Source organism: Enhydra lutris, unplaced genomic scaffold (assembly GCF_002288905.1).
Source record: "Enhydra lutris kenyoni isolate GAN:26980312 unplaced genomic scaffold, ASM228890v2 scaffoldscaffold50, whole genome shotgun sequence".
NCBI lineage: Eukaryota > Metazoa > Chordata > Mammalia > Carnivora > Mustelidae > Enhydra > Enhydra lutris.
Window position 1 is genome coordinate 8,926,244 of NW_019154134.1, and position 144,179 is coordinate 9,070,422.

Consider the following 144,179-nt stretch of genomic DNA (forward strand, 5'->3'; position numbering starts at 1 on the left):
TTTTTATCCTCCATTAGAAAGAAAGTTAGAGCTGGGAAATTAATCCTTGTCCTTACAGAATTCCTGGTGCAAGGTAATTGCTCACTCAATTTTGGTTAAATAAATTTGGTCTTTAACCAGTCATGAAGTTTAACAAGAAAAAGAAAAGACCTTAGGATACATTATTTGGGAAACCATGGAATTACTATTCATCACGAAACCAGGTGAAAATAGTTTCCAAATTTCAGAGCTGCTATGAAGATTAAATAAAGTAGAAGATGAAGTGTAACTTTTGTTTTCGAGATTTATCCCTTCTGCAGTGCCTTTCATCTCAGTAAATGAGCCCTCCATCCATCCTTCTACTAAAATTTTGATATCATCATTTATATCTTCCTCTTGCTCACTCCCATGCACTGAAATTCATGGTGATTCTATCTCAGAAATGTATCTGGAATCTTTCCATTTCTTTATGTTACTACCACCACCATGCTTGTCCTAGACTTCATCTTTCTTTGGACAACTTGGTAGCATCCTAACTTGCTACTCCTGCTTCTCGTCCCTTTTCAAACTTTTCTTACTTTAACATTCAGAACATCTCTTATAAATAAATAAATAAATAAATAAATATATATCTTACCCAAATTTCTCATTGGTTTAAAACTTATAAAGATTTTTCATTTCCTGGAATGACACCCTTTACCTGGCTGACTCCTAGTGAACTTTTTCAAGTTCATTGTCACAACCTCAAAGACATTACACATGACCCATAAGTCTAATTATGTTCCTGTTATATTGTATCATAGCACACTAAATATTTTTTCTTATTATTTATCACAATTGAGATGATATATTTATTTTTGTATCTGCATATTCATGGTTTGATTCCTTCGTTAGACCATGTTTCATGAAAACACATAGTATCTGTCCTATTTCTGGCTCTATCCCCAGTGCCTAGAATATATATACACACACACACACACACACACACACACACACACACACACATACATACCTGGGAGGTACTGGCCACTCAGTCTATATCTGTAAAAACAAACAAAAAAATGCTATAGGTAAACAGCATTTTCAATTTATGGATTTGAGTGAATTGGTGTATACATGTGGGATAAAAGAGAAATTCTTCCCATGTCTTTTCTGTTTCTAGGATCCCATGATTTATCAAAAGTTTACTAATGTTATAAGACAAAAAATTCTTTCACTAAATGGGATATAGCAAAAAACATAATTATTATTCACTAACCATCCAATTAAGACGTTTCAAGTCCATGTGTATTAGCTTGCTAAGGATGCCATTACAAAGTACGACAAACCAGGTGCCTTAACCAAAAGAAAAGAACTGCCTCAGCGGTTGAGGCTCTATCTCAGGACCCATGAGATCATGACCTGAGCAGAAACCAAGAGTCAGGCACGCAACCAATTGAGCTATGCAGGCACCCCAAAGACCAATTTTCTTGTATTACTTCTGGATTAGTTCTCTTCATAACAATAATAATATATTATGTTACTGAATATAGGTATAACTGTAAGTTTTAACCTAAAGGATTTCTTTTTAGTAATAATTTTTAAAAGTAAAGTGTTATCTTTAAGAAATGATTAAATAGTTCTAGGATCCAATGATGAGAGGAAACCCTTACCTGGGAAAGGAAGTTAAAAACAAAACAAAACAAACAAAAAAAAAACTTTGTTCAGTAGACCAGGAGTCTGTTACTCAAATATAGGCAATATAGGCAAGGTTTGTATGGACTATTGTTTCAGGAGTTTAAGAGAAATAGAGTTTAAGTATAATTTAGCTATAGGAGCTTCTGAAGAGAGTATAAACAAAAAGATGAGAGAACACAGCTAAGGAACCAAGAGGCCAAGACACATGGAATAGGAAAAAGCTGACTTAGAGTAGCTGAATGAAAGTATCTAGAATTTCTAGAACTCAGTAATGTTGGATTTTGGCATGAGGGTGGATGTATCTTCATCTGTCTCTCCCAAATTCTGAATCATAGTAAGAGAGAAGGTCAGATAGATTTTTTTTTTTAAATCACTTCTACTATTAATACTATTTATTGCTGAATAAGAACAAGGTATGAGATCATTGGTCAAACAGGCTTGCTAATTCTTTTCCCCAAACATTAAAAGCTGCCCACTGTGTGTACAGGAGGCAATTAAGAGCATTGTGGGGAAAAGCCACTTTTTTTTTTTTTCCAAAGATTTTATCCATTCATTTGACAGACAGAGATCACAAGTAGGCAGAGAGGCAGGCAGAGAGAGGCGGGGAGGCAGGCTCCCTGCCAAGCAGAGAGCCCGACTTGGGTCTCAATCCCAGGACCCTGAGATCATGAGGGAAAGGTCGCTTTTAAAAAGACTCCAGAAGGGGCTTAGCCACATATACTAAGTTCCTTCTCTTCACGTCACCAATCACATAGACCATTTCTCCCATAGGAGAAGTATGGAGAGAAAGGCTAATGCTCTCATTATTTCTCCAAGGGAGAAAGCCCCCTTTTTTCTGGGCTCAAGTAGGAAAACTGAAAGGAGGGGAGAATTCTTGTAGGACATATAGCTTATTTTTAACTCCTTTATAATCCAAGTTCCTGTTATTTCCCTGACAGTATTCATTCTGCCCCCATAGGTCATTACCTACAGTGGAGTGGCCATTATTTCACTAAGGAAGGAAACTTCCTCACCTAGTGGTCATCAGAACCATCATAATTTTAATAAATTGTTTTAAGATGTACATTAAATTGATGCAGGAATTTTTTTCACTCAAAGCCATAATCTCAGAGTTGTCTTGTTCCAGGTATCAAATTTGGGTAATTCTATTAATGTCTTATGAAGAAGTTCTTCTACACTGTATCAATGTCAATTTGTACTGATATAACTATAGTTTATGTGTATTTAACAAGGGAATTTTTCTTACTTTAGGTATGTATACCTAAGGTGTATATTCATTATAATATGTAATGCCCTTACATATGGTGTAATTTATCATCAAACGGGATAGTTTTTCAATGTATGTGTTATATTAACTTTAAGAAAAAAGAGTGACCTCTCCTGATACCTTCTGCTTCTTCCTAAAATTTGACTGGTACTGTTGCAGTGTTTTGTACTTCAACTGTATGTGATGCCAACTGAAGAAGTCAGCAAAAACTAAGCAGTCCCATTGTTAGTATCTTGTAGAACAAGTAGAAGGTTGCTGGAGACTATAGTTCTTCTTGTCAGCTGGTTCTGATCATGTCATATGGTTTTATCACATTGTCTTCTTTCGTTTATAATGTTTACCTATCAAAAAACCTCTTGTTCTTTTTGTGGAACAAGAAGTTGATTTTTAAAGAATATTAAGCAAAGGAATTAAGCGGTCTGCCTTGTCCCAGAATGTGCCTTGCTGTTACACAAAGTTTAGTGATGATATTAGCCAATATAACTTTTGTAGATTTGTGTCCCCCCAAATGAACTGATTTTCTTGATTTGTAAAAGGTTAAATTAGTAGTTCTTAAGCCATATGTGACCTTTTGGATAAAAATTTACAAGTTGGCCTGAATTAGGAACAAGATATTTAATTTCCAATATTCATTAGAAGTTGTCTGCTTGCCCACCATTCTTAAGATCCAGGAAAAAAAAAAAGTGTGAAACATAAATGCAAATATCAAAGAAAGAGCTCATATTTAAATGAAATGCTGATCCATCATTTTCTATAGTAGATGTCTGTATAATCAGTTAGTCCAAAAGCTCTTATTCAAGTCCTATTGAGTCAAGGCAGTCGAGTAGCCAATGATCAGCTTCATTCATAGAGACCATCCTGAAGATTCATTTGGTAGCTGATGACCAAGCCTAGTAAATTTGATATTTAAATTTTCTGAGTTGGTTAGCTCTAGGTCAATTCAGTGCTGTCAGGTTCTCCCTAAACAAATGAATGAACTTAGAATCTATCAAAAATTTAAAAAAAAAAAGTTTCAACACAAAACTGCCCACATGCCTCAAAGACTGCAAACTGATATTTTGAGAATTAGGTAAATGTGCTCTCGTTGTTTCACACCCACATCCTAAAAAAATATTTCCCTCAGAAAGAAATTATAGCAACTTAATTTACAAAACTAAAAATGTAATGGTATTGGTGTATAAGTAGGGGTTTTGGAACGTGCATGTTCCTAAGACTCTCTTGAGTGGTCATAAAAGATGCAGATCCCTGGCCTCACCCCAGAAACTCTGATTCAGGAAGAGGTATTTTTAAAACCTTTCTCAAGTGGTTCTGATGCAGGTGGTCCAGAAACACTTCTTCAACAACACGGTTATAGACAATTAATAAAAAGATTGCAGCTCTTCCTATGTCCGTGCCTAGTAATGATCCTAGGTGTGCTTTGGCCTCTCAGCATGGAATTCCTATGTGTCATGTCCTGATGGGTGGCTGTGTGGCCCTCTTCCTCTACTTTGCTGGGTCTAAAGAAAGAAAAGTGGCCTATGGAGCTAGTATCACAGTTTTGTTTTGTTTTATACTTGACAACCTAGAGAGCCATGCCCTATTCTTTTGTAACTTGAGAAAAGGGGTCATTTTCTCCCTGATTTACCTCAGGAAGCCAAAGTCTGGTGTAAAGGCACCTGGCCAGCCATCACCATTCTCTCCCCTTTGAGGATGGGCTGATGGGGGCTGCGGTGGGAGACAGGGCTCTTCCAGAACTTGACCAGAAAAGTCCTTAACACTTAAACTTGCTAAAGGACAGATACCTTCTGACTCCCAGAAATACCCATCATCTAAAAAGACCTAACTTTTCAGTAAACATGAGGCAGAAATAGGAAAATTTAAAAAGCAGCCAAAGAGATTTCCTCCTGGCTCTACCATGACAGCTGTTGTTTTCCACTAAATGATAATGAGCAATCAGCAAGTAGCTCACCTACCAAATGCTGAAACCATTTTCCAGGGAAGCCTAAGTTTCCGTTTTAGGGAAATATAACTGTTTGCATTTCTTTATCTGTAATCTCTTACCAAACTTCCTAGGGAGCCATATCTCTTATTTATACCAAGGAGAGAAGTTTTCCTTGTAGCTACAGGGATGAGGAGGGGAGGTGAAGACAAACAAGTAAACCAGAAACAGCACTTGCCTCAGGAGGAGAAGCCATTTATTTTGAGAAGTAAAGACTCGCAGAATATTCTCAGATATCAAATCGAGAACTTTGCTTGTTTTTTCCTCATGTTGTCTAGAAAATAATTAGCTTAATCTTTGATGCATGCTCCGCACTCTTAATCCTTGGAGACACAAGAGTAGAAATGTAAAATTAGCCTTGCCTTGCTCAAGTTGGGAAGGAAATGTGAGTCCTCTATAATTTGAAAAGTTAAGAGGGAATAAATCACACCATTTGCTTCATTCTTCATCTGGAAAATGTTCACAAGTCCCCAGATCGTCTGCATTCCAAATATCTGATCATGAAGGCCACAGATTCTTAGATGAGAATACAGATCCAGCATCTCAGGGACACATTCAAATACCACATAATGACTCACAGTTGATCAAGCATTTGTGTGTATTCAACCGCTGACTTCCGCCGACACGTAACCCGGTGCTGCTCAGGAGTTCCAGCACGTGACTGCCCTTAGCACAAAGGACTGGCCCCTCCCCTCTTCCCCTTTGGTGTCCAGACTCCAGCTAAGTTGTACTTTCTGTATATTTGTTTTGGATCTGCCTAGATCTGTGTGTGGCTGTGAAGATTTGTCAGAGGCAGCTTGGATAAGTGCTCTCCGTGTGACCGTGGTTATGCCTTCGGTGGGGACAGCAAACTGCACTCTTCAATTAACTACATAGGCCAGGTATTATCCTCCAGGTGGAGCTGAGACCACTGAAACACTGACACTATTAAACCAACAGTTTAAATTACATGTCCCTATCTAAGTCATTCAAAAAAAACCTAACGTTACTAAATGGATACCTTTAAGTGCATGAAAACTAGAACATAATTTCTATTATTATGACCTTTGAAAAAGAATGCAATCTTTTCTTGAATGTAAAAAGCTATATGGTAGCGTGGACCATGTATGTGTTGTGCCCACACTTGATGTGTGTCTACTTCCTTGTGTAAAACAATACAGCCAGGAAACCAAGTTGATCTGAAGACAATTTAAGCTACAGGGTAAGAACCTAGCAGAGAAGCTGCCCAGAACTGATGCTGAGTCTGTGTCTGTTCACCCTGCCCCCTCACCACGAATGCTACTTGGAACTGAAGATGAATAAATATTGGCTATTTTAGGCTTTGGTTGTGAGGAATTCCAGAGAGAATATTTTATAGTTTGCTTGGATACTTTTCAGATATGCTGTTGGGCAACTTCAGCTCTGTACTTTGAGTATTTGTTAATTCATAATCGATTAAAAGCCTGCTATGTGCCAAGTCTGTAATAGACAGTGAAAATAGAGAGTCACAGAGAAAGACCCTCCCTGTCTCTGAGGATCTTATAGTTCAATGGGAGGTTCAGAAATGAACACTGATCATTTCGTTACTGGATTTGCAAGTTAACCGAGAGGTAAGAGCTGGGACTGCTCAAACCCTTGGAAAGTTTGAGGAGGCCACCAGGGAAGCCCTCTGCTATGTGGTAACTGTGAAGTAAGAATTTGTCTGATAATAATGTGGAGAAAGGGGAGGATAATTTTGGCTGACGAGGAACATGGCTGAGGCACTGAGGAGAGTTTGGAACAGGGAAGGAGTTGCAAATACTGTCGTTAGACTAAGTGAGGGAGTAAGTAATATGAGCTGAGGCTGGGGGAAATCAGCAGGGACCTGATAAGGCTAGGGAGTTTGGATTTTATCCTGAGGGTAATGGGCAGCCATCGAAAGATTCTAATGGGAAATGACATGATCAGATTGGCAGTTTGGAAAATTAATTCCCACAGCCTTAGGGAAGATAAATTGAGGAGAGATTATCTTGGAGGCAGGATGAAGTAGTTAGGAGGTAATTACGGTAGAGAAAAAAACATGAGAAGGAACTGAATAAGTTTGGGTTAGCTGAGCACCATCAGCACGGACATGACACGGCCTCAGGGCGTGAACAATGTATGTGCATACTGGGCAGCCAGAGTTTGCACAGATGATCTTACTATACACTCTTTGAGGAGATGTGTCTACACTAATAGACATGATTGATTCATTTCCATGTGTTTTTTCCCATGCATACTCCTCGGCACAGGTGTTAGTGAGCAGAGCTTGATAATTAATTGCTGTTTCATAGTTTTCCATAAAACTGGGCTTGGGGAATAGAGATTAATGAGGGTCTTCCTCCCCCTTCTTGTCTACTCAGCTCCTCATTTATGAGCTTGGTAGATAGATAAACAGAGATGAGGAAACTCCAAGTTAATGCTAACTCTCCTATTCAGATTTTATTTTTACCATCTTTGCTTGAAATCATGCCAACCAAGTAATTAAATGCTATCAAAATGGTGATGTCATGATTTGGTATTAATTGGACTTGTCAATGACTTACAGAATCTTGATGTGACTGTAAGAGTATTTTAGATATGGCAGGACTTGGGGAGGATTTCCTTTTTCGTTAATGACTTGGTAAGCCTAGTAAGTCAGTGGTGGAGAACAAGAAGATAAATGCAAATATTGACTAAAATATTTGAATCACCAGATTCCAGAATAAGAAATGTATTTCTGCACAAAACCAAGTCAACTATATTGCACACTTAGTAATGGCTAACTAGACAAAATAACTTGAGCACTTTCTCTGCACCAAGAACTATGCAGTGTCTATCTGTATGCGTATAAATGTCTTATTTTCTCATTTAAGAACTTGTTTGCCTCAAGTTAAAGCAAGCTCTAAAAGTTAGGGTTTATCCCCAGATGTTCTGACATCAAATGTTAAGCCCTTTCCTCTATCCTGTTTATTTCCCATGCCTGCTTTCTCTGAAATAGGTATGCATTTCCTTTTTTGGGGAGCAGGGAGTATTTCCATGCCACGTGAGCCTTTCAGGCACTCAACCACTCTTGTGTTTCACTGTTGAAGGAAGTTTTTATCCTAACTGGTCTGAATATTTCAGGTGGTTTTGGTTGTCAGTCACAGTCATATGGAGGACAGCAAAGTTTTCATTTCCTCAGTTACGTGGAAGTAATACCTCTAAGCGTATTTTAAGCTGATCTCTTCATATAGGCAGATTTTGTGCTAAGCACATTTGATTAGTTCGTCTAAGCTTCACCCTAATGTGTATGAGACACATCTCTCCCAGTTTCACAGGTACAGAAATTGGATTGCAAACCTTGAGCAGTTCACGCAGGGTCCTTGGATACTGAGTTGCGAGGCCAGGATTCAAATTCCGGTTTGCCTGCCTCCAGAACCCAAGAGTTCAAGCTTCACACTAGAGTGTCTTGTACTTAAAAATCGACTGCTAGAGCACTGCCACTCAAAGTAGCCAGTCCATAAACAGTCACTGGTCCCTAAGGGCACAAAAGAACTTGCCCCACAATGTAAACTGACATACCTCTTCCTTTATGGGGGAAGCTACACCATTTTAAGAAAAAGTGCCAGCTTCCTGGTCCAGTTGGCTTATATCCTAGCCAAGCTTCTGCTTATCTTGTTGCAGCCCAGTAACAAAGAATCCCAAACAGACTGGTTCAGAGACCACATTTGAAACTTGCAATAAACCGGGTAGCTGTGGGCCTGCCCAATTCATCTGATGATAAAGACCTACCGAAGCTGTAACAACACATTTCTTGTGCCCATAAGTACCTCATGGTTAGCAGGAAAAAAGAAGCTTTCATAGACATATCTGGAAATTTCTAATGAGATGCATAAATCTTCTTTTTTAAAAATGGTCCATCAGAGGTTGTATTCCAAAATGAAGCTAACTTTCTGTTTCGAGATCTGAAGTACATATAGTTCTGTCACTATTCTGATTTTAAATACTATGCTTGTAGGAGTAACAGTAACTACATTGTTCAGTGATTTGGCCGCAGGGTATGTTTAGTTCATGTTTACATTTTTCTTTCATACAATCCTTAAAATTATGAGTAAAGTGCTTCCTGGAAATTCTATATAAATAGACACGAATCAAATGAAAATAATAGGAAGGAGATAGAGAATCGAATGAACAATTACCTAATTTTTTCAAGACCAACATCTTTAATATGGTTTCCATGGGATGTTAGACAGGTTTTGAGAAGCATGAATCCCAAGTGTCATATGGTTCTGAGGTTAGCAGGGATTTTGTCAGACTCTTTCCTTCATACAAGGCCATTTGCCACTTATGCCTGGGGCATAAAAATTTCTTTATGACATCCCTAGATGATTGCTTTCTCTTTGTTTCTTCCTCCCTTTTTTCTTCCAGTCTCTCTCTCTCATTTTCTCTCTCCCTCTCTTATTAAGAAAACTTGTCTGTTCAAAATAAAGTTCAGTGCCTCTGTAAATTCCAAGAAGGCAAGGAAACCATGACTTTAGTTAATCTTCATTGTTGAGATAGGAGCAATTTCAAACTCAGTAGGGTTCTGTGTATTCACTTCAGTATATTTAGTATATATACTATATATATATATTATATATATAGTATATATATATATATTCAGTATATTGAGATTTCTTATATAATTTTAGAAACTGTGGTATGCTGATGCCCATTAGTCTTAGAACACAAACTTTTGCAATTTTGAATGATGCAAAGATTTACCGTTGTTGTTTTTTTGCCTGTCCTCTATCAGGTGCTTGATCAGGAATGCAACATGAATTTGTCTAACAAAGCAGGAATTATTTATACAAGGTAAAGCCTTTAAAACAAGAAATGTTTACTGAGCATCAATTTTGCACAAGTAATTAGGAAAAGGCTTGGCCCTTGCTCTCAGAGGTGCTGTTGAACAATGTCATTTCTCCATCTAAGCTGTAATTCTGTTTAGGAATTAAAGAGCAAAGGTTCTGAATGGCACTTTTTTTTTCCTCCCTTCCTAAGAATCAATAGGCAATTACACTGACCTGGAAAGCAAAATAAACTCACCCCAATATATCAGTTTACCATTTAGAGGACAGCACACACTTTTTTTTTTTTTAATTTATTTATTTGACAGAGAGAGAGAGGGAGAGAGATCACAAGTAGGCAGAGAGGCAGGGGGAAGCAGGCTCTCTGCTGAACAGAGCGCGTGATGCAGGCCTCCATCCAAAGACCCTGAGATCATGACCTGAGCTGAAGGCAGAGGCTTAACCCACTGAGCCACCCAGGCATCCCAACAGCACACACTTTTACATGCTGACTGAAACATGTGCTTCTATAGTCATTTTTTAACTCATGTGAGAAGAACTTCTTTATACACCATGAAAGGTATTATCCTTAACTTACAAAGTAAAAGATTTTAAATAATCAAATAATTCTTTCAAAATATGATAACTTGTCCCCCCACCTTTTTTTTTAACAGCAAACATATTGAGGTTTGCTAAAATTTGTTGTCCTTGGCCTCTGGACCTAGAATAATCTTCTATCACATCTTTGATGATGTAACTTTGGCCATCCTCTTTCACTCAACAGAGTAAATCTTTGGTCAAGCAGCTTAATGACAACCATACTTGACTTTGCTATAGCCTCTGCCAGTTCCAGCGTAGGGCTATTATTCTCATTTTACCTTTGAGAAAACTGAAGCTAAGAGGGCTGAGAGTCTGTGAAGCCCAGACTTATAGTTGTCTCTCTGTGTTCAGATCCGTGGCTTGTCCAATATGTGATTTGGGGCAAGTTACTTAATTTTTTTTTTTCAGTTTCTCCATGAGTAAGGTGGGGTAATGACAGGACCTGCCTTCCTGGTTGTTGTGACAACTCGAGCTAATTAGTGTATGCTAGATACTTAGACCAGTGCCTGGCATATAGTAAAACTACACCTAGGTCAGCATTTGGACCCAGATTTCTGACTGCATCTAGTGTTCCTTTCATTACACTAGTGTTTCAGTTATGGCTTATCTCACCACTTCCTGTGGTGGTTGATGGAGTACTGGACCACAGGGAATAGCAGCGCCTTCTTCTGCTGTAATTTCTATAGCTTCTTGAATTCAACATAATCTAGGCAATAACACTGTCAATGAAAACAATTCATTTAGAAAGGCGTCCAGTGGGCCAGGATCAGTATCCAATGCTTTACGTGTGTTTCTCTACTGAATTTTCATAGCAGATATACTTATTCTCATTTTACAAATGGAGAAATGGAAGCACCAAGAGATTTGTACATCTAATCAGAGGACAGTAGTATGTATCAGAAGGGAGTTTCACATATGACTTAATAATAGCATCCTTGGAGTAAAACAGGAATGGGCTTAACCATATTAAGCAATCTGATCGTCAGAGCTCATCTTCATCTATTACCCCCTTTTTGTGCTCTGAAGCTCATGGACTTTTTCAAGAAGTAGTGGCGGGTAGCATGGGGGGAATGGATGGATCAGGTGTAGGTCATGACAGTAATAAGCTGACTGTGTACAGCATGATGACAGAGGAGGAAGCAGGAGAAATTTAAGAAGTTCACCTAATAACTTAAAAACACTCCATTCTGGGATATTTCAGAAAAGGGGAGGTGGCCTACACACCTCAGTAACCCCTCAAACATTGGTGTCTACCAGTGCTGGAGTCATGAGCATTCGTAACAGTGGCAGAACTTCCTCCAGAAAATGTAAGATTCTGCTTTGTGTCCTCTTTCTAGTGCACATTTTGGAGAATTTTTACTCTCAAATAGTAAATAACCATTTGGGTTTTAGAGGGGTAAGCTCCAATTATTTGGACTGTTTCCATACTTTTAACCACACTCTTTAAATCTAACCTTTGGAGCAATAGGGATGCCTGAATTCAGAACTTGGGGGAACCTGAGAGTTTCCTGTGACTAATGATTTGGATCAAATAATAGCATTCTATAAATATTTTGAGTATTTTTTTTTTTTTGTCTCCATGACATCACTATATTGATCAGCTCCTGTTCAGTGTCCTTCTTTGAAAACCATCGATCACTTCTCAGGTCATCATCATTAATTACATTTGCAATTTGTTTGTGAAATGTTACAGGCTTTTCCCTTCTTTGCCCAATTGAGTTATTTCAATGTGATTACATCCACTGATCCTTTCCAGCCTGGCATAATCAGGTTCTTTGCCACCAGGGTCAAGTTGGGTTTTGTTATGTTAGTAAGTGACTGAAGGTTGTTCATAGAGCAGGGTAGAAGCAGAATTACCTCAGTTTTCCTCCTGCTTAAATATTAGTGCTTGCTGTCTTCATTGAGTCATCAGATGGCACTTTAATACACACCAACAATAAGCAGAACCTGTGGATTCTATTCCTAAAGTTAGTAGAGTTTGAAGAAGTCACAGTCTTTGCATTGTGACTGCATCCCAAGGGGAACCTTCTTGCATTGTTGGTGGGAATGCAAGCTGGTGCAGCCACTGTGGAAAACAGTATGGAGGTTCATGAGAAAGTTGAAATTAGAACTTCCCTGTGATCCAGCATTGAACTACTAAGTATTTACCCAAAGGATTAAAAAAAATTTTGAAGGGCTACATGCACCCCAATATTTATAGTAGCATTATCAGCAATAGCCAAACTATGAAAAGAGTCCAAATGTCTATTGACTGATGAATGGATAAAGAAGAGGTGGGATATATCTATATCTGTATCTATCTATCTATGTGTCTATATACTGGAATATTATCTGACCATTGAAAAGAATGAAATCTTGACATTTGCAACGACATAGATGGAACTAGAGGATATTATGCTAAGTGAAATAAGTCAGTCAAAGAAAGGCAAACACATGATTTCGCTCAGAAAACAGATGAACATATGGGAAGGGGGGAAAAAGAGAGAAGAAAACAAACTATAAGAGACTCTCAAGGATAGAGAACAAACTGAGGGTTGATGAAGGGAGTTGGGTGGGGAATGTGCTAGATGGGTGATGGGGATTAAGGAGGGCACTTGTGAAGAGCACTTGTTGTGATGGGTGATGTAAGTGATGAACCACTGAATTCTACTCCTGAAACTAGTATTGCATCATATGTTAAATACCTGGAGTTTAAATAAAAATTTGAAAAGAAAAAATATTTTAATTGAAAAAAAAAAAAAGTAGAACTGTATTATTGCAGTTCCCTTCCAGTCACTAGGGATGCAGGAAAGATAAATGAGGTGATCTGTGCAGAATGTGTGGAAGCCCTCAAAACATGTATCAGCTGGTGGTGATTCTTTTCTTGTTGGGATTGTTGTCTCCCAAGCCCTTCTCCACTAGCAGTCATTACTGTGCTCCAATGGACTGGTGCAGCAGTGAAGCTGAAGTCAGTGGGGTTTACACAGAAAGTCAAAAAATAGCAGGATTAGATTTACCAATTCAGCATTTAGAAATCAGATATGGAGGGATTTCTTTCTGAGGTAGGACATCAACCAATTATGAGCAAACATTACAGTGCAATATTAAAGCCATATTTAACATTGTTTTCCTCTTATCTGCCTCCACCAGGCAACTTCCCTTCCTTTCCACCTTTAATGTCAGGGGACAGCCATGATGAGCTATGGATAAATTCAGTGGTGGGGAGGTTTAAAGATTTTGAGGTTCTGGGGCACCTGGGTGGCTCAGTGGGTTAAGCCTCTGCTTTCGGCTCAGGTCATGATCTCAGGGTCCTGGGATTGAGCCCCACATTGGGCTCCTTGCTCAGCGGGGAGTCCACTTCTCCTTCTCCCCCTGCTCATGCTCTCTCTCTCTCTCTCTCTCTCACTTGCTTACTCTCTCTCTCTAAAATAAAATCTTAAAACAAAACAAAAAAGACTTTGAGATGCCACCCACATTTTGAGGGCACACTATTTTAGTCAGCACTAACCCACCTCTGGGTGGAGTCAGCATCTTCCCAAGCTAGGATGAGATGTGAAGAGGCATACAGGTTCCCTCCACCACAATCAACCCCATTAATACAGAAGTATATTTTACAGTCAGTCTTAGACATAAAGCCATATTTCTAGAAAGTCTAAGAATATCTAAACTCATCAAATTAAAGGACATAAGTGGATACCTGATGTGCTTCCTAGCACATGGCTGATGAACATGAACCCTTCCCTGTCCTCCTTCATTAGCAATAATTACTGTGCCTGATAGACTGACGTTTATTAGCACCTGGTGACAAGAACACAGAGTGGATGGGGTTAGAAAGTGGGGAGAGTCAGGCAGTGCAGAAAGTCATGAACAAGACCCCCCAGAGGAAGTGGGAAACCCTAGGGTTTCAGGGGATTTTCATGAGAACTTCAGGGAAAACAGAGCTTAGAGCCCTGAGAACTCTAACGTGGGCAGTCCTCAGATGTTGTGATCATGTTGTACTTCTAGAGAAGGATCAGTACATTCCAGTGATCTAGTCCCCCTTTGAGGTCAGGGGAAAATAAAAAGAGAATTGATGAGTTCAAATGCCAATGTTTTGATACATTGAATCAGTTAGGGTACAGTTGCCTGTAGGGGGCCCAGAGAACAACACTGTCTCAGATTTCTGTGTCTAGGGAGAGCAGAGTGGGAGACTTCATGGTAAAATCATACACACAAACTCTTATTCCACAAAAGAATTTGCAAATAACTTCTCATAATCTCTGCCAAAGGTAGCTCTTAGCATTTCTATTTAGACAATGGAAATATACCAGTGACTTGGCACTGCTTGCTCTGAAATTCATATTAGCTTCTGCTGCATTTGTTTCTAGCAGAATATGCATGCACATGCGTGTGACCTCTAGGACAGAGATCCAGTCATCACAGAGAAAGCATCTACTTTGAGTTTAACACGTTTCTTGTGTTATCTATGGTATCTTGTTAACTCCCATAACTACCCTGTGGAGTATCATCCATTCACTGATGAGGAAACTGAAGGTCAAAGAATTTCAATGACGTATTTAACATCCTACAGGTAATCATGGCCAAGACCATCTCTAGGAACCCAGGTCGTTCATCACAAGTTCATTTTCTGCATAGGAGCTATTTCCATCGAATGTTCTGTGAGGGAGGTCATTGGGATTAAGAGTAAAGGAAGGCAGCCAAAGCTAGAATGACAATCTTCTACGACCCTCTATTTTATAGTCTTTTTTTTTAAATAGAGTTGGAAGGAAAAGTAAACCTTCTCTCTTTTTTAGGTAAAAATGATCAGAACTATACAAGGAAAGAAATGATGGGCAGGGTGATTACAGGTTAGCTAAGGTGACACAGTAAAATGGTTATAATACTTTTAAAATACAATATTTAGGGACACCTGTGTGTCTCAGTTGGTTAAGTGTTTGCCTTCGGCTTGGGTCATGAAACCATGGTCCTGGGATCCAGCCCCACGTGGGGCTCCCTGCTCCCATGTGGGGAGCCTGCTTCTCCCTCTGCCGGCTGTTCCCCGGTTTGTGCTCTCTCTCTGACAAATAAATAAATAAAATCTTATACAATATTTATACGCCACCAATAAAAATGTATATCCTTCCCTCTACCTTTAAGAGTTTAGAATCCGGGGCACGTGGGTGGCTCAGTGTGTTAAGCCTCTGCCTTTGGCTCGGGTCATGATCTCAGGGTCCTGGGATCGAGCCCCACATCGGGCTCTCTGCTCAGCGGGGAGTCTGCTTCCCCCTCTCTCTCTGCTTGCTGCTCTACCTATTTGTGATCTCTATCTGTCAAATAAATAAATAAAATCTTGAAAAAAAAAGAGTTTAGAATCCATGGTAATTTCAACTCCAGCTAAATCAGTTTTTGCTACTTTTGTTTTTTTTATCCATCTCCATAGAATATTAGCAATTTTAAATTATAGAAGTCATAAACTCCAGGATATCTATTTTTTTCAGCAAGGAAGCTGGGTGCAGATATGTTATGATTGACCGAGAAGCAGAGTTATGAATGTCTTAGAGTTAAGCTGAAAATCCTAGTCAGTTCTTTCCTAGACTTCTCATCTCTTCCCTGCCAATCTACTTTATTACTTCCTTCAAATTTGGATTCAGTCTGTTTAAGGAAGTCTTTCCTAGTTAATTCTTATCCTTGACCACTGTCTTACTCAACATTGCTTTGAACATTTAGGTATTATGGTTATATTATAAATTCTAAAAACAGATCTCAAATCTATTTCATTCGGTAGCTCTGCTTTTTAGAGGCATTTTAGTGTTGTTCCCCCAACTAAACACCAAGTCTCTTTTATTACAAATACTTTGTAATAATAGTTCCGTTTAACTTGGCAAAAGGGCATGCTAACAGAGTTGTATACAGTAAATGGGAAAATGGAAATTTGCCATTGGAAAATTTTTTCCAGATTTAGGATGTGAATACCAAGGTATTTTCCCCTATGATTTAGTGTGACTGATAACGCTGTTGAGAGTAGGATTTTTGTTATGTTTCACTCCGCAATCAGTCAATCACACGGTAAGCTTGTTTCTGCAGGTATTTCTGTTGGAGTAAATAAGAGTTTGCCTCTTAACTGGAAAAATATTTCATAGTAAAATAAGAGAATTCAAAGCATTAACCCAATGGCAAAATTAGGCAGAAATAGCCTCCATTTAGTAAAAAGGTCAGTCAAAATACCTGACAATTTGATGAGAATGGTTATTCTATTTCTTTTACGGTGGAGAATGGCAAGATGGGTTAACTAAAGCCAGATTGTCTTTTGCTTTAAGTGTAGTAGGTGCAAGCTGAGCTGAGGATGATAAAAGATGTTTAATGGGGTTGGACGGGAAATATCCTCATGCTACCTAGTACATTCTGTGTGCCAGGGAGCAGACTCTAAGTGCAACTAGTGGGTAAGAGCACAGCAGGCCAAGAAAACATCATACTTATGCTACTGTGACATTCAAGGAAGGATAAAAATGTCATTCTCGAGCAAGTACGGAAGGATGCAATATTTTGCAGAATATGTTGAAGACAAGCACTGGCTCCATAAAGACTACAAAAAGTACTTTGGGTGTGTGCTGAACTAAAAAGTAAAAGCTATCTGCAAATCCTGAGGGGGACTTAAAATGAGCCAGATACATTCCATCATAGAACCACATCAGCCAAGGAACTTCCCATGGCTCACCCAAAAGAAGGTTAACAGAATTGGATAAGACACCAGATTCAATTAGGGAAAATTACCGGATCCTTACTGAAAGTTTATCTTGTTATCTCCAATATTTAAAAATATAAATGTAGAAGTTAATGCACTGAAAATGATTCCTGCCAGAAATCCACAGTTTAGCACCGACAAGATAGAGATTTAAATATATGATAGTGCCTCTCTCCTACCTCCTCTGTGCAGAGGCTTTTAGAATAATGATGTACATGCTGTCTATAAGAGAGAGAAATCTTGATCTTTTTTTTAAGCCAATAACCAGTCTCTACAATCATGAATCCTATAGTTTTACCCTAAAGGAAGAGGGCGTATGTTATATATTGAATGTTTTTGTCCCTTCAGAAATCATATGTTAAATCCTAAATCCCAGTGTGATGATGTTGGGAGGTAGGATCTTTGGGAGGAGATTAGGTGATGAGGATGGAGCCCTCATAAATGGGAGTCATGCTCTTTAAAAAGAAATCCCAGGGAACTTCCTTTCCTTTTCTTTCTTGTGAAGACACTGCCAGAGACAGCTCTCTGTGAACCCAGAAGTGAGGTCTCACCAGACATTGACTATACTAGCACTTTGATCTTGGACTTCCCAGCTTTCAAAATTATAAGAAATAAATTTGTTATTTATAAACCAACCATACTATAGTGTTCTATTATAATCATGTAATGCCCAAATGGACTAAGACCTTATATGTAGGATTTGGGGATCCCTGGATTTCCTAGCAAAATCTCCTAGTTTCCTAGGGCTTCCTTAACAAAGTACCAAAAACAGGGTGACTTAGAACAACAGAAATGTATTCATTCACATTCTGGAGGCAAAGTGTCCAAAATCAAGAGTTGGCAAGGGCCAGGTTCTCTCCAAAGGCCTTCCTTGTCTCTTCTAGCTTCCTGTGGTTGTAGGCAATCCTTGTCATGTTACCTTCTCCTAATCTTAACTTGAACTGGCTAACTATACTAGATTGCTTCCTCCCACTTCTGTGGTAAGGCCACCATGCATTTTCTTCTCTAAAACTTTGGTTTTGCATTGCCCTGGGTTTTATCTTGAGGCTGATAAATTTTGAGACTAAATCTGTAAGACACAAAGGCAGAACATACGAGGGTGTGAACATATTCCTTCCAGCAATAATTTACCCAGCAGCTGGTTAGCAGGGAAATTTGCCCAACTAAACAATTTCTGTTGTCTGACACAAAGAATTTCTACCCCTTCCCCGTCTCTCTCTTCTCTGCTTTCTGATACATATTTTGACCCTGGGAGTAGCATTGGTCCTGTTCTTATTGTTTTCCAGTAGTGCCTTGTGCTTTACAGAGAGAGGTAAGTATTATCTCCATTTTATATGAAGAAACACATCATCAGAACAGTTAGTGGTGTGTCTCACGTTACATAGGAAAATTCAGTATGGCTGATTCCCAAATCCCTCTCATTCTATTTCACCATTCTGTGTCATGTCTTCCTTAAAAAAAAAATTGGGGGGGGGTGTATTTATTTCAAACTTCATGCTGAAGCAAAGAAGCTGAACAAACTAAAATCCCCAGTCTCCCTGGCACCTTCTTTCCACTCCTCCTGTCCTTAGTTACCAACACAGGGATACATAGAGCTTTTCACTATGAACAATTTAGGGTTTATCCTGCTGTATCTTTCTCTATGCTTTTAAATATATAGACAAATATATTTTTTCCTCACATCTGAGTATTGCTTTTTCCTACCTAAAAAATTTATCATGTTATGTATTTTACCACCCATTTGATCTTTTCATTTAGTTTATATAATCATCTTTCCAGGTAATGCTTGCAAAAGTAATTTGTTTTTTTAATGTTTACCTGATTTTCCACAGAAAGAATGAATTAGAAAATTTTCAGTCATTCATTCATTGATGAGAAACTGCTTTTTCATATGCTTTTCTTGGTTCATTTGCTTGATTTGGGCCATTATAAAACATGCTAAAATAAATGTATTTTGTATGGAATCCTAGGATTTTAATTTCTGTAAGTAGTTTTCCCAAAGAAAATTATACTAATTTATTTACTTAATAGAAACTTCCAGCTAACCTTCCAGACGTTTTGTAGCACTTCATTTCAGCATCAGCAATGCCTCAGAGGACCCATTTCCCTATACCATTCTCAATACTGGATATTATCAATTTTTTTTTTTTTTTTTTTTTTTTTTTTTGCAAAGCTAAGGGTGAAAATGGTCTCCATTCATTTTTATAAGACTGTTTTAGGTTTCGGCACAAGAGTGACGTCCACAGCAAATCTTTGTTTTGCAGTCGGGGGAAAAAATGTACATGTCTGTGTGTGTATAAAGGCAAAATAAATTACATTGCTGGAAGGTGAAGGAGACAAATGGCTACTTAAACCAAGGAAAGCAACATATGTGATGGTTGAGGTGGAGGTTGACACGGGGTCCTTTTCTCTGAAATCAGGAAAATAACACCTGATTCTTAGCTACTAAAAGAACAGTAGGAAAATCAGTGAATTCATTATCTTCAGCACATTTGGACATCCTTGGGAAAAATGCACCAGAAATGCAAGATGTTTTAATTTTGTTCCACAAATTACATAATGCAATTTCAAAGTATGCACTACCTATCTTTTAAGGAATGCCAAACAAAAATTTCATGTTGCACATAAGAATCTCATTAAAAAATCCATTGTCCTTATTATATAAGTTACATATCATTATTGGATGCTTGTCAGCTTTATTCTCATTGCAAGGGGCTACCGACACCTTCAATCTGATTGTCATGGTCTAATTTCTAATTCTAATGTCCTTTAGGAGATACTGCATTCTAGTCATGGGCAGGGGGGAGATAGTTAAAAGGCCAAAGATATTCAGAAAGTGGGCTTTCTATGGGGAGGTGCTAGCAGGGTATTTCCAATTGTCCTGAATAGTGTGTATCTTTTGAGCAATTTTTAGCAAGCAAGGTGAAATGTTGCTGGTTTCAGGTAAAAGTCACCAGAATTGGTTTCTACATAAAAAATAAAGATTGATTCACTGTGAGCAATTATGAAATATGTCACTTCAAATGTTCAGCCTGGACTGGGATGCTCACAAGAGGACTGGCCTGAGAGCAAATTAGTTGAACTTGTCTCTGCTTTGTCTTCCAACTGGTGAAGAGAAAATGACTCTCATTTAAGTTGTTTGGATTTTAGAGACTTTGTAAGTCCTACTTACCACTTAACATTTAATGAGTGTTCTAGGAATAAACACCCAACAAGTCATACCACAAATGCAGTATGAGTGTGGGTGGTACCCCTCAGGCTCTGTTTTCCAATATGTCACCTTGTCTTTATAAATGTTCAGATAGAGCAAAGAAAATGTAAATATGAGTATAGTTTGCAGCCAGACAATTATCTCATCAAATTGCATCTGGTTGATGGTTATAAGAGAAAGGAATAGTCTCTAGAAGATTGAAAGTGGCATCATTTTTAGAATATTATAGCCAGAACCAATGAGAAGAGGATGAGTTTTAAAGGTAGAAAAATTTGAATTAGAACCTGAGGTCACTGCCTATTCCCTGGGCCTGGAATTCTCTGTCTCCCAACTATTCATATAGCTGATTGCCTCACTTCAATCTAGAGTTTGAACAAATGTCACCTCAATAAAACCTACCCCATCTACCTAATTTTAACTGGAACCTATATCCTACCTGGAAGTCTGGATTTCCCTGTTCTTTTTATTTTTACGTATTATGTAGCACCTTTTAAGAGACTTATTTTACTATACAGATATTTATTTTACTATAATATTTATCATCTTTTTTTCTCTCCAGTATATCATGTCCACAATGGCAGGATATTAGGATGTGTTTCATTCACTGATATATCTTAATACCTAGAACTGTTCCTGTGAAATAGGTAGGTTCAAACATATATTTGGTGAATGAATAAATAGCTAAATCTAAATAACAGATTCTTGTTCAAGCCTTTCTCACTATTATGATGATTTCATGTGTATCAAGTTATTGGATTTGTTTCCACTGAGTCTTGAATGCTTCTGCTATTTTTAAAAGCTACAGTCATGTTGGCTAACTGAATTTAAATTAAAAAGAAAGATATACAGTCATATATAAAACTTTTAAAGAAAATAAAAATAATATCTGTGGTAAGGATTTTGAAAATGACATGAGCTTCAGTGGAATAGATAATCTGTCCTTTTAAAAACTTGCCTCGAGAAGGAATTTCCATGATCCCCCTCAAGGATTTCTTCAGTGTCTAACCAATCCTTCATTTCTTTCAGGCATCCAAGTTTTTTTCTTATCTCATTTCCATTGACTGTATTTTTGTCTGGTTGATTCCTGATGACGTGCTTGGGGGAGTGGTTTCTCTTGTCTAGCCCCACTAGGGAAAGGATCTTTTCAGTCCAGCTTTCCTGTTGACTTATGTATGGTAGATTTTTCTTTGGTTTCAGTCCAGAGGTTAATACTTTCCAAACCTCTCTTTAGAATTAGGGATGAAGTTAAGAAAGCAAAAGGTCTACTGGGGAGTAACATCTGAGAAAGGAAAGGGTTGGAAGGAGCTGTCAGTCTAGAATGAACCTAAGAAAGCCTCTACCATGAGAGCTTGTGGAGCAGAGATTACTCACTAGCTAAGTCCTTTTTGGGCATAATGGACAGGCCCTTGAACCACCACCTCGATCAATCATGAGGTGGAGTTGCCACAAAAAGAGTGCTCCCTCACTTCGAAACTTGAAGGGGGTCCAGAAGCCACTAAGCACAGGAGTCCTTCAGCTCACCATTCCTGAAGGAAGCAGCTATCCTATTCTGAAGGAGAATTGAACAGCTCATCTCCCTTTGCTGTCATAGCCCTATCCATGTCTCCTTAGCACTCACCCTTCTCATGCATGTTGATGATAACTTTGTGCAGACACTCGTGACCGGTCACTGCCAGATTTCTCTGATGTGCTTGGCTGGTATGCACAGCAAGTCACAGATGCTGGGGAGTTGCTGTCTCAAGAACACTGCTCAGCCAGTGAAGGAAGGGAATAGAAGGAAAAAATGACCCACTTTCCTCTCTACTTAGATGGGACAACTCTGACATAAATCCTGTACAGTCGTCCAGAGATTCCCTCAAGGGCTTGAACTGAGCTGTCTGCAGTGTTAACCTGCTAGATAATGCACCCTATATTGACTTCTTGCCCTTCCCTCATTTCTCATTGCTCTATCCCCCTATCTGTGCATTTTGGAATCACCTCCTAAATAAACTACTTAGACTCAGGTCCTGCTGTAGCATCTCCTTTCTCAGGGAACCTAGCCTGAGATGGGTACCTAGCTCTGTACGGTTGATAGCATCCTACCCACTGACTATGGGTGAGGCTGGGAGTTAGGAAACCTCGAGGCTATAGAATAATCAGTTCTTATAATCCCAGGAATGTCAAATAACTTGGAAAAACTTATACAGTGTATTAATGGGAAGGTTAGAAGCAGAACCAGTGGTCTAGCAGCTGATTTGGGTGTAGTTGAATTCTGATCTTATAATATGGGGCTGATGAGCATTTAAAAATAGGCAAGGTACATGCACTCCAGTGTTTATACCACAGCCATATTATGGAAACAACTCAAATGTCCATTCACTGTTGAATGGATAAAGAAGATGTGGTATATACATACAGTGGAATATTACTCAGCCATCAGAAAGAATGAAATCTCACCACTTGCAACAATGTGGATGGAGTATTATGCTAAGCAAAATAAGTCAGAGAAAGACAAATACCATATAATTTCACTCATGTGGAATTCAAGAAAGAAATGAGCAAAGGGGAAAAAAAGAGAGAAAAACCAAGAAACTGACTCTTAGCTATAGAGAACACACTGATGGTTACCAGAGGGGAGGTGGGTGGGAAGATAGAGTTAGGGTGATGGGGATTAGGGAGTTCACTGTGATGAGCACTGGGTGTTGCATGTAAGTGTTCAATCACTCAGTACATTGTACACCTGCAACTAATATTACGTATGTTAACTAACTGGAATTTTTTAAAAAACTTCAAAAAATCAAATAAATAAAAAGAAACGAGGGATGTTGATTCTTCACCTCTCTGTCTTTCCTGTTTCTTCTGAATACAATACATCACTTTCTGCTGTGGTACTACAGTTATGCTGCTTAACTTTCTTATGCCTTTGAGTTTTAATAATGCATTCTTTTATTTTATCCCATCTTTTTATCCCCCACAATAATCTGGTCACATGGCTAGAGTTGAGGCTCCATTTTACTATGAGCAAAATTCTGTTTAGAGAATTTAAATGTCTTCTTTTGCCCATGATTAAATTGTTAGTAATTGGAAGAGGTGAGACTCAGGCCCAGATTTTCTTGCTCTAAATATAGTCACCTTGTCACGTATCTTGCTGGTTTATCTCTGATCCACATGCAGGCACAAGTCATCATCTTCCCTTCTTTCCCCTTTCTTCCAATTAAGCATCATCAAAATTTTTTTCTGTGTATGTACATTTTTATACTGCCATATTGGCAATTCCACTGATCTCTAGGTGGAACTAATACATGGATAAATAGAAAGAAGAAATCTCCCAAGTAATACAAAATCTGAATTTTGTTATTAGCTTTGCTGTTACCTATGAAAACTTTATGCAGTGCTGCTGGCAGAAAAATGAATGAATCCTCTGCTACTTGATTACTTTCACCTTATTAAAAAAAAAAATCCAATAGGAAGAGTATAGAAAAGCCACTTGAATAATCTATACACTGGAAAAGAAATTCTTGAAAAATCTTTCTACTTCAGATCTATATAGAGAAAAGCTATAATTATTCACTGTGTACAGTCAACCCTAATAGGAATTTTGAAGAGTTTTCTCAACTGGCAATCTTTTCACCTCATATCCAACTCCAATTATTTAGTCATATAGAATTTACTGTCTGCAGTGTATGCAGGCAGTGTGGAAAAGTGGCAGAAACAAAGAACATTAAATTATATTTTTTGATGGGGAAAATACTTAATTTCTAGTTTTTGTGGTGGAAATTAATGAGAATTTTCTTCAGCTCAAACTGAAATATGAGCAGCAGTGAGTGGGGCAGATATGAATAGAAAGTGAGGGATACTGATGCAGTCACTTGCATCTTTATTAATAAGTGGGACAATTACACCTGGCTGTGGAAGTGTTTGTTTAGGATCCTTATGCTCTGGACTTGAGCCAGAACTGTGTAGTTGGGAACCTGGGATTGGAGATTGAGACCACGGCTGAGGGGAAGTCTCCTTTGACCTCCCATACTTCTTACCCTGGGAGTTAGCAACCCTAAAATCCAAGGCTAAAGTCCTTCCAGAGAATATAATCTTCCTCTTAGAGACCAAGGAAACCTGTGGGAATGGGACTACTCCATTCCTCTTAGAAAACTCAGATCTGCATTAACTGCTCTCCATCTTTTAAGACCAGCAGCAGAGGAAGTCAGAGAAATAACTAAGAGAACACATCTAAGTGGATCAAGATAAAAAGGACCAGGGCTTCCTTAGAGCATTTCTTAAGTCCTGGCTGGCCCTGATGAAAACCCTCCTGAGGTCCTGCTTGAATTCAAAATTGCTGATTTTCAATCCCTGACCTATAGCCATGTCTCTGTCTGTAATAAATCCCAAGTAGAGCAGGTCATATCAAACCCCTCCCATATAGTATCTGCTTACCATCACCTTGTTACCTAATGACCTTGGCAGTCTTTCTATACTCATTTGGGAATTTCAGGACCTTACGCAAAAAGGTATCATGCTCAAAATCCCAAACAGAGGATCACTCACCTTACTAGAATAGAGAAGTTTCCTACGTCTCCTCATCTTGAGCACATCATAAAGTGTTACAGGCCATAGATACTTTCCCTTGAGTGGGTCTGGCCAGAGAAGATGTAAAGATTTTTTGGTGTAAGAAATATTAGGCCAACACATGCTTCTCCTTGGTAAGTGATACTTCATGGAACATAGACTTTTTTATGAAAAAGTGAGTGTATCTGCCAAAGGTTGAGTTTATGTCCAGAGCTGTCTCTAATCCAAGTGTGGCAGTCCAAAAAAGAGAAAGAGAAATTCTAAAACTTGACCATAGTCTTCAGCAAAAGCTGGACTTATCTGCGTGAGTAGCCAGAAAACAATAATCTGGAATCTGGCCTTTTCGAGTATATCGCTATAGATCCTATCACTTGGGGGGGAAGGGTGGGTAGCTATGGCCCAAGCCAGTCTTCTCTTTCAACATAGCTTTACTTTTGTTTTTTTCTTAATTGAAGTATAGTTGACCCACAATGTTACATTAGTTTCAAGTGTACAACATAGGGCTTTGACAACTCTTTATATTATGCTGTTTTCACCACAAGTGTACTAACATACATCACTATTAAAATACCACTCACAATATTCCCTATACTGTATCTTTCATCCCTGTGACTTACTCATTTCATCACTGGAAGCCCATATCTTTGACTTCTCTATACCCATTTTGCCAGCCCCCCCCATCTCCCTCTCCTCTGGCAACCACCAGTTTGTTCTCTGTATTTATGAATCTTTTACTGCTTTCTCTTTGTTTTGTTTTTCTGATTCCACATATGAATGAAATCATACAGTATTTTTCTTTCTCTGTCTTATTTCACTTAGCATAATACCCTCTAGGTCCATCCATGTTGTTGCTTATGGCAAGACCTCATTCTTTTTGATGGCTGAGTAATACTCCATTGTTTCTCCATTCATCCATTGATAGACATTTAGTTTGCTCCCATATCTTGGCTGTTGTAAATAATATTGCAATAAGCAGAGGGGTACATATACCTTTTTAAATTAGTGTTTTCATTTTCTTTAAGTAAATATCCAGTAGTGGAGTTACTGAATCATATGATATTTCTACTTTTAACTTTTGGGGGAGCCTCCATACCATTTTCCACGGTGACTGGACCAGTTTGCACGTATGAGGATTTCCTTTTTCTCCACATCCTCTCCAACACTTGTTATTTCTTGTCTTTTTGATACCAGCTATTCTGACAGGTGTAAGGTGATATCTCACTGTGGTTTTGATTTGAATTTCCCTGATGATTTGTGATATTGAGGATCTTTTCATGTGTCCACTGCCCATCCACATGTTTTCTTTGGAAAAATGTCTATTCAGTTCCTCTGCCCATTTTTATGGAATTATTTGCTCTTCTGGTGTTGAGTTATATGGGTTCTTTATATGTTTTGGTTATTCACCTCTTGAATCGTCAGATATATCTTTGCAAAGATCTTCTCTCATTCCATATGTAGATTGATTGTTCATTTTGTTGATGGTTTCCTTCAACACACAAAAGCTTTTCATTTTGAAATAGTCCCAGTAGTTTATTTTTAGCACAGATTTACTTTTAAATGTTAATTCATGAGAGTTCTCCAGGTGCTCTTACATACCTTACCTTTATTTCACCTCTACTTTATTAGGTAGACATGCCAGGGACAATTTTCACCATTTTTTTTTTAATTCTTTCAATTTTTTTTCAATTTTCACCATTTTAAAGACACAGAATGTAAGGATCATATTAGTTAAATAGCTTGCCCCCAAATCACAGCAAATTAGATAGCAATGCAAGATTTTAAACCAACATTTGAACTAAGTCCAAAATTCACTTACTAGAAATCTGAGGTCCACATTTCTAACATTTACTCCGCAGAACTCAGTCTAGAAACCGAGATTTCCAGTCTTTAAGGATTATTTGTGTTTCACATCAGACTCTCAATATATTTCTGTATTTTTAAATTTGGAGACATACAAAGTTTTGAGTTCTTATAAATGATAGTCATCAATGTAGTATTCAAAGAATTCACTCAATTAAATCACCAAAGACAGATAAAATTGTACTGTATTTGTACAATTTCAATGTGATAACCATTGAGTGATGCCTCTGACTCAGAGAAAAAGAACTTACTAGTGTGCCACAGCTTGATGAAAATATCCTCAAAGGCAATCAATGTTTCTTACCATGAGGTTTGCTGCTCACAAAGCAACCTCCTTTTACCAGTTTTTCCAGGATTTTGGTATAGAGAAGGAGATCTTAAAGGATTACTAAAACTTCTTCCCTTTTCTCTGCCTCTTTTCTTCTGTGCTTACAATTTTCTATAAGGCTTTTTTTTACATGAAGCAAATCTTACAACTGAGACATAACCCCCACATGGGAATGCAGCCACACAAAACAAAATTCCCATGATGGTATGGTAGTTCTGACAGAACCTCAACCTATGAAATAGTATGATTTTTTTTTTTTTTGATCCTGTCTTCCCCCCAAATAAACATTGTCTGGTAAATTCTGCTCAGATACTATCATAGACAGGAGTTATCATAGATCTTCTAAAGAAGACCAACCCCTCCCCTCCTTCCAGTGAGAACGAGCTAGTTCTTATTTTCAGTTGCAAAGCAATGTTTCCTAGTGGTTTTAGACATACAAGGGTTAAGAGTGCTGTTGTTGTTTTGCATGAGACTCCATTAACTTCATTTGCCAGTGAAAATATTCCAGGAGACCAAAACAATTTATGATAAACTTTCTTTTATAGCACAGTAAATGATGGAAACTCAGCTGCCAGCCTACGAGAGGAAAGAGTTTTAACCATTTAGCTCTGGTTCTAACGTGTTATAGGAAACATTGAAGAATCAGCAGAAGCTTTATTTAGCCTAACAGGAAAAAACACTAATATTTGGACTTCTTGTCATATTTAATTTTAGTTTCCTAACACGTGGACAACTTTGCTTTATTTCTCAACTCTCAGCAAAGAGACGAGCAGTTACCTTAGTCAAAAGTTGTTTTTGTGCAAGGTTATTTTGATGGTCCTGGTGAAACTATTAAAAATAGTCTTTAGTCTTGCTTTCAGAAGTGGGAAAGGAAAACAGCCTTATCAAACTTAGAAAACAGTTGCATTACTAAATCAGAATTTCAGTACAGTGTTAGATCTTTGGAAATTCTAGATAAAAATTCTGCTCGAAATAGAAAAGGCAAGCAGAGAATAGCCCCAGATGGCCAATAAACAAATACTCTTCCTGAAGTTAAGGAAAAAATAATACCAGTTAAGGGAACGTTTTTATTAAACGTTCCTGTTTAAAATGCCCACGAATTTAAGAGATCTTTTTTATGTTGTTAGAATCTCTACTGGGTTGTCACTAATACAGCTGAAATCCACTTGCTGACTTAGTTCACTTCTCTGACTCCTGAGCCTTCTATTCCTCCAACTGAAGTATGTAAGTCACAAACAAGCAACGTAACGGAAATGAAGCAAAAAGTTTTATCTCAAGGAAAATGAAAACTGAAATTCACACACACACTTGTGCACAAATGTTTCTAACAGCTCTCTCCACAAATATCCTGGGACAGCTGAGTGGATAAACAAACTGTGGTAAATGGAACACTGAGCGATGAAAAGGAACAAAATGCTGCTGCCTACAACGTCACAGATGAATCTCAGAGTCATTATGCTGAAGGGAAGTTGCTCATCTCAAAACATGTCAATAGGACTCCGTTTACGCGACTTTCTCAAGTGAAAACTACGGTGATAGAAAGCATAGGAGCGGTGGTCGGCAGTTAGGGCTGGGGGTTTGTTGCAAAGGAGCAGCATGGGGAGAAATTTGTCTGGTGATAGAAGAGTCCTCTCTTGTGACTGTGGCAGTGGTCCCATAAATCTGTATGTGTATTAACATTCATAAAACTCCACAGCAAAAGAATAAAAGTCGATCTTACTCTGGTGATTTAAAAAAATACAATTTATTATAAAAAGCCGTGAACAAGATTTAAAAAAAAAAAATGATTTCATTACCTTTCCTTTTTCAGGAATCCCACAGGAAGAATTTTACTATTGGAACCTGACAAAAATTATTTTTCCTTTCAATATCTTGGGCCTCTCCCGGTTAAAACCGGCTTATTCTTCTTCAGATCAAATCTGGTGATGGTGATGATGCCATCACAGGCCATTCAGTCTGTGCCCCGCACTGTTCTGAGCCCTTTACATGCATCTCTACACTACATATTTATCGCATCCCTGAGAAGTTGGTCTTATTGGGATCTCCATGATACAGGAGAGAAAACTGAAGCATGGAAATGTTAAATAATTTCCCCAAGATCCCACAGCTAGGATATGGCTGACTTCGTGTTCAAATTGAGGCACTCTGACTGCAGAGCCTGTGCCATCCACCGTGAGAGTTCTTTCTAAATTCTGCTGAGTAAACCTTACAAATGCAGTCTCTATTCAAACCACTTGGTTTGACTTCCTATCTCCAGACTTTTGTGAAGGTAAGAGACACACATCCATCAAGTGTTTTCTTCCTCCCTTTAGCCCTACTTTCTCTTCCTTCTTTTCCTGAAAGTGTGTATTAGTAGAGCTCAACCATTTTAAAAGTTTGTAGTTAACTATCTGAGGATGGTGTCTAGACCTAAAAAAGAGACCATCTGCTGTCTTCCTATTGCTAATGTAGGTTAGATCTTCAAACACCTGGTCCCAGAGACACAGACATATTGCTTTTTGTGTCATTTTTTTGTGAGGAAACATTATGTATCATTGGGAGAGGTTTGTATAAATGGAACTTGTTCTAAGCTGGCAGAATTAACTAATATTTTCTCCTTGTCATTTGGATAGACACAAGACAACTCACTTTTGGATCTGTTCAAATTCCATCAGCCTATTATCATCATTGCGTATTTAACTGAAGTAGGATGTTTAATATCTAAAGAGAAAACAATGAATTGTAGAAAAAGTATCATTTATTTTAGATCTTAAAATTCTTTACCCCAATTTTTTTATTGGTCCTTCAATCATTTTCATTTTATCATTATTCAGCTGGTCAAACACAACTACTCTCACCTTGCCTCTCACTCCAAAAATAATAAAGAGGAGTACAAAGGGTAAAATCATTACCAAGAATAAATCTATCATTTGGTCCCCAAGAGAAAAAATTTATGGTTGCACATTTCCACCATAATGACGTACAGCTCATGTCTCAGAGTGGGTCCAAAAAAAAAATGGAGCCAAGCAACTCATCTGAAATAATATAGAAAGGCTCAAGAAATGATAGGAATTTGAGCTTCAGGATGTGGTAGTAAGCCATGAAGGCAGGAAGAAATAAAATGAACGAACGTCACAGAAGTGAACAATAGGAAAAGGCAGGAGGGCAGATAGTGGCCGCTGAATGACAAATTGGCAGAGCCCAACTGGGACACCTCAGAAAAGGTCTATAATTGGAGGGTTTATTTGGTGGATATTACTTTTGTAAATGGAGACATAACGCAGTGACTATAACCCATTTGATCAATTTGGGCCACAATATGTATACTTTGTTAGTATCAAGTAAGCTCCCACGGGAAGTTCTGAGAGTTTGGCTGCCTCATGCATACTGGGCTAATAAGGGTGGGAGACACTCAGTATTTCTACAAGCCCTGAAGAAAGAGACAGTACAGATGTACTTGGGGAAATGCATGACGTCACTCCCCTGCCTACAACCTTCTGATCACTTCTCATCACACTTAGAATAAGACCCAAATATAACAGGTCATTCTAGCTGGCCAAGGTTAGAAATGAGATATCCTATTATATAAAGGGATTTCTAGAAAGGGAAGAAAGAGAATGTGGAAACAGTGTCTTTTGACAAGCTTACTTCTAACCGATTTGCAGCCCAGCGACGTCGTATTATAGAATAGTTCAAACCATGGTGCTTACTCTATCAAAACTAAAATATTAAAATGACCAACCCACTATTCGATTTGATGCTTAGTCATCAGGATTCTCAAAGAATGAAAAAATTTTCAAGTAAGTGCTTCTACTAACAGCTCCCAGATTTTTGTCATTCTATCAGAAATGTATTCTTGCCAACCATGAAATCCATTTCCATTTCTTTTTTTAATTAAGCCTTTTGAATTTATACATATTTTTTTCAAAGAGTATTGACAAGGAATGTCAACAAAATAACGAATCCATTTCCTGTTTATTTAGTTCCCCATTCTGTAGAATATCAGAGTGCTTCTCTCCGTTCCTTAAAGCATGAGGCAGAGGAAGAGATTCTCTGTCCCCCTGGTCCTCTCATACAGCTTTTGAGTGTTGAAACCCACTTTGCAGGAGGGGATAATTTTTTCATGCTGAGTTTCACAAACACCATGGGACTCCTCTCCTTCCTCTTCGATCCACATCAAACCGTAGCCGAAGCCTCTTCCATGCTGTAAACATTGGCCATGCGGCATTTGCTTGCCACTCCTGGCCTGGAATCCTGCCTGCTCCCCGCAGAGGCAGAGGCAGGAAGGAGGAAGGTTCACATTTGTGATTCACAGAGGGCCACAGTATAGTCTCAACGTCCCTGAGACTCTTTTTCCTTTTTCAAATCTACCCTAACTCCGTAGACTTTATATTCTATCATGAGCCAACAGAAATAAATGCATGACATGATGAAGGCTGAATTGAAAAGGAAGCCTCCCACACTTGTTCACGATTGGTGGGAGAATAAACTGATATATCCTTTCTTGAGGGCAATTTTGTAGCATGCATCCAAAGCCCTTAAAAATAGCGTATATTAACCAGAGAGTCTCACTTCCAGGAATGTATCCAAAGGAGATAATCAGACAGTTGAAAAGTTGGACCTTTCGGGACCTTCATTCCAGGGTTATTTATAACAAAATAGAAATAGTCAACTGAATGCCCAACAATAAAACTTCTTAAATCAATGCCTGGAAAGGATAGTTTGTAGCCAAGTAAATGCTCAATGCACATCTGTTTATCTTGACATGTAAAGATGTTCATAATATACCATCAAATGTTAGAAATTATTAAACAGAAATAAGTCTGTTGCCATTAGAGATTTTAAATTGTATAAATGTGATGTAATTGCATAGAAAAGGATTTAAAATGCTTTATATATATTATATATAATGTTATATGTGCGAGAACATGGCTGTTATTAGGTATTGGGATTATGAATTTTTATTTTTTCTTGACTTTTATAACAAATACATTCTGTGATGAGAAAGGTGATAGCTATTTCTGATTTGAAGAAAAATAACTGGGAGAAAAATAGGAGTGATGGCTTTTTCTGATTCCCAATGACAGCAGTCCCTTTCCTAGCAGCTGAGACAGACATAGATCATCAGGTTCTGCTATTTCCTGTCCATAAGATATCTCTGGGAGGGGCGCCTGGGTGGCTCAGTGGGTTAAGCCGCTGCCTCCGGCTCAGGTCATGATCTCAGGTTCCTGGGATCGAGTCCCGCATCAGGCTCTCTGCTCAGCAGGGAGCCTGCTTCCCTCTCTCTCTCTCTCTGCCTGCCTCTCTGTCTAGTTGTGATCTCTCTCTCTCTGTCAAATAAATAAATAAATCTTAAAAAAAAAAAAAAAAAAAAAAAAGATGGCTCTGGGAAGCCTTCGTAATGGTCAGACCACAAACAAAAAGCCCCAAGGGATATGGAGGTGGAAAAACCCTTAGGGGTTGGTGCACTTGTGTCTATTCCAAAAGCTATTGCTTAGAGCCAGATGTCCCTGGTGTGTGTAGGTGGCATGGGGGCGGCAAGCTTTCTGGGTGAATGAATGGCATCTTAGAGGGCTTCTGAGAAAGGATGGGCACCAGTGAGCCATCAGGCCCTTAGGAGCATGTGCTTTTCCTTACAGATTCTTAAGTTCCTTCCCATGGGTCTTCACAGTACACATGCTAACAAGTGCACTTGCAGAATTTCATACGCACACAAGTGCGGTCACGCAAGTGTCAGCTGTGGCTGGTACTAAAGGGAGGTGATAATGACTCTTCTCCTGTGTCTGTGTTAGATATGGGATTATAAAACAGGCTAATTATTTTTCTTGCATAAAATCCTTTGCATGCATAACAGATCAGTGATTATTTTAAAGCCACTTAATCAAAAATAAGTACATGTTGATATATTTTATCCTTACATTACTTCAGACACATTGACACATTAACGGTGTCAAACTTCAGGTAGGAAAATTAGTAATATTCCTATAAAAGCAATTAATTACCTTTCAAGACATTTGAAGAGACATCCCATAAAGTCCATTTTAGTCATTTTATAAGAGTCAAAATCAATCTAGAAATATCTAACTCACTTTTTCTTTTCTGAAGGTAAATTCATGAAAAAATAACTTTGTTCCAAAAAAATTAACCTGGCAGCTTTTCTTGTCTTCAGAGATATAAAACTTAATGTTCTTAGATACAGCAAGTGTTTGTATAGCATCATATCATTTAGGATTAAATAATACTTTTCATTCTTTATTTACCACATACCCCCAAACCAATGGAGGATTAAAACACGAAAATCCCAATGTTTGGATAAAACAACCGGCAAAATCATAACTTTCTGGGAGAATAAGTCAGTGTTTGTGTTAGAAGGATCTTTGAAGGGACATACAACCTAGCCAGAATGACTTTTGTTTACAATAATACACTTTACACTGTATCCATAACCTGTCATTTTAACCACTTCTAAACCCCCAGGGAATCCAGTCTGTTTTATAACCTCAATCTCAAATGTGAGTATTTGGGAGGAGGGGGCAAGAGTAGGGACATAGTTGGTCTTATAATTGAGATTATTTCTGTATCATCTAGAAAGCAGAGTGACACCTCCTGTACAGGAAAGAGATTTGAATGTGATTTTACATCAACAATTGGCATTTCAAAACAACATCCATTTTGCTCACAAGAGTAAACAGAACCATGCCTTGGGAAGCGTGACTTAAGGCAAATTGCAGTGAGGCTTTCGCAAGCCCTTCCTTGCACGGGCAGGAACAATACCCTCCTCCCACCTTTTCCCAGACACACACATACCCACCTGTCACAGAGCAGTAGATCAGGCCTTCTCCCCATCCATCAATTCTGGCTCTGAATAGGAAGAAGTAATTAGGTTGTATTGGTAGCCTGTTCATCCACAGACATTCTTTACAGTAAAGCTTATTTCTACTCTGTGTATTCTGTGCTGGAACTATAGACTTGATACTGTATCTGTAACTCACTGTACTGTCCCTCTCTGTAATGAGATTTCACAGTGGCTTGCAGATAACTGAATGTATTAAGTTGTATGAAAAAATGTCACTGGATCCAAGAAACTGGACAGCTTTCAATTTCAAGTCCCTGGATCTTCTCTTTCAGTTGTTTATCGGTTTTGGTTTTTACAAAGCACTTGACGTTATGCCAACATCAGGTTTTTCTTGGAGTCCAGGAAAGAACCTCGTTCAAAGTGACTTCAGTTCTCAAGCACTTGGGGTCATTCTTGACAAGGAAGCTAGCTGCATTGGCTCCAGCTTCTGTTTCTCTTGAGAAATGACGGAGAAGCCCCTGGTTGATTGGCTCATCTTCTGCTTGGTGCAGAGGGAAGGTGCTCAGACCTCAGGTCCTTCAAAGTGGCCGCAACCCCCAAGTGTGCTCGGGTACAGGTGCCAGACCTCTCACCATAGCCAGGAGGAAATCTGCCGGTGAGGGTTGGGGATCCTGTGAAGTTTGCTGTGGCCATCCTGGGCAGCAGATAGCATGGGGACTGGGCCTCAGAACCTTACACAGCTGTCCCTCCAAAACTGGTAAGAAGACTTCTGTCACATGGGTTAAAGAAGAAACATCAGAGGTTGCCAAATCACTTTGCCATTTTACAAGCCTCAAAATTTCACCAGCCTTTCCTAATTGTTTATGGAAATTGGGGAGAAAAGATAACAGTCACAAAATATTGCTCAAAAAATGCTTTTTAAGAGGGGCTTGAGTGGCTCAGTCGGTTAAGTGTCTGACTCTTGATTTCTGGTAAGGTCGAGCCCCACTGTCAGGCTCCATGCTTGGCGGGGATACTGCTGGAGTTTCTCTCTCTCTGTCCCTCCCCATGTTCTCTCTCACTCTGTCTCTAAAATCAATAAATAAATCTTTTTAAAAAATGCTTCATAATATCTGCTCATGTGTTTGCTGTTGCTCAAAATCCAGCATGAGTTTCCCAGCACACTCTAACGGCTTACTCTGACCAAGCTTGTTCCTCATCTGGGTGGCGGCTTTTGCTGTGGGTCCCTGTGCTTTCAGCTTTCATAGGCCACCCTTCCACAAGCACTGATTGTTTCCTGAGTCAAACCAGGTTGGTTTAAGTGTCTCCTCCTCACAAAGTCCTTCCATGACTACCTGATCTAAAAGGGCTTAGGTTCCAAAGTACTTTTCACCACCCAGAAGAGATCAGAATCTGTTCAGTTTGAGAGTAACCATAGTTTGATTCCACTACTGGAAGAATAATTAATTGAAAATTTCAAGGGAACATTCTAATTGAATAGAAATCTTTTGAATTTCTTAGTGATCAAAATCATTCTCGTCTATTGCATATTTGAAAGATTAATGATTTGGGAACCCAAAGCTGTGGGCTGTGATCTGGTCCAAGTGAACTTAAGCAACGAACCAAACGGCTGCGTGCTTCATTCTTCTGTCTGTCAACTAGGAGATGGAACTAAATGATCTCTAAGACACTGCCGGTGTATGCGGAATTCAGTAGAAAATATTCTCATTCTTGGACAACGCAGGGTACGGCCAAGACTTCAGAGGCACTCATAAGAATATTCATTGTTACGGTCTAATTCTAGAAATTGGGCTGAACATAATGCCCATGACAGGAAATAACCCATAGGACTTTTTTACTTTGCTTTAGTGAAGCTCTGATAGTTATTTTTAATTTTGTGTCTCTCTCTATAAATTTCTATTAATACGATCACTATAATGATATGATCTGGAGGCTATTTCAGCTCCCAGGGAACATTTGACAGTATGTGGGGACCTTTTTTTTTTTTTAAGATTTATTTATTTATTTATTTGAGAGTGAGAAAGAGGGAGAGAGAGGAGAGAGAGAGAGAGCAAGTGTAGTGAGGAGGGGCAGAGGGAGAAGGAGAGAGAGAACCTTAAGCTGATTCCCTGCTGAGTGGGGAGCCCATTGCAGGGTTCGATCTCATGACCCTAAGATCATGACCTGAGCAACAATCAATAGTCCAACACTTAACTGACTAAGCCACCGAGGCTCCCCACCTGGGGACAATTTTGATCGTCATAACTTGGGGAGGTGAATGGGTTGCTCCTGGCACGTAGGTGGTGGAAGCCAGAGATGCTATTAAGCATCCTACAGTGCATGGCACAGCCTCCCATCACAGCATGTTATCCAGCCCCAAACATCAGTAGTACTGAGGTAGACAAGATGAACTAGATAAAAACACTGCAATATTTGTGTTCTTGTCATTTATACTTTTCCTATATGTAGAGGGTCAAATAAAATTTCCAGTATATAAGGTATCCCTTTAAATGAAACTAAAAAATAATCTTGCAGGATTAAATAATCAATGAGGACCAAACAGCAAACAAGTAAAGAAACAAAAGAAAAAACTGTCAAATGTGGATAAACTCTGTCAAGCTATTGGAACATGTGTACAGCTATTGTACAACAATACAGATAAAATTCCTCTGCTTTCCCAGCTGGCTTCTTAGTTCTCTAAAATGTCCCTTGACCACGTCTGTGTTACATCCTGAAAACTACGCTAAATTTGCTCCTGGCATTCATGGTTAGTCAATACATAGTAAAGAAGTACAAACACTTGAGTTGTGAAAACCAGCGACCTTTCAATACACAACTCCAGTGGAAACAATTGAAGGACTAATTTTTATTGCTAATTTTTAAAATGATTTCCTGTATATCGTCAGCTGTGTTACCGGGAATAAATGAAACGTTCACAGCCCAGGCTGCACGTGCCCATCTCGGCTGGGCTGAGCCCTGGGACTTCTCAGCAGTCCTTTCCTAACCATTCTGTTTGTAGGCATGCATTTCTTCGAACTTCCTCGTGCTTGTCCTCTCTCTTGTGACATAAATTCATCTTTGTCAGTCTCAGCTGAAATATGCAAACCTCTTGCTGATGTCATCTGGGAAGTAGATGACCTTGTGGCTAAAAATATACTGCATGGCTTTGCAAACTGTCAATCTTCAGAGTTAGGACTTAGTCTTCTGCATGTTAGGCTTGTCAGTTTCACAAGTTAAAAAGGAATTGTTTCCAGGACAACAACACTGCCTTCTGATGACCACATGATTAAATTTTTTCCATTTTAGTGAAGACTTGACTTCATTTTATACATTTGAAAATTCACAAGTTAGCACAAAAATCTGCCACTGGTTTGTATCTTTTCAGAGCAGCTTTTCGCTTGTCTCTGTTTTAAGTATAGATTTTTTTTTAAAGTAGGTCCAGGTAGATAGATGATAGCTTAATTGTCTTCAGGAAAATTCAGATTTGTGTGAAAACATGGACAAAATTGTTTAAGTCAAAAGAGAACACATTTCCTCGTCATGTAGGAATACTTTCTAAGTTGGAATGAAGGTCCTGTTTTTTTTTTCTTTGTACTTTTGCCTTAATTTTCCTCTTAACATTTTCTACCTTAGTTCTACCTATACTTTCTAAGCTCTTAATTTTTTTTTTTTTTTTTTTTTTTTTTTACTTCAGGGAACATGACAATATAGGCTCTCAAAAATATCACAGACATTGTCCTATTTGGTATTAAAATGTAGTGATGATGGTCAAAACTGAACCCTGTTAATTTAAAGAGCAAATTTACTGGTAGAATGAAGATTGAAGAAATAGATTGAGCATATTAGAATTTACTGACAATCAAGAATTTGCACAACACTGAGGAGGGCGTATGTTTTTAAAAGAGGCCATTGAGACAACTTGATATTGATATATAAAATATGTTAGAGGTTAAAAGAAGTTAGCTTATCCTGGCATGCTCCCTTGGAAATGTTTTTTGTTTTGTTTTGTTTTGTTTTAATCAAGGAATTCCTACTGAGTATCCATGCTGGGCTTAACAGTTTGCTACTCACTAGAGATAGAAGAAGGAATCAGGTATCTCCCTACCTTCTGAGCTTCTCAGGGTAGACATTCAACATGCAGATTCCTTAGGACTAGAGGTGATAAGATGGAAGCATGTATTGAGTTCACTATGATCAGAGAAGCAGTCAGTTCTTCTCCTGGGCTGTGAAATGCTAGAAAAGTATGACTAGGAAGTAATATGGAAATATATAGAAAGTCATATATAAAAAGTTAAAAATGTATTATATATATAATAATTATAGCTATGAAAAATATTTTTCAGCCTATGCACAGAGCACTGAGATTTAGTGGAATATTTTATCCCTATAAAGTTGCCTGCATTTATAAGTTTTTAATTACCAGTGAGAAAGGAAGCCACTTATATTCCCTTCAATCATTTTTTCAGTCCTTAAAATAATCCTTTCTTACCTATACCTAGGTGGAGAGAAAATAGAACTAACTTTTTGAGAGGGGCTTTGCTCTGAGTTTTATTCATTTATGTCAAAGCCTTCAATTCTTTTTTTAATTTAATTTAATTTAATTTGTGTGTGTGTGTGTGTGTGTGTGTGTTCCAAAATTCGTTGTTTATGCACCACACCCAGTGCTCCATGCAATATGTGCCACCCACCAGGCTCACCTAACCCCTCATCACCCCCCCCCCAAACCCTCAGTTTGTTTCTCAGTCCACAGTCTCTCATGGTTTGGCTTCAATTCTTCCTTCAATTCTATGATTTAAAAAAATACTTGCAGAAATAAGGAAACTGAGGCATGGAAGGATCACATAATATATGCAAGAAAGAGTCGTCCGGTGGACTCTGAAGGCTACTATTCTATATGTAGTATATATATGTTTGATATTATAACTCTGACTCATTTAAAATAAGGATTAGCTCTCCTAAGATGAAAACTTCATTAACAATAATTTTTAAGGATTCAGAAGCTAATTTTCTGCGTATGTCATTGTAAGTCATGTTTACTTCAACAGGATTTACTGAGCACTTTTTTTTTTTTAAAGATTTTATTTATTTACTGAGCACTTTTTATGAGCTCTGTGCGTGTGATCCTCCCATTACCTGCCATAAGTCCACAGGGACAAACAGCCTATCCTGTAATTCATTTAACATTTTCAGTTAATGCTGACTTGGAGTTGAACATAATTTTTTTTTTAAAGAAAACTTGACAAATATGGATTCCTTGCCATAGTAACAAACTAAAAGCAGCAGTAAAATACATCACTTAATGATTGATTGATTGATCGATTTTAGTATCTGTTGCTGTGCTACCTAAAGCTGTATCAGATTCCACTGACTGCAACATTTGCAGGCTAGAATGCTGGAAACAAGTTCCTCTCAACACGGGTAATCAAATTAGTTCTTAGCACAGAGCCTCAGCAACTTATGCTTACTATGTACTCTACAAATAGGTATTTGTTTTTAGACTGTAAAACAGATTATTTCTCAGAACATATAAATTGGATATAACTTTACACATGTTATAGAAATTTTATTTATTTGGTTTATTTAGAGTTCTGGTAAATAAATCAAATGATAAATCCAGAAAGGCATCCACTAAGAATTGGTCTTGAGCTAGGTTATAAAGCTAGCAACTTGTCTTTGTGAACCCCCCACACCATGCACCTGTTTTTTTTGTCATCACTGTAATTCTCAACTCAGGCCATGTTTTCCCTATATACATGTCCTACCTGCTCTCTTGATCTCCTAGGGATCCTTTTTGCTTTTCTTAGCCTTTGGGAAAGAATTTAAAACTCATTCACACTAAGCTGATAAAAGCTTAAAGGTTTGTATCTCCCAGGGATTCAAGAAGGAGAAAAGTCAGGGCTCCTGGGTGGCCCAGTCAGTTAAGCATCTGCCTTCAGCTCAGGTCATGATCTCAGGGTCCTGGGATCAAGCCCCACATCCAGCTCCCTGCTCAGTGGGGAGCCTGCTTCTTCCTCTTCTTCTGCCACTCCCCCTGCTTGGGCTCTCCAGATCTCTCTCTGTCAAATAAATAAATAAAGTCTTTAAAAAAAAAAAAAAAAGGAAAGAAAGAAAAGAAGGAGGAGGAAAGTCAGCAGTTGAAAATCAGGTGCAGTATGCTTGTCTTTGATTCCTGCCTCTCCCACAATCCACCTTCCACACCATCAGCCCAAGACACTTGACAGCTATGTGATAACTGAGCAAGTTCTATCGCTTCTCTAAGCTTCTTTCCTTCTTGGCGAAGAAGGAATATTTCCTTCCTCGTAGATTTGTTATGAGACATTAATGAGGTAAGATAAAGTGCTTAACATCGTGGCTGGCTCAGAGTGTGAACTTCATAAACAATAACTGACGTTATTCTTATATTACCGTTTCCACCAAAGAGGAAATGTAGGCCCTACCCCTAAGTAAAATTCAGAACATTCTGTAAACTACAGGTGGAGCCTGATAGCATTATGCTATTTAGTGAGTGTTTGTTTACAACCAGCTTTGTAATTTGTCAAGATATTACTTTATTTCCTGAAAAAAAAGGGACACGATTATCAGAAGTGCTCAGTGGGGGAGCGCTAATCAGAAGGGAAACACTTTGCATCTCCTTTACTCAAACATCGGAGGCACAAAAAACAAGTTTAAAAACAAAAAGTCATTCTTCCCCCACCTCTAACCATCTCTGCCCAACATCGGTCTTCAAGTTTGATTACAGAAAAATGCCTTGCTCTCTGTTTTCTTTTCTGCTGTCCTACAAGGGCTGAGCACACCTTTCCAATTATTTCCTATAGTACCTGTAATTGTAAAGGTTATTGTGACAGATGTGGCTGAGCTAAAGCTTTGCTCCTACTCTGCTTCATTTATAGGAGTAAAACCCTGAGGATCTGGAAAATTTGCCAAAGGTTAGCTTTGTTCTTGAAGAGGAATGGAGAAAAAGGCTGTGCTCTGCATGTGACGTGCATTATTTCCTGAATGAGAAGGCGTTTATTCCAATTCCTTCCATGAGGTTCTGTTCCAGGGTTATCAACCGAGAATATCATCTCCAACCGTTGTTGCTCTTGTTTGGAGGGATTGCCCTCCCCCTTCCCGGGGTGAACTCTTTTGAAAGCACCTGCTGGGTGACATGGGAGAAAAGGTCATGAGAAAGTCAACAATGTGACAGCTGTTTCTAAGCCATCCTGATCTTATCCTAGAAGATAGATCACATTCTCTAGCTGAACTTGTTATAAATAGCAGTTAGCAGGAGCTGATAGTACTAAGAAGACATTTCAGATTTAGCAAAGATTGACAGTTTGGATCTGCCCCATGGGCTCTGTCTAAAACTGGTTCCAATCTTGGACATGAGCGGATTTAAATACTATCTCGTACCCCCTCACCCCCATCTCTAGACTATCCTTTGCTTCCTCAACCAGCCAAGATTCTTTTAAGCCTGACTTTCCTGTAGTTTGTATTGCAGAAAACAATAGATCAAATAGGTTTTCTATTTTATTTAACACAGTTTTTCAAATTATACTCAACCTAGCTCAACACAGCCCCCAAGTAGTGTGTATCCTTCATTGACTGCCCCTACCTGTTAGAGATTCACTGGCTCAGAGGCTTTAGACTGGCTTCAGGGATATGATTCTTTCATTCTCTAGAAGGTCAAGAGGACAAGTTTGTTTAAGAGAATAGTTTCCATCTCAGTTTCAGCATAAAAGGATCTGAATATTCAGGATAAAGAGCAAAGCCATGTGCAGTTTTTTTTTTTTTTTTTTTTTTTTTTTCTGGTCATCCTAGTATTTCCTGTCAGTGCAGAGGACTACCTGTCATCCTATATGCCTGACCAAGCACCCAAGAGTCAGCATAGACCGGAAGTTTCTATCTGGAAAATCCACTAAGGTATTAGCTTCCAGAAAATGTTAAAAGATTGTTTTCAAGTAGTATTTGATAATGTAGACATGACTTTTTATTTCCTTCAGTTTTGTGCCTCAAAAACATCTCTAATGTTTAGATAATAGACATACTAGAATTATGCAGGAATTGGAGAAGTTGTGGCTAAATCTCATTTAACAAGAATTTTTGAACAGGTACCATGTGCTGTTTTGCTCAGAAGAGAAAATGTCTTGCTTCCTTCGAGCTTCAGCACAGTGAAGAACTTCTTAACTGAGGAAAATGATAATGGACAAAGAAGAACCCTGAGGTCCTGGCTGATAATATTTTAAAAAGTGTAATCATTGCTGTTTAGTTATAGGAATCTTTTATTTTATCGGAAGTAGATATAAAGTTACTGGAATGATCTTCATTTATATTAAAATCCTATTAGAGCTTTAGTACCTGGAAAATATCTCTGAGCGTTAGTTTCACTCATCTAAAAATAGATAAACTCTGAGCTTCCTTCTAGGTCTGTTACTCTAGAGCCATTAATATGTATTTCTAAAATTTGTAGGCTGAAGTGGATTATTTGACTAGAAAATGCCTGTTATTCCTCTAAAAGCTACACACGCATACATATTGTGGTGATGATATATTTTAGTCAGGGGACTCCTAGTTAGAAGAGTACATCTTGTTCTTATTCCGAGGCATAGGAATTTTTACGTCATAGGATGCTGAGGTAAGTCAGGGCAGTTGTCAACAGCAAACTTACATGGAGCCCCCACCACCTCTATGGCATTTGAATAGCTGCAGGTTCAGATTACTGTATTAAGGAGGGCAAAGGCGTGCCTGTGTCTGAGCCCTTCCACCACTGCTGCTCTTTCTTAGAAGAGCTGGGCTCACCCCCAGCCCTGCGGGTGCAGGATGGTGAGGGAGACCCCACCCTCTGACCTTATCAGCTGCCTGCAACCTGGGAGAATGGTTATTCCCAGTCCCATTGTTCCACACTTCCTGATCCTACTTGCTCCCTCTGACTCACCAAACATGAAATCATAGCTAAGGAAGCTTCAAAGGGACCATGGAAAGCCCTAGACACACACAGTTTAAATGATAAAATGAGGTGAACCACGAGACTATAAACATGATCATGCATTCCTCATGACAGCTGTCCTGTAGGACAGCTACCTACCCTCCAAATAAAGCTGGGATTCCTTAGGCTGCTTCCTAAAGCCTTCTCAATCTAGACCCACCCACTTCTTCCATCCGCACATATGCCTTGCTCCAACAATTCTGCCTTCCTTATAGTTCTCTGCATGCCACAAGCTTGTTTCCAACTTTTTCCTTTCAAATTATCCTATCATGTACCTAGCATGCCTTCTTCATCTCCTCCTCCACCTGACAAAGCCTTCTCGTCAAGTGAAACCAGCTGAAATGCCGCATGTTCCATGAAGCTTTTTCTGATAACCCTGGAAAATGTTAGTCATGCCCTCAAACAGAGACATCTTCAGTAGGAGTGTGCATAATTGCGTGAAGGAGGGTGGGTAGTGAGCTGGAGCAGTCACTTCGAGCCCAACTGGAGAGCTTTAGGGAGCCCCCACCTGCATCCAACCAGTGAGAGATGCCAAGAAGCAGATCCCACTTCATTGCTCTTCCCATTAATGGTGCTCATAAAAATTAAACAATATAGGAGTGGAAGTTAATATTTTCACACCATGTGTTTCGTTTCTCTGATACATGTTGGAGGGCGAACTGGGGTGGCAGAATCATCAGGTAAGTTGAGGGGTCTCCCAGGCCCAGGCTTTTAATCTTCCAAGAAGCCACAACTGACGTTATAAATTAAAACAGAAAGCAAAACAAAAACCTAGGTCTTCTTCATTGACTTAATCCAGTTCCAGAGTCAGACAAGAATGCATGGGAGAACAATTGGAATAATTCCTGTCTAATGATCCCCAGGTACCTTTTCAGACTTGGCAGAACGTCAGTGGAAAAAGTAAGGAGGAAGCGAAGGTATATTTTTTAAAGTAATGAATACTGTTTGCTGTAGCACGTACCCCCTAAACCTCAGCAGCATAACATAGATTGCTGTTTCCTCTCACATCAAGGAGGGAGAATTGGGAGATCTACTCCAAGTGAATGTCCAGTTAGTAGCACGTGACTTATGAGGGGAAAGGTTTTAGACGATGGGCCTGGAAGTATTGCCTGTGGGTTTCGTCACATTCACAGAAAGCAATACAGGGCCCCCCTCCATCAGCAATGGGAAGTGGTTTAGTTATTTCTGAAAAGAGGAAAACCTAGAATTCTCTCACAGAAACAAGTACAAAGTCAGGGAGAGGAAGGGAAGGGAAAAATCGAAAATCAAAATAAATGCCAATGTTGGCAAAGCACTCAGGGAGAAGTTTGCCCTCTCTGGGTCTCTCTTACACAAAGCATCCTTTACGTTAAATGATCACCCAGCTGAAGAGTGGAATCCAGATAAATTCGGAGCATATAGATAAAGGTGTTCTGTTTCACATGGGTGTGGGAATGTGTGTGGTGTGTTGTGTGGGTACACATACAGCATCATTAGGGTCTGGAGTGTGAAAAATGACAAGAAATAGTGAAAAGCATTTACTAAAATACACTTACATCAGCTGTATACTTTTAGCAAACCCTCATTTCTTGTTATAATCGTTATTTGGGCCTTGTACTGTAAACACTTCTCATACAAGGCCTTTTCTTTCATAGCCTTTTAGTTTCAGACACACTATTTTTTCTGTCTCTTCCAGTCAGAAAAAGTAGTGATTAATTCTCACCTGTTTTCACCCATCTCTCCAGCTTCTTCCCCTTCTCTTTCAGCCAACTGCTACTATTTTTTAATTGTTTTTTTTTTAAGATTTTATTTATTTATTTGACAGACAAAGATCACAAGTAGGCAGAGAGGCAGGCAGAGAGAGAGGAGGAAGCAGGCTCCCTGGCTGAGCAGAGAGCCCGATGCGGGGCTCTATCCCAGGACCCTGGGATCATGACCTGAGCCGAAGGCAGAGGCTTTAACCCACTGAGCCACCCAGGCGCCCCATAGCTGCTACTATTTTTTAAAGATCTAAGCAACTTGTACTTATTTCTGCTCTAGCCCTTACTGAATGATAATTGTTTTGCTTGTTTACCTTGCTGAACTGTGAGTTTCCTGAAGACCAGCTCTCCTTGCACGCACAGTGCCTCACAGAGCTCCAGGCTTATAAGTTAATGTGACCATCTGCATTACGGACCACAGAAAAATTTCTGAGCAGAAGGACGAAATACAAATAATTATGTGAGACAGCAGGAGTAAAAGCAGGCTGTCCTTGGAAAATAGGGACCATCAAAGCTCTATAAGTAAGTGTCGACTGAGGATACAAGCTCTTCTCTGACTTTTTGTCTTGCAATGTCATGTTTTTCATCTCCGTGACTTAGAGCCATGCCTGTTGGGTCATCCATGTGTGATAAGGATTTATTGAATAGTTGAAGGACTGGGAAAGGACAAAATCTGTGGCAATTCTATAAGCTGTTGGTCTTGCTCAAGGAGAGAGCCTGGCCTAGAGCCCTTTGACCTGTTGTCTGCTCACTTTTCCACCTAATATGTTCCTTCAACGGCTTGGTGTAACACAGCGGACCTCCCGGAGCATCTTTCCATAACTCTGCTAGGACCTGAAGTTTCCCTCATGGTGCAACATGACACAAATCCATGATCCTTAAAATGGGAAACTAACCTGCTGCAGAGACCAAACTATTTTGATTCAGGGGTTTTCCTGGTGATTCATAAACATTGTGGTAGATCTGAGTCCTCCATCCAAGAGCCTTCTTGAAACTGTCCTAGACTTAGGCATGGTTAAGTAGCAAGAGGAGTGGGAGGCAGAATGCTTCTCCCCATCCTTCTTTGACTGCTGTCACCAGAAGCAGCTGCTGCTAGGGAGGAATGATGAGGTGAAGGATGTTTGAGGCCGTTACAATCAGAGGAAGCGAGGGGGCTGATGGAGCTAGGAAGGACCACGTTGAATTCTCTGAGTCATCACCTGAAAGAATTGAATGCAGAAAAGAGAGATTGTGCGTTTAGGGAAGAGGTGATGATGAGGGTGAAGGGACACTATCTTAGAATCTTTTGGAAGCATCGTGGAGGAATTTGGGGAAGCTGTTCTGGAACTGTAGATGGGATTGTGTCTGAAGTCAAGGTCAGTAAGATCCCGGAAGCTGAGGCTCCCGGCCCCAGCAGGAAACCCCTCCTGAGAAGCGTACATCCTCTTTCTGGGCAGGTTGTGAGATGGAAGCCCCATCTTCCATGTCCTAATTAGCGCTCTTGGTTGGACAAGGGTGGCTCCTGTTCTGAAGTTTCCTTTCTGTGTTGTTTTACAGAAGATTTCACAGCAAAGGACCACAAACTCAGTTCCTCTCGATTTTGTTGAAGAATGTCAGCAAATTACAATTATTTGGAATCAAAATTTCATAAGCTTGGCTGTAGAATATTTACGATGCAAAAACAATCACAGCAGGCTTTGCTGGACCGCTTTATTGACACAGCCTTCCTGTCCCCACATCTTGCTTCCTCTCAGGAAAGTGGGACGTGTTGGATGATTTCCCAGCTTCTATTTGGAGAGGAAGTCTACAGGTTTTCCACCATCCAGCCCCCGCCAATCTGCACTCACTGAGCAACACCTGCAACTGAAGGCTAGGCCTGTTCTCCTTTGTGAATTTGCAGCTATCAAAATAAATGAGCCATCTTGGATGGGAAAATTGTATCTCTTTTCAGAATAACCTCACTCTCCACATGTGCACAAGGGTGCATACGCCCTAATGTTATGAACACTGCCTCTGACTAGAATTCCAATCAGGCATTTTGCATTTAAAACCAATGTCCATAATTGTTTCAAAAGAGCTTTTAAAAGACCTCATGTCCTGGCAGCTTTTCCCTGATACTGCCCATTTAGTTTGCACAGAGTAAAGTCTGAAACCCACAGAATAATGGAAAATAAGGGGACTGCCTATCTCCTCTGCCCAGATGTCTCACTGTTGCAATATTAATAATTTTTGTAGGATATAAGTCTCCTCTCCCACCTACTTGTTCACTCCCATCTGAAGCATCTGTCTCAGAAGCCATCATTAGACAGAGAAACCACAAGTGCTCAGCTCCTCACCCAACTGCCTATCCTTCCAGACTATCACATTGCCTCAGACACTCTGGGAGCTTATGACAGCTTTACACTTGGCCTGAGGCTTGACACAGGGTAGAGGGTGTACTGTTTGCTCAGATGGATTTTCTTCTCTTGGTCATTATTTGTAACTGTGGCTTTAAGAATGGAAATAGTCATTTGAAATTCCTTTGATAGAAAAATAACAAAACCCCACACATCCATGGGCAAAAACCTGACTGCTGATTCGAGGAGCCCTGATGGTTCATGAGAACCCTAATTTGTCTTATGAGTATTCATATCTGTGTGGATGATTGTGACAGGAGGGCACAGTGTGGCATACAAAGGACTGTGTACATGCAGCTAGATTGCTTGGTGGTACAGAACCCAGCTCCATTCAGAAATTTGCTCAGTCAATGTGGCTGGGTTGATGAGAAGCAGGAATGCAATCCTTTTCCAGACTTTCTGACACAAAGAGACCTCAAGCCCAAGTGACCATATCCTATCTCATCAGTCACTCTCCAGGGATTGGTCACTTCCTTTAAAGTGACAGAGTACTAGGTCAAAACCTTCAGATAACACCATTTTTGAGGGCCCCTTTCTGATCAGACTGTCTTCATAGAAATATTCATCCCAACATCCATCTCCTCTGAATCGCTCTGAGGTGTTCGGTCTTCTTGCAGAATTCTCTAGTTTCATGCCTTCACTATTGTTTTCACTTAATCCAGTAACATCCTACTCAGAATATGCTTCATCTTCCTCTTACCTTGTTTTTTGTTGTTTGTCCCAAGCTCACCTCTTTTCTGTTCACCTGAAGACTACCAGTTTTTTGTTTTTTTTTAAGTCCCAACAGAAGTCTCAAGAAGGAAGTCCACACTGATTTTCCTCACCACAGAATCCCAGGAGTCCTTATTGCCTGCTAGACTTACTTGACAGCAGTCATGTTCTGCCTTCCATTGCCAGTCACGTGGCAGATCTTGGCACCAACTAGATTGGAAGTTTCCTTAAGAGTCAGCAATTACCTTGGCAATAGCTGGCATTTCCAATGGCGTCTAACACATGCTAAGTTCTCTGTTAGGGTTTCTTAAATGCTAGAGCAATGGGAATATCCATGGCTAGCCAGTAAAGTTATATTCTAAATCAGTTCAAAAGAATTGTAGCCATTAGACATGAACTCCTTCAACTTTGTTTCCCTTCTCTCATACCTATAAACATCAATGACCACTCCCTTCCTTTTTTCTATCCTTAATTGTAAGACTATGAAGAATCTCTTGTGCAAAGCTGATCCCTCTCCACGTTTTACTAATTCTGTTTCTCCCACCCTCCTGCCACTGATCATTTGCTCTCCCACGATTCATATTTCTCTTCAATCTCTAAAATTGTCCTCCCCTGACCTCAAATCCTGCTTATTCAGTTACTCTACTTTCCACCCCTTTTAGCTTCTCAGAAGATTAATCTGTTTTTCTACTTTCATTTTTTAATCCTTTTATTCTCAACTCTCTGCCATCTAGTTTCAGCCCTGCCACTCCATCAAACTTACGTTAAGTCTATTGAGTATCTCCTATTTGTACAATACAATCAACTTTTTTGTCTTGCTACCTTACTAGCCTCTGTGCTATCTTGGATATTGTCGATTGCTTTCTTCTTAGAGCTTTCTACTTACTTAGGTTCTTTTTACTGAAACCCTTTGGCTTTTCTTCTATTTCTCTAATATTTCTCAGCATCAAATCTTTCCTGGGCTCTTCTTCCTTGAAACAACTTAAATGTTGACTTTTCCTGGAATTTTATTCTCAAACAACTTCTCTTTGGCTCCTGGGTAACCAATTCACTCTGGATGCGTGAGATTGTTACTATGGTAATAATAAGCATGACCAATATTTACAGAGCACTTTACACCAGGTATTATTCTAAGTACTTGTACATATATTAATTCAATCCTCAAACACAGTGTGTTTTACAACAGACATTTTATAAATGGAAAAAAAATCCCCCAAAGCTTAATACCTTGCCTATAGTCAAAATGAGTAGACTCGGGATTTTAATCTGCAAAAATCTGGCCCCAGAGCCTGGGCTCAGGTGCAAATTCTGGGTTGCATATAAACATTTGGGGCTTCATTTTTCTAGGACAGCAGTCAATGGCCCCATCCTCCAGGCATCCCTCAACCTAGAGTTCATGGAATCATTCTGAGCTCTTCCTCATGCCTCATCTCTCACAGCACATCAGTTACTGACTCCTGATGATTTCATTTGGTCTGTATGTCTTTGACCTGTGCTCCCTTTTCCCACAGACCTTTCACCACTGTCTGGATGCAGGCCATCATTGTATTTGACTAGACTACTCAAACAGCCTCTTAACTGATCTCCTTGCTTCCAGTGCTGTCTTCCTCAAACCCATAACTTCCATGTGACCACAGAATGTTTTAAATAAAACATACATCTGAGAGTGTCAGTTCCCTCCTTTAAAACCTCTCAGTAGCTCCTGATTCCCTGTGATTAGAAGTCCATCTTCTGTAGATGACATCTAAAGCACTTAGTTCTGCTGACCCCTTCAGCTTCATCTGTGAAATAAAATTACTGTAGTTCCCTTCACATAGGACTTCTGTCCCTTACTGATACTGTCTCCTTGGCCTATTCTGTCTACCAGGATAACTCCTGTGTTCCTTCATATCCCATCTAAGACTATGCATCCTGTCCTTGCATTTAGTGTCTTTGCATTTTTTACAAAATATTAGTAATCTGGGTGTGTTTGTCTTCACAGGTTATTAGCTCCTAAACATAAAGACTTCATCTTGTTTTTCTTTGGATTTCCAATGTCATATATAGTGATCAATACAAAATAGGCACTTTATAAGTGTTTTTAGTGAATAAATAAATGAACAAATTAATGAATGAATATAAATCACTGTTTTCCTTTTACCATGAGTTATTTTTCAATATAGCACACACACACACACACACACACACACACACTTAAATAAGAGAATGTTCCTGTTTATAATGCTGGACGTTTTATAACCCTAACTATTAATTACAACATGTTTATTTTCCTTAAAGCAAGACAAACATTATAGAAAAACACTACTAAATTCCATAGCACTGCCCCTTGTTTTCCTGTCTTTCCTCACCAAAATTTCCATTTATATTTTCCTAATGCAAAATGTAAAATGCCTAATCCGTCACTATACGTGCTCATTAGTAGTGGTATGATTTATGTTAGGATTAGCTGCATGTTATAGAGAAACCCAAAATAATAGGGGTTTAAGAACAATAGAATTTTTTTATTTAAATCTCACATTCAAGAACTCCTAGGGAGGTAGTCCAAGGCTGACAGGAAGTTCCAAGGTCATGTAGAATTCAGGTTCCTCCTATTTTGTTGCTTCTTGATGCATTGCCTCATAATCCAAGATGGCTTTTGGAAATTTGCTATCTTATCTGCATTTCAGATGGCAGGAAGAAGGAAGACAAGAAAATGTGTTTGCTCCTCCCTTTTAGAAATGCTTCTTGGCAATCCCATAGGACTTGTCCACTTTCATTCAACACTAGTGGTCAGGACAATGGCAGATTATAGATGTTGTTTGTTTGTTTGTGGCATCTTCTTAGCTGGTGGTGGTATGAGCAGCAAAAATTGAGATTTTGTTCTTAGGGAGAAGGAGGAGTAAATGTTGATGTAGGCATTCAGTAGTCTCTACTACAGTTTAGTCTGAATATAAAGAAAATTCAGAAATCTCAGAAATATTATACTGGAGAGCAGCCTAAGATCAGCTGAAAGTGGACCTGGAGGTGATGATTACCTACCTGATGAGCCTGTAAATAGAACCAAGACAGAGCGAAGCTGTGCATATGGCCTCAGAGAACTGAAGATCGAGGGTTATGGTTTCCCCTCACTGAATCAAGAAAATGCACTGTGGTCTCTCTGCCATTATTTAAGTCCACTATTACAAATACCAATGAAGCAGATGATATGCATGTTCTGATTTTATTTACTCCTGTGTAATGTTCGTATTATAACCAGATTCATTCACATGACCCATTATCTTAGACCAGGGCTTCTGAAACTTAACAGTGCCTAGGAATTACCTGACACCTTCAGTGGGGCTCAGGTGAAGTCAAAGTTCTGTTGTACTTTGGGTGGCAAAACTTTTGGAGTCTCAGCACATGTCAATGCATGTGTTAGTTTAGATTTCCAGTGATATGAACACCAAGTTGGTAGAGATATGCATGAGATTTTTGGAAAAGCCTATGGAAAATAGAAAGGAGAGAGCGAGAAAAAGGGACAGCCTGCAGGCTGCCATGATGGCTTACCTGGGTAGAAGCAAGGAAGGGAAGGAAGAGTACGTTAGATGGGTATCATTCTATAGAAAGACCAGTAGGGAAACCTGAGCCAAAGATGCCGGTCAGAGTCCTACAGTCCATAGGAATGGGCCTGCACTGATACTCTTGCCTTGCTTAATCATTGGCTGGGAGCAGCTCATGGAAAGCATGGCTTTCGCACAGACAAGGTGGGGGGATCCAGAGTGGCAGCAGCTAGGGCCATTAGAAAAGTACACTTCATGCAGCAGGAGATCTGAGTGGTGCATTCTAATAGTTGCTACAATTCATATCCTTGCCTTTCTAAATGCAGTACACTGAATATAATTCAACCTTTATTTGAAGTCCTCGCAGGGTCTGTGAGTGTTTATTACAAATATTAATTTTTCAACATGGATTTATAGTACATGGCCTGGAGTGCCTTCAACAAATATTTGTTATTGAATAAACAAAATTGAAGATGAAGGAATTACAGCAATAAAGAATGAGTTGGTATGGGGCCCAAGACACACCATGGAATTTGCCTGGGCAGGGAGGATAAATTATTTCTAACCTATGGTCTTAGTATTTGCTTCTTTCTCATAAAAGCTGATTGCAGCAAATATTATTCAATTTTAGGTTCCAGTTAGTTGATGTTTGATTATAATTAGTTTAACAGTTTGAATTCATTTCCTCTAAGGAGACCATGGAAAAAATAATTTAATGGAAACAAATTAACCATCATGGAATTTATATAACTCACCCATATGCATTTTGAACAGTGAATATAATTACATAATAATTTTGACTCAAAATTAAATCATTTGGCATACTTTTGTAGGATGAAATTAGCAAAGTCCAATTTAATTTGTGTTAGGTATCAACATTACTCACTTTTGGAAATAAAAGGCCTTAGGAGATAAAAATTCAATTGTAACTATCATATTTTCTTTCAGATTCATTTTCAATATGTTACAGTTCATAAAATTATAAGTCAAAAATGACTATTTCTGAATTTACAAAATGTACAAACCTTGACAAAAAAAAGACATTATGTCCTTTTATGAGTTTGGGGTTCAAATTTTCTTTACTTTTTTTTTTCTTCTTCTTATCAGAACCTTAAGCCAAAAGACTTATGTGTTTATTATCATATAAATGGTGATATAACTCATTACTTCTTATCTGCAAACAAGTGCCAAAACTCAGAAAAATCTACTAGATGTTGCAGAGGTAAATATTACACTGATAAAATTTGAGGTGGGGGATTTCTCTGCACACCAAAAGAGAATCAACTGTCTATTGATCATGTCATTTTTATCATCGTGACTCCACATCTACAAGCATCGTTCACTGGTTCATTCAATGAATCCTTACGGAATAGGCTAAGGACAAATCACTGTGGCAAGTTCTGTTGGGAATTCAATAATGAATTAGGCCTACAATATACCCTCAAAATACTTTGGAATATTTAAAGGTAAGAGCATTTGAATAAGTTACTCCATGTCACTTTCTTTGTGACTCCTTGATGCAAGCTTATTCAGTAAATCTAAAGGCAAATGCATGAAAGTTCTCTGGGGATAAGATCTTTGTTTTGCCCATGATATTTTGAGTTCGGGAAAATGGTGGTTTTCTTACCAGGATAGTCAAGCTTCTGAAAGAGGTTACATTTGTCTTTGGAATGGAAGGGTAGTTAATACTTCAGTGAATGAACATGATGGAATTGGCATCCAAAACTAAGGGAATGAGATCAGAGACTCAAAGAAGAAAGAAAGAGAAAAAAAAAGCCTATCTTTCAGAAATAATTTATATTCTGGGTGGTTTAGAATGTGGGGAAGTAGTAAATAGAAGGAATAAAAGATTTGAATCAAACTTAAGAGAGCTTGGAATAACATGCTGAGGAATATAAACAGAAATCTCATAGGCAATGAGGAAACATTTTAGGTTTTTAAAGAGGGTGTTTATATTACTCTTTAGGTATATTGATATGGTAGTAGTATGTGGTACTGGGGTGCCTGGTTGGCTCAGTCAGTTAAGTATCTCAGTCTTCATTTCGGCCCAGGTTATGATCTCAGTGTCATGAGATGGAGCCGTGTCAGGCTCTGCTGGTGGAGAAACCTGCTTGAGATTCTTTCTCTCCCTCTCTCTACCCGTCTCCCCACACCCCCCATATATGCACTCTCTCTCTGTCTCTCAAAAAAAAAAAAAAAAAAAAAGTATGTAGTATTTATTACATGGGGTAAAAAGTGTGGATTTGTTACTTTTTAGAAAATAAAGCTTTTCAGTGTCTTTATTTAGAAAATAAAGATTTTTTTTTTTTTCTGGAGAGTCAGTGAGCTAACGCACAGGTGACAAGAAAATTTCTAGGTAGTAGAGGAGGAAATGGTTAATTACTAAATAAGCAGTAGACTAGGTCTGCATGTTTTGCAAGTTTCTCAATAAAACTGGAAGTGGAAATTGAAAAGCAAGTTCAATTGATCACCTCTCTGTCTTCTCTTTCAGTTCTTATCTCTCTTTTCTAAATCTACTGACATGCTAGACAGGTCACCCAGGGGTTAGGAGCAAGAATTGGAGAATCACTTTTATCTGGATGTGAGTCGCAGCTCTGTCAGTCACTAGCTATGTTAATCTTGGGCAAATGACTTGACTTTGCTGATCCTCAGTTGCATGATAAGTAATGTGGAAGCAACAAAAATAATCTACCTCCTAGAATTATGAGACTTAAGTGAGTAAATGCACATAACACCCTTACAAGACTGTCTGCTATGTCCTAAGTTTATCATCACTGTTACTATTATTGTTCTCAGGTAAACCACGCTTCAGTCTCTTGTCAACCATCCCTTCCCACGGTCAAAATCTTGAAAATTGTCTTATTTAATTCCTCCCCCTATTGGCATTCGTCAAAATGTGGCTTTATCTCAAAACTGACTGGAATTATAGTTTCAAAGGTAATCAGTAAGCACAGAGTAAGTAGAGGCAGTGACCTCTGTTCCATTCACAGCCTCTTCGATGACTCTCTTTCTTTGTTAAGCTCCTTCTATCAGAATTCCCCTCTCCTTGACTACTCTGTAGGATCTACTCTTATCTCCCTGGCTGCCTTCTACCTAACTTCTTTCCGGCTTTCTTTCAGGTCAGTAAGTGTAGGTGTTTTCCTTGGCCCTCGGCTCCTCTTATTTCTCCACATCACCTCTTCTCCCAAGGCTGATGCAATCCTTTCTGGCCGATACCTCCAAAATCTGCACCTCTAGTCTCGTTTCACAACCTCAGTTTCAGTACTGCATTTCAACACCCCCATCTAGATCTCTTGTGTCACTATGGACTCAACAAGTTCAAATCCAAATCCAATTTGTTATCTAAACACAAGCTTTCACCTTTCTCATTTCTATTAGTGACACTGTTCTTCAACTAGACAGCCAAAGGAAAGACCTCAGAGTAATCTCATAAACTCCATCAGCTTTCCCCCTTCTCTCCAATTTAGGCAATTCCCAAATTGTATGAGCTGTGCCACTTCAATGTCTCTGACAGCTGTGTGCAAGAGTTACCCCACTATTTCAAGACTTGTTACCTCCTTGCCTAAACTACTCTTTGATAAAAGCCAAAGTGTGCTTTCTACCCCTATTCTTTGGCCCTTCCATAACTTTCTAACAGTTGTTGCCACATTACTCTCCCAAATACAGCTCTTCTCCAGCATTGTTGACTTCTGTAGGGTGAAGCTGTACTTCATTAGTAACTTTTTCATTAATAGTATACACTGACATAATGATTATATATATAATACATACAGATAGACCACACACCACACACACACGATCTTGTCTTTTCACTAAACTGAACTTATCAAAGTCAAATACCATGTTATAGAGTTATAGCCACACACATTAGGGACATTGTCTTCAACATAGCAGGTACATAGTAAGTGCTTACTGAATTAGTTTTGTACTGCATAACGGCATTCTCCTGCTCAAAAATCGCCCATGTTTCCACATTTCTTATCAAGTGAGATAAAGATTTTTTAGCCTTAGCTTTAATACTTTCCATAGTTTAACCCCAAACTACCTCTCATAGTTTCCTAATTTATTTTCTTTTTGTTCCATGGTGCTATGGCCTCAATTGTGCTCCCCAACCGCACCCAAAACTTGTGTGTTGAAGCTGTAACTACTAGTGTGGTGGTATTTGGAGAAGAAGCCTTTGGGAGGTCATTAGGGTTAGAGGAGTGCATGAGGGTGAGGCCCTTTTGATGGGACCAGTGACTTCCTAAAAAGAAAGAGAGCACTCCCTCTCCCGGCACTGTGAAGACATGAGAAGGCATCCCTCCACAAGTCAGAAAGAGAAACCTCATCAGGAACTGAATCAACTGGTACCTTGATCTTGAACTTCCCAGCCTCCAGAACTGTGGGAAAATAAATTTCTGGCTTTTAAGCCACCCATTTTTTGATAATTAGTTGTGGTAACCCAAGTTGATTAATACACGTGGATTCCAGCAAAACTAAAATAATGGTTTCCTGCACATTTCTTGCCTTTCTAATTTTCCCCATGATACTTTCTCAGTTTGGGTTATCATTTTCCCTCTCTTTCCATGATGATATCCTACCTAACTCAAAAAATCTTCTTCTTGGGGCGCCTGGGTGGCTCAGTGGTTTAAGCCACTGCCTTCAGCTCAGGTCATGATCTCAGGGTCCTGGGATCAAGTCCCACATCGGGCTCTCTGCTCAGCAGGGAGCCTGCTTCCCTCCCTCTCTCTGCCTGCCTCTCTGTCTACTTGTGATCTCTCTCTGTCAAATAAATAAATAAAATCTTTAAAAAAAAAAAATCTTCTTCTTACTCGAGCCTTCCTTGATGTCTCCTTGAAAGTAATTTCTTTACCCTTTGATATTCCTCACCACTTACTCCTATCTTCTAGCACTCGACATAACTCTGTGAACAGGATAGTTCCATGTACACTTATCTTCTTTACTTGACTGTAAACTTGCTAAATTCAAGGACTTTATCAGGTTCATATTGTATCCCATAATACTGACCACAGAGCTGAACCACTGAAGGAATGAATGTAATTCATATCATGTTTTTCCAGCTGACTAGAGATCCAAGTATGATCAGAGGTTTTGAATGGGCAAGAGGAAGTACCTAAAAGACTAGAATCTGTGCTGATAAGAATGGGAAGTAGAGAGGTAATGGATGAGAAATGTTTTGAAAGGAATAAAGCGGGAAAGCAGCGAAGTTAATCAAAAAATCAGAAGAAATGTCACCATGTGGCTTGGATGGAACAGATAAGCGGGATTTCTCAACTAAAGTCCTAGAGGAAGTTGGAGGCAAATCCTGTAGACATTTATACAACCGAAGAGTCTTTTGGAAATGATGAGTAATAAAGCTATAAATAGGGCTTATGGATCTCAAATGAAGAGCTTTTAGGTGATACTTGTACTTTACTGGTCTGAAAGAACAATGAGGGGTGAGAAGCAGATGAACTCATGTTCTAACTTTGTTACAGAAAGTGAGAAGAACTATAGAACATAAATGATAAGATGCTATTAAGACAGGGTGCCTGGGTGGCTCAGTGGGTTAAATCCTCTGCCTTTGGCTCAGATCATGATCCCAGGGTCCTGGGATCGAGCCCCGCCTCGAGCCCCGCATCCGGCTTTCTGCTCAGCAGGGAGCCGGCTTCCCTTCCTCTCTCTCTGCCTGTCTCTCTGCCTGCTTGTGATCTCTGTCTGTCAAATAAATAAATAAAATCTTTAAAAGAAAAAAAAAGGATGCTATTAAGACATCCAGCTAAGAAAAATAAAGCCCATAATTAGACAGTCATTATGTAAAGAAGAATAGAACAACAAAAGATTGGACATGACAGAGTAGGGCACCCAGTGGATGGGGAGAGGAAAAGTCGGAATTAGATTGAAATCTAAAAGCCAGAGGAGCCATAGGTTTGTGGGGAGAATAGCAGAAGCTGAGAATCAAGATGGAATAAGTAAGAGATTGCCGGAAAATATAGAGACCCCTGGAATTTAGCTCTGACTCAGTACCAGCCTGCACCTGGATGTGAGGAAAAGCAGGCCGGCAGGGTACTGCAAGGAGAGGGAGGCCTGGCTGTAGCGCTGCCTTACCCATCCTTCCTTCTCACCATGCTAAGCCTGGATCTCTGACTCCCTCAGAGCTCCAGTCCCAGCCTTCTAGCTACCTGTGGCTTCGTCCATGTGCGTATTCTGCTAACACTTCAGACTCAGTACTCACTAAACCAGACGCCTCCATTTCTGTCTCTAATCCACTCACCGGTCTGGCTTCATTTTTTTCCCTCCTGTTAACACCACAATTCTCCTTATCACATGGCTTCAAAAACTTTGATGTTTCTCCACAGTATGGCAGGCTGCATAATGGCTCCCAGCTCCACTCTGACTTTAGCTTAGTTATACTGGCTTCCAATCTCTGGCCTCCAGAACTGTAAGAGAATACATTTCTGTTGTTCTAAGACATCATGCCCATGGCAATTTGCCACAGTGACCATCGGAAAGTCGTACAAACAGACTCCCTCCTCACAGCCTCCCTCCTCACACACGGTTACCAAATTCTACCTACCAGGAAGCCATGTGAGGTGATGGTTAGTCACTCTGGCTCTACCACTTATCATCCATGGACTTGAGCAGGTTAATAAACCTTTTAGAACTTCAGTTCCCCATCTGTAACAACACGAGATTTGGGAGACTATATTGGGAACCGAGATAATCCACACAACGCACTTACTGGCAGTGTGTGTCACACGAAATGATCAGTGTGTATGTCATCATTATTGTCTATCAAAGGGTCTTTGTCCTTTTAGTCCCTCACCCTTTGAGTCCATTTTTCCCAACATTCCGTATTATTCACCCCAGAGTAGTTATGACCTTGAAATCCTTTCCTCAGCCTCCTTTAATAGCCCACAAGTGCTCAGTGAGGAAAACTCTAACTCTTCAGAAGGGCAGTGGAGTCCCTCCAGCATGGACATCACTGAGGAGCACCCCCACCCTGATACCCTGTCTGAGGCTGCCTACACTTCCTTGGCTGTGGAGAGTGTCACCTACTGACCATTGCCCACTATTACCTTCTCTGGAAGATTGCTTTCAGATAAGTGTGAGCCCCAGAAGTGAGCACCCCACTCCTCAGGACATCCCACAAACAAGGTTGCAGGGGGACAAAAGCTGCTGCCATTTGCTCCAAGGCAGGACCAGATTTTTGGTTCTACTCAGGACATGTTCTCACTGTGCTCTGTGTGGCATGCAGCCTTAGCCAGATTCCAGCCAAACCCACTTTCATGCTAAGTGCCTTCCCTTGCTGAGTCCTACTGATCTTGCTCCCTTTCACCAGACAGCACTCCTGTAGTAATAAATACATGGACCCAAATCCCTGCTTCAGACTTGACTTGCAAAAACCTGACCTATGTCCTCCTCTTAATGTGTCCCCAAATTTTCTTATCACATTTATCTTTTATTTCTTCTGTGTAAAGGCAGAAGCCTGGTCACAAGAGCCAGAATGTTCTTTTTGATCTCTTTAACTCCTCTTATGAAACTTCCTTTCCTTGCCCTCTGCTAGTCCAAATCATACACATATTTCAAGTTCTGCCAGAAGACTATCCTGGGCAACTCTTCTCCAGTGATTTTTCCTTTTTTTCTGAACTTCTGTAATATGTTTGTTTTTGTTTTTTTTTTTTCTGTAACATTTATATGGCAATAATTTAAATACTTAGATTCTTCTATCAAAAAGGAGGGGAGTGCCTGGGTGCTCAATCAGTTAAATGTCCGTCCAACTCTTGATTTCTGCTCAGGTCATGATCTCAGGGTCATGAGATGGAGTCCTACATCAGGTTCCGTACTGAGCATACAGCTCGTGTGAGAGTCCCTCTCCCCCCCTCTCTCCATCCCTCCCCGCTGTTAATGCATGTTCTTTTGCTCTCCCTCTCTCTCTTTCTCTCTCTCAAAATACATACATACGAAATACATATATACAAAAAAAGAGAGATAATATCTATTCTGCAGGTTTGTTGTGAGAATATAAATGAGATTCATGTAAAACTAAGCACAGTGATTGACTCAGAGAAGGTTCATGATAAGTAACTCTTATGTTATTTGTTGTTATTTGCTGTTTGGTTTGGTGACATTCTGTGTCTCTCCCTCCTGCTTCTTTGTTCCTTTTCAAGAGTAGACCAGAAACTGGAGTACTAATTTGGATCTGTTTGCCTCTAGGAGAATTATTAGCCACTGTCCTTTATTTCTCTTCTTTTCCACTCATGACCCACAGCAGTTCATCCGCAATGTGGGTGTTTAGCTGAACTGACAATTTGAGTAGGGGGTGGACAAGGAGGGATAAAGTTCTTCGAAATCCAGCTTATGAAGACTTCTCTGTTGAGGCATGGAGGTATCTCAGCTATCAGAAAAAACATAGGGAGGGATATACCATTTGTTGATCATCCAGCATCCAAGAGAGCCAATAGGTACGGCTGAGGAAAAGGTGCTAATGAGCTAAAACATGCACATTAGATTTCTATTGAGATGTACCTCATTCAAAAGATAAAGGGGAATACATTTTTGGCTAAATGCCCAGTCCAAGATTTTTGTAAAATATAATGAAATGTTTAAGCAAGTTCCAGAAGAGCATCAACTTAGGTCTGATTTAGAATGGAAAGTCCCACAATTCATTTCCTGCCAGTCACCTTTTAAAAATTATCCTTAAATTTTGAGTTTCACTTCTATGAAAAGAAAACTTTCAAAGTCCTATCAACTACTTGAGTTCTGTGGAAATGAGGTAAATAGAAAGAACAGACAAAAGAAAGGGGTTGGGGAATAATCCTTTTATTAACACATTGATTTGTTTTATATTTTTAGTCAGCTATTTTAAAGGAGATAGTTGTTTAATATGTTTGAATTTTTTTCCGTGACCCTGATACAATAATTTTGCAGTAAACATGATATATTATGTAGGATAGAACTGAGAAAGATATAGGGAAAACGTTTTAAGATTTTGTTTCTTTATTTTTTTTTAAGATTTTATTTATTTATTTGACAGACAAAGATCACAAGTAGGCAGAGAGGCAGACAGAGAGAGAGGGGGAAGCAGGCTCCCTGCTGAGCAGAGAGCCCAATGCAGGGCTCAATCCCAGGACCCCGGGATCATGACCTGAGCCAAAGGCAGGGGCTTTAACCCACTGAGCCACCCAGGCGCCCCAAGATTTTGTTTCTTTAGAGAGAGAAAAAGGACACGAGCAAGAATGTGTACAAAATGTGTATGAACGAGAGCAAAATTTTAAGATTTTGTTTATTTAGAGAGAGAAAAAAAATATGAGGAGGGGCAGAGGGAGAGAGAGAAAGAATCTCAAGTAGACCCTGCACTGAGAAAGGAGCCCAAAGCCCTAGGTGGGGCTCAATCCCAGGACCCTGAGATCACGAGGAGAGCTGAAATCACGAGTCAGAAGCTTAACCAATTGAGCCTCCCATGGGCCTCAAGAAAGATATAAAAATTTTAAACATCATCGTAAGCAAACAAACCAACACATACACACCATTTTATAGTGTCCTTTATGATTGTACTCAGAGTGAATTAAAACAAACATACTCTCTTTTCTAAGAAACTGTTAATCTATGCAATACTTCATAGTCTTTGCCTATGACATTCTTCTGCCAAGAATATCTTTTTCCCCCTCCTCAGAAGAAAGAGTCTCCCCTCCTTCACAGACTGATTCACACATCACTTACTTTTTTGAGTCTTTCCTGATTCTCCCCCCTAAATGTTCTCCTTCCTCTCAGCCTCGGTAGGCCTTCACTGATTCCTAATCAGAGGCGCCTTCTGGGATCTGCTGAATGACTTTCGTGGGCTCTCAGGATTTTGCCTTGTGAGCCTCTTTCTCCATAATAAAATTTTCAACATTATATGTTATAACTGGTTTGTTATAAAGAAAAGTGTAATCCAGGCTGGACCTATAATACTGATATTTCATTTTAGATCTGATTTTTTAAAATTAAGATAAACATTTTCTCCAGTCTCTAAATGTATTGTGTCCCCGCACCTCCTGTGAGTAATGGGTCGCTTGGGCCCATCCTTGCCACTTTGACTTGTGTTTGATTATTTTTGTCTATGCTATCTTCCATCCCAGGGAAGAAGCTTGAAGTGGGAAGCTTGAGAACCCCTTTACAGCAGGTTTCTGAAAACACTGACTTTTCTAGGGTCTCTGGACAAAGAACACATAGGAATCTATTCAGTCCTGTATTTATTGAGGCAGGGTGGCTACCCCTCTTCAGTGTGACTAATTATGATTCTTACTTTTTTCCAGTGATAAAGCTACATTATTATTGTTAGACCTTAATGTTCCTATTTTTAATGAAGTATTAAGGGAACAAAGTTAAAACAAACTAGTAATGGAGAACCCTGGAGACTTGTTTCCATTTTCAAAGCTTCCTTTGTTGATTAGCACTTTGTTTTTAGAAAAGGGTGTGTGTTTGTGTGTGTGTGTGCGCGCGCAGGCGTGCACACACGTGCATTCATGCACGTGTATGTGCTCACACATGTACAAAAACAATCTGAAAGGAATTTGGAAAATAAGGCTTTCCTTTACTTTGACCTAGTACATTAGATTAAGCTAAAACCACCTAAAATACATAAATCTGCGGCTATATCTGGTCATAAGCCCACTGTGTTGTGCACGTTAGTGAAACCTGGATTTTCACTATTTAAGTCACCCCATGGCTCTGCCCTTAAAATCCTAAGTCTGGGTGACCTGAAAAGGAAAACTGCAAAACTTAAACATTAACAATGTTCTTGACCTACATAGGTTTTGATCTGAGCCATTTTATAGACAGAGTTGTTCTTCCTATAACTGCTCTCACCATCAAGGTTGCAACCAGTGTACACCACTCAGACTTCTGTTGTTGATAGTGGAGGCACATACCCTGCTTACTTATGAAATATGTTTTTCCTGCCATGGCAGATGGCTGGCAGAAAGCACTTAGTTCTGAGGGCATTGTTACAGTGTTCAGCAAATAAAATTCCCTTAGAAACTTCCCAGAGTTCTAACACAAGTGATTTTTATGGCTGTGTCATATCAAGTCCCTTCCAGGCAAGGTCCTCCCTTTTGAACTTTCCTGATGGTATTTGCAGCCAATATTTGGGGAAGTGGTGTTGTGAGGCAGAGTCAGGAGATTTGGAATGCCGTTGGTGAGGGAGGGCTGCTGAACGTATTGTTGTCACTTGATTTCCTCCCTCTGGGGACATCCAGGGTTGGCTCTGGGGAAAGGGTGGAAGCCTTTCATCCTTATGCTCTGTCCGGACCTCTCTCAGTGTTGCCTCAAGTTTAAAAACATAATAAAATTTTTCATGGGGATAATTGTCATTTTCTTACACTGACAGTATGTGTAAAAGAATTTTTAGGAGTGCTATTTTAATTGCTCTGTATCAATTGAACTAAATAAAAACAGTATCCTAGCCACTCATAATCAGCCCCCAAAGCTGGCCTCCCGGGCACCATGAGTCCCACAGATGGCTCCCTGAACAGAAGTCCCTCCACTCCAACAGAGACAGGAGGTAACCTCTCTGTTTCTCATGGTCTTCCCACAAAACCAACAGTTACTGACACCGTGCTCTCCTTTGGAGAGTCAAATCTAACACTACTAAAACCAAACTCACACACTCAAAAAGACCAACCTTGTGATGTGACTGGTACTTTCTTTCAGGGAGGGAAAATAAACAGCAAACAGGATCACAGGCTTCAGGGGGAAACAAAATGTGCTTGTAAATAATTCAGATAAGGTAACAGATAAGGTAACAGCTAGTTTACCCACCCTGTGTTTGGTTTAAAAGTGTCAGGTTCCTTCAGAGGGACTTTCCCAAGTTCACAGGGAAATCATACTGAGCTATAGTAATTCCTTAGGAATGTAACACGTTTTGGTGACCCAGGTAGCTGTGCTGGCTACTTTCCAAGGGCATTTTGAGCTCTCCTCTCTGAGACTGATGAAATACATTCTTGTCTACTTTGGCCCTGTGATTGGCTCAGAATAATGGAGTGCAAGCCTAGTATGAGTCAGCAATATTGGCTGTTCAAAAAGAAACTAACCTGATTGGGGGGTAAGAAGTATGAAGAAGTAGGAAGGTAAGAACAACAAGCTAATCCCCAGTGCACCCAGCCTGGCTCACACTCTTGCTGGGTGACTTGCCCAATCCTGGATTCCAAGTAAATTCTTAGTGGCCTTGCCAAATAAAACACAGAACACCCAGTTGCATTTGACTTTCAGACAAACTGGAAGAATAATCGGTGGGGTGTTATCCCTTCTTTTCGGAAGCATCCCAGAATCCCTCCCCCAGTGGTCCAAGAATCAATAATTGCAGCAACACACAGCACTTAAGAGCTTCTCACTTCCCAAAGCACTTTTCGCATTCATTAGCTTACTTTTAGTTTATCTTCACTACATTCCTAAATGTTTATTTTAATACAGCCTATTGATTTGATAAAACTTGAGGCTGATCTGAGATTAAGTTAATTACTCATTCAAGTGGATGTGGAGATTCGAATTTAAAGCCTTAATATCAACTGCACCAACTCCCCAGAGCACTCTGTATCTGCCTTTTTTATAAGAGTTTATTAAGTTCTCCCAGATAACTCTACTTAATTACCTGGTTTTTACCTAGATTTTGAGTTTTGTGAGAACAAGAGATCAGTTCCAATATAATCTTTAACCTCACAGAGCCCTAATGTCTATGAATTTGAATTGGATCACAAACATCATTTTTTTTTCTTTTTTCAATTTAGCCAAGATTACCTTGAGATCACCTTTTTCACCACATTTCTTCAAAGTAGAAGACAACTGCAATCAAGTTCTTTTTTTTTTTTTAAAGATTTTATTTATTTATTTGACAGACAGAGATCACAAGTAGGCAGAGAGATAGGCAGAGAGAGAGAGGGAAGCAGGCTCCCTGCTGAGCAGATAGCCCGATGCGGGGCTCAATCTCAGAACCCTGAGATCATGACCCAAGCCGAAGGCAGAAGCTTTAACCCACTGAGCCACCCAGGCGCCCCTGCAATTAAGTTCTACATATTTGCTCAAGGGAACACAGTGAATTATTGCAAACAATGAAAATGGAATTCAGAACTCCTTTTTCTCTGTTCATCATGATGGGCCATCATCTTTAAATACCTTCTGTGATTTTTTATCATTGCCTATTAGGAGGTCTGAGGGCTCTCCATCTTCTAGAAATAGCACATGTTAATGAGGCAACATGTGTGCGAGTCCACGGAAGGATGTCTGAAAGAAAGGTGCTTTCAAAGTGTGAATATTAATCTCTCAGCCTTGGCTTCCTGAAGCTGGTGATGTGGGCAGGTTCTAAGTCTCCTTAAAGGCATGTGAAAAAAACGCAATAAATATGAATGAAATTGTCCTTGATGCCTTGATATTACTGTATCTTGGAGCCCCGTAGTTAAACACCACATCTCCATCAGAATGGACAGAAATTATCAGATGTGCCTTTTACAGATGCTGGACTAGCTGGCTTTCCCTGGCAGGCACTAATATAATTTGCTTAGAAAGTGACTGCTTTCTGGCTCAACATGGTGGTCAAAGGAAGCAGGCTTTAACCAGCTGGAAATGTATCCTGGGCAAGTTCAGTTCCTGCCCATTCTTGGCTCTTTATCCTGCCTTAGCTCTATGCTCTCCATTCACTGAGGCTGGGATTTCTTGCTGCACTGAACCGTATTGCCAAAATTCTGTCAGGGTGCTTTTCTTCCTCTGTCATTATGTAACAACAGGTCCAGAGAGAGAGGAGCTCTTGTAAGATTGTTGCAGATTTTATATTACCTTCTTTTGACAAAAGCTCAGTTTACTAAGTAGTGTAGCAGAATTATTAAATAAATGCAGGAGTTTGGGAGGGAGACTAAACTAGGTTCACACCCCATTTTGACCCTGTTGAGACCTGGGACAAGTTACTTATCTCCCAAGATCTTCAGTCTTCTCTTCTGTAAAATAGATCTGATGATCCTGAACTCATAGGATTTGAGGGGAGATTAAATAAAAAGCCGTTAATCCATGAGGCATAATGGCTAATATACAGAAAATCCTAAATAAGTGTCGATGTGGCCATTATTCTTAAACACCAGAAGCATTAAAACATTACTAAACATTACTAAAGTGTGTGCCTCAGTTTATGTATACATACAATATCTAGAGTTGGGATGTAGGCATTAGTCATTTCTAAAAGCTCCTAGGTGATTCCAGTATGAACACAGTGTTGAGAACAACAGCCCTGGGACAGAAGTGATAGTAAAAATACTTCAGTGCCCATCAGCCACCCACCAATCAGAAAGGAGACTTGGTTACTCAGGAAGAATCCTGACAGTAAACAACCATCGCAACTATCAGCCACACTGGCAAGAAACTCTGTCCCTTGGTCAGATACGTTTAGGAAATGTTTCCTGTTAGAGATTCCACATGATTATTCAGGGCTCTGAGAGATCATGTAACTAAAGACAAACTACCAGCTTACAAATTTTCCAAACGAATGGGTGCATGGAATATTCTTGTTAATGTCAAGTAGCCTCTCACATGGCATCTCAGTAAAGATGCTGAGGGAAAGAGAAACAACCCAGTTTGGAAAGGTTTAATTGTGTTTATTTATTTCTGTCTATAGCCCTAGCAATTCTGACTCTTACTGGAAATTATACAGTCTGAGGTAGAATTCTAAGATGATGCCCAAGAGTCCCACCCCTGGTGTATATGCTTTGTATAATTATCTTGAGTGTGGGCATGCCTTACAATTATAATGAGGCATCACTCCCATGATTGTTATGCTATATGACAAAAGGGAAAATATCTAAGGTGGGCCTGACCTAATCACTCGAACTCTTACAAAAAGAGCATTTCTCTGGCTGGATGCAGAAGTCAAAGGATGTGCTTCTGGTGGCTTCAAGTTCCCAAACAGCTATGCCGTAAGCTGCCTGAGGAGAAAGAAGTGGTCCCTAAGAGCTGGAAGTTGTCCCTAGGAAACAGCTAGCAAGACAGCAAGGACCTCAGTTCTGTGACATGAGGAACTGAATTCTGCTAGTAATTTGAAAAAACATGGAAGAGAACTCCAAGCCTCAGATAGTACACAGCCTTTGTTTTGCAGCATCTTATGGTTCCATCCAAAAATCCATCAGTGGACTGGATACAGAACAAAGAACACTGGTTTGCAATATCAGAACTATTTCTACTGTAAAGATTTCATATTGTAGGGAAAGGGGATGTCATGTAGGGTTGCAACGAAGAGGAAAATGTATCATTAGATCTTATGAAGATAAGGTGGCATTCAAAAAGAACTATCCGCAGCATTCCATGAAGTCATTAACTCCGTAAATGCATGGTTACTGTTTATATTTGACAGCAAAATGTACTGTGAGCAAAATATTAAAGAAGTAGGAACAAAAAGAAACAATGAGGGACAGCTTATAGCGAGGAAAGCACTAGAATGAAAAGAATTTTCAGGTCCTCTTTCCAGCTTTGCTGCGAAATAGTCATACAACGTAGCTGCTCAGTGATTCAACTAATGCAGTTGTTTGATCTTTCATGTATAATTTATTGAGCATATTCTGGGCATCAGCACTCTTCTGCAGTTAGTGATACAGCGATCAACAGGGCATGCAGAGTCACTGCCCTCAAGGAGTTTACATTACAGTGTAGTGATCCTGATTCAGCCAATCAATACCCAGCGCCAATTTCAGATGGTGAAGAGCTCCACAGAGAAAAACAAGAGCTAATGAAGACATAGATTGGCTTGGGGGTTGGGAATCAGGGATGGTATCTTTAAAGATGGCATCCATGTTTGGAGCTGAGACAGGAATTTAGACCAGCTGATGGATTTGATGTCAGACTTAGAGGGAAAAACAAGAGTCATGAATGGCCTCAGGATTTTTGGCCTGAGCAATTGAGTATACATTCATGACATTTATTTGATTGGAAACAGTGTTGGAGGAGCAGGTTTGGGGGAATATAAGAGTTCATTCTGGGACATAAGACGTTTGACTTGCCTGTGATCAAAGAGGAAATGTGGAGGAGGCTGTTACATTTGAGGCTGGAGCTCTTTGTCTCCTCTGTAAAATGCATGTGTTGAATTGGATCCTTTATGAGAACCTTCCAGTTCCAATATTCTTTAAGTCTGTGAACTAGAAATCAAAGCAAATGAAAGGAATCGTAGATTAAAGTAAAAAGGCAAAAAAAAAAAAAAAAAAAAAAAGGACCAGAAAACCAAATGAAATTTTCATGGAAATGAACAACAACGTTCATTTAGAAAGGCAGCCAAGTCATTGGCCAAGATGAGAGGAGAAACTAATTAAAATGGAATAAGAACAGAATAGTTCCTATCTGATATGTACACCTTTTGTTTCCATGAAAGATAAAACATTTTCTTAAAGTGGTTGGTAGTGAATTTCTTTTTATCAAATGCCATTAAAGATAATGATCTCCTGCACATGAATGTTTTTCAAAGTGCTTTAATTTACATAGAGTGTTTATTGAATGAAATATTCCCAAGTCAGCTCTGTATCCCAGGAGCAAATGTTTCAACAAATGCATACCTATTGGATATGGTTTGTGCAGTTTTCAATATTTTCATGAATATCACCACCTGAATTTATCTCTGAATATGACACTTTCTCCTTAGGAACCCCAAGGCAACATGGGACATTAATAATTCATAAAACACCACTATTTTCCATTTTAAAAAAATGAAGCAGGAAGTTGATAAAAATAAAAAATAATCACAATTTCCATTTTAAATTTCTAATAAAGTATATTTCAGCATATCAGTAACCAAGAAACTGACAGGTATGGCTGATGGGAAAGATGCCCCCAAGTGAATAGACTTATATTTCTGCCTTCTATAGTTTCCATGGCTACAAGCCCATCTGAATTGCATTAGTCACACAGCACCAAGAAAGAACAAAAGGGAATGGAAGAATAAATGACATTAGAATGTCATATAAAGGGAAAAGTGATCACAGAGTTTTTTTTAAAGGAACATAATTTCTCATATCTACAACTCTTTGCTTTAGAGTCCACCTACTTCAGCAAGAGGTGTTTCTATTCAGGTCTGGAAATTTTTTGTAAGTAGCTCAAGGTTTCAAAACTGAAATTGGGGAGAGTCGTCTGATGACACAACCCAATCAATGTATGGGTTGCTATGTGGTAATTAGGGCATTCAGAATATTCTGACATATTCACAGAATTGCCGATTTTGACTGTCTCAAGGGGGAAAAAATTCATGCCCCAAGTTGAACTGATATGGGTAGTTTTATTCAAGTTGTTCAATGGTATCAGAATTATTGATATAGGCGGGCTACTGTCTCCTATTCAAAACATATCAATAAATGGCATTATTTTAAGTACCAAGAGAGGTTCTTCTGCCTATTTACAAATGAGTCAATTTCTGAAAAATGGAAATGAAATAATTCTTAAGCAAAACTTGCCATCTTCTGATAAAATGCAGGCATAGAAATGTAAGAATCACCCATGCTCCAAATAGAGGCCAAGATTCTTCAGTAGATGCTTCTCAAGTTAGTGATGATTTGATTAAATGCAGTGTCTCCTACACATTTCAGACTTTATGCAGTCTGCCTAGATTGGCCCCTTACTGAGTTTTCAAAGTCTCATAAGTGAATTGAGATACTCAATGAATGACTAAATGAGTGAATGAATGAATGAAGGTAAATGAAAGCTTAGCAATCCCATAAGTTCTCTCATCCTTCATTTTACTTATTGAACTCACTAAAATAAATATAACAGTAATAAAAAACATCCCATGATCTGAGATTCTCAAGTGAAATAAAACCTCAGTAGACATCAATGTCAATTAGTGTTACATGCTTTTTAAATGCAAAGATTAAAGCATGGAACTTGTAGTATTGGTATCTGGCCAACATTTGGCAAAGATGTGTGTCATTAGAATTAAACCATGCTAACCACAGTGACTGTTTGGTTGAGCATATTGGTCAGTGCTATGTTCAGGGAAGATGTTTTCCCTTGGCAATGTCTCTGGCCTTACATGAGAGTTTGAAATTCACACAGATCCCAGGACCCTGAAATCATGACCAGAGCCAAAGGCAGATGCTTAACCACCTGAGCCACCAACGTGCCCTCCAAGACTTTTAACTTTAAAGGAATCTTGAAATCACAGTATTCTTAATAACAAAATCATCTATTTCACATTTTACAGATGCCCAGGGAAGTCAAAATGCCACTTCTATCTCAGACAGCATCCCATTAAATTGTTCTTGACATGGATTTTCTTACTAAACTTGTATTGTCACACTTGGTCTTCTTTACATCTCTGCAGCTACCCTTCCTGTCCATTTTTTACTCACACACCCCCCCCCTCCCCTCCCCTCTCCTTTCTCTCCATTTCCTCTCAATTCTAGGTTCTCCCAGTCCAAAGAAAGCAAATCTGGTAGTCACACACAGATAAATATTGCATGTCCTCTTAAAATTCTAAGCAATGGAATTGAAAAATATCGGTTTATGGGGCAACCTGATAGTGAAATCTGTTCATTTGCAAAGTGTTTGCATGTCCAAAATCACACTTCATAGCAGAAAATGCCAGTCATTAGAAAAAACAGAAGTTTTGTTGGCTTAACTTCAAACTCTCCTGGACCAACACTCTACTACCCTTAGCCTGTTAGGGTGGGTGGCGATTCTCTTCATTAAGGGCAGTTCCAATCTGGAAAGTAGAAGCTCATTAACCTTATGAGGGCCTCTCAAGGTCATTAAAACTCTCTTGATGGTGTTGGCCATTAATTCTGCAGCTCTGTGTCAAGTGAGGGAGTTTAGCAGCTCCACCAGGCTTCCCCTGCGTCACTCCTGCAACCTGTTTCCTGCTCACCTTGGCCTCTGCGGGAACCCAGTTAAGCTTTTGGCAACTCTCCATCCTTGTGGATGCGGATGTCTCATAACAACTTCCACCCTCCTGTCTCTACCCACCCACACAGTGATCAAAGGTGCAATGATGACCTCTGATTTTCCCATAGGCATTTAGATGCATATCGATGGAATCTCACAGAAGCTTTAATTCATTTTCCGTGAATACTGCAGGTCTAAAATAAGAAGCAAAAGGATGCTTCTCTGACCTTTGTTTAACAATTACATGCGTTGGAAAGAATAAAAAGTAATTAACTGTGTCTCTCCATCCATTGCTTCACACAGTTCCAAACACTTGGAAGCCACTTAATACTTATCTGTTGAGTGAATGAATCTCTAAAACTGGGATTATGGGATTTGAAGAGTGTGGGATGATAGGAAAGAGAAAGAAAAGGGAATAATAGAAAATGGAATCCCGATAAAGCAGAAGGTATCTAAAAGACAAATAAAATGTATTTCCTTCTTTTTTTAAAAAATATTTTATTTATTTATTTATTTACTTGAGAGAGAGAGAGAGAGAGAGAGAGAGAGTGAGCATGAGAGTGGAGAGGTCAGAGGGAGAAGCAGACTCCCCAACGAGCAGGGAGACCAATGCAGAACTCGATCCCAGGACCCTGGGATCATGACCAGAGCCAAAGGCAGTTGCCTAACCAACTGAGCCACCCAGATGCCCCTATTTCCTTATTTAATAGTAGATCTTTTGAATGCCACCAAATATTTGAGGGTTAATCTGACCATAAAACACCATTTTGGGGGCAGAAACTACATACTGAGGGCCCAACATTAGGTGATACAGAAACATAGGACACAGACTTTTCTTAAAAGGAATTTATAATCTAGATGAAAAGAGAAAATTAACCAAATGAAATAATTAGAGGTAAGCTACAATCCAGAATGCGTGGTTCTGAATTCAGAGCTGGAGGAGTTGAGAAACAGTGTGAAAGATATGCTGATATAATTAAAAAGAAACTATGCACACATTTCATTTACACAAACTCAGGTGTACATTATGTGAGAAAATCATTTTTGAAATCAATAACGTTAATATTGTGAGGCATTCAGTTGGCCATTCTAACCCCTGAACACATGAAGAATAGCAATCTTCCCCTCTTGTTCCCTCTTGCTTCATACTTTTAAGCACCTTTCTTCATTTAATGTGATTTTAATACTTATAACTTCTCTATGATTAATTTATGGCAATTTCCAAAGGTAGCTTAACTATATGTAATTATCACCTTAAAACATATTTCATACATTTTCCATCCTTTCTTATACTAATTTCTCATCATCTAAACATTGCATTTTCTCCTTTTTAACCAACTAACTGGCCAAAGAAACAAAAAGAAAGTGATTAGTGTAGCCATGGTTGATTGTTATTTGATTGGTTGATTCTTTCATTGATTCATATTCAAGTAAAGATCAAGATCAACCTAGAGTCAAGACCTGGGGAAAACACAGATAGAGACCATTTTTTACTGAAAGTCTGGCTTTATTTCTCCCTAGGGTTTGGAAGGTGTTTTATTTAGATTCACAGTATATGGTGCACAATAATCCAAATGCACAGAAGAGAAAGTCTTCTTTGCTCTGAAGCATATGACTGTGGTGTCAAGGTTTATAAGCCATAGAAGATTCACCACTGTCTTACACACATGTTGTGCTACCTCATTATTCCTCTAATGGGAAATCAGCAGACATTGTTGCTGGATCATGGGTGGAAGCAACACATGGAAAATCTGAGAAAGAGACAGCCCATTTCCATTTCTGAAACTATCATACCCTCACATCTCTCTTAAGAACATCAGAAAACAACATGCTTCTACCTTTGATGAAGTCCAATGCCTCAAAATGCTACATAATGTTAAGGCCAGAATGCTGTCAAGTTGGGTGGATTTGTTTTTGTTTTTGTTTTTGCTTTTTTAATAAATAATCTTTTTCACATATTATCCTAAAGACAACTCCTACTTTTCCTTCTTCGAGAATCCTGAAACTTTAACTTAATTCCACAGGATGGACAGAAATACAGCTGAAGCGTATTTGCCAAAATGAGTATAAATGTATGTATTCACAATATAGTGAGAGTAGCAAAAAAAAAAAAAAAAGGCTATGAAAAAGAAGTTAGTGATGCATTAGAATTCTGTGCTGAGCTCTTCTGTAAAACTACTGTTATTCTACCGAGAATACCATCATTTTCCTCGTGGCTAAAAAGGGAAGCAAAACATTTTCTTGCAATTTTTTATAGTAGGGTATAAACTGACAGTCTAAATTTTCAAACAATGAGGTGATTTAACAATAGCAAAACAAAATGCATATTTGTTTTAGTAAACTGCACTGTAATTTCAAGGTCCTTGCTCCTCCCCTGTGTAGAAAAGGAGGTATGTGATTACTGGAGCTGTAGATATGTAGATTAAATCCTTCCATAGATCAAAAATACATGCAACAGAAAATGAATTTTAATGATTTTTTCCATAAAGTCATAAAAACCAAAGTATGTAGTCTGCATAAAGTTATCCATTCTTACAGCAAAGTAACTTCAATTCCAGGATTGTGGAGACAGGGAGATGGTTTATTAGAAAAATACATCTTTCAAAAAGAAGGACTCATCACAGAGTGAAACCCATGCCCACACCAGCATATTGTTAATTTTAAGATCTACATGTATATAATATAAAACCAAAATTAACCATGAGGAGGCCAACCATAAAGAACTTTTATTATAAGGAATTTTCATGTCTGTTAGATCAGGTCTAAATATCTAGTCATAGTATGGAAATCTGAAGGAATCTTGTGGCATCCCTTACCTTTCAGAGCTTTGATTAGATTTCCAAAATTCACTGTGGTTGTGAAGATATTATAGTAGATTTAAAATAGACTCAGTTCACCTAAATGAAAACTTCAGGCATAATAAAAATAAGGTGGTTTATGTTTCTCTTCACTAAGTGATAGAGTGGGAGGAAGAGGAGTTGAGAGAAGTTGGGAGTCGGGGTGTTGTTCCTTTTCTTCTTAAACAGGATCTGCGTTTTGAAAATAAGGCAGAAAGAAATGCAAGCCTGATTTCTGGCAACCAGACAGTGTTGATAATCTTCTTCCACAGATTTCTGCTAGGAACATCTGCCCTGAACTAGTGTTAGGCCAAGACTGATTGTCACTCTTCCGAAAGGAATTCCTGTTTCCCTTCCTCACACACACATACACTCACACTCACACACACTCGCAGTTTATCTGGCAATCTTGAGAGAACCCAGAGAAATCTGGGCAACTGAAGAGTGAAATCCCAACCTACCCTTGTCACTCAACATCTTCCTTAACAGAAAGGAAATGTATTTTAGGTTTCATTGAAATTATAAACAATACCATGCCTGCAGCTGTGTTTCAAAAGTCTGATGTCAGTAGTGCTGAATACATGTTTTCATCTTAGGCAAAACTTATCGAAAACATACAGAACGAGATTGTAAGATTTTATTGAAAACAGCCCACTAAAAAAATCTATGTTCCCTTTGTTGCTATGTTGCATGTGTTTCTCATTATTTATTGCCAACATATTTACTTATAGTAATTAACCCTCTCTGTGGGCCTAGCAAAATTAGATCTCAGAAGCCACAACTTGGAATCTGGACATAATTTCATACTTTTAGTTGATCTTCAGTATTGTGTGTTACTGCCACTCCCACAACTAAATAGAGAAAATAAAGTTTTGTGAAGTCTGTACTCTGCTGAGAAACACACATTGAAATACCAACGAGAAAAATAGGAAGACTTATAATGCCACATATTCATATAACATTTACTGTAGTTTAAATGGAATCTTTTTCTCCCTAAATAAGTGTTTTTATTCTTTCTGCAAGCTAGGTATGGAAAGCTCTTGCCTCTACTTGGGGATGAACCAGCCCATTCATGGGGCATATCAAGACCAAAAAGAATAATTCATCAATAGTAAGGAGGTATGTTTGTGATGTTTCGGTCCCGTGTCTCACCTGCCTAGCGTGTCATGGGAGCTACCCTAATAGCAACATGCTATGTTACAAGGTAAACCTTTCTCAATAGCAATTTAGCAATGTATCAATAGTCTTTAAATGATTCATATGCTTTGCTTCACTGATTTCTTGTTTGGGAAATTTTAAGAGTGGGCAAAGCTATCCATCACAGTATGACTTCAAAGAGTCGCAAATTGGAGACATAAATGTCCAGCAATAAGAAAATGACCAAATAAGGGGCACCTGGGTGGCTCAGTGGGTTAAGCCTCTGCCTTCAGCTCAGGTTGTGATCTCAGGGTCCTGGGATTGAGCCTTACATCAGGCTCTCTGCTTAGCAGGGAGCCTGCTTCCTCCTCTCTGTCTCTGTCTGCCTCTCTGCATACTTGTGATCTCTCTCTGTCAAATAAATTAAAAAAAAGAAAGAAAGAAAATGATCGAATAAATTGTGAAATAATGGTAGTCCAGAATTCATTGCAACCCCTGAAATCCTGCTTTAGTAAAATATTTAATAATATGAATGCCAAAAGTATAGGTTAAGTGCAAAAATTTCAGAAATATATATGCAATCCTAGTAGTATAGATGGAAAGGTATATATGTATATTTACATATATTCATATGACCATAATAGTATTAAAGGATATATAGGAATATACATATATTCTTTTCATATATAACATAAATATTAGAAAGAAAACAAGCATGAACTATGGTTATTTTTATTTTTGAGTGGCAAAACTAGAGATTTTATATTATTCTTTAAACCTGCCTTCTTCTTCCAAAACTTCCCACAATAATTTTTTTTTATAATTATATATAAAGATATTTTCATTTTTTTAAAACAAACTCCACTGATCTCATGTAAAGCATTGTTCCTTATTAAATTACTGGAAAATAATGGAAGCCTCAAAACCTAAAACAATATTATTTCTGTGAAAGAAGTCCAGGAAAATTGATACTGTTAAATAAGAAAATAATTCTAATTTTTAAAAATTTTTATTTATTTTTCTAATTTTTTTTCAATGTTCCAGAATTCATTGTTTATGCACCATACCCAGTGCTCCTTGCAATATGTGCCCTCCATAATACCCACCACCAGGCTCACCCAACCTCCCACCTTCTGCCCCTCCAAAACCCTCAGATTATTCTTCAGAGTCCACAGTTTCTCATGGTTCATCTTCCCCTCCAATTTCCCCCAACTCCCTTCTCCTCTCCATCTCCCCATGTTCTCCATGTTATTTATTATGCTCCACAAAAAAGCCAAACCGTATGATAATTGACTCTCTCTGCTTGACTTATTTCACTCAGCATAATCTCTTCCAGTCCTGTCCATGTTGACACAAAAGTTGGGTATTCATCCTTTCTGATGGAGGCATAATACTCCATTGTATATATTAACCACATCTTCCTTATCCATTCGTCTGTTGAAGGGCATCTTGGTTCTTTCCACAGTTTGGTGACTGTGGCCATTGGTGCTATGAACATTGGGGTACAGATGGCCCTTCTTTTCACTACATCTGTATCTTTGGGGTAAATACCCAATAGTGCAATTGCAGGGTCATAGGGAAGCTCTGTTTTTAATTTCTTAAGGAATCTCCCCACTGTTCTCCAAAGTGGCTGCACCAACTTACATTCCCACCAACAATGTAAAAGGGTTCCCCTTTCTCCACATCCTCTCCAACACACTTTGTTTCTTGTCTTGTTAATTTTGGCCATTCTAACTGGTGTAAAGTGATATCTCAATGTGGTTTTGATGTGAATCTCCCTGATGGCTAGTGATGATGAACATTTTTTCATGTGTCTGTTAGCCAATATGTATGTCTTCATTGGAGAAGTGTCTGTTCATGTCTTCTGCCCATTTTTTGACATGATTATCTGTTTTGTGTGTGTTGAGTTTGAGGAGTTCTTTATAGATCCTGGATATCAGCCCTTTGTCTATATTGTCATTTGCAAATATCTTCTTCCATTCCGTGGGTTGTCTCGTTGTTTTGTTGACTGTTTCCTTTGCTGTGCAGAAGCTTTTGATCTTGATGAAGTCCCCAAAATTCATTTTTGCTTTTGTTTCCTTTGCCTTTGGAGACATATCTCAAAAGAAGTTGTTGTGGCCGATGTCGAAGAGGCTACTGCCTGTTCTCCTCTAGGATTCTGATGGATTCCTACCTCACGTTGCAGTCTTTTATCCATTTCGAGTTTATCTTTGTGGATGGTGTAAGAGAATAGTCGAGTTTCATTCTTCTACACATAGCTGTCCAATTTTCCCAGCACCATTTATTGAAGATACTGTCTTTTTTCCACTGTATATTTTTTCCTGCTTTGTTGAAGATTATTTGACCATAGAGTTGAGGGTCCATATCTGGGCTCTCTACTCTGTTCTACTGGTTTATGTGTCTGTTTTTATGCCAGGACTGTGCTGTCTTGGTGATCACAACTTTGTAGTAAAGCTTCAAATTGGGCAACGTGATGCCCCCAGTTTTGTTTTTCTTTTTCAACATTTCCTTAGCAACTCGGGTTCTCTTTTGATTCCATACAAATTTTAGGAATGTTTGCTCCAGCTCTTTGAAAGATGCCAGTGGAATTTTGATCAGAATGGCATTGAAAGTACAGATTACTCTAGGCAGTATAGACATTTAATTCTATATTGATGAAAAACCCAAGAGTGGAAAACAAGAAATCTTATGACATTTGAAAATTTGGAAGTTTAGTTATGTATATTGTATTTGTGGGTTTGGATAATTCCTGCTTACTCTCAGTATAGTAACCTTACTGAAAAATAGTTGTTAAAGGTGGGGTGCCTGGGTGGCTCAATCAGTTAAGCATCTGCCTTTGGCAGAGGTCATGATCTCAGGGTCCTATGATCAAGCCCCACATCAGGCTCCCCACCCTGAGTAGAGAGTCTTCTCTTTCTGCTCACCTCCCTCACCTCTCCCATCTCCCCCACCTACCCCATCTCTCTCACCTCCCGCATCTCCCCCACCACCCACACCACTTCCCATCTGCATGCATACATTCTCTCTCAAATAAATCTTTTAAGAAATAGTTTTTAAAGAGAGCTTAACAGCCAATCAAAACTTTTGTCCAAATTTAGTAAGAGGCTCAAAAAAGGGGAGAACTAAAAAAAAAATAAAATAAATTTTTTTTAAAAGGGGGAGAACTATAAAAGAGAGAATAAAACCTGATTCACATAATTCTGTTCGAAATTAAATTTTCAGAATATATTATTTACAGTCATCTGCATAATACATAACTCTAAGAGAAACTGGTCCATATTTTAAAAAATAATTTCTAAAATAATTTTATTATTTCCAGGTATACAACAAGAATTAGAATTCATTAAGTGGTTTTCTTGAAGTTTTAAAATATATTTAAAATGCAATTAAAATTGGAAGTGTCACCCTTAAGCAACTAATAAGCAAAATAGCCTTAAAACATAATTTTCTTCGGGCGCATGGGTGGCTCAGTGGGTTGAGCCACTGCCTTTGGCTCGGGTCATGGTCCCGGTGTCCTGGGATCAGGTCCCGCATTGGGCTCCTTGCTCGGCGGGGAGCCTGCTTCTCTCTCTGCCTCTCCCTGCCACTTCGCTTACTTGTGCACTCTCTCTCTGTCTCTGACAAATAAATAAATAAAATTAAAAAAAAAAAAAACATAATTTTCTTCACAGAATTAAACATGTTTTGCTATAGTTTTATGTGCAGTATTATTTTACTTAACTAATTCTTTCAGGTAAAATAGAAAATGTTCAGAATTACAACATCTTGTTATATTACACTTGTAATCACTGTACCCAAAACAGATAGAGGTCACTCAATAATCCATAACTCTTGTCTTTTTTTTTTTTAAAGATTTTATTTATTTATTTGACAGACAGAGATCACAAGTAGGCAGAGAAACAGGCAGAGAGAGAGGAGGAAGTAGGCTCCCTGCTGAGAAGAGAGCCCAATGCGGGGCTCGATCCCAGGACTCTAGGATCATGACCTGAGCCTAAGGCAGAGGCTTTAACCCACTGAGACACCCAGGTGCCCCCATAACTCTTGTCTTTTATACAATTTTATAAAGCTCTTCAGTAAAACTTTCAGTGCTTTAGACTATCAAATGAAATGTTTACTGAACTAGGTACCCATGGATTTTTTGAAATTTTAGAGAACAAATATTTTTTTTTTAGCTTTGTCTCAATTCTGTGGGATTGGCTGGAACACAGGTATTATGAGCAAATGAACATCACTTTTCTAACTGTGTGTGTGACCCAACAAGCCTGATTGATGTTTAATGGCTTCTGAGAAAGGAGAGACTGCAGAAGCAATAGGTGGTACTCTGAGGAACAATATAAATTAAAATCATTTAAAGTTTTTCCACAATTAAGAAGATTATTAGGCAAGATGAATGAAAGTATAAGAGAGCTGATCGGCCTCTGTACAACTCTTCCCTTGTTCTCATGACAATTTTTTAAATTACTAGTTTATATTATTTGTTTTTAAATGGGAACAGTTCCTTTGAGAAATGGAAACAAAATAAATATAAACATGCTGGTTTTTTAAGTTAGAAGACTAAATTAGGTGGGATTGCTGATAATACCTTGAGGCTCCGAATGTTGACATTGGAGCCAGTCATTTGACCTTTCTGAGTTCACAGTAGGGATGGGGTTGATCAAATACTTTCTAGGACCCTTTCAAGTTTGTAAAGAAAAATAATAATATAATAATACAAATAATATAAAATATTATATATAATAATATAAAACAAAGGAAAAAGCACATATAATATAATCAAAACAATTTTGAAAATAACTAGTTGAATGTTTTCTGATTCTCAAATAGTTATTTAAAAACTTAATATTTGACTGATCCCAAATGTTTATTGTTACAAGGAGTTAATGTTTTGTCATTAGGCATTAAGGTGGAAATTTACACCATATCATTAAAATTAATTTTCAGCTTCCTGGTATCAACTAGGTATGGTCTACTACTAGTCTGTACAATTACTCTTTCACTCCATTAAGATAATTATCACAGAAAACTCTTATTTTCTTTTATTTTTTAAATAAAATAAGATCAATAGGTTGACCAAGATTATCAGAAACACAGGAAGGCAAGCCCCTAGGAGGGAGAGTCAGCAGAAGGAAGAAATAGCTTCTATGTCCAGCCTGCAAGGACTGCAAATACTGCAATTGTCAGACACAGCATATAGAATGGCTGTATATCCTACAGTAGAAGAAATAAAAGATACAGTTACAAAAATGAGCAAATAACAGGAAACCTTCCAAATGAACACACACAAAACACACTCATATGGACTTTCAGAAATGAAAATAGAAAGGTTGGAATTTTAAAAATGGAGAGGTAAAATGAGAATTATCAACATTTGAAGAAAGTTTTTAAAGTAAAATATGAAACTGAAGTATCTAATTTTAAAAATGAATGCTTCGAAGGAGATAGGAACCTAGGAAAAGCAAAACAAACAAAAATTGAAATGTAAGATGGCATTAAAAAATCCAGGTTTTCCAATAATTGCAGGAAGTATAAATGCAAAATGACCAATGATATAACCATCTCTATAAATACAATATATATAAACATAGCATATATAAAAACATAAACTCACCAAGTAAAAGATTATCAAATAGGGTTATTTTTAATCCATTTAGGTGTTATTTATAGGAAATGTTCCTAAAGAGTAAGGAAACTACCAGGACAAAGTGTAAAGATAAGAAAGATACCTTAAGGGGTGCCTGGGTGGCTCAGTGGATTAAAGCCTCTGCCTTCAGCTCAGGTCATGATCCTGGGGTCCTGGGATGGAGTCCCACATAGGGCTCTCTGCTCGGCAGGGAGCTTGCATCCACCCCAACCTCCCCACCTGCCTCTCTGCATACTTGTGATTTCTCTGTCAAATAAAAAAAGAAAGATACATTAAGCCAATAATAAACAAAAGTAAGCTGAAGTAGGTATATTATTCATAGACCAAATATCTTTTAAGAATGAAGAGAATCACTGGGATCTAGAGAATGACTATACATGATAAAAAGCTTAATTCACTGGGAAAATATGACCAGTCTAAACAAGACAGCTCTCACAAAATAGCCTTAAATTGTAGACAGTAAAAACTGTTCAAACCACTTAAATTTCGACAATTCAATCAACATAATGAGAAATTGCAAAACTGCTCTCTCAATTATTATTGGTAGCAAGCAGGAAAAAAAATCAATAAAAATAAAAGATAGAACACATCTGACAAGCTTGATCTAATAACTCTGTACAGAACAGCATCCAAGAGTTAGAAAATACTTGTCCTGTTCAAGGACATACAGAATATTTTTTTGTACTGTGAACAAGGCCATAAAGCAAGTCTTAACACATTTCAAAGAATAGGTATCCCACAGAACAGCTCTCTGATGAAGGGCAATTAAGAAGTAATAACAGAAAGGCAAATGAAGAATATTGAGAAGTTGGAAAACACATTTCTATTTAATGCACAGGTCAAAGAAGGAATGTTAGTGGGTGTTAACAAAAACACAAAAAGCCTAAAACTGAAGGGCAACCCAAAGTCTACTTGTTAAGACTTGTAGGAAACCAAAAAAGCAGCATTTTAAGATCTCTTTAGCTTTGAATTATTTTATTACAAAAGAAAAAAGATTGAAAAGTCATGAGTTTTTTCCAACGTTAAAAGTTATAATAGGAAGAGCAGAATATACCCAAGGACAGCAAGAAGAAAGATATAATATAGATATGAGCAGGTATCATTGAAATAGAATATAAAGGTACAATATGAAGCAACAAGAAAGCTAAGTTTTATTCTAAGTAAACTTTCTGTGAGATTGATCAGAAAGGAGGAAGGGAGAGAAATAAAATCATAAATAAATAACATACTGGTTAGTAAAGGAGATATGACAAAAGATGGGGCAAGATTTAAAATATACGAGATCATCAACAATTTCATGCCAGTAAGTTATAAAATTTAACCAAAACAAAAAAATCTGGAAAAATTACAACTTGTCAAGAGAATTTCAAGAAGAAATAACTGGACCATTTCCTTACACCACACACAAAAATAGACTCAAGATAGATGAAAGACCTCAATGTGAGACAGGAATCCATCAAAATCCTTGAGGAGAATACAGGCAGCAACCTCTTCAACCTCAGCTGCAGCAACTTCTTCCTAAAACGTTGTCAAAGGCAAGGGAAACAAGGGCAAAAATGAACTATTGGGACTTCATCAAGATCAAAAGCTTTTGCATAGCAAGGGAAACCATCAACAAAATCAAAAGACAACTGACAGAATGAGAGAAGATATTCTCAAATAACATATCAGGTAAAGGGCTAGTATCCAAAATCTATAAAGAACTTACCAAACTCAGCAACCAAAGAACAAGTAATCCAATCAAGAAATGGGTAAAAGAAATATATAGACATTTCTTCAAAGAAGACATCCAAATGGCTAAAATTAACAAGTCAGGAAACGACAGATGTTGGCAAGGATGAAGAGGAAGGGGAACCCTCCTACACTGTTGGTGGGAATACAAGCTGGTGCAGACACTCTGGAAAACAGCATGAAGGTTCCTCAAAAAGTTGAAAATAGAGTTACTCTTCAACCCAGTGATTGCACTACTGGGTGTTTGCCCCCAAGATAAAATGTTATGACCCAAAGGGACACCTGCAATATTTATAGCAATATTTATAGACACTCCAATATTTATAGCCAGCAGTGCCTACAATAGCTAAACTATGGAAAGAAATATATATACACATATATATATGTGTATGTGTGTGTGTGTGTGTATATATATATATACACAGAATACTATGCAGCCATCAAAAAAATAAAATTTTGCCATTTGCAACAATGTGGAAGGAACTAGAGGGATTATGCTAAACAAAATAAGTCAGTCAGAGAAAGTTGATTATCATATGATCTCCCTGATCTGTGGAATTTAAGAAAAGAAAAAAGAAAAAAAAAAGACTGAGGGCTTTAGGGAAAGAGAAGAAAAAGTAAGACGAAACCAGAGAGGGAGACAAACTATAAGAGACTCTTAATCATAGGAAACATACTGAAGGTTGCTGGAGGCAAGAGGGGTGGGAGGATGGGGTAACTGGGTGATGGACATTAAGGCAGGCACATGATGTACTGAACACTGTGTGTTATATAGGACTGATAAGTCACTGACCTCTACCTCTGAAACCAATAATACATTATATGTTAATTAATTGAATTTAAATTTTTAAATAATGAAAAAAAACTGAAAAAAGGGGGAAAAAGAAGAAATAAAAATGTAAATATTCCTACAACTATTAAAAAGTTGAACCAGTAATGAAACATACTTACAGATAGAAAATTAAGGTTTCAAAAGTTTTATAGGTAAGTTCCACCAAATGTTTAAAGAACATACTCTATGTTTGAGTAAATTTTCTGGAGAACAAAGAATGAGAAAAGAATCCCTGGCTGATTGCACAAGGTCAGTTTAACCTTGGTACAAAAAGTTAAGGTTTCTTGAGAAAGAAAATTATAGGTTAAGATTTCTTGAGAAAGAAAGGTTTCTTGAGAAAGAAAATTATAGTACCTAGTGTCTCATTCATAGAGGTGCAAAAATCCTAAACAAAATATTTACAAATAGAATTCAACAGCACATAAAAGGAAAATACATGATATCTAGGTTGAAATTACTTTATGCATAAAAAGGTGGTTTTTAGAAAATCTGCAAATATTATTCAAACTATTAAAAAAGTAAAGGAAAAAATATGTTCCTTTAAATAAATGGAGCAAAAAGGATCTTTAAAAAATTCAATACCTATTCTTTCTTTTTTTTTTAAGATTTTTATTTATTTATTTGACAGACTACAAGTAGGCAGAGAGGCAGGCAGAGAGAGAAAGGAGGAAGCAGGCTCCCCACTGAGCAGAGAACCCGATGGGGGGCTCGATCCCAGGACCCTGGGATCGTGACCTGAGCCGAAGGCAGAGGCTTTAACCCACTGAGCCACCCAGGTGCCCCTCAATACCTATTCTTAATTCAAAAAGAAGTTAGTAAGCTAAGAGAATTTTGTTAACCTGATAGTATATATCTGTAGAAAACTTAGAACAAACCTCATTCTACATCATAAGAAAACATCAGAAGCACTTCCTTTATAATCAGTAATAAAAAAGAGAATGGCAACTATTACCAGTTACAGTCAACATCTCACAGGAAGTTCTAACCAATCCAATAAGGCCAAAGAAGTAAATGCTATAATTTTCTGTGTGTAAATCCATAGATAAACTAATAGAACAATATGAATACTATAAATAATGAGAATTTAGTAAGAAAGGAAGGCATAGAATGAGTTTTTGAAACCTCAGGTCAGTTGCATTTCTGGGTACCAGTAACAAACAACCTGAACATGTAATTTTAAAAGCATGATTCATAAAACAAATATCACTATCTAAAATTATAAATACTTAGTGTTGAACAGAAGATATGAAATACCTATATGCAGAAAATTATAATTCTTTTCCTGAACATTATTAAAAAGACCTAAACAAGTGAAGTAGTAGCTCCCATTCATGGATTAAAAAAAACTCAAGTGCATCAAGATTTTAAAGATCTCCAAATTGACATGAGAATCAATGTGATCTAGTAAAAAAAAAAAAAAAAAAAAAATCACTTTTTGGGGGGGGAGTGGAACTTGAAAAACTGATTCATCTGTACTGAAATACAAAAGGCTCAAATTAGCTTAGACACTCTTAAAGGAGAAAATGGAGGAGGAGGAACAAATTTCTATTTCAGTTTTACAAAACTTATTATGAAACTGTAGTGATTAGACTTTGTGACTTGTACGGGTGTAGACAAACTGAACAGTGCAATAGGACAGATACCCAAAGAGCCGTGCATATATATAACTCAGAAATTAAAAATATGACATAATATATTAGTAGGGAAAGGAGAAACTATGTAATCAGTGAAGCTGAGGGGCAGCTGGATGGCTCAGTCAGTTGAGTTTTGGACTCTTGGTTTCAGCTTAGGTTGTGATCTCAGGGTCATGTGATCAAGCCCTGCAAAGTGCTCCCTGTTCAGTGGGGAGTCTGCCTCTCTCTCTCTCTCTCTCTCTCAAATGGATAAATAAATCTTTAAAAAAGTAAAGTAAAAAACAAATGAAGCTGAAAAATATTTTTTTACTTTGATACATTTATACATTGTAGTATAATTGCTGATGTAGCAGTGTTCATCACATTGCATAATTTTGCTACAATATTATTGTCTATATTCATTTTACTGTGCATTAGATCTCCATGACTTGTTTACTACTTGTTTCAAGTTTGTATGCTTAGAAATCATCACTCATGCCCTCATCGCCATCCCCCAGTAATCACCATTTTATCTCTTTTTTTTTTATTATTGGTTTAACTTTTCTTAGATTCCACATGTAAGTAATAACATATAGTACTTGTCTTTTCTCTGTCTGACAGTTTATCTCACTTAGCATAATGTGCTCATGCTTCATCCATGTTTTCTCAAAAAGGAGGCTATCTTCCTTTCTTTGGGCTGAATAATATTCCTTTGTGTATATATACCCCATCTTTTTATCCATTCATCCACTGGTGGACACTTGGGTTGTTTCCATATCTTAGCTATTGTAAATAATTCTTCAAGGAACATGGAAGTGTATACATCTCATTGAAATCCTGCTTTCATTTCCTTTGGGTATATACACAGAAGTAGAATTGCTGGATCATATGGTAGATCTATTTTTAATTCTTTGAGGAACTTCTATACTGTTTCCCATAGTAGTTAGACCAATTTACATTCCCATCAGCAGTGTGTTGATTACATTCCTATCAACTCTTTACAACTCATCCTTGCTAGAACTTAGTGTCTCTCATGTTATCTTTATTTTTATAACATAATCCATAAAAGTGATTTCCTGATGCATTATGAATTTCAAATGCAGAACATTAATTTTTTAGGTGAAAATTGATGTCTGTGGAATAGGAAATGATTTTTTTAAATAAATAAAAAATAATAACCATAGAAAGAAAGGTTGATAGGTGTAATTTTATTAAAGTTAAAAATTCTTCATAAAAAATGAAATTAATGTTAAATGCAAGAATACATATATACACACATACCTTTTGTAAGGCAACATCACATACAAAATTCAGGGCAGTGGCTATGTGTAATGGAAACACAAGAGGATGAAATAGAGAAGAACATAGGTAAAGTACATTATTGACAATATTTTCATTTTTGGTTTAAGTGGTGGACTGGTGGCTATTAATTATTTTATTAGATAATTAACAAACTAAATGAGTGAAATCAAAGAAAGTCAGTCTGGACAAATGATGATAGCACTTTATGAACAAAGGCCTCTGATTAACTTAATTCAGTACATATTCCTTTTAAAAAGTCAAAAACATGGTCACACACACCAAAAACAAGTAGATAAAAGAATAAAGATGTAGCAGAAGACGTAAACAGAAGGCAGTAATTCGGCTAGTGCTATAATTATAATAGTTAACTGAATCCAAAGAAGATTAATTGAATAAAATCTTTGCCACTGGAATTTCTGAGACATTTTATGCACTTCCAGTTTTTTTCCTAAGATTGTTTTGCATTGTGCTGTAAAAATAAATGCATAACACTGGTATTGAGAGGGGAAAGATGCGTTTGTTAGGCAGAGTGACCTGAATAATAAGACAGGCCTATTCAGAATGTTTGATGACAGTAGGCAGATTCAGAGAGGTGTGAAGGCTAGATCAGCTATGAAACACCATATTTTAACAATAAAAATAATAAAATAGCTGAATCATCCAGTAGTTGCAAATTATTTACTTCCCATACAATAATTCTACTCTTTCTTGCATTTTAAAATGAGTTTGTGAATAAGAAACAAGTAGATGGCATTCCAGAGAAGGGGCAAGACATGGCACGTAAGTCCCAGCCTGGTTTATCTGCATTTCCCAGAAGCCCATTTGCTACATGTCGGCATGGGCCATAGAAAGCCTTAGGAGGGAGATTTGGAAGGTCAGGTGAAGGAGCAGCAAGGTGGGTTTATCCTTAAGAAGTCTGTGAACAACATTCTAGTGTTGCTTCTTGCTGGATTTTCTGGTTAGGAAACACAACAGCTGGGCTCACAGCTCCTACGGCTCCTGCCAAATTTCCTGCTTTCAAGTCAGGTACACAGAGCTCTGTGATAAAGGGCAGCCAGCTTTGGCAGCACACCCCCATCATCACATTTGGAAGTGAAGCTGGTCTAACAAAGGTTCCAGACCATCCTTGTGCATTAGAGCTCAGCCTTCCGGGTTCCATCTTGACCTTGCTTCCCCACCTCCAAGGCCATCTGCCCTCCTCTGCTGCTTCGGCTCTGGTCTTCAGGCTTTAGCAGCAGACACAGCTTCACGTAGACTGGGAAATCAGCTCCTTCCACTGCACAACCTCAAATCCCATAATAAACCCCTTGTGATACATACCTCCTAGTTCTTCTGCTTCTTTGGACACACCCGGGGTAGAATCACACCCAGAGGATAATCAAGAACAAAATGCTTTCCCCATGAGTTCACCACTCTCAGGTTTTGTTTGGAGGCAATCTGGTGCAGCAGGCTCTCTAGCAAATTTGATCAAGGATCCAGTTCCAGGCCCTCTTCTTAGAGTTGGACTTGTCCCTTCATTTCCCTGAATATCGGTATCTCTGTGTGTAAAATTCTGGTGATAGTCTGCTTTCTAATGTTCATGGGATCATCAGTTTAATCCTATATTTCAAGCCCCAAAGCCCAGAGGTGACTCTTGGTAAATGTTCCTGCCCTTTGTTTCCATCCAGGGCTTTACAGGCCTTAGAAAACTGTCGGATGCCTGGATTCACACAGCAGTTGCTTCATGGGGTCTCCTAATTGGCTGTTTCAACCTAGGAGTGAGTCTTGTATAGTTTTCAATGACTACAGGGAAGAGACTTGTTGATTTTTAAACATATTAGAATATATTTCAGGTCTCCAATTCCATGGACATCAAACTTGCTCTCCATGATGATTTCTAAATTAAGGTAGAAGTTCAAAAATGTTCCTTTTATTCACAGAAATATGAATAAGCTAAATTCTAAGACTACATAAGATACAACATAAAGAAAATGTGGCAAACCAGGCAAAACTCAAAATGCATTTTGTGCTTTCCAGGGACAGGACCTAAAGGATTCTATGTGTGTGTCTTTTGGAGATGCATGATGTTTATATGCAAAAATTCTTTCTGCTTCAAATTGAAGCGGCCATTTGGTTCAGTTAGTTGCTGAAAAGACAAAGAAACTTTTTCCAGCTTTTAGGAGGTTCTGCTGTGCCCTCCTAGAATGATATATCCTAAGTCACTCAGACTTAAAGCTACCTCACATACATTGTTTCAGAATAGGACAGTACTGGAAGAGGCACAAATGATATAGAAAATCCACCACCATCAGCCAGCCCTGTTTCTTATTGGTCAGTGAATACCATTCCTTAGGTAACAGGAGAGAAGTTTTCACAGAATGTCAGTTTTACTGAGAAGGTGAAATAAGTCTTAGAAAAAGATCAGTGACATCAAGGACTATTTCACCCTGATTTTGGTTGAACTTCAGGTACTAGTGAAATATTAGGGTAAAGTTTGGTATGTCATCAGAATTAGTCTCCATAAATAGCCCTGAGCTCTGTCTCCTTCTCTTCCCCTCCCTTCGCAGTCCTCCAATCAGAGAGGGCTTCTTGAGGGAGTTTTGCAGGTTCCCCAGAGGGCCCTAGGACATTCCCCCCAGCCCCCCTCCAGGGCTCTAGGCCATGACATTTGAAAAGCTGCCTTTTAAAGATGAAGGCAGTGTGGTCATTGCTGGGTTGAAGAGATGAGAGACCTGGGTTTTTGTTTGGATTCTGCCTGCCGCTTACTGAACCACCCTAGGCACACCACTTCCAGCACCTGGCATTCTTTCCTCAGGGTTAATAGCATTTGCCCTCTCAAGGTTATCTTGTTGATCAAATTAGGAAATGCATGAGGAAACACTTCGAAAGCTTAAAATGGAAAGCTCTTTGCACCAGCTCCTTCTCAAGTCCTCAAATGATAAGATTTCTCCAAAAGCTTTTCTTTCTTTTTTTTTTTTTTTTATCCCTACCCTTACCTTGTTTCTTTTCCTACATCATGCCCTGTTCTGTGGTGATTTCAACAGCACTTAGAGCTTAAAGTGTCACCTCGAGGCATATGATTCTCAGGTTGACATCTCTACCTCCAAACCCCTTTCAAATTCCTCAGCTGGGTTTCCAGCTGTTTTATATTCAACATGTGTTGCCCCCTCTCCTATTCAGCTACTTGAAACATCTTTACCAGCTCCCCAATCTCCCCACCTCCTCATCAGAATTTCCCCTTTCTTCAGTGTCCATCATCCTAACATTAGAAACTAAAAGATCCTAGAAATATTTTGGCTTCTTTCTCTCCGCAGCCCCAAGTCCCCACATGTAGCTTCAGATTTGGTTAATTCTGCTCCGAGATGATCCTCCCTTCATGTCTGTGCTGCTGGTTCTGTCCCCACTGCCTCATCCCAGCACTCATGACCTCATGCCAGGATCCCTGCAGCCGTTCCCTACTCCATCTCCACATCCAGAATGCCTGCAATTCCGCAAATCCTCCTCGCCATGCCAAGTGATTTTTTAATAAAATACAGCATAGGTCATATTGCTCCCTTGCTCCAAGACAGTTATGGCTTTCTGTTGCCCGAAGAATACAGTATCGATTTTCTTGGAGTTGCTGGTTGCTGTCTCTTTGAGGCACCTATGTGTGTACTCTAAAGAAAGAAGTAGTAACTGTTACACACCCATTACTCATGTCTCTGTTAGAGCTGGCTGCTTCTGCATTTGCAAACTGTAGAGAACAACAGTCAAGTCTGTCCATAAGTATTCCTAGTTAATCTCATTAACTTTAAATTCACCTCTTTTCCCTCAAATATCTTATGTCCTCTTTGTCTATATTATAGTTCCTTAAAAACATTTTTTCCCCTCAACCATCTATTTGGGTTGTTCCTGTTCCTCTTTGTAGCTGAAATGCTCATACTTGCAAATTTCCTGGACAGATGTTCACCCTGGGTTTGGAATAGAATATGCCCCCAAATCCACCTGGAGCTGAAGCATACATTTGCATACAGATTAACTAACGTAGCTCAAGATCTCATTTATACTTAGAAAGGAATCAAACATCCATAAAGATTACGTTATTCCATGAGTTTAAGTGCATATTAAATAGACTAATCATAATTACTGGCCTGATGTATTTTAGAATTTACATGACAAAGAGCTCACTCCTAAATTCCATAGCAGAAAAAAAATTCTTTATTAGTATATAAAAATAATTGTTTAAAGATGCTAAAACAATACACTGGCATAATATTATAAGCATAGGCATATCTAGAAGATGACACAAAAGCTATTTAGGAGAGAAACAGACCAGATATTTCCCTGAACCAAGACCTAGTTAACATATGCCTGCATAATGGCATTAAACGGATCTCTGCAGTTTCTTTTGTGTTTGGTGATGGCCAAGTCACAAGAAACAAGTGTCATGGAAAATATAACTGAGCTAAAGCATCCATTTAACCATCTTTCTCCACTTATCCCACCCAAACACCCTCCAAGGCACTTCCAAATTCTTTGTGTGCTTCCATTTTAAAAGAAGCCATTTCCAGGGACTTTTGAGGCAAAGTGTTCCAAGCTAGTGTCGTTGCTGCCACTCACTCGCTTAGACAATGTTAGGAAGGGGAAATGTGCTCAGCATCTCCTCCTCCTCGTGCCCACAAGAATGCAAAGCTAGAACTTGGAATAAAGGGCAATGTTTGTTGTTCATCAGTCTCAGAAGGAAACTGACAGCACATTCTAAAAGATTTATCCAAACATATCAGTGAAGGGAACATATACAGAGCTGTGAGTATGGTTAGGGACCTAGTGACACATGATGAATATCCCAGTAACTAGCACCAACAGAAGCCCTAGATCTAAAGCAAGAAGAGGAGGGAAAGGTTACCAAATGCTGTCGGAGATGGGATGGGAGAGGGGAAGATGGTGGAGCTGCATGATAAGAGCTCTGGCTCTAGAAAACACTCTGATTTCCCGCTGACACTTCCCACTGGCCAAACCCAAAGAGCAGCAGAGGGCACGGGAACCAGGGAGATCCAGTCCATAGTGGTTAGCCTCCAGAGCAGGGCAGAGAACTGAAGAATGGATAGATGGGGCTCAGGCAGAGACCAAAGAGAGAAAAACTAGTACTCTCATCTTCTATCAGGACCTAAGCAACTGTATTAAATGATCAAAAATATTAAGAAGGAGCATATCTGTCATAGCAACCAATAAATAGTAAGTCTTATTGGGTATTAATAAATGTAACTGATATTATAATATACTGACTTATAACGAAACCAGTAGACCTGGCTGCCTAGAGATTTCTATGGATACAATGATACATGTAGAATATCTGTTCAGCACTTGGAATGGCTAAATAATTTTGAGAAAGTCAATACATGGAGTGGTGGGTTATGAACAAATCCCCAGACACCATGAGTTTAGTCTGTGTGCTTAAGCACAGTGCTCTAGTGAACTGTTCAGACTAACGCATCATGAAACACCGAAAGTTAGAATAAGATGGAAACCCCTGGGGAAGCTTTCCACTCCACTGCATTGTGGATGGGAAATAGTTAATTATTTTCCTAGTTCTGAAGATAACTAACCACGCTCCTTCTGCAAACCTGAGTATAACCGTCACTATGAAGGATAGAAATAATATCAAGAACCAAATGATTGTTTAAAACCACCTTTAAATTATATGTGCATATTTTAATATAAAAAATTCTCATTTAATCTTTATTAGTCTATGTAAACCAGATGAAAAAATTAGAGTACATAGAAGTTAAAAGACGTGCCAGGAATCACACATCCAAGTAATGGAATCAAAATTAAAACTGGTTGATAACCACCGGAATCACTTACTGATGTCTTTAAAATTGAAGCTCCTGAGTCCCATCCTGTATCTACTGAAGTAGTATCAGTATTGGATTGGGAGTGACTTGTGGTGACATAACAATTATTCTCTGTACTTTTAAAGGCTCCACACCAAGGCTGATGTACTGACAGGTTCATAATTGCTAAAGATATAAACTGGCCAAATGCTGAACAGCAGATTCTAAGGAGCAACTCCATTCAGTTCTTGATTGATTCTCTGTCTCCAAGTGGGTCATCAGTTACAAACAGGAATCTTCTTGTCGGGTCAGAATTTTGGTGGAAGCTATATTTGGAGTCATGCTATTTGCCCTATTATTGTCAGGTCATGAAATGCAGCTTAACAAAATGCTTTTTCTAAGACCTGATGTGAAAGTTTAAAAGCCTCCCTCCTTCACCTTTTGTGCATTACAGTTTGCATGGAGAATAGGCACATAGCTAAAAGAAAAACACTTACTTCAAGTTCTGGAAATAGCAACTGAGCACCACTCATTCTCCTTCTGACACTGGGGTTATCCTAGGAATACAGCTGCAAGTGAAGTCAAACATAAATTCACAAATAAATACTTGAAGAGGGAGACAAAATCCAGCCACCATGGGTTACCGTTCCCCACTCCACCAAAATAAACAAAATCATTTGCTTCAAATGAAGGCTTCTTGAAAGGAAGGAAGGTATAACCAAAATAATCAGAAGAACATATAATGCACAGTAGGATCTGACAAACTGGGAAATTTTTAAGTTTGATGCAAGGTAAATAACAAGGTAAATAACAGGGAGGAATTCCTCACATTCCTCCATGACATAATGATGTGTCATGGCACCCCTTGAAGATTGGAAAGTCTTCTGCACCTTGATTTTTGGACTCAGACCGACCCTACATTAATATTCTTCTTCTTCTGTCCTTTATCTCTTTCTAACAACTTGTTGGAGTGGTTTGCTGATAATATAATACATTTAAGGGAGGGAGTTTTTAAAAACAATTAATCCTCCTTTGTATTGATCTTTAAACTAGCCAACATTTTCCACTGGATTCTTGGTAACCTCTCTGCACAATAGAATAAGATCTGAAATCTGCTTACTCTTATGAAAAACTAGTCATCACTAATGCAGAGTGTACTTTGGGTTGCATATAAGAGTCAGTATGCCATTGGTACTCAAGTTAAAGAAAAAAAAAGAAAACCAACAATAATCAAATTTTCCTTGTAATGGTTGGATGGCAGCCTTCTGGAAGATTAGTGGCATTAATTCAAAAATTACTTCTTGGTAGGATAGATGAGCACTATGGTGACTCAGGTGGAATACTACCTCAAGTAGAAACTATAACTTGGGCAATACAACTGCCCACACACAACAGATGTGTTAGTGAGCAGAGCAGAACTTCCTGAGGGGCTGAGTGCATACAGATGTGGACATTCAGGCTTGTGCTGACTCAAAAGCCTGTCCTGGTGCCTGGCTGTCTTTCTGAACGTAATCCTCCCATTTCTCCGTTCCTTTCTAAACAGAAGCTGGAGAAGGAGTGGTCAGCCAAACCAGGTAGAGCTCTACCTTCTGATTACGCACTGCCTCCTTCTATGCTTCCCCCGGAGATTGGAGGACAGTTTTTTCCTTCAGACATGGCCACCTCACTTGAAGAAACTCTTGGGCTCAGTCCAGTTCTACAAGTCACAGAGGCAGCTGAGAAAAACATTTATCTAAAAGAATTTGAGAATAATATAGATAATACGGAGTATATTATCATGTCAATAATGTGTATAATATGGAGGAAGCATGACTGAGTGTGAAGAGAAAAGCAAGATAACTTTGCAGTATTTCAGGAAGTACCATATGCCTTTAGTCAGCAAAACAGTTTTATATGAAAAAGAAAAAACCCTCGTTCCATACTTCCTTGAATATGTTTAATGAGATTGATTCTGAAATTTCTTCAATTTAAAGTTTATCTCAAAACAGCTTTTAGGGGTGCCTGGATGGCTCAGTGGGTTAAGCCTCTGCCTTCGGCTCAGGTCATGATCCCAGGGTCCTGGGATCGAGCCCCACATCGGGCTCTCTGCTTAGCAGGGAACCTGCTTCCCCCTCTTTCTCTCTGCCTGCCTCTCTCCCTGCTTGTGATCTCTATCTGTCAAATAAATAAATAAAATCTTTAAAAAAAAAAACTTTAGGGGCGCCTGGGTGGCTCGGTGGGTTGAGCCGCTGCCTTCGGCTCAGGTCATGATCCCAGGTCCTGGGTTCGAGCCCTACATCGGGCTTTCTGCTCAGCGGGGAGCCTGCTTCCTCCTCTCTCTCTGCCTGCCTCTCTGCCTACTTGTGATTTCTCTCTGTCAAATAAATAAATAAAATCTTTAAAAAAAAAATAAATAAATAAATAAAATAAAAAAAATAAAAAAAAACTTTAAAAAAAACAGTTTTTAAAGATTTCTGTCAGACTTGGGCAACTTAAATGCAATTTTTCTTTGACAATTAAACAGAGTCAGATACTTTTGAGAAATGAATCCCAATTCCTAAAACTTATATTTGTAGCTCTTTTGTTTTTCTTTTCTGACATAAAGAAGTATAGCCATTGTCTTTTCCATTTTGCTTATTTGAAAATAACTAACCTCAAGTATTTAAGCAAAATACATTTTGACTTGAAACTATATATTTCCATGGATTTCGTAAATCAGTACACATGCTCCTCAAGGCCCTGCTTTATTTGTGTGTCCTCAGAAGGATCTTGGGCTTACACTGCAGAGTGTGCCAGGGGCTGGCAGCAAAGGAGGGGTGGACCCATTGTTGCAGACACCCACAGCGATAACATCAAGCTCCAGGCAAATTGTAATTAGGCAAAGAATGTTCTCTTCTATATTCTTCTTTTAAAAACACCATGGAGAACAGCTGTAAAATTCAGAGTTAAGACTTTTTGTCATATACTATTTATTGAATCACCTGGAATGTTTTTGGTTGGATGTATCACTGTACAACCAATACATTCATCTCTGTCCCCCAACTTGTATGGCTAAAAAGGATGATATGGGAGAAATATAACTTAGAACCACGAGTCTAAGGATTTCAGTCCCTTCAGCAGGCATCAAGGCTTATTTCAAGTGGCTGTGTTGTCCTAGGGGCCAGAGTGTCTCACAAAGTCCCCTGTGGGCCTTGCATTTCTTCCCACTGTGCTTCATGTAGAAGGAAACATAGGAAACAGCAGAACTCATCCTGGTGAAAATACCTCCTCGGTGTCTGAGCAGACAAATCCTAGGGAAGAGCACGTTAACCATTAGAGAAAGTAGGGAAACTGAAGTGGGATTAAAGGAATATACACATTAAAGGGATATAAACGTATTTCTTAAAGGAACATGACATAAGTGCATGCAGGTTGAAAAAATCAGATGATTGACTCTTTTAATCTTAGTTAATAATTTTTAAAAGCTACAAGGAAGGGGCGCCTAGGAGGCTCAGTCAGTAAAATATCTGAATCTTGATTTTGGCTCAGGTCATGGTCCTAGGGTCATGGGATTGGCTCCACTTGGCTCGTCACTGGGCATGGAACCTGCTTGGGATTTTCTGTCTCCCTCTGCTTCTCTTCCCTCCCCGCCACTCGGATGCCCACACTCTCTTTCTCTCTCCATCTTTCTCTCACTCAAAAATGAAATAATAAATAAAATAGGGAAAGCAACTCCCACAGCAGCTAATGAAAAGAAAGAGTCTGAGGAGTCACCATCCAGGAGGCAGAGTAGAGCAAGGGTGCAAAACACCTTCTAGAACTGCAAGAATTATCCAAGAGAAAAGGAAGGGGGTAAAGGAGAGTCTCTACTTACTCCATGTTTACATGTACCAGGTACAGCTCTGTGTATTTCCCATGAGTTATTCTCACTCCAAAAAAGGTAAATAATATATAATTTCCTGATTCACCTGATGGGCAAATGGATGTTTAGAGAAATTAAGTACTTTCCTAACATCACACAAGTGCTAAATAGAAAGTTTGTGTTCAAAACTGAGGTCGCCTACCTAACTAATTTCAAAGCCTGTTTTCTCTCTGTAACAAAACCAGCTCCAAATGGGAAGCCAGTTGTTTATATCACCAGACAACTTTCACTGAAAAGGGAAAATGAAGTCTCAGGACATTAGGAATCTTGGCAGTTTCCAAGGATTTTCCAGTAATCGGTGCTATTTCTCCTCATAACCATATGCTCCTACTCCCAGACCTCTACAGTCTTATGAAAATAGTGGAAAATTACATTTTGCCCCTAGGCATTCAGGAGGTGAGAAGTCAAAATCAAAACCAAGAGTTGCAGAGTTTTATGAAATGATAAAAATGAAAGAAGAATGAGATTTTTGAGACTTTGTAATTTCAAAATAAAAATTGTTTTCAAATTTACAAAAGCTTTAGTAATAGTAGAGTTAGGGCTTTCAAAGTCAGAAATACAATTTCTGTGTAATCAAACACAAGAATATCTATAAGTTCAGTATTCCACTAGACATTTGCATGTATACATTTATAAATAATCACTGGAGAAATATTAGATATTAACCAAAATATCCCAAAGAAGGAATAAAAACAACATAGGAAGACCTCTGGTTCAAGTGTTTTTTTTTTTAAGAATAACATACCAGGGGTGCCTGGGTAGCTCAGTGGGTTAAGCCTCTACCTTCGGCTCTGGTCATGATCTCAGGGTCCTGGGATCTAGCCCCACATCAGGCTCTCTGCACAGCGGGGAGCCTGCTTCCCACCCCCTCTCTCTCTGCCAGCCTCTCTGCCTACTTGTGATCTCTGTCTGTTGAATAAATAAAGAAAAAGCTTTAAAAAAAAAAAAAAAGAATATACCAAAGCTAAGATTAGCTGGCCAAACACTAAAATGATAATTTTTTAAATATATTTTTACATTAGCCCATGAATGTAATGTATATTGTTTGGGTGTGTATTATGTATTGATTCAGTTAAAGTCACAACCTGACCACAAGATCTAAAATATATTTTCCAAATGTGAGATCCCTTTGTTTGTCAATTGCCTAAAATTTAGGGTGGAGTTTTTTTGTTTGTTTGTTTGTTTCATTTAGAAACACCTGAAAAAATAGGACTTAACTTCTGGAGTATAGAGATGAAACAGTTTGAGCATATATTGTTATCCTTTATTTCCAGATGAAGAAATCTTTGTCCAAAGTCAAGCAGCTGGTAAATTAAAACCCAAATTCCATGTCATCAAAACCAGTGATTGTCAGCTGGTAGCAATTTCTGGTATTAGGTAGATGTAGCTCAGTGTGGCTGTAATCCGCATTCCCAAATAACTAATGTTGTTGAATCTTTTTTATTCAACCTATTGTTTTTGTATTATAGATTGTAGATATCTGTCCACACTCAATAACTTGTGTTTTTACTTTCTTAGTGCTGTATTTTGACAAATGTCAGTTTTCAGACCCTATCTATATAGGGTTTGCAATTCTCTTTTTAAAACATCTTTGCCTAGTATAAGGCCATAAGGGTGGGTAGTCTATATTTTACTATATAGAGACTTTCTTGTTTCATCTTTCACATTTAGATCTACAACTAGCCTAGAGTTAATTTTTCATATGGTGTAAGATAGGGGTCAAAGGATATGTATTTTCACATAGTAATTCAATTGATCCAGTATGCATCTCACTACTACATTCTTACTTTGCAATTCTACCTTTGCCATGAATCAAGTCTCCATTTAGATGTTGGTCTGTTTTGGGACTCTGTTTTATCCCATTGGTTTATTTGTCAATCTTCTTCCAATTCCATATTGTAACAGTTACTGTAGCTTTATAATAAGTTTTGACATCTGGTAGTGTAAGTCATACAACTTTGTTCTTTTCCTTCAAGATAGTCTTGGCTTTTTTGGTCTTTTGCTTTTCTATATAAGTTTTAGAGTCAACTACCAAATTTTATGCCCCCCCAAAAGTCTGCTGGCTTTGTATTTATGAGTGCATGCATTTTTTTTTAATTTTTAATTTTTTTTGTGAGTGCATTTATTCAATAGATCAATTTGGGAAAAACCAACATGCTAACAATAAAAACTTTTCTAATCCATAAACATGACAATCCTTTCCTTTATTTAGTTCTTCTTTAATTTCTCTTAATAAGTTTTTATAGTTTTGTGTGTCTGTGTTAAGTTCTTACATGATTTTCATTCATTCCTAGGTATTAGGTATTTTTGAAGTTATAATAAAGTTTTGTTTTTAATTTTCTACTTCTTACTGGAATATTGAAACTTAGTAGATACTTGTACACTAATTTTGTATCCAAAAATTGCTTAATTCACTTATTTTAATTGTTTAATAGAGTCTCTAAAAGAACTATGGAGAACGGCTAGCAGCAGTTTTTATTTTTGTCCTTCTTCATCTGTCTACTTTTTATTTATTTTTCTAATTTTATTATACTAGCTAGGACTGCTAACACAGTGCTGAATAGAAGTAATAATAATCTGTACCTTGTCCCAGCTCAAAATATTTACCCGTTTTCCCTGTGGATTCTGTTCTTTGACCAAGGACTTATTTAGTAGTACACTGCTTACTTTCCTCCAAAACTGGGAGACAGTCTAGTTATTGTTATTTCTAGCTTTATTATACCTTAGAGCCTACTTTGTATGACTTCAATCCTTTGTTATTTACTGAGACTTGATTTCTATCCCAGCATGTTTTCAGTTTTGGTAGATGCTTCATGTATTCTTGAATAGAATGTGTGTCCTGCAGATGCTGTGTGCTGTGTTCTGTGTAAGTCCACTGATTCACCTGCTATCATATTTTTTGCATATTCTAGGTGCTCACAGATGTTCCCACTGCTTGCTCTGTCACTTACTGAGAGGCATTTTTTAAAAAATCTCACTGTATTTGTAGACTTGCTTACTTTTGCACTTAGTTCCATCATTTTCTGCTTTATATATCTTGAGACTATTTTATTAGAAATATATACAGTTTAAATTATATACTGTATCATCCTGGTAGATTGATCCTTCATGAACTCTCCTTTATAACTACAACTGCTTTTATTTTGTCTAATATTAATGTAACTATACCATCTCTCTTTTGGTTTCTGTTTTCATTACATATCTTTTATGCTTCTTTTTCTATTACCTTTCTTATATCTTTATGTTTAGAGTGTTTCTCTTTAAAAATGTATATTTTTGTTTGTTTGTTTGTTTGTTTGTTTGGAAATTTAAACTGGGGTGTCTGGTGGCTCAGTTGTTAAGTGTCTGCCTTTGGCTCAGGTCATGATCCCAGGGTCCTGAGATCGAGTCCCACATCAGGCTCCCTGCTTGGTGGGAAGCTTGCTTCTCCCTCTTGCACTTCCCTTGCTTGTGTTCCCTCTCTCTCTGTGTCTCTCTCTGTCAAATAAATAAATAATCTTTTTTAAAAAAGTGATGATAATTTTAACCAGTGTATTTGTCTATTATATTCAATGTAATTAATGATATATTTAGATCTTATTACTTGTTTGGTATTTATAATTTGTATTTTTTTAAATTTATTTTGACTTGTTTTGTACTGTCAAGTATATTGGATTATCAAGTATATGTAGTATATAATACATACTAAGATGTATTAAATTAATATATTTATATATTATACTATATCATCAATCATTTTAGATTATAAAGTAAATATTTTTATTTCCATCCTTTATCAATGAGTCACTAAAAGAATGTTTAACTAATTTATTAATAGAAGAAAATGAAATACCTATATTTACATACTTGATAATTCCTGTGAAAGTGATATATCATTTATCTGTGGTTCCTTTTTTGTTTTTCATCACTATGGTCAAAATGTGTGTAGGTATTTTATTTTATTTTATTTTTTCCCTGTTTGAGTCTTATAAAACTTCTTGAATCCTGGATTTGTCTTTCACTAGTTTTTAAAAACTCTCAGCCTGGGGGCACCTGGGTGGCTCAGTAGGTTAAGCCTCTGCCTTCGGCTCAGGTCATGATCTCAGGGTCCTGGGATTGAGCCCCGCATCAGGCTCTCTGCTCAGCAGGGACCCTGTTTCCCCCTCTCTCTCTGCCAGCCTTTCTGCCTACTTGTAATCTCTCTCTCTGTCAAATAAATAAAATAAAATCTTTTTAAAAAATAAAAATAAAAACTCTCAGCCATTATCTCTTTAAATATTGTTTCTGCCTTAATTTTTTCTCTTTTTCTCTTCCTGGGGGTTACATATACATATAGGTAATATTTACAGTGTTCCCTATGTCTTTTTTTTTTTTTTAAAGATTTTATTTATTTATTTGAAACAGAGAGAGAGAGATCACAAGTAGGCAGAGAGGCAGGCAGAGAGAGAGAGGAGAAAGCAGGCTCCCCGCTGAGCAGAGAGCCTGATGCGGGCCTTGATCCCAGGACCCTGAGATCATGACCTGAGCCGAAGGCAGAGGCTTAACCCACTGAGCCACCCAGGCGCCCTTCCCTATGTCTTTTAAGCTCTTTTTTATATCTTATTTTTGTTCATGTTTCTATCTAGATATTTTCTACTGACCAATATTCTAGCTAAAAAATCTTCCCTTCACCTGTGCCTAATCAATGCTAAACCACTGATTAATATCTGGGTGATACCATAACAAGATACCACAACCTGATAGCTTCAAACAACAATATTTTTCAGAGCAGTCTGAAATTAAGGTGTTGGCAGAGCTGTTCCTCCCTCAGAAGACTCTTTGAAAAAGTTCTCCCTTGCCTCTCCCATTTTCTCATGGTCCCAGCTGTTCCTTGGCATTAGGATGCTTCAGTCCAATATCTGCCTCCTCTTCACATGGCCTTCTCTTCTCTTGTACGTCACTTCTCTATATGTCCTAAGGGACACTGGTCATTGGATTTAGAGCCCACCCAAAAATTCAGGATGATCTCCTCTAGACATCCGTAACTTACTTACGTCTTCAAATACCATCTTCCCAAGTAAGGTAACATTCACAGTTTCTGGAGGTTAGAATATGGACCTATCTTTTTGGGGACCACCATTCAACTCACCACGATTACCTAAGGAGTTCTTAATATCAATTATTATTTATAGCTCTATAATTTTCTTTTGATTCCTTTCTCATACTCCAGTTTTCTGCATGATTTCTTTAGGCTTATATTTAGTTTTTGAACTTAAGAATCATAGTTATTTTAATATTGACATCTGATAAAACCCAATAGCCACATTTTCTGCATACCGTTATCTGTTTTTCAATCTTAGTTTTTAGTTACAGGTCTTGTCTCTTGGATAAATTACTTTTTAGAAACAAAAGACATATTAAAGGCCCCCACAGTAAGTGGAAAGAATTATGAAATTCCTTGAGAATTTTTATTATGATGAGAAAATATCTTAATTGTAAGGAGAAATAGTACTTCTTTTCATTTTTGTCTACTTTTTATGATTGGAAGATGATCCATACAAATTCTTTTTTATCTTGCATTTGCCTATACACAAAAATGGTATCACATAAAGAAATTCTAGATAGTGATTGTGCCTTATTGAAAAATACCTACTATTTTTGAGATATTGAGCATTGTAAAAATCCATGAAAAAGATACAGAAAAATAAGATGTATAAAGCATTTTGGTTCTTTTGCACAGTTGTAAAATCACAAAGAAGTCCGTATATTTGAGTTAAAAAAAAAAAAACAAAACTTTGTTTTCTTTCTCCTTCAGACTTTGAGGTGTGAATAGAAGCAAACAGTTGAAGCCAGCATTCAATAATTTAAACCTTAAAATCCTACCAATGAAGACTTGGACTATCCAAAAGGTGAGTCAGAAACAATCTAAATAACAAGTACAATAACCAAATCGCTATTTGTCATTGATGTTGAAAACACATTTAGCATGTTGCTTCTGAGGTGTGATTTCTGCAATCCTGTTCAACACCTCTTGTTAAGCACCCTGAAATCTTCCTCAGATTTTTGCTCAAATGTTTTTCTTCCTCCATGTGTCCAATGCAGAAAATGCAGGTGGAGGGAGCCAAGTCCAATCCTAGGGGATTTCTGTAGAAGGTTCAGCTGGACTGCGGGGTTGTGGTGTAACAATTTGGAAAACACTTCATGATAGTATCTTTGTTTAAACCATTGGCTTTATGGGTGTAGTTCAGGACCCATTGTTTCAAGCTGACCTTTGTCAGAATGACACAAAAAGTCCCATGATGCAGGAAGAGTATACTTACTCACTGGTTCGGTTAAGATGTATTAAGATGGGTCTGAGGAGGCAAGGGAAAAGTGAGTAAACCTATTTTGGTAAGTTAATAGAATAAAGTAAAAATGGATCACATTTCCAAATTCCATTTATTTCTTTATGCCAAAACTAAAACCCTGTAATAATGATTGGTTTTATATGGAATTTAAGATTCTCTGTTAACAGCTATAACGAATTAACTGCTATATGATTAATAGAGGAAGTTGCTAACATTTCTTATTAGGGATGGTGGGTTGATTTTTCTCCTTTATTTCTAAGAGAACATGAATAAGGTCGAGTCTTATCAGAAACTAACCAGTTTACGGAGAATTATTTCCCATTGAGACAGAGACAGCCTGAAACTAAGATTGATAGCACATTCCCAACTACATAATAATTGATCAATGGGTCAGTTTGACATACTTTGAATCCTTTACCACAGAATTCCAGCTGATTCCACAACACCTTCTGATATTCACTGTGCACACACCTCTTATTTATACAAAACTTAGCTTCCGCACTTTCATGATTTTACTTTCCCTCCCATGTCTGCCCCAAATATACAGACTATTTTCACCTTAACATCTTCCAAGTAGTCCATTATAAGCAATACATTTTGTTTTAGAACCCAGTTCTAAACTGGATTCTAAACACACATACACGCAACAGACATCGGGGTCATATCCCAAACCTACAGAGTCAGAGTCTTTGGGGATAGGGCTCAGCCATGTCTAGCTGAAATATTCCACAGGTGATGAGGATTTGTAATCAGGTTGAAAATCACTTATTTATATATTTTCAAAGGAAGGAACTGAGTTTCAGAGAGATAAGACTTGAGTAGAATTCAGTTGTAGGTAGTGGGGAGCCAAACTTAAATTCCAGATCTCTTGACTGCATACAGCTATTATATTAGTCCAGAATTTGCCAGTTTTGTATTCCATGGTGTATCAGGGGTGTGTGTGTGTGTGTATGTGTGTGTGTGTGTGTGTGTGTGTGTGTGTGTTTAAAGATTAATTTATTTGTGTTGTGGGGGAGGGCCAGAGGAAGAGAGAGAGAGAGTCCCAAGCAGACTCTGCACTAAGCACTGAGCCCAACTTGGGGCTTGATCCCAGGACCCTGAGATAATGACCTGAGCCCAAACCAAGAATCAGATGCTTTACGCCACCAAGTTATACCACCAAGGTGTCCCGGTATCTCAGTTCTGTAGAAGTTATGGATGTCACCTTGAAAAATTATTTTCATTGGTTATATAGCAAAGTCAAGTAGATTTCTCTATTACTGAATTTAAAAGGGTTTAAAATATCCTAATGTGCATTATTACTATCCAACTGTAGTGTATGGTACATAGAATTTTCTATACTTGTTTGATCACAGATCCGTTTTATTTTCTCACGAAGAGCCAATAGTGTATGTAACAGAGGGCAAAAGCTACTAAAAATTATTAATAACTACATTAACAGCAACTAACACTTTGTAGCCTTTATGGTTTATATAGAACTATTATATTAAGTTACTTTGGTTACTCACTTAAAACACTACATAAAGATGTCTGGTTTTGTTTACTTCTAACAGAGAGTTACGAACTAGTACCAAGTTTGTGTCTCTCTCTGGCAATGCAGATCCTAGAAGAATCCATCAGTGGAGTAATCACTCTATGATTGCATAATAAAGTAAATCCTCATAATCAAAACAAATACCATCACCGTTCAATACCATGGCTTATTTATAAAAACATAAGTCTAAATCTATGAAAACCATACTCTTTTTAAAGAAACACTAGTCAGGAATGTGTGTGCATACACAAAACTAGGCAGTTCATGTGCCAGATACATATTGGGTGCCTACGATTAGGAAGACATTGTCACATATTCTGGGAAATACAAACCTGGAAAATAGACCTCATAATGCCTGGAACATGGATGCTCAATGGATGTCTTAAATGAATATCTGCAGAAAACAGAAATCCCATTCAATGAACGTTCTTTCTAGAAGGATAAGATAAACAGTTGCTATAATACTAAGAAAAAGTAAACAGATGCTGAGTGGAGGTATCAAAAGGTATCACAGAGAAAAATGATGCTAGTAAGAGCTAACATGGCTAATGTTTATGGAATGTTTGCCATTGTTCTAAGACTACACTGTTCAGCACCCTAACGGGTGACTACTGACCACTACAAATGTCATCCATTCAAACTGAAAAGTACTGTAAATATAAAATGCCCACCAGATTCCAAAGGATGGGTATGAAAAAAAAAAGAATGCAAAATATTTCATTAATAAATTTTATATTGATCAAATGTTAAATTGGCAATGTTTTAGGTACATCAGGTTAAAGAATATATTATGACAGTTATTTTAACTGTTTCTTCATACTTTTTACTTTTTTTTAAGATTTTATTTATTTATTTGACAGAGAGATCACAAGTAGGCAGATACATATTGGGTAGGCAGGCAGAGAGAGGGGAGGAAGCAGGCTCCCTGCTGAGTAGGAGCCTGATGTGAGGCTCGATCCCAGGACCCCAGGATCATGACCTGAGCCTAAGGCAGAGGCTTAACCCACTGGAGCCACCCAGGCGCCCCTCTTCATACTTTTTAAATTGGACTACAAGAAACTTCAGAATGATTTATGCAGCCTACAGTAGTGACAAGCATTACATTTTTCTTGGACAGCACTCCAAATCCAAGAGTTTTAGCACTTCCTATGCCATTTAATTTTCCAAACCATCCTAACAAGTCAGTACTGTATTTGGGCACAAGCATATTTTAACTAAGCTGGAATTATGCCAGTGAGTAAGGGGCCACTCTACAGCCAATGCTTGTGGGTAAACTAAGGAAGGCTGTGTGATGGATGATGATGATGACTCAGGAACCAGGTAACATCAGTGAAGTATCTTCCCTCAGCTAAAACCATGCATGCACATGAAGGTGTCTGTTCTAATCACAGTCATTTTGCAGATTGAGATGCTGAGGATTTCTAAGTGGAAGAGTAAAGGGATGTGACTGGGTGTCGCTTGAGAAGCCCAGCTGTATCTTCTCACGCGCATGTGTTGCCACTTCCTTCAAAGTCTCTTGAAGACCACGCTCCTATTTCCCCAAAACTTCTTATAGGAATACAGCATGATTGAGCACGGCTCAATATTTTCTTTCATTATGGATGAGAACAAATAGGGTGCTTCTCTTCACTTTCTGGAAGACACCAAACTCAAGCCAATTTGGATTTCCTGTGAAAGAGAAGTCTTATTATAAGTTTCATCATAATTCTATCTCCAGGTGATAAACAAAGATCACGAAACGCCCATAACTGCAACTAACAGAGCTTTGATGTGAAGCCACTCACATTTTTGGCCTGCTGCTGTCTTAATTATGTGATACCCATACTTCAGGAAATGTTAAGAAGGTCTGAACTCCCAGTATCTACCTCAATTGAAGGGTTATAAATCAAAGGTTAAGGGGGAAAAAAAAGACTTAAGCATGATTGGTACAAAAACTTGGCCTATTTCCATTCCCTGTGCATGAAAAGAAAGAAATAATATTTAGTCTGGCTTAATACAATACCAGTTAAATAAGATCATTCATGTGAAATATTGCCAGTACTGCGGTATTGCTGATAGTCAGCACTGGGTAAATTTATCCGAGTAGCTCAAGTCTGAGCTGTACCTTAAGGGTCTGGGCTGTCTTCTGGAAACAATGGGGAAGATTTTCTGCAGCACTTTCAAAAGCCTCAATGGATGGGGCCATTCGTTCATCTCAGGCAAAAAGAAAAACAAGGGATGAAAATTTCTCCTGCTAATGGCTTCAGTGGATAAGGAGGACAGATTTAAGATTACTTAAAAAATCTGAGGCAGCGTTAGAATTGATTTGTACAAAATGTGATCTATAGATCTCAGGTGCTCTGTATTTCAGAGTCCAAAACGTCTTCCAAGTGATCTCTAGAAGGGTCCATTTGAAGATGAATAGTTTACATAGCATGCTCCATTTAAAGGAAATCCTTTACAGAAAATTCTCAATTCTTAAACTTCAGCCTATCAAAATTTAAAGGAAAGTACGTGTCACTCTTGACATTTCCATATAGATTCACCTTAGGTTTCTTTTGAATGGCAAGCTTTCTCAGAATATTTAAAATTTAATTGTACAGGTATTTGGAGTGTAAATAATAGCCAAAGTAAGGTGAACCTGATGGGAAGGAAAACTATAAAGAACATGTATTCCAGGTATTAGCAACTCGAGAATATTCTTTCATGGTAGTAACTAAAGCAGTCTAGCCCATCTTGTGATTGTGACCCAAAAAATGTAACATCTGGAAATGCATTCTATAGATATTGGGTATGTGTGAAATACTGTATGTTTAAGGATATTTACTGCAGTGATGTATGTAGTAGCAAAAGTTGGGGAAATATTCTAAATCCCTATTATAAATGCCTGATAAAAATAAATCATTATATAACTATAAAATAGAATATTATGCAATCACATTAAAGAAGAGAAAGCTCCATATGTACAAAGGAGATTATATACCTAATAAATATTATTTTTTAAATAAAGCAAATTGTAGAACAGTGTTTAAAGTCCACCACCTTTTGGGGCACCTGGGTAGCTCAGTTGCTTAAGCGTCTGACTCTTAATTTCAGCTCAGGTTGTAATCTCAGGGTCATGAGATCAAGTCCCAAGATGGGCTGATGCTGGATGTGAAGACTGCTTAAGGTTCTTTCTCTCCCTCTCCCTCTGCCCCTACCCCCACCTCCATTTGCACACATGCACACGTACTCTCTCTCTCTCTTAAAAATAAATAATAAAGTCCACAACCTTTTCCAATTAATATATATACTTGTGTAAGTGTACCTCATCCACAGAGAAATTCTCATACTAACAGTGTTTGCCAGGTGAGTTGCATAGTGGCTGGAAAGGAGGGTGGGGTACTTACTTTCTGTCCAAATCATCTGTACCTTTTGCATTTTATAATGTGCATTTGCCTTACATATGCCACAATGTAAATAATTTTTTTAATTGGGAGGTGGGATTACAGACTGGTACTTTAAGGAGAGAGATGGTAGGAGAAAGAAACAAAGGAAATGTCTCTTAAAAAATGAACTGACAGGGGCACCTGGGTGGCTCAGTTGGTTAGGCATTTGCTTTCCATTTGGCTCAGGTCATGATCTCAGGGTCCTGGGATCAAGCCCTGCATGGGGATCCCTGCTCAGCCAGGAGCCTGCTTCTCCCTCCCCCTGTGCCCCTCCCCCTGCTTGTACTCTCTCTCTCTCTCTCTTTCTCAAATAAATAAATAAATAAATAAAATCTTTTTAAAAATGAACTGACAAAGTACTCTTTTGTAAGCATAAGATTCAAGAAAGCCTGTCTTACTTTGACCAGTGCAGTTACTGACAAAGTGTGTCGAGCATGTTAAGAAACACAGCTTGGTGATAAATGTTTAGTTGAAGGTTCGGCGGCGGGGGGAGATATGTGTCCAGTTGAACCGATTCTCTCTCTCTTGTCTGCATTACATATTCTGGATAGAACCGTCTACAAGGAAATCCCTCTCATGGAGCAAACATACTCTGGGAACACATGCAGGAAATGGGTGTGATAAATCAGTAAGGCAAAGGGAACATAATGGGTGCTGGAAGCAGCTAGGGGAAGGCAGGAGGATATCAAAGTGTTCAGAGAAGAACCAGAAAAACAAGACCGTTGAGGTGACATCACTGAGAAGAAAATAAAACTTGGGACACACCAGCAGAAGAAGCACAGAGATGATCTGACAGGAACAGGAGAGCAAACTCTCCATCTTTTTTGCTGGAAGATCTGCTATGATGGCCCACAGGGAGACATTGTGGTCAAGAGCAAATGCTTCCTTCCATACAAACTTTAGCTTTTAATCTCTGGGTTGAAAAGTATATACTGAGCCCCTGCTTTGCAAGGATCTGGGGACAATTCAGAGGTACCAAAGATAAAGCCCTGCCATCTGGCAGAAGATCTACTCTCAAATGGAAAATTTTCAGATGAAAACCTAAATTCAAAAGTATTTTTTTTAATACTAAGCACATCTCTCTCAAACGCTTCTCTCAGAGTCTACATCTACAAATAAAAATTTCTACTAGACGGTGCTTTCTGTTCCTTCAATGATTCGCTCCTCTGAGATGTAACAAGTAAATTATCTGCGCCGACAGCCTAAGTTTCCATAAAGGTTCAGTCTAGTTTTCTTCATTGTTCAAAAATCTTGGTCTTTATACCTAAGGTATACCTTGGTCTTTATACCTAATATAATTGTTTCACTGAGACAAGTTAGAGTTTATAGTCAATTATATCTGAGAGGGTCTTGGAGCTTGAAAAAGTTATATTGAGAAAAAATGTCTATTTTAAGGTATCCAAAATTGAGTATGTGCTGAGTCAAAATGGCTTTCCTTAAACCAAAGCAAAATTCTTCCTGCTAGAATTCTGACTCATTTCTGTGGCCTCCACATAATTTAGCTGACGCTTTCATCAAAAATCTTAACACAAATAGAATCAAACTCTTCATCTAAACAAAACAAAGAGCATCAATTCCCCAAACGTTTACCTATCATATGTGTAATTTGAGTAGGGTTGCAAGATTAAATACAGGACATCCGGTTAAATTAGAATTTCAGAGAAACAAAAAAAAAAATTATATTTTTTAAGTATAAGTTTGTCCTGAATACTACATTGGAACATATACTAAAAAAGTATTTATTGTTTCACTGGAATTCGGATTTAACTGAGTAATCCTGTATTTTTGTTTGCTTAATCTGACAACTTGAAACTTGAGCAATTATGTTAAAAAGAAATATTGTTTATAAAATGGAACTAACACCTGAGTGTCACTTAATGGTTAGCACATTTCAGGTTTTAAAAATGGTATTTAGCAGATTACCAAGTCAAAGATGATGATGACAATTTCTGGAATGTATGGAGCCTTTTCACTTATTTAGCTATCTAGACTCAAGGGACAGATTACCCCTGGGTGGAAAATCAGTGTAGGTCATTGACTGGACTGTAAGAGACATTAAAAGAATAAACACCTTTATTTTCTTTTATTAGCACATAGGGTGGTGGGTGCTTTCCCTCCCCTGAGCTGATAGTAGGGAGGATTGTTCCATGTGTTACTGATGCTTAACTTAGAAGGAAACTTTGACCAGATACTTAGTGACTCATTTTGACCTGAGAGATGGTCCCAATACACTTGTATGTGTATTAGTCCAGGCAGCCAGAAGATTTTTTCCAGAGGTATGTGAGATGAACAGGGGGAAACAATCTTTTTTTAAAATTTATTTGTTTTAGAGAGAGACAGAGACAGAGAGAGAGAGTACACAAATGGGGGATGGGATAGAGGGAGAAAGAAAATCCCAAACAGACTTCCCGCTGAGCCCTGGGCCAAAGGCGGGGCTCGATCTCAGGACCCTGAGATCATGACCTGATCCAAAATCAAGAGTCGGATACTTAACCAACTGTGCCACCCATGTGCCACTAGTTACCTTAGTTTTTGTTTGTCAGGGAGTCTGTATTTCTCCTTCACTTCTGAACGATAATTCCACAGTGTACAGAATCCCACACTGCTGTTCCTTTTTGCTTCTCAGTACCTTCAATTTTTCATTCTACTTCTTTCTTGCTTGCATGGTTTCTGAGGAGAAGTCAAATTTAATTTTTATCTTTGCTTCACTATAAGTAAGTAATGGGGTTCTACTGGAGTTCTTAACTCTCAGAATTGTCCACACGGAGCTTTCATCTATAGATCAACTAACATTTGTTTTTTTCTATCCTGGTATTGGTTTCCAGTGGAGGCATCTGCTCATAGGTTTCTGCTCCAGTAAGTTGTAATTATCTGTACTCATCTGACTTTCCAATTTTGTGGGCAGCTGTTTCTCCTATAACCTTCCTTCTCTGACAGGTGTAAAAAGAGTAGTTGATTTTTCAGTTTGTTCAGATTTTTATTTGCTTCAAGAGAACGATGACTTCCATGTTCCCTACATTCCAGAATGGAAAACAATTTCTTTTATTGTTTTTAAGTTTTCCAAACAGACTGTGATCTCAGGGTAATGAGATTGAGCCCAGTACCGGTCTCTGTGCTCAGGGGAGAGTCTGCCTGAGATTCTCTCTCTCCCTCTCCCTCTGTTTCTCCCCAACCCCCCCACTCACATGCACACTCTCTCTCTAATAAATAAAGAAAACTTTATTAAGAAGTTGAGATAATTAGTTGCTAGTAGACCTGCCTTGCAAGAAATAATAAAAGAAGTTCTTCAGAGAAAAGGAAAATGAGCTGGGTCAGAAACTCAGAACTACATGAAGAAAGGAAAAGCATCAGAGAAAGAATAAGTGAAACTGAAACAAAAAGTTTTATTTTTCTTACTCTTTATTATATTTTTTAATTTTTCTTACTCTTAATTGACTTAATCACTTTTTAATAATAAGAGCACCACTGTATTCAATTAAGTATGCCTACTTGTATATATATGTGTTTATTTATGTATAAGTGAAATGAATGACAGCAATGATACAAGGGAGGGGAAGGAGGAAATAGGATTATTTTGTTATTGTAACATAGTTGCATTGTCCATGAAGTTGTTTGAAAGTGGACTTGCATTAGATGTGAATATGTACTGAAACTCTAGGTCACTAAGCAAAAGTAAAAGAAAGAAATATAATTGTTTCACTGAGACAAGAAAATGGAATCATAAAATACTCAGTCAAAATCACAAAAGGCAGAAGAGTAGAAAACAAAAATAGGAAAAAAGAATAAGAGCAACAAATAGAAAAGAGTAATAAATATGCTGTTTATCCAACTATATCAATAATCACTTTAAACATCTAAGTACACTGATTAAAAGATAGATATTGTAAGAATGGATCAAAACGCCATACCCACCTATATGTTGACTGTAAGAAGCCCACTTTAAATATAAGGATACATTAGATTAAAGGTAAATGGATGGAGATAGATATATCATGGTAACACTAATCAGAATAAACAAGGAGTAGCTATGTTAACTTCCTTTTCTCTGAATTCTGCTCTGCATGAAATTATCAGGGATAAAGAGAGCGTACGTGATGATTGTCTTAATTCCCTAAGAAGACATAATGATTCTTGATGTGTCTATACCTAAAAACAGACTTATCAGCAGGCTCAAAATATGTTGGGCAAAAACTAATAGAAGTAGAAAATAAAATAAATGAATCCATTTCCATAATTGGATACATTAAGACCCCTCTATCAACAATGGACAGATCAAGGAGACAGAATTATCAATGAAGACACAGTTGAACTCAACAAACCACCAACAATAGACTAGATATAATTGACATCTATTGATTATTTCATATAACAACAGCAGAACACACATTCTTCTCATACTCACAGGAAACTTTGGCCAAGATAGACCACAATTTGGGTCATAAAACATACCTTAGCAAATCTGAAAGATTGGAAATTATATAATGTCTGCTTTCAGACTCTATTAGAATTAAACTAGATCAATAACAGAAAGACAGCTGGGAGAATATCAAAATACTTGGAAATTAAATAACACACAGGTCAAAGGAGAAATTGCAAGAGAAATTTTTAAAATATTTTTTGCTAAATTAAAATGAAAATAACACTTATCAAAATTTGTGTGGCAGCAAAAACAGTGCATGGAGGGAGATTCATAGCAATGTATAGAATACATATGACAAAAGAAGAAAGATCTAAAACCAATAAACCAGGTTTCCATCCTTGGAAACTAAAAAGGGAAGAGCAAATTAATCCCACCCAAAGTAGCAAAAGAAAAGAGTAAGAAAAATTAGAGCAGACATCTCTAATTAAATTTAAAGCAGGAAATCAATTGAAAAAAATCAAAACCAGAAGTTGGTTCCTTGAGAAGACTGGTATAACTGGTAAGCTGCTAGTCAAGCTAAGAAAAAAAAAAAAAGGACACAAATTGCTAACAAAAGAAATGAAAGAGGGGCCATTGCTATGGATCCCATGGACAGTAAAAGGATTAAAAGGAATATTATGAACAGCTCTATGCCCACAAATCTGATAAGCTAGACGAGATGGATCGATTCCTTAAAAGACATAATCTACCCAAACTCACAGAAGAAGAAATAGACAATTTGAATAGGCCCATATCCATTAAAGAAACCAAATCAATAATTAATGACCTTCAAAGAATAGAAAGTACCAGCCCAAATTGGTTCACTGGTGAATTATATCAAACATTCAAGGAAGAAATTATACCAGTTCTTTACAATGTTTCCAAAAGATAGAAGTAGAGGGAATATTTTTCATTCTAAGGCCAATTACCCTAATACCTAAACCAGACAAAGACATCACAAAAAGGGAAACCACAGACCAATATTTTTCATGAACATAAGTGCAAAAATCCTCAACAATGCATACTAGGAAGTCAAATCTAACAATGTATAAAAAGAATTATGTGCCACAACCACGTGGGGTTTATTCCAGGTATGCAAGCCTGATTCAACATGCCTAGAGGGCCACTGTTAAAGCTGTGTCTGTGTGTGTGTGTGTGTGTGTGTGTGTCTTAGAGGCTCATGCATTCTACTTTATTGAAGACTGCAATCCATGGGACAGGAATGAGGATAAGGGAGCAAAGCTGGAAAGGAGGGATTTCTAACACAAGGGTGTTATCTAGCTGAGGGTAGCTCCATGCTGCTGATTGCTGGATCTCTTGGGATCACCCTATAAGAAGCCTTATAAACTGCTTCTGAGGACATCCCTCCAGCAGTTCCTAGAGCAAGAGATGGGGTGAAGCCAAGAGGATGTGAAGGGAGACATGTGTGGTGAAGAATCCTAGGCACAGTTTATAGTTTTTCAAGCATATATACTGCCTTAAAGATATAAACTAACATTATGCATACTGTTGTGCAACTTTTTTCACTTACTAGTGATATTAGAGAGCCTTTTTTGCACATTTCATTCCTCTACAGACTACGGAGTAAAAAGAGAAGTTATTTTATTTTAAAGGATAATACATTTTGGGGGTTATATGGTATTTTAACTTTCCCCTTGTTTGTTTTGATGAATAATGACACATTTTATTATGTACACTAGTCTCTAACTTCATTTAAGTCTAGGGTAGCTTGATGTCACATCACTGAACTTTTAATGTTTATTCAACAGGTTTGCATTTAATTATTTAAAAGATGACCAGCTGTATTGACATATGATTCTGATTTGCCAGTATTTTATTTGCTGTATTTCTGGGGAAAGAAAACAACTTAGTTATTTCAACTCAGAAGAGCATTGCTATGATTGTGCTTATGAAGTTAAAATGCTAAAAAGTTAACCAAAACTCCTAAAAGATAACGTCAAAGCTCTATTGTAAAATGAATGTCTAGTATTCTATTGATCTTGTCTTCTTGACTTTATATTGACCAGTTTCTCTCCTTAGTCATATTCTGCCCTGCTTCTGATATTGACTTGAAGGAAGGAAGGGCGAGAGGGTGAAAGGTGGTTTTTTTGACCAATACCAGATTAATCAATTTAGTTTTACGAATGGCTTGACGTCCTTGTGAGTTCAGCTCCTTTTTTGAATGGGATATCCAAACTACCCCTGTGTTCCCACCTGGAGAGTCAGTCTAATTCATACTGGGGAGCAATCTAGACTTGCCAGCTACTGAGTTAGCAATCTTCCCTGTGCTCCTGCTCTGGACACAGCTCCACCACAAGGAGAATTGGACCTGCTTCAAATCTTTTTGAACTGAGGAAGGACCCGTGGTTACTTTACAGAGTTGAAGTTTCAGCAAAGGGAAAGTGGTTTTGCAGGCAGATAAAAGATGGCCAAAAGATCAGACTTTCCTCTGGCCTCTCACTAAAGGACACTGACCTTACGGGGAGGTGGTAAACAGGGAGTTAGTAGAGCTTTCCTTTTCCAAACATTCCTAAGCAGAAAAACAAATCACGAATCATGGCACATCATTTTTCCCTTTATCCTCACCGAAAGTAGAAAGAACTTCTCAGCAAAAATGTTAGCATTTGGCCCTCAGGCAAGCAGTGTGAACTTTCATGGGCTTCTTTTCAGTATACCAGTCATTTCTGCAAGCCCAATTGCTGTTGCAGTTCAAGTTTAAGGCAATGTGAAGCAAGGGAGTTTAAGGAAAATCTAAGACAAAGACTGAAGACAAAAATTTGGCAATACAGAAAAAATGAAACAAGATGGGATCAGGAGGGAGACAAACCGTAAGAGACACTTAATCTCACAAAACAAACTGAGGGTTGGTGGGGGTAGGGAGAGGGAGGTGGGGTTATGAACATTGGGGAAGGTATGTGCTATGGTGAGTGCTGTGAAGTGTGTAAACCTGGCATTCACAGACCTGTATCCCTGGGGCTAATAATACATTATATGTTAATAAAAATTTTTTTAAAAATTGGCGATAAAGTGAAAGGAGGGAAATTGCCTTGACTAGAGACAACCTTTTCCTTCAGAAAATATTTAAGGGTGAGAAAGGGGGTTATTTATACCTTTGTGTTCTTAGTCCTTTTATACAAGTTCATTCCATTTCACAGTAAACTTCTAGAAACAAAGTGTTCCTTATTACTTGACTGGAGTGCATTCAGATCTGTATGTTGGATTTGGCCATGGCTGCTCCCTTAGGACAAATAGTTCTAGGTGAAGAGCAATATATTCAATGTCATGGGCGTCAGGTACATGCAGGGTATAAAAGATGAAAAACAAATGTTTGCTTTTATTATTCTGAATTGTAGAGAGAGGATCATTTAAATCAGAGTAGCCTCACTGGGAACTGAATTTCGATAAAACCGTGGTAAAGACAACTCTGTTCTTTATTTTGTTCCTCAAAAATACTTAAAAATGTATTTGATTTCCATAGCCTAGGTATGATAAACAGTGTGTCAGAATTTTGGTTATAAGATATTAAGATAAAAAGCAGAGAAATGTTCGTTTTTGTGACTCTAAAAAGCCCTACCTCAGAAATAAAAGAATGAAACTATATCCTAGGAAAAAGATACAAAAACAGAATTACCAAGTTTGTCAGTTATAGAGGGAAACATTACATTTGTCCAATTATTTGGGTGTCTTTAGGTTTCTTTTGTGTTCTGCCACTGAAGAAATACATATATACACTATAAATATATATATATGCACACATATGTATACACATACACACCGGGGGGTATTTATGTGACAATGAGGAGGATTAATGTCAGAAGACCTTGGTTTAAATTCCAGCTAACCTACTTTGGAGCTTTGTTTTGGTTTGTTTGTTTGTTTGTTTTTAAAAATTTTATTAATTTATTTGAGAGAGACAGAGAGAGCATGAGCAGGGGGAGGGACAGTGGCAGAGGGACAAGCAGACTCCCCGCTGACCACAGAGCCCTACTTTGGGCTCAATCTCGGGATCCTGAGATCATGACCTGAGCCAAAGTCAGAGACCTAACAGACTGAGGCACACGGGCTCCCCCTACTTAGGAGTTTCATAACAATATTCCAGGCCCACTTCCTCTCTAAGCCTCAGTTTCCTTCCACATAGAATGATAAGCATAGTCTTTTAGCCTTTTGCCTTTATATTAGAGGACTATTATAAGGATTAAGTAGATAATATGTAGTGTGCTAGTGAGAAGGTTGGTCTCTAAAGTCAGAAATTTGGGTCTAATTCCAGTTTCTTTATTTACTACTGTGTAACTTTGACAAATTACAGAACCTTTCTGTGCTTCAATTTCCTCATCAGTAAGATGGGATAATAATGGCCGCCCTTCCTAAGATTTAGCTTATTTAATATTCGCGTGTGTTTATGGCCTAGGACCTAGCGAAGTTTAATACCTGTTAGTTGTATCTATCTTCACTTGCATGGTCACCACCATCAATATAAAAAGCACTCAGCAATGTGCTTGGAATGGAGTAGGTATGCATTGCGTATTTGCTGAAAAACTCAGACAATTCTTACATTTGAATTTTTTTAAGTGAGATATACCTTTCTTATTCTTTGTCTGAATTGATTAGATATTTGGGAGAGCCATAGACATATTAGTTTGCCCTCCAATGAAATATCTCCATGATCCTTATATCTGGCTCTCTTGGCCATATATTCCCAATAGAGTGCAAACCAAGACAACCTTTTGAAACGATATAAATTCAGTTAACTAGAAAACCACATCACCCTATTCAGTGGAGGTTAATGAAATTAATCTTTTCAATATTGCCTTCTCCCTAATGTAAAGTATTATATTGGCTTCTCGTTTTCTTAACCGAGATCTGAATATAAATTGTTACAAAAAGGTTTTTAAGCTCTTGAATCATTCAGATAGGACACTTTCCTTGCATCAGATTCTATAGAATCTTTCCGATGGTTACGTTTTTCTTGCCTCTAGGGAGTCAGCTTTTGTTTTTACAAGTTTACCACATTTGTGCTGAAAGAGATTATAAAAAGCAGGAAAAATAATTCATGGTAAAAGCTCTCTACAAAAGGTGAACCCATTTATCTTCCAAGTCATAATGAGCTAGTTTGAGAAAGGCCTTTGAACTTGCTTCTGGCAAGTGGAAACATTAACTAGCCCGATTTGAGAAGCGCTTTTGAACTTCTGGCAAGTGGAAACATCAGTCCCAACAAATCATCAGAGAAGCTCAGGTCAAAAGTGCAGAAGCCGGAAAGTATTTCCATCCATGTTTCAGAAAGATCAATGTATCTGCATGAGCTATCATGTTTATGCATATTTTAGCCAATTTTCAAGGAGGTTTCATATTCAGGAATGGATAAAGATGATTCTAGTATTGTCCAGAGCAATATTTTTCAAACTGCAGCTTGCAACCCATTAGTAGGTCATAAAAGCAATTTAGTGGGTCCTACCAGCATTTCAAAACAATGACATAGACTAGAATAAACAGAAAATATTAGAGGGCATCCAGTAGCAAGAAGTATTATTTGGGAAACTTCTACTTCAGGTGTGTTTGCAGGATCCCAGTGTAAAATGTCCTTTTTACGGTGAGTTATAGTCAGAAAAGCAGAAAAGCATTGGTCTGGGGCTTGTGGGTTCCAGCTGGGTTTGGATAAAGATGAAGAGACAGAGGGCTTTGCATCTGAAGTCCGAACCAGAGAAACTCTGCAGAATTAAATTGTTTCTAGCCCATCCTCTCCAAATCGGGATAACACAGTATAGGGACAAGAAGGCGATTGGATCAGTTATCTTGTGTCATTTGCCTTGGGTAGATCAATTCTAGTAGTTATAAAATCCTTTATTCAATTTCTGTCTTTAGCAGCAGCTAGTGTGTTCTCTAACAGGCCAAGGGGGATTTGAAAATCACATTTAGACTGGTGTGTGTCTACCCGCCACATTTTCTTTTGCTTTTGAAACTGCTGCAAGAAATTCATTGTTTTGGTGGATACAGAGGCTTGCATTGTCTTGCAGCTTATATATTTACTTAAGCTTTCCGGTAAATCCTATAAATGTTATCTACACTTGCCTTTGCCCTAATTACTCCTCATTTATTCATGAAATGAGAATCACTTGACATTAATGCTAGCCAATCATTTCAAACAATTGAAATTTGAAATATCAGCTTAACGAAAACCAATTTAAGGTAACTCCACACCCAACTCATTTAGTGCACAATAGCTAACTTGTAAATTTCTCTAAAGGAAGTAAATGTTGGCTGGCTGATAACCAGTACTCCTTCTTGCATTTTATAAAGAGCTATAAAATATACGTATGTTGATTTATATGCGTTTGGCACGTGGCAATTTCAGTTTTTGTTCAAACATGAACTCAAATTCCTCAAAAGATACTATATTATTCAAAAGTAGTGCTGCCCAAAAGAACTTTCTGTGATAATGGAAAAATTCTATATCTCGATTGTCCATATGGTAGCCGCTAGCCTCACATGCCTTGTATTTGAGATGTGGCCACTGTGACAAAGAAAATGAATTTTTAATTTTTTTATTTTGATTACTTTAACTAGAAATTTAAATAGCTCCTTAGTCCATGGGCTAAGATAGTGGACAGCACAATTCTACGGTCTTTAATTTTCATGTTAATTCAAAACAAATGAAAATCTCTTTTTGGTCAACACCCTAAAATAAAATTACTCAGTGATGGTAGGGTGACTTTTTGTCCCATCTTGTCACTCTTTTCAAGTCCTTTCTCTTGCGTGCACCTCATAATGCTGTTTTACACAGAGTAGATACTAAATAAATATTGGCCTTTATTGTTCTTATTATTGTTCTTATTGTTACTCATTTACCACCTACCTTTGACCCTGAATTCATCCTTAAAACTGAAGTTTATCAGAATGTTTTAAGAATCCTTTGCAATGAATTCAAATACAAGACATCATTATGGGCAGTGTTTTTTAAAAAACTGCAGATCAAAATATATTAGTCATTCATGAAGCAGTTTAGTGACATAGAAACATTGTTATATGAATTCTGTTTGTGTCACCAAGAATTACAACTGAAGTCTGCTTTACGAAATATTTCTAAAGTAACATATGGTCGGTGCCTGGTGGATAAATTGTTTTTAATTTACATGGGCAACTCTTTTCACTCCTCTGGGCTTAAGTGTATTGATTTACTGAACGGGGATTGGATTAAATCAGATATCACAGACATAATGCCTACAGGATCCTGATGGTGTCTCAACAAATGAAATCTGCTAAGTACAAGACAGTAAGGTAGAGAGGAAACTGTCAAAGTGCAGAATTCATGACCCATCTGAAGAAAACAACGTGCTCCACTCCAACCAATTTTGTCCTTATGCATATTTGGATCCTGTGATCCTAAGTGCTTTAGTTTTCCTAGATAAAGCAAAAATTTTGATTTTTATACATGTCAAAACTAAATCCATTGAAAAAAATAACGTGTCAAGTGGATTTTAAGGTATGTGAATTATATTTCGGTAAAACTGGTAAGCAAATTAATGTGTGGGCCTAAGGGTCCTATTTTGCAATTTCTGGATGATTTGATCTTTAAGATTCTTTCTCGTGTTGCTACTCTGGCCTTTCTACCCCCTCTGCAGATGTCTTTCTTGAAAATTTTAGCAGAGTTTGTATCTGAAGTATGCTTCAAGAAGGGACTTTTCCAAAAGAAGATAGCTAATGTAGCAATGATTCTTTGCATTCAGGCCCATGCAACAAAAATTTAGATAATCCAGTCAACAAAGAAATAAAAAATATAAACCCAGTAAAGGAAAAAACTAAAGTAAGAAGCTAATAAAAATTTTTTTCATATAAAATAGTAAGGTGAGGAAAAAAAAATCCAGATGAACAAGTAGCATAAAGAAAAGAAAAAAAAAAAGATGAAATACTCTAATTACTATGTACCCCTTCAGTGTTTTTTGAGGATTCACCTATTCCAAAAATCTTACTCTTTATGAAGACCAATATGAATATGAATTTGTATTTGTTTGGAAACAGATGGTATTCTACATATATTAAATCATGAATAATAGGTAATGTCAAACCAGAGCTTCAATAACCAATTTCTAAGAAGGTGAGGACAAAAATCAGCTAAGATGGGGCTTTTAACCCAATCCTGGAACACCCTTTACTTTAGACTTCATTTGAGCGCTCCAAACACATGTATGGCAATCACATCTGGAAAAGAATAAAACGGCACCTTTGGACTCTAATCAAAACCAGAAATGGGAGCACGGAACCAAAGCCAAATTTGGGCATCAAAAGAAATTCTGCCTGCTGTCTGTTTCATTTCAGCTGGATGTTTTTCACTACCTTTCATATCAGTTCTAGCCCAGCCAATGTACCAAAAAACATTTTATTCGCAGAACAGATGAAACTTAAGTCATTTCTTTAAATGATCAGAAAACATTATTAAGTAGCGAGTAAAGCAGAGCTATGAATTCAAGTTCTGACCAGTACCTGTACAGCTGTTCTTTTGTGGAGTATCACCGTGTTCATCTGATTAAAACCTAAGCTCAAGTCTGCTAATTTTTTCAGTCCTTTTCCCAGCTATCCTTCATCTGTATGAGCATAAATGGACTATGTTATCTTTTGAAAAGTCTTGAGATAAAGTTGTCATTATTTGCCACAGTCTGTAAAGAGTTAAAAGAGAGGAAAAGAAGAAGATATCTTAAAAGTGTAAAGATGGAGAACATCTTCAGTGTCAGAATCAGAAATTCTTAAATCTAGGGGTGCCTGGGTGGCTCAGTGGGTTAAGCCTCTGCCTTCGGCTCGGGTCGTGATCCCAGGGTCCTGGGATTGAGCCCCGCATCAGGCTCTCTTCTCAGCAGGGAGCCTGCTTCCTCCTCTCTCTCTGCCTGCCTCTCTGCCTACTTGTGATCTGTCTGTCAAATAAGTAAATAAATCTTAAAAAAAAAAATAAGAAATTCTTAAATCTAAATAATATGCTAGGATTAAAACTATTAGGAACAGCAAAAGATGGCCATATTTTCTGCGTAGGTCTTCAAGTTTTTCAACTCAATTATATATATATAATGTTCAGTTAGATGCCTGGCATGCTTGTCCGTGTTAATGAACATACTGTGGACAAAAACATGATCCTTATTCTTGCATATGTTATCTTTTTAACTCACTTAAAATTCATTTTGTATACAAGCAAACATTTAAAAAAAAAAAAAAAAAGATGAGAATGGACCATAGGGTCTTTAGAAGGCCAGAAAAAAGAAATATCCTGGGGACTTAACCTGAAAGGAGTTCATGTGGTCCAGGCTCTTGGAAGGACAAGGAAGCTGAGCGCAGGCAGGTAGAGGCATTTGCATAAAGATCCTGGGCCTGGAATTGAAACAGTTTCCGCACTCCCCATCTGATATTCTGTTTAAGTTATATGCTGAACCTATAAAAATCATATCTTTAAACATTTTTAATTTATTTATATGAGAGAGAGAGAGAAAGAAAGCATGAGTGGTAGGGAGGGCAAAGGAGACGACACGGAGACTCCATGCTGAGCTCAGAGGCTGATTGCAGGTCTTGATCCCAGGACCCTGGGCTCATGACCTGAGCAGAAGGCAGAGGCTTAACCGATTGAGCCACCCTGGCACCCCTGTATAAATCTTATTTTATTTATTGTTTCTCCTGATTCCAGTTTATATTTCACACCTACAAATTATCATCCTCACCTGGTTACCAGGACTTCGTGATTCAGAACAATAAATCTCAAGAATGTTTACCATCTTTGTTTCAAAGGAAGAAAAAGTGTTAAGAAGTGTAAATCCCTCTCCCTCCTAGAAATAGTCTTGTGTGTTTGCTGAGGCTGCCCTGGGTTCTAAGGATAGATCCAGGTGCTAGGTCAGGCCCCTGTCCCTGTTCCCTGCTGACCTTACAGAGGAAAGAAATGCCATGTGCCCCTGAATGCATGAAGTCATGGGGGTTGGAAGACACAACATTAATTTAAATATCACTGAAAAGGAGAAACCACTTCCAGCTAATGTGCTGGTGTTGCATTAAGAGCAGACGTGTTGCCCACATGAATCCCTCATACAGCCCTAGTTTGTTCTTTTTCTTTTTGGTATGCTGGGGCCTCGGGTCCTATCCTTGCCTTCAGCCACAGCTCTTGGCTTGTGAAAGAGAGAATTCTCTTTTGCACATGACCATGACAAAAATGTCACAAAGCTCCAATTGCTTGCAAGCATCATCCTTTCTTAGGTCCCAAAAAGGGATGCTTTTCAAACTTTAAGGAGCCTATGCAGTCAGATCTCTTTCAAATGAAGATTCTGATGTAGTAGGTCAGGCATGGAGCCCGAGAGTGTGCATTTCTAACAAGGGCCCAGGTGATGATCATGCTGCTGTGGGTGGACCAACCATGGGAGGAGTGAGACCATAAAAGGAGGGCTTTGCTAGAACATAGAGAATTGTGGGTTTTCCTCAAATAATGAATAAATGCTTCCCTAAAAGCAGGTTATATTCCACTGCTCAGCATAAATAACTGTTTCAATGACAGTCGTGTCCTCAGATCAACAATAATGATAGGACATCATTGATTATAAGACATATCAGTGGTGTAAAAATGTACATATCAGAACAAATGAAATATAGTAACTGAAAGATCAATCACTGACTTGTGCTAAGTGCCAGGCATATGCGGAGGCAGGTTAGCAGACAATTCCAGCCCAGATTAAGAAGACCACGTCAGACCTGCACAGGTCAGGTGGAACACATGTGGAAGGGAGACCCAACCCCATCTTTGAGGTGGCAGGTTGGCAGCAGGAGGTGGAGAAAAATGGCTTTGCTGGAGGAAAAACATAATACACATTGTTCATAGACTTAGAACCTGGAGACTATTTTTCCCCCTTTCTGTATTTACTAGTTGGCCTAAATGAAGATCTAGAAGGGTATTTTTCAACAGGTGTCCTTATTTTTCCACAGAGGCAAAGCTGACATACTGCAGAGGGCTACAAATAGCTCTAGACATAACAAATCATGGTCCTGGTCCTGGAAACTAGGACAAGCCGGGACTTAATTTCTTAAAAAATATACAGGAGTTTAAAATTTTCCTCCCTGGGAAGAAAATTGGGCATGACAAAACATGCAATTAGTGACCAGAGTTACTGATGTTCTGCTTGAGGTGTTAATGAAGCAATTGCTTAGTGGCCTCCAGAAATATCCTGCTCTCTGCAGTGTTCCAACTTTTCCAAGGAAGCTGAATTTCTATTTTCCATTTGAGATCAACCTGTGAGTGATGGATTTTAAAATTTTAAAAACAAAGTACAATTGCATAACAAAATGAGAGATTAACAAAAGCCTCATTGGCTTTGAACCTATGTGAATTTAAGAAAAACATAGTCACAGAGATAAAGGCAACCTATTTTTAAAACCAATTTTCTTTTCTAAATGTGTTAAGTATATAAATGTGTATGTATGTATAATGGTTATACATACATATGTATCACCTTGAGTAACTCTGTATTTAAGACTTTTAGGATAGCCTTATAAATATTACATCTTTAGTTACCTTAAATATATTTTGGTGAAAATCGATGACTATAATTTTATGAAAGTTATCCTAATTCACCTTATCTTTCTAAGAATGTTTGCATAATTATTTCCATCCCTTAAATAACTGTCTGACACATTAAACTTATAGCATATGTATTGGTAGTCAAACTGGTTTCTGAAAGGTAAATCACGGGGCACCTGGGTGGCTCAGTTGGTTAAATGAAAGACTTGGTTTCGGCTCAGGTTGCGATCTCGTGGTTGTGGGATCGAGCCCCACGTCAGGCTCTCTGCTCAGTGTGGAGTCTGCTTCAGATTCTCTCCCCCTCTTCCTCTCACCCATGTTCTCTCTCTCTCAAATAAATAAATAAAATCTTTAAAATTAAAAAGAAAAGGTAAATTACTACAGAGCCAAAAACAAAAAAGATTGGTTGCCATTTTTTTTTAAATAAGAAGAATGTCCAGATTTGAGTTAAAGTATGCTTTCAAAGAGTTCATAGGAGAACTTAAAATACGATTCTTATGGGTTGCCTTATGCATGTTCATTGAAAGCAAATGCTATAACCATATATGTTTTTTTAATAAAAGACAGAAATAATAGGTGACATAGTTACCACTGTCACTTTCTGATAAGAGGCGTTGGCTACCTGCTTGACATCCCTACGTAAGAATTACTCATTTCCTCTGACATTTTCCAATGCTCTTCTGAACTTCAAGTGACGTAATCTGTTGCTGCAGTAACTTCTCCAAATGTGTCAAAAGACTATGAATCAAAGAAATTCAGCTCTGACTTTGATTTGCCATGACCTAGAGCTCATTCTCCATGCCTGCCAATGCTCTAGTTTTGAAAACATCTATGTGAGGTTGCCAACCAGAGAGCCATTAAAATGTATTAAGTAATCATTCATCTCCCTCAATATCCCAGTGGCACATACTTGCTTTCTGCTGAGATCAAAAGGTATTCTAACTGGAGAAACTGCAAATTATTTCAGATAGCAGAGGGTTTTTTGGGTTTTTTTGTTTTTTTTTTTTACTAAATGTCCTATCTTTCCTTAACAAGTTAAGTGGGGCAAAAATTAGACATCTAGAAAACAGCAAATAATAGAAAAGCCAAATTGTCTTTTAAAAAATTGAGGTGTAATTGACACGCAGCATTATATTAGTTTCAGGTGTGAAACAATGATTCAATATTTGTATATACTGTGAAATGATCACAATAGGTCTAGTTAACATTTGTCACCATATGTATTTACAGATATTTTTTCCTGTGATGAGAACTCTTAAGACCTACTCTCTTAGCAACTCTCAGATACGCAATATGGTATTGTTAACCATAGTCACCATGCTGTATATTACATCTCAATTCCTTTTTTATAACTGGAAGTTTGTACCCATTGACCCCCTCCATCCATTCCTGTAGAAGAGATGGCTAGAGTTGCAGTAGTGTGACTATGAAGGGCATGTCAAGAGCATCAATCTTGGTCCTGACATTCTTGGACTACTGGGCCAGCCCTGGACTACCTATCTCCATAATGTTCCATGTGGGGAGGGGGGAAGAAAACTATCCTGTTTAAGCTGCTTTATTTAGATTTTCTGTTATGTGCAGTGAAACTTCATTAACCAGTAAAATAGTCTATCCGAAGTCAAAGTCCATCTCAAATCCCAACTCCTTTATGATGCTCTCTTTCCAAATAATTTTTCAGTTGGGTTAGAAATGATCTCTCCTTCCTTTGAATTCTTTTTTTTTTTTTAAGATTTTATTTATTTAACAGAGAGAGATCACAAGTAGGCAGAGAGAGAGAGAGGAGGAAGCAGGCTCCCCGCCGAGCAGAGAGCCCAACACGGGACTCAATCCCAGGACCCTGGGATCATGACCTGAGCGAAGGCAGAGGCTTAACCCCCTGAGCCACCCAGGTGCCCTCCTTCCTTTGAACTCTTATATAACTCTTTTGATACTTAATTCTGATTTGCAAATTTAACATTGCTTATCCCTTCTTAGACCCTTAACTCATTTCTGAAACAGGATTGTAAACTATGTGAAGGCAGGAATAATGTCCTATGTTTACCAGTGAGGTTGATAGTATGATGTGCTTAGAGATATTTGTTGAGTGCGCTACAGATATTTGTTGATGTAAAACATATATTAAAAAAAAAGATTATTTCCCCTATCAAAAGTTTTTATGGTCTAAAAAATGGATAGGCGAATTAAATTACATTTATGTAAGGTAACAAATGTAAAGAACAGACATTCCAAGAGTTTTGAGTTAGAAAGCTCTTTTTGCTGTTGTGTATTTTTTTGAAAGACCATATACATGGGCATTTCATCATTTACATGCTAAGAATAAAAAATGGCTGAACCTGCCTTCTGCTTCCCACAGCAGAGCATGCTAATTTATTTTACTCTATAGTTACATCAAATAAAGATGAAGTATCCTTTGGGTACAGGTAGATTGAATATATCTTTGCTATGTTGTTCAGCCATAGAAATTTTATCAAAGCTAGGTTGAAAACATATTTGAGGGATATATGTGGGTGTTTTTATCTCCTGTCTTTTATTTTTATGAAGTCAGCCTCACAAGAGCTCTGCTGGCATGGAGTCTAGAACTTCATTCAATAGGATAATAAATGCTCAATTATTCCAGAGAGTCTGATCCCATATTTCTCAGATGCTATGACAATGCATCACTTTACAAACAAAGATGAATTATTTTCCTGTAAGTAACACTGGTAGATAGAGATAGAATAATGGAGCTGTACAGGAGATCAAGAAATCAGTAGAGTCAGTCACCAGCAGCCTGCCAAATGATGTTTAGAGCCCTTGGAAAATGGAGAGTCTACAACTTGCTTTCTGGCCATTGTTTGAAACTTGGCATCTCTAATTTCTAATTCCAAGTGTTTTTTTTAATGCAAGGACATTCCTGTTCTCCATGTTTGATGCGTTTTCCATCCTCATAACTCCTAATACCTTCATACACATGGATTCTAATAAGGTAGATTAGGTTACAATAATGAATAGATCCACACATGTATATTGGTTCAAACACAATAAGTTTGTTTCTCATTTATGAAATAGTCTAAAGCTGGTGTTTCTTACAATGCAGTGACTCTGTTCCATGTGGTGACTTGGATACTCAGGCTCATTTTTATATTGTGGTCCCATCATCTTCATCATGTGGGAAGGAGAGTAGTGGAGTGGAGTAAGTCAGGGGTCACCACCCAAATCATTCAAAAGGAAAAAATACTTGGAAGAGAGTGCAAGTGGGAGGCTTGAATAGATTATGCCTGGAAACAACCTATATCACTTGCATTCTTTCACATGGCCACATTTATATGGGAGCCTGAGAAATAAAGTTGGGCATCTCCAGGATAAAATCAAAATGATTTTGGTAAAAACTAAGTTTTTGTCACATGAATTCTGTTTTCTCATGTCATTGAGGAACCATTCATTAATTCAAAAAATGTTAAAGAGTCCTTACCCTTTATTGTTTATAATCTAGTTGGCGAGAAATGTATTAATTACATAGTCACAACAAGATATGATTATAAACTGAGACAAGCACATGAAGGTAAACTACAGAGTTCTCTGAGAGTGTATAACAGGCTATCTGACCTAGGGGTGGGGCCAATGACACGTTTCAAAGGATGGGACACCTGATCTGTCATCTGAAGAATAAATGAGCTTTAAGTATTTTATCCTTTTATTTGTTCTGAAATAGCATTCTTTCTTTTTTGGGAAGAGTTATTTCTGATTTGTAATAATGGAGAGGTGATATAGACAATGTTACTTATTGACAATAGGTACTTATTTATATCTACTATTACATGGCTCTCATTGCACAATTTTACAATAGGTAACCAGTATGTATACATACCTGGTACCCTGCCTCATGTTTCAACCAACTGCTATTACCAAAGATCCAACAGATGAGTCTTAAACCCATTTGGAAAGAACTGGGGTCAGCTTACCTCAAGTGATGAACGTTACTAGAAAGATTCAGAAGAAAGTAGGGAAGTATTGGACATTCTTATAATCAGTATAACCATGTTTTATAGTAAATGGGAAAATCATTTAGAACACAGTACTCTAGTCTGCCTTCCCCATGACTCTTCATTTGTTTTCTGTCTCTCTTTCTACTTAGGCTCCCCCGCCAACTCCTTTCTCCCATCTTCCCCACGGCTTCTACTAAACAGGGTTTCTGGCTGCCACTTTCTTTGTGCCTCTTGGCTTTTAGGTTCTTGCAGCACCTGTGTCTGCTGATCTCTCTGCTAGCTTTGTCATTTGGGATGTTTCATCACCATTGTATTCTCCTGGGGACAAAGAATTTGGAAACATTAGTCACTGTTCCCTGGCCAGCCCATAGGTGGCTACCTTAGGCTCAGAGACAACCTCACATGGAATCAGTTGTGTGTGGCCCTGGTGAAGCATGTCTATGGCTCATAATACAGAGTATGAGGATTCATTTTCAGGTATGGCTGAGATGGACCAGATTTACTCTCCCACATGAAAAAAAATTTTTTTAAATAGGCACAATATATGAAATAACATTTTTTAGACACTAAAACGTCTTTGGTTAAAGACAGTGAATCCTGATGGAGGCGAACCCTACAACTGACACATTTAACCCTCTGGAGAGAGTAAAACAGCTGAGGGAGAGTGGACCCCAGGCAGAGGACCTGGGAATCTACACTCAAGAGCTGGTCATTTTACAGGCTTCATGCTTATCTACAAAGCGAATGAGATCATTATCAGAGGCACAAACAGAGGAAATACATTATTACCAGGAATCCAAGCAACGTTACCAGCCAAGCCCCACCAAAGGTGAGCTCCATTGCATACCTTTTCTCCTGTCTGCCCACCCTCCCCTCCCACTCCCACAAGTCCTCAGTCCATCATTTTACCTCAGAGGTGACCTGTTTTATTTTCTAACTTTTCCCAGGTCCCCCTTCTCTAGTAGTGCCCTGATTAACATGGAGTTTTCTGCATATTTTAGGTCAACCACCCTCCACTCTTCATGTTTTGTTTTTTTCAATCACATGTCATTATTTTATATTTTATTTAAACATTTTTAAAAATTTTTTATTTAAGTCATATTTTTTTTAAATTTTCCCTTAAGTGAGGAGCCCTTTCTGTTCTGTTTGACTGTTTCTCTGGAACTTAAACAATGTGAATATAAAAAATGAAATAAAATAAAATTGTGGGTGAAGGGAAGAAAAGAAGGAAGGTGCTTGCAATATGGCATGATAAGCCACTGGCAGTTTAAACCCCCTGGGTGTGTTTGAATTTTAAAATAAAAAGTTAAATTTTAAAAATGAGGTACTTATAGGAATTTGTGAGGGAGGTAAGGGACTGGTCCCATAGGCTCTCTGCTCAGAACCATAAAAAGAAGTGCCAATGACCAGTGTTGGCCAATTTCTTGGAGAAGTTACCTCTTCCTAATGGTTCTCATTTTTCCAATATTTAAAGTCCCTTCAGACTGAGGAAATTGGTGTCTTTAGTACACAAAAGTTAGCTTGTATTTGTTTTACTACTAAAACCGTTGAAACAAAGAGAAGCTGGAATCCATTGGCAGAGATCCATGAAACACTGGAGATCTTGGGGCTTTACCAAAGTTGGAATAAGAAGTAGGGGCAGGAAGAAAGGGAAACTCAGGGATTTCTAGTCTCAGGAATAAGAATTAAAGTTTAAAACCCTAAGTTTCTTCCATTCCTTCATATGAGAAGCAGACTTTAAGCCACAACTAGAAAGACTTTGATAAAATTCAGGATGTTTTTTATTTCCCTACATTTATGTCTGGTTTGTTATTCATAAGGATTTTCAATAAAAGTTGCGTAATGGAAAGAATATGTTGGCTTGTCTTGATGGTGCAAGGAAGGAGGATCTGGAGAGTCTGCCTTACTCTACATGGAGTGTTAGGCATAGGGAAAGAGACAGAGGTGAAAACTTGAAGGACCCAAAGGGTAAACATACCTCCCAAGAGAAAAAGAGAGGTCAGGGAGAACCACTCTGGAGGCTGTTTAGACTGAACGTCGGGAAGACTCAAGAGGGACTACTTGCTTGCAGTCATTCCCACCACTACCCTTAACCTAGAGTGGGGGAGAGTGGGGCATCTAGTTTGATCACTGGTGACTCAGTTGTTGGCCTAAATGCAGATCCCCTGGCCTACACCAAACACAATAAATCACACCCTGGAGGCATGTGTAGGAATGCAAATTTTCCTTTGGGGAGATGTTGTTAGAAGGCTACAGACTTAATTATAAGATAAATACGTTCCAGGGATCTAAGGTATAGCATAGTTGCTATGCTTAACAATATTGTGTACCTAAAAGTTGCTAAGAGAGTAAAGCTTCAATGTTTTCACCACACACACACACACACACACACACACACACACACACACACAAGGTAGCTATGTGAGGTGATGGATGTGTTAACCAAGCTTACTGTGGTAATCATTTCATAATGCATATGAATATCAAATCATCACAGTGTATACCTTACCCTTACACAATGGTCTATGTCAATTATATCTCAATAAAGCCGGGAGGGGGGCATAAATAAATAGGTAAGTCCGCTAATGATTCTCATGCACACCGAAGTTTGCATCCAGGTCCTAGAGAACAAATAAAAGTAATTAACCAGTTATCCATGAAACTACTTCACTGGTACTCAGCCTCTGGCATTGATAGCACTCATGACTTCAGTGTGTGCAAAGGAATGATAGTCTAATTTGAAGTGGTAGGGAATCTCCGTAACACACTTGGTCATGGTAGTGCACAAGTGAGATGATTTTCTCTGCAGGTTCATCCAGAGGTTTTTCTGGAACTGAAGTCCCATCCTGAATAAATCTCACAAAAGACATGACGAAAACCACGGCAAGGAATGGGTCTGCCAATCTGGTCCCCTTGACAACAGGAAAGAAAAAACAAGAAGCCACTCTTCTGAGATAAAATGTGAAAATTGCAGCAGGGTCTTTTGATGCTACGTAAGGCTATGTATGTCAAATCTTAAAACTGGCTCTGAACCTGGCCCTGGGCATTTACACGGGCTCCAAGAACAATAATTATTTCCTGCCAACTATAGTTCTTGGGGCCTCAGACAGTTTGTTGTGCTTTTTTTCTTTTTCTTTTTCTAATTAAAGGACTAGAGAGACCACAAATGAGATTTATTTCCTTTATAACTCACATAATGTATTCCAATTCCAAATGCCACTCTCCAACTGTGGCAGGAACCGGCTTGTCAGTCCTGAGATGTTTCTGTGAACATCTCTTTGTTTCTGACTAGCAGAGTGGAGACCTAGGGACAGAGCAAGGAAAATAACTGCTAAGAGATCAACTAATCTGTTGCCGCACGTGTCCACCTTCCAGGTTTTTCTCTGACTTTTCACAGCGTTCTTTAGGGAAGCTCTTCAAGTTATAATTATTGCACTGTGCTTATGCCTCCATTTTAAACCAGTTTAAAAAAAGCTTCCTTTTGACAAGGCAGAATACGTTATTTTCAGATTTTCTAAAACATATGGCAATTTTGTTCAGACCAGTGATATGAAATTATGTCTTGTTTCACTTAAAGAGAAAGGCGGTAGGGCGGGGGATCCATCAAACATTGGCAAGGATATGGAGCGAGTTATTTCTTTTAAGTTCTATCTCAGTTGTTCCTCTTGCTTCAGAGAAAAACAATCAAACCTTTATGGTATGCTAACATCTCCCATAGCAAAAGGGCTTAAAGCAAAAGAAAAGAAAATTAACCTATGATCTCTCTGTAGCTCTTCCCATAAGAACCAAAACAACGTTGGGCAGACAGTGTAACCTAATGGGTTGTAGACTGCTCAACAGGAGAAGCTTTAAAGATTGTAGCGACTTCTCTTCAGATTACTAAAGTGATCACTGAGAACCAAAAAACAAGTTGCTTCCCCATGTTTGCACCATTATTTAATGGCTGAGCGAGGACCAGAACCCAGATTCTCTGAAGATTTATCCTGTACTTCAGCTATCTCCTCAAAATTAAAATGTAAATAAAAAGCTCTCTTTCTGGGAGGCAACGCTGTGCCAAACAAAGAAGGAACACTTGGGAGTCTGCTGCGTCTGAGTGTAGATTCTGACTTTGTTAGTAGCTACAAAGGAAAGTTATGTAAGCTCTCTGCGTCCCAGTCTCCTTCCCTGAAAATGAGGATGTAACTTAGTGCCCACAGTGGCTTACTCAACAAACACGTGAGTAGCTACTTGGAGCCAATCACTCTTCTAAAGCACTGGAAATGCGGCAATGAAAAAGATGAGAACTCCCTCGCGCTATCATGGATTTTGTATTTCAGTGGGCACATGGGGACAATAAATGAATCAACATGTCAAGTATATAGCACATCAGATAGTGATAGGAGCTCTGGAGAGAAATAGAGAATGGGAATAGAGATTACCAGATCAGAGGGGGTAGAGGCATATGAGTATGTGGTATTGTAAATAAGGTAGTCTGGGAAGGCTTTACTGATAGAAGGACAGTCCAGGAGATGTGTGAAAAAGGGGAGGGATAATGACATTGAAGAAAAACAGCAAGCCAAATGCCCTGGAGACAAATTGAACTCAGGCTATTGGAGTGACCGTGCAGAGGTTCTGTGGCCAGAGAGAAGGGAATGTAATGCAAGTGGGTGAGATGGGGCCTGGGTAACGACCTGGGGAAGACATCCTTTATGGGCTGTAGCCACTGTAAGCAGTTTGGCTTCCATTTTAAATAAGATGGGAAGCAACCACAGTGCTCTGAGCAGGGGAGTGACAGAACTGGACTTCTGTTTTAGAAGGACACCCCTGGTTCCTGTGTTGGAATAAACTGTAAAGGCAGCAATGATAGAAGCCAGGGGACCAGATAAGACAATACCCCCAGAAAGAGATGATAAACAAAAAAGATCAGATTTTAGGGGCACCTGGGTGACTCAGTGGGTCAAGCCGCTGCCTTCGGCTCAGGTCATGATCTCAGGTCCTGGGATCGAGCCCTGCATTGGGCTCTTTACTCAGCGGGGAGCCTGCTTCTCTCTCTCTCTCTCTGCCTCTCTGCCTACTTGTCTTTCTCTGTCAAATAAATAAATAAAATCTTTTAAAAAAAAATCAGATTTGGGATAGAATTTGAAGAAAGACTCAACAGATTAGACTGTGAGAGAAAGAGGGAGTCATACATGAATCTAAGATGCTTTGACCCCACTATTACAAGGATGTTAACAGAACGTGGGAGACACAGGTGTAGGGGGAGGATGGATTCTAGACAAGTTAATTTTGAGATGGCTACTGGCCATCCAGAAGGAGACAGAGGGCACTGAGACACCTGGAGGTGGAGTTTAGGGCAGAAGGTCTACATTGGAGAGTCATCAGCCTATTTAAGGCCATGAGACTGGCAGAACCCTTTGTGGGGGGAGGTGGGAGTGCGTGGTTGTGTAATAACTGGACTGGGTCCCAGGATACAACATTTAGAGGTTGGGGAGATGTGTAAGACAGGAGAAAAGAAGCTGACTAGTAGGCAGCAGAGAGATGGCAGGTTGAACAGGAGTGTATACTAAGCCAGAAATCAAGAGAAGAATGCCTTTCTAGTAGGAGAGAGTGTGTCTGGTGTCACTGATGGGTCAAATAAGACAAGGCCTAGGAAATAACCATTGATTTTAGCTAAATGAAGATGATGGGTGGAATGATGGAAGCAAAGCCTAAATGGAGTGTGTCCAAAACTAATGGTAAGCTTGGGACAAAAAAAAAAAAAAAATTAACAAATTAATAGCAAAATGAGCAAAATTGAACATTAGAGAACTCACAGAAAAAGAAAAACATATATCCAACAAAACACAAAACATACAAAACACAAAACATGCTCAACCTCACTTATAATAAGGCAAATGTAAAATTACTATTTAATGTGAAATTATATCCCAATTCAACCAGCACATTTTAGCACTCTAGAAAATAATCTGCAATTAATATGGGAAAGTAAACATGCATGAATATGATTTAAAAAAAAAAAAAGCTGACTTTTGTGAGACTTCCCACCCAGAGAACTTATTATATTTCAGTGAGGAGAGTGGCCTTTGGAACTGCCAAGGTTTGAATCCTGGATCTTCTACTTGTTGCTGGGTCTCTGTGTCTTCAGCTACCTCACCGTAAATGGGTATTTGATTTGTACCATCCATTAGAGTTGCAAAGACCTTAGAATAATGCCTGCCTCATAGCAACAACGATAGACAACATTTACTGGGTGTTTAATATGCACGAGGCATTGTTCTAAGTACTTCACATTTCTTTCCTTTTCTTCATAGCAACACTGAAAGTAGGCCAAGACACCAAGACGTTAAGGAACTTGCCTACGTAACACAGTTTATCAGTAAAGGAATCATGATACACAGAGACTGAGCTCTTAGCTACTACACTATGCTGTATCAAATAATGAGAAAAAGCTCATCTTGCCAAATATCATATATTGCAAGGTAACAGCAAAACAGTATAGCATTGCTACCATATTTGATCTGTATGACAATACAGAAAATCTAGAAATATACTTAGTCCTATAGAATGATTATGTAATAATTTCACATTAAATAAAGCAAGATCCTCAAAACAATAGGAAAGGCTTATGCTGATCTGATTGATAGCCATGATCTGTATTTAACATGGTTCTCAAATAAAAGTCAAATAGCCATGAACATGTGAATGTTTTATCAGAATCAGTGAGTTATTTATCTAGGTTCATTGCATTCAGCAAAATGGCACTTCGCCAATTCACTTATTTCCCAAACCAGTCATGATCTAGATATCCTAGGTTAAAGAGGCTGAATTTAGTTTACACACAGGGTTGGTCTATATTTTAGAAGTTTCAGTATATAGATAAGGTATAAGCTTGCTAGGGCTGCTGTAATAAAATACTACAAACTGAGTGGCTTAATCAACAGAAGTTTATTGTCTTAACGGCTCTAGACCAGAAGCTCAAAATCCAGGTGCCCCCAGGGTCGTTTCCTTGTGAGGGCTATGATGGAAAGATGTGTTCTAGGCCTCTCTCCTTGGCTTGTAGATGGCAATCTTTTCTCTGCTGTTCCACATCATCTCTCTATGTGTGGCTATGTTCAAACTTCCACCTTTTATAAGGACATCAGTTACATTATACTAGGGTCCTCCTTAATGACCTTCTTTTAACTTAATCACCTCCCATAAAGACCTTACCTCCAAATAAGGTCACATTCTGAGGTCCTGACTGAGGGTTATAACTCCAGCATTTCTTTTTGGAGGGACAGGAGTCACCTCATAATACTTAATATTTGAGTGTAAGACATAGTAGCCACAAGACCCCTTCAGAGGCTGTCGGGTTGGCCTCCATGATACTTTTTAAAGCAGGTCCCAGTTAACCATGTATATCTAATCCTTTTGGAGGATTAGTTAACATATCTTTAAAACCCCAGCACAACATTCTTCTGGATGACATCAAAGAGTCCCTTGCTCATTTTGCACAAAGACAAACCCTGTGGAGATGAACAGAACACATTGCTTGGGCCTGGCCCAATATTTCTACAGTTGTATAAGAACCACCTTAGTGTTTCACAAATTCCATGGCATGAAACACGCAAGCAATCAAATATACAACATACTCCTTCACAACAACATGGAAATCACAACGGGAAACAAGCACCTTACATGCAAGGCAGGAGGAAATGGGTTAGGGAAACAAAGATTGGGTGTGGACAAGAATCAGTGGAAATACGAAATGAGGGTGAAATCTCTGCCCCATAATCCCCAGATGTGTGGTGTCACTGTCCTAGAGCCAGCCTTGCCACACCTCCAAAACTAAACAACCCAACTCCTCACCCTGCCTGGTGGATTATCAACAGCGGTGGGAAAAGCCTCCCGTAGTGGGCACAGATAGTCATCTCTTTATCACCTACTGTAGAATTGGGGGCCATCAGCCTCATCCCTTAGTTCCCCTCCTTTTATTTGATCAGCAGGCATTCACATTATCATTTTCAAAATTTACCACCTATTTCTCTGCCTCCCCACTGTTGTCATGTTTGTCCAAGACATCATTATCTCTTGCCTCGGCCAATACATATGCTTAAGCCTTGAACAACAGGACTCTGAACTCTGGGCCCAATTAAACACGGATGTTTTTCTCTGCAAACGCTTTATTGATTCCATTTGGCCTACGGCTTGGTCTATAGTGTTCAGGGTGGCTGAACAGAGGCCCGGCGGCCGCAGGAAGAGGCTCGGGCAGAAGTCCTGACTTCAGGCCAGCGCGACGGGGCCCCTCAGAGCAAGAGTCCCGGTGACGCCCGAGGGGGAGCCACGTGAGGAGACGTCTGGGGGCCGCCGGCGGGGTCAGGCAGGCGGCGGCCGTCTTAACCTGCGACACCTGCGCCGCGAGGCCGAGCTCCGGTGGGCGGCCGTGTGACCCCGGGCGGCACCTGCGCGCTGCGTCGACGTCCAGGGTTCAACCGCTCACGTCGGCGTGGCCTCAGCACGCCCGTCCCGGAAGGGGCGCCACCAGCTGCCCGGTTGGCTTCTTCAGGCGACGCCGAGGACCGGGATCTTCTCCTCCGCACGCTGGCGGGAGTGGTGCTGACGGAGCCACGTGCTCCCCGCCGAGCCGCCGCCCAGAGGGAGGTCAGTGCAGGGGGCCCAGAGGGCCGGGCGTCCACGCGGCCTCCCCTCGGGTGGGATCAGGCGACGGTGGGAGCTCCTGCTGGGGCGCGGGGGGCACTGCAGGGGCTACGTTCGCCCAGCGGTGTTGGCTGTCCAGGGAGGAAGACCGTGGTTCCGAAGCTGCGACTGGAAAAGAGGTTGCTGGGTGTGAGAGGCCGGAGGAAGGGGCGTCCCGGCGTTTGTTCCTTCCAAACAGTATCGAAGCAAGAGACAGACCTGCACCACTGCCGCCCGCTGCGCTGACTATACCCAGATTTTTTACAGTATAATATTGTAAACGTATTTTCTCTTATCTTTGATTTTCCTAATAACATTTTGTTTTTTCTACTCTGTCATGACAATAGAGTGTAAAATACATATACCATACAAAATGTTTTAATCAAGTGTTTATGTTATTGGTAAAGCTTCCAGTGAACACTAGGCTGTTAGTATAAGTTTTGGGGGAGTCAGAATTTACAGACGGATTTTTGACTGCATGGGTTTTGTTGTCTCAGGGGCACCAAACTCCCATGCTGCTCGGGGGTAAACTGTACACCCTTGTGTTTGACTTCACCGTACCCCCAGGCTAATCCGTTCTCCACTGAGCGGTTTCTCGCCTATTTGAAATGCTTCAGTGAGCTTTTAAATAAAACCTGCTGTGCTTAACCGTACCTGCACTACCTGACCCTTTATCCTGCTCTCCCTCTTGCTGGCTATTTCCGGCTTCTCTGTTCTTTTACTTGAAGGTTGCAAATACTTTCTGGCCTCAGGGTTTTCACCTATGCTCTGCCCCCTTTTTGGAACTTCAGCTAATATTCAGCCAGCATGCTCCCATTCAGTTACACGATTTGTGAAAACAGTGAAATAACGTCTCCACCTCATTGCTAAGCACTGCTACCATGTCCCATCACACTCTTGCATACATCTGTCCACCTTGCCCCTTTCCTGGAATCCCCTGGACTTCCAGGCTGCCCAGAAACTAAAGGAGTCATGCCTGGCTGGCCATCTATGAGGTCTGCAAGACCCCGCGTGAGATAGGACTCAGCTGGACAGACAAAGCCAAGAGGAGATAGATGATAAGAGATTTATTGCCAAGAATTGGGTTTGGTAGCGGTGGGGGATGGCAAGGCAAGTCAGAAATCTGTGGGGCGGGAAGGGCAGACTGGAAATTTCAGGTACCAGCTGCCACAGCACTCCGTTAGAGAATTTTTCTTCTGGGAAGCCTCAGTTCTGTTCTTAAAGCCTTCCACTTGACTGAATCAGGCCCACCAAGATGATGTAGGATAATCTCCTTTACCTAAAGTCAAGTAATTGTGAACAGTAATTGCATCTACAAAATACCTTCACAGCATTACTGATGTTAGTGTTTGAATGACTAGGGATTGGTGACACATAAAACTGGCCATCAAAGATGTTCCAGCAGCTTGTCTCCCTTACTGGTAGTTCAATATATTTAATCTCATCCATCCCTAAACTGTCCCTTCCTCTCCACCCTAGCTCTTTAGATGGTGAATACCTTTTCTCCTTTCCCTCCTTCAGGACCCCACTTTAAATACCATCTTCTCACCAACCATCTCCTCACCTCCTTATTATCCTCTCTGTGTAGGTACCTGCCTAACCCTAGAAGGACCTGTACTCTATTGTTTCTCTTCGCTGCACTTACCACAAGTTAACTATGTGTTCTGTTTGTTAACTGATTTTTGCCTCTCGTTCCCACAAAACCTTGTGTCCCATGAGTGCTGAGACTTCCATTTGTACCACATTGTTTGCCACAAGTTAAAACTGCCATGACAGACCCATAGCAGGAGCTCCGTTAATATTTGTTAAATGAGTGAATGTCATCAGAGATGGCTGTGATTTGAGACACAAGGACCCAGCTTGGTATCTATTTTTACATAGCCTTTTTGCCTTGCCCTGAAGCTAGCTTCTCTGTTCAAAGTCTCACTCAGTCCAAAGTGATTGTTTTGGCGCAATCAGAGGCTCAGGGCAAATACATGGGTGAATCATTGCTTTTAGAGAAAACCATGGAGAGCTGGCTGACAGAAATTAAAAGAGCCACGATGTGGGTTCCTTCAACACCCATTTTTATTCACGTATACGGCCTTCAGTCTTCCTTCTGATGTCTGACCCAAGTCAGCTCCCACTAGAATAAAGGGTATTGGTTGGAATTGCTGCTTTGGTAGTAATTAACTGACAAGCAGAGTAGAGAGAACTCAAGAACCGATGTTAGGGAGATGGCCCTCCTTTTTTAGCAGGCCCTGAAGTAGGACATGATCAAATCAAAAGCTCAGATGTAGAACCTCAGTAACTGAAGTGGGCTCTCTTAACTATATCTCATCAGGAATCACGGAAGCATCTTCCAAATTGCTCAGAACTTCATCCGTTCTCTACCGTCCATCTTTTAAATCTTTTTCTTCTCTTCTGATCCAATGGCATATCTAATAGATTTCCACCCTTAGCTTCCTTATTCTGTGTATGGGATATCGGACAGCAACGTGTGCTATATCAGTGGACTTCCTCCTATGTGGAATAAAGGCTTTATGGCTTTTCTTGGTGAAGAGGATATTCCTCCCCCCACCACTTACTTGCTAACACATATAGGGATTCTGAGTCACCAGTGAAAAAGCCTTTAGGAGATTTGTGCATTTGATGGCCTTTGCATCATTCTCATTTCATAGGATAAAAAGAGGCAAATAGATGTTGTCTTAGAAGAGCTTTATATGTTGGAGCAAAAACAGACAATTTTAGAAAATGGTAAAACTATTTCTGTCCACAGTAAAATTGCATGGTTTTGTTTAAGTCGTCATGATGACTCTAGATCAGGGAGAGTGGAGTATGATTCAGTGTATCTGTGATACACTATCCTATAGATGATCTAAAACAAGCCATTAAGCAAAAATATCCATACAAAATTCCCTCCATATTCCTAATTTTGTTCAGTTGCCCTTCTCAATCTGTTCACCTGCCATGAGAATATGAATAATACATATGAATAATACATACATAATATGATATGGCTAAGGTCAGTCAGGAGAATATGACATCTACTTGCAGGACATAGATACCTGCCCAAGACCAAACTGGGAAGTAGTTGAAGTTTAGAGTTGAGGCCTCCAGTCCAAATATAGACTGTTTTTTCACTTTAAGATTTTTTTGGTTTTTCTCCTCAGGAACCAAAAGTTCCTTGCTCTTTCTCTTCAAGACATAACTCAGATCCATTATAATACTGCCCATAATCACATTGCCTATCTCTAAATTCCTGTAATAGAGTTGGCCACTCTTATGCCAACTTGTCCTGTTATTTTTCATTATAGATTAATTTCCTTGTTGCCAACTTAAATTATGAATTCCTGAAGGGCATGGCTCTATTTTCTCTGTCTTTGTTTCCAGGCACCCCATGGCATAGATATTTTGCCAGTTCCTTCTGGACGAAAAATGAGGTTGTGGCAGAGAATACTTGGTTGTTCATCAAAATTTGCTTTTGCTTCTATCTAGATGCACAGCTAGACTGCATTTCCCAGCCTCCTCTGCAGGGAAGCTAAGCACTGTGGCAGTCTGTGCCACTTCTAGGCTTATTCCTAGAATTTATGTTTCCCTTCCCTGTGCTACTTTTTTTCTTCTTCTGGTAAAAAATGAGTTCTTAGGGATTGGCAAAACCACCAGATGGAAGGAGCTTAGGTCCTGTAGTGATCTTGTTGAGTAAGCTGCCCACAGACCAGAAACATCTGCCTTGGACTCTTGGTGCCCATGAAATGAACTGCGGTTGTGTGTGAGCTGTCATGTTTGTGGGTTTATTTTTTAGGGCGGCTACCAGTCGTTCTCCTGTACCTAGTAATTTTAGTAGAAAGAGCTGGAACTGGGGCTTAATACTTAGCTCTGCCACAATGACCAAACTATGTGATTTAAGGTAAGTTAGTTAATTTCTCTGAGCCTCAACTTCATCACCTGTAAAATGTACGTGATTAAGCAACTGCCTCAATCAGTATGTTGTGAGAATTAGATATGTGAATGCAATCCCTTACAACAGTGCCTGGTACCTCATGGGCACTCAGTGAATATTAGTTCAGTACCACTCTGACGTGTGCTTAGGATTAGAACTCTTAAATGTTCACCCCTAGCACAGATCTAAGATTTTAAGTTAGAGTATACAAGGACTTCACATTAGGCCAGTCTGTGTCTAAACAGATAATTAGGGATAATTATGCTGCTATTTAGGTCAAAGGCACTCTTCTTTCTAGGCTGAGCTATTCAGTACCTAAGGAGTAAGTCTGATCGTCCATTAGGTATTAATTAGGTATTAATGATTAAATGACAGGTTGTTCACCTAATCATTGACTGCAGGAGAGCTGGAGGAAGTAGACATTTGGTTGATTTGGTCAAGTTAAATTTAGAGGACTGAAATAGTTACTGTCTCTGCTGTTGGGTCCCCTGGACTCTTAAGGGTTCTCAAACACAGCAGTCTCTCATGCAGCATACAATAAGCAAGACTGAATACAGCAAAATTTAATTAGGCATATATTTTCAGGTTGAATAAATCTTTGATACCTGCTTTTAGCCAGTTTTAGGCCTCTTGCATTAATGTGTTTATTCCTCTCTAGTTAACATCTGTCTTCATGGTCAAGATTTGGACATATAATTCCTTATCATCTCCAAAATCTATTCCTTTTATTTTCAGGAGATTTAACATTTTTTTGAAGATGGGATGTGGAAAGTAGGAGTCTCTAGTAATTTTTCCTAACACAAAAGTTGTATATCCAAATAAAACTTTAAGATTTGAAGTCATGCTCTTCTTTGCTACAGTTTTCTCCTAAGAAAGTCACAGAGATTTGGCATTCTTTAATTTTTTATGTAAGGAAAAAATGAAAGGGTTTTTTAAAGGCCAGTTTCTTAAGTCTATCACCCAAATCTGGAAACCAGGCCAGAAAAGATTTTTAAAACTGACCACGTATAGGTGGATGTTTACTGTAGCATGACCTGTAGTTTAAAAAGCAGATAACCTCCCCTCCACAATAAACCCATCTAATGTCCATGAAGAGGGAAATGGTTGGTTAAATTACACACATGCACACACACGTAGTATAATTACACGTTTATAAAAACAAAACCAAAATTCAAACAAAAACAAACTCCCTATATTTGTGATTATACACTCAATATAATTAGTAATATAATATATCTTTAGGGAAAACTATAAAAAAAAAAAACATAAAATTTTTCCTGTTGATTATTCAGGGCCATGGATAGTTAGGGCTTGTGACTGGAGTGTGTTAACTTTTTTGTGGATTCCTACATTGTTTGACAGATACAATAGGAAAGTATTACTATTGTAATTTTAAATAATTTAGAACTCTTCAGAGGTTTTTAAATGTGAAAGGCGTTCCTGAAAGATATGAGTACCCACAGAAACTGCTATTTTAACACTTCTTAGGATTTTACAAAGCTTTAGTGTACTTACAAAACTTTTGTGTACCAACTCATCCTGGAATCTACAGATTTTCACGTAACTGACCTTGTATCAGAAATAGGCAATGCTAGGGATAGTCATGAAAGCAACAGTCACGTTCATTTAAAAAGCAATATGAAACAGGCAGAGTATGTTACAACTTTGAATATAAAAATAGCTTACAATGAGTTGATCTGAAATCAGTTAAAATAAATCTTTGAGTTATTAGTAAGAAAAAGTATTCCACATTCCATTAATTGGAAGAAAGGAAAGGAGAGAAGAAGGAAAGGAGAAAAAAGAAGGAAAGAAAAAGAAGGAAGGAAGGGAGGAAAGAAAGGAAAGAGGACAACTAATTAGGTAGCTTGACTGCCATTTCTGCTGCTGGTGATTGTAGGAGGTCTCAGGCATTGGGGTCAGAAGTAGAAGAGAAACAGATGTGATGGCAGTAGCCCAATGTTTCAGAGCATCTCATGAGGTACAACATAGAGCTGGGTTGTCAGACTAAGTGGGATTTGAGGACTTGGCTATCCCCTTTTCCCTCATCAAAACGTGATAATTTTAACTGGGACTAGGGCTCTCGAATTGCTATAGCCTTGCAGTTGGGTTGGTCCCACTTCCATGACCATTACAAATGGGCCACAACCCACGGGTATTGTGCATGCAGTATACTGCCAGCTGAAGTGGAAAATTACACCCTGCCACAGAGGGGCCCAGATGTCTTGTGAGTTCATAGAGTGACTGACTATGGATGTCTCACAGATGACATTCATCATCACTCCAAATTTATGAGCAGCTACCAATTAGAAGTAGGTGCACAACACAGAATCCCTCCCCAGCATTGTGATGAGGAATGGAATATAACCTGGATTGGGAAGCACAGAAGTTTAACATGTACCAGGAATGGAAAGGCTAAAGAGGATAACAGGAGTGAATCCCAAAGAGAAGGGACAGTTGGCCTGCCTATTCAAAATGGGCTGGAAAGTAGGAGAGAATATAAAATATGAATGATACCAATTGAGAGAATGGTCTTAAGGAAACCAGAGAGAAAGCAACATGATTAGAAGTGAGGATTATGATTCCATCCCTTAACTTTGGATTGTTTAAGGGAGAAGTACACTTTAAGAGTAGGCCACGGAAGGGACTCTTTGTCCAAACATATAATATCAAGAATTTGCATCGACTTTATTATCTTGGTGAGGGACAGATGACTTTGTAAACCTAAGGAAAGTTAGGGCTTTTCAGAGCAGGCTGGCCAGAAATCCTGCCCCTCGGCAAGTTTAGATTTCCTCTCCAAATCTCACATATTTGCTTAGGGCCAGAGCCAACCTTTTGTTCTCAAACAATGCTGTATTCTAAAGTTCTTCTGAGGAGAATCCTGCCTCCTGGACGGGCCTGACATCTCAAAAAGCGAGTCAAAAAGACTTCCATGGAGTCACACAGAGTTAGAATCTGGCCCATCAATTTTCTGGGCTCCTTTTTTTTTTTTTTTTTTTTTTTTTTTTTTTTTTTTAAGCACAGCCTGTAAAGGAAGCCAGAGGCTGTGTAGCTCAGCCCAGCGTGCAGGATGGCTGGCTTTGAGCAAAGCCGCAGCCAGACTCAGGTGACCCCGTGCTCTTCCTGCAGCTTGCTGAAGTGAAGCCTTCCACGAAGGGCTTGAAGAGAGGGTACACCGTTTTGATTTGGGCGTTTGTTTAATGTTTCCTAATCACACATATATCTTTTAGCTGTCCACTTCAGACTTTTGTCTGAATTGCTCATTCTTACAGAGTATAAAATACAGTTCTTTAACTTGTTTATTTAGAACTGGTGAAAATGCGGACCTAACTTAAAAAATGGTGTGTGTGCATATATGTACATCTACATACATAAAATGACTGTAGTATTATATGTTAACTAAGATTCTTTATCTAAGTGATAATAGATTGGAGTATAAAAATTCATCCAGGGGGTCACTCTGAAGTAGGAGAACCTGTAGGCAAACTAATATGGAGCAGAGACGGGCAACTGGGTGCCTTAGTCAGTTAAGCATCCGGCTCTTGATTTCAGCTTAGGTCCTGATCTCAGGGTCGTGAGATTGAGCCCTGTGTCAGGCTCTGAGTGTGGAGCCTGCTTAGGATTCTCTCTGTCCCTCTGTCCCTCCCCACCCTAATCACACACTCACTCTTTCTCTCTTTAAAAAAAAAAAATTGGAAATGCAAGAAAAAAAAATTAATAGGTGTAACTCTTACATTCTTTGCAATAAGTGCCTTCTCCACTTCTTCCTTCTTGGATTTCCCATCTAGAGTTCTTATAAGTTTTTCCTAAACAAAAAACTATTTTGAGTTGATGTCCTTAATTACACAAAACAGGAAGGCAAAGAAAGTTGAACTACTTTAAGCTAAATTACTTTAAATTAAAATATTATGAATGAGTCTGAAAATATTTAAAACATCTAATGGTTTGAAACAAAGATTATGCATAGTTTTAGCACAATTAGAACTCAGAGAATTCCTCTAATTATTTTCCCATGTAGATGTAGGTAACCGGTCCAAGGTCTCTCATCTAGTTAGTTAGAACAGATTGGAAGTGAAGGATCTCCCAATTTTTAAGCTAATATTCTTTCTACTTAGCTCTGTGGTCTTGGGAATAGTTAATGAATCTTTTCATGCTTCAGTTTCCTCCACGATGAAATGGGCATCATGATGATACATAATTCATAGAACTCTTTAGGAGAATTAAGTAATATATATAAAGTTCAGAGAAGAGCACCTAATACATGATAGGCCCTCTATAAATATTAGCTATATTGCGTGCCACCTTGCCTTTCTATTAGTTTACTACGAAAAATAGTGTTTAAAATTAATCCTTTTGAGTGTTTAGCTACTGGAAATGTAGAATCAGTGATGACAGTATATCTTGGATGGGAATCAGAGATTTTTTTGTTTCTTTTCTTTCCTATTCCCAAAAATGATTTTGTAGAGCATCTTCTTTATTCAAACCTGATTACTTCTTAGATAATCAATAAAATTGTCATGATTAAATAGACAAAATGCATGGGAGAAAGAATATGTTTTCTGTCTCCTCTCCCAAAGTAGACATTGAGTCCAGGGTGTGCCATTCACTGCCATCATAATTATCATGAAAGGTGATTTGGAATAAGTTGAGCTGACAAACTGAACTAGGGAAAAACACAGATCCATTATTCATGAATCACTCAAAATGCCACCCCCTCAGTGAAATCCTCTCCAATCCCACCATCAGAACGAATTGCTCCCTGGTCAGGGTTCCAGGCCATCTGTGTTTATACTTCACTTCTGGGACTTATCAGTTTTCCCTGTGCCTTGTTCTTCCATTGCACTGAAGTGTAGACTCGCAAAAGTAGACTGTGCCATACCCATCTTTGTTTCCAGAATCGAGACTACCTCACAGTGCTTACAAGTATGCAGTCGTATCTATTGAATCAAATTCTTAGGCCTTACTTAGAAATAAGTGAGCATATAAGCTTCTTTTATTTTTTTAAAGATTTATTTATTTATTAGAGCACAAGTTAGGGGGATAGAAGGAGAGGGAGAGAATCTCCAGCAGACTCTGTGCTGAGCACAGAACCCTGGCTCTGAAATCATGACCTGAGCCGAAACCAAGAGCCTGACACTTAACTGACTGCACCACCCAGATACTCTGAGAATATAAACTTCTTTTAAAACTACTGTTATTTATTGAGCATGTATCATGGCTTCAAAACTGCTAAATTCATAATGACCGTGTGAAACATCATTATTTTCATTTAATAGATGAGAATAACTAAGGCTCAGGAAGGGTAAGGGCTTTGTTCAAGGTTACACTGTAAGTGGCAGAAACAGAATGTAAACGCCAATTCTGATACCGCTCCTTGGCAAGAAGAAAATAAGGATTGGACACTCCTTATTTTTAATACTTGATCCCTTATAATCCATCCTGAAGCAGGTTCCCACTATAGGAATGCTTTCTCTTTAGGATGGTCATTTTGCAATATTTTATCTCCATGTAACACCACATGTTTTATACGAACAGCACTAACATCAAGAAGACTGCCAGTACCCCTCCCCACTGGGCAATGCAGAACATCCAGGCATATGAGCCCTGTGAAAAGTTCTTGTGGACTGACATGATCTTTTGGATTGGTCTGGCTTTGTTTTGTTGCTGTCAGTGACTTGCTCCTTCCTCTGTTTTGATACACCTTATGTAGGCTATCACAACAATGCCCATACCGGTAGAACTTGTCTGCATCTGCTCATGGGATTGGCTTCCAACGACTTCACCTCAGAGCTGCAACATAAACCAACTCTTTTCCAGCCTGAAACCTATCCAACCCTGCACAAGTGTACTACACGCA